At 40.2% G+C, this 137,548-nt stretch overlaps 2 protein-coding genes across 5 annotated transcripts; both read left to right on the forward strand.

Moving 5' to 3' along the window:
- The first annotated feature begins 11,978 nt into the window (after positions 1-11,978).
- OSBPL3 (oxysterol binding protein like 3) lies at positions 11,979-93,620 on the forward strand. Of its 3 annotated transcripts, none has more exons than XM_084205548.1 (24): positions 11,979-12,175; positions 30,941-31,061; positions 52,544-52,786; positions 59,129-59,326; positions 59,528-59,581; positions 59,790-59,903; positions 60,638-60,808; positions 64,504-64,630; positions 65,470-65,573; positions 65,713-65,805; positions 66,427-66,583; positions 68,986-69,116; positions 71,839-71,946; positions 74,709-74,843; positions 75,559-75,652; positions 78,629-78,879; positions 80,725-80,862; positions 83,603-83,666; positions 86,652-86,730; positions 88,764-88,908; positions 90,205-90,349; positions 91,023-91,149; positions 91,691-91,813; positions 93,014-93,620. In XM_084205548.1, exons 4-24 carry the CDS (start codon positions 59,246-59,248, stop codon positions 93,108-93,110), a joined length of 2,538 nt encoding a protein of 845 aa, XP_084061674.1. In that variant the 5' UTR covers positions 11,979-12,175; positions 30,941-31,061; positions 52,544-52,786; positions 59,129-59,245; the 3' UTR covers positions 93,111-93,620. The 3 variants fall into 3 exon arrangements, with proteins under 3 accessions (XP_084061674.1, XP_084061672.1, XP_084061673.1); XM_084205546.1 differs by having other exon boundaries at positions 59,210-59,326; XM_084205547.1 differs by lacking the exon at positions 71,839-71,946 and having other exon boundaries at positions 59,210-59,326; positions 93,014-93,618.
- Positions 93,621-110,470: 16,850 nt separating this feature from the next.
- On the forward strand, positions 110,471-134,381 carry GSDME (gasdermin E). 2 transcript variants are annotated; one of them, XM_084209926.1, is made up of 10 exons: positions 110,471-110,580; positions 112,801-113,031; positions 114,138-114,330; positions 121,896-122,067; positions 123,046-123,166; positions 127,927-128,115; positions 129,743-129,870; positions 129,987-130,173; positions 131,532-131,605; positions 132,823-134,381. In XM_084209926.1, the coding sequence occupies exons 2-10, from the start codon at positions 112,821-112,823 to the stop codon at positions 133,051-133,053; spliced, it is 1,506 nt and encodes a 501-aa protein (XP_084066052.1). In that variant the 5' UTR covers positions 110,471-110,580; positions 112,801-112,820; the 3' UTR covers positions 133,054-134,381. The 2 variants fall into 2 exon arrangements, with proteins under 2 accessions (XP_084066052.1, XP_084066053.1); XM_084209927.1 differs by lacking the exon at positions 110,471-110,580 and adding an exon at positions 112,425-112,537.
- The last annotated feature ends 3,167 nt before the right edge of the window (positions 134,382-137,548 follow it).

Consider the following 137,548-nt stretch of genomic DNA (forward strand, 5'->3'; position numbering starts at 1 on the left):
CTTTTATTTTTTGGGGAGTGGATACTGAATATAGAACTCACATTGACACTGGGGACCTTTTATGATGACAGTTATGATTTGTCATGCTGGTTATATCTGGATAATTTTCTTTTAGATGGGAGATTTCAAGAATTGAAAGCATTGAGATTTTTAGCAAAAAGTACTTTTCAAATTCAGCCTCAAATATGGAAGTGATAGGATGGCCTCCTGGGGAGGTGAGAGGGGGACAAAAAGGAAAAATACTAGAAGAATTCTTTGGGTATGCACTTAAGGTATGTGTAAGTCTGGTGAAGGAACAAAAGAGAAAAGAGAGTGATGAAATGAGGGAGTGGAAATGCAGAAGGCCACACAAAAAAGCAATGTGGGATGTCTTTGAAAAATGCCTTTAAGTTTCAAGGGCATTGATGCAGCCTGTTGTTAACTGGCAAAGTGAAGACCAAAAGAAGGCTGCATGGTATCATATTGTCTATTACCTTTCATTTTCTTCTTTAAAATGTTAATATTTCACTCACTTCTTGACAATTGCTGAACACTCAGCAGATGTCTTCAATGAACTGACAGCATGCATTTGCATCCTGAGCACCACAAATTGATTTGACAGCTAAACTGGACAATTTAAACAAAAAATGGTTACAGTCAAGTCTACAGTCTATCTTCTTGTCAAAAGAAACCCTGGAAAACACTGGCTCATTTGACACAAATATTCCGTTCAGCCTCTGAGAAATACTTTGCTCAGAAGAAAAATAGAAGAAAATATAGTCTAACCCTCCAATTTTATTGTTCCTGCTTCTTCAGTGAGTAAGCATGTAGTGGGAACCCTAACCTCCTGTCTAAAGCATTTTCTGAGAATCAAGCATTTCCTGACAGGAATTCAGGTTTTTTTTTGGTGGGGGAATACCACTAATTAAACACACTGGATTGGTAAAGACATTAAAGCACTGCATCTTCTTAGGAATAGCTTAATCACTGCCAAGGTCAGGGATTCATTCTTTTCCTCTTTATTCTGCAAGGAAATGAAACAATTCAATCTGCACCCTTTGGCACAACTCATGCTGTGGTAGCCCTGTGGCATTCCCCCATGACAGGTGGACTTCCCTTACAGGAAGGAAGGGGAACTGGTTCTCATGCATCTTTTCCAAGTGCTCCAGTTACTGCTTCACTTTTTTGAACTTGGCCCTTGACATTTTTTGGGTCTTTTCTTGCTGAAACTGTTTGGCTAGTCAGTTCACATTTGCAAAGAGTCTCGAGATGACAGCAACCACACTGGCAGTTCTACTGGTACTTTTTTAATGTTCTTCTTGCCAGTTGTGCTCAGGGCTGACCTTGGAGGTTGCAGTGCAACCAGAGCCCACTGCACACAAGTATGCTGCAACTTACATTCCTTCCAAAAAGCCTTATCTTGAACTTTCTTTCTTGGTGTCCTGATTTTGGCTGAATCAGGGTTAATTTTCTCCCTAGTAGCTGGTGCAAGGCTGTGTTTTGGATTAAGGGTGAGCATAATGTTGACAACACACTGGTGTTTAGTTGTTGCTAAGTAGAGCTTTCTCTGAACCAAGGACTTTTCCGTGCTTTGCCAGTGAGGAGGCACAAACAAGCTGTAAGGGAGCAGCACAGCCAGGGCAGCTGATCCAAACTGAGCCAAGGGATATTCCACACCACAGAATCAGGCTCATTATACAAACTGCGGGGAGTTGGCTGGGAGGGGCAATCCCTGCTCAGGGATGGGTTGGGCATCATTCAGTGGATGGTGAGTTGCTCTAGTGTGCATCACTGGGATTTTTTCCCCTGGAGTTTTATTTCTCTGCTCTCTCTCTTTGTTACATCTCTTTTCATTACTATTATTAGTAGTAGTATTATGCTTGATTTTATTTCAATAATGAAACTGTTACTATTTTAAGCCACAAGTTTCACCCCTTCCCAATTCTCCTGCCTGTCCCACTGGGGCTGGGAGAGTGTGAGAGGCAGTGTGGTTCTTAGTTGCTGCTAGGGTTAAACCATGACAGTTGGTATTTCATTTACAATTATATTGCTTCCAAACGTTTACAGTAGCTTTATTAGATCCATCTGGTATTCTTCATAATCCTCCCAAACTGTGCCAAACCCAAATAATCTGTATCAGAAGCAAATTTTACTCCCAGACCATTCATCCTGTCAGACTCTGAATACTGCACAGAACAGTGGCTCCAGACAGGGTCCTTGGGGCCTCCTGCTATTAACCTTTTTCCACTTTAAGAGGCAGTAATTTACTCTAGCTCTTTATAGTCTCTCAGATAGTTTTTAACTCATGATATGACTTTACCTTTCACGTCTGATTCTCAAGTTCCTTTACAGCCTCTTGGAAAAAGACCTTATTGACAGTGTTTCAAGGCTCTCAATTAATTTCATCTCTTCATCCTTCACTAGCCAGTATTTTAATACTGAAATAATGTTTACATATTAGAAAATAAATGCTCTTCCTGCCATTAGTAAGTGACTTCATTTTGGCTTATCAAAAGCAGTGCATGGGAGGCATATTTGCTCGTGTTTCTCCCCCTGTTGTTATGACTGTTTGCTTCCAGTCTCTAATAGTCCCCCAGCTGCCTCAGCAAAACACCTTTAATTCTTTACCTCAACACTGATTAAAACTCTATAACCTGTGTGATTCCTAAAATCAACACGAGTTCCATTTTAGAGAGTGAATATTGTGTTTTTTCATTTCTCCTTGCAAAGCAAATGTTTGTCATTACACATTGTCTTAGCTTTTTGAGATCAGTTTAACAGCCCATTTAATTCAAAAGCCATTTTTCATTTTGTGGGAGGTATTTTTTAAATTCAGATGCTTCTTACTGTAGTTCTTTCTAGATATTCTTATGTCACCTGCTCCCAGTTATGTAATATGATTTAATTCACCTTTTCAAAGATGTCTCCAGAAGTCTTTTGCCTTTATTACTTGTAAACACTAAGAAAACCCTGAATTCCCCACAGGCAGTTATTTCCTGCCATTTGATTTTACTAATTACTGTGATAATCATACAATCTTTAGGTTGGATAAGGCCTTTAAAATCAACCATTCACCCAGCACTGCCAGGTTAACCTCTAAACCATGTCCTAAAGTGCCATATCTACATATTTTTTAAATGCCTCCAGGACTGGTAATTCCACCACCTCCCTGGGCAGCCTCTTCCAATGCCTCACAACCCTTCTGGTGAAGAAATTTTTTCTAATCTCCTATCTAAACCTCCCCTGGTGCATCTTGAGGGTGTTTCCTCTCATTCTATAGTTTGTTACTTGGGAGAAGGGGCTGACCCCCACCTGGCTACACCCTCCTTCCAGACAGCTGTAGAGAGTGATGAGGTCCCCCAGGAGCCTCCCTTTCTCCAGATTAAATTCCCCCAGCTCCCTCAGACACTCCTCATTTTGCTCCAGGCCCTTCCCCAGCTCTGTTACCCCTCTCTGGACACTCTCCAGCACCTCAATGTTTTTCTTATAGAAAGGAGTCCAAAACTGAGCACAGGATTTGAGGTGTGAGCTCACCAGTGCTGTGTACAGGGGGACAATCTCTGCCCTGGTCCTGCTGGCCACACTATTGCTGATACAGGGCAGGATGCCATTGGCCTTCTGTGCCACCTGGGCACACTGACAGTGCATGTTCAGCAACCAGCACCACCAGGTCCTTTTCTGCCAGGCAGCTTTCCAGCCACTCAGCCCCCAGCCTGGAGCACTGGCTGTGACCCCAGTGCAGGACTCAGCACTTCACCCTGTTATGTCATACCCTTGGCCTTGGCCCATTGATCCAGCCTGTTCTGATCCCACTGCAGAGCCTTCCTACCCTCCTGCCCTGATCAACACTCCTGCCCAACTTGGTGTTGTCTGCAAACTGACTGAGGGGCCAGTCCATGTCCTCACCCACATCATTGACAAACATATTGAACAGGACCGGCCCCAAAAATGAGCCCTGAGGGATGATGAGTGTGCATAAACAGATCTGTGTCTCTGCCAAATGTTTTCCTTCTTCAGTTATGAATGGAGGACTTGGTGTTTTTAAAGATTATAGTATATTATATACTTGTTCACTCAGTTCCTTGAAATGTGTACAGACCAATCACCTCAACATTTTTGGTGTGATATTTGCTGAACTTTTCAACAGGTTTGTTTTTATTTGGTTTTGTTGTTTTGTTTTGGTTTTGTTAAAATTCTATTTAAAAATAACAGTTTGTTAAAATAAATATCTTAACAGCTGGCCAATCTCTATCTATTTGTATTAAAAAATAAATTTTAGAGGTGGCTGACTTAAAAACTTTACACAGGTATCTCTCTCCAACACCTCTTCTGGAGGTAGAAAAGAGGAAATGCAGCTGCATATCTCTGTCATGGCCGAGATTGAGCTTGTGCTAAGTGACTGAGCAGCAGCTGGGTAGACTGAGATGACTGAAGAACTGGCTATACCTGGGCTGCAGGTGAATAAACTTCCTTTCATACCTTTCGCTCCTGACCTCTGTATTCGTATTTGCCCAAGGCGGACTGCGTGGGAGGTTTGCTTTTCCTCTGTTTTACTTTGTCAGCCAGTTGTGCCAAAGTGTGGCACTAGTGCCATAAAAACTCTTGTTCTTCTCTTTCTCAGCAATCACCTTTGAGTTCAATTCTCATTGCTTTATCATTGACAAAACTTTCTTAACCACAGAAACCCATTCTCAGCAGTAAACCCTTAGGAGAGCAGCATGGATGAAAGGATGGATGCATTGAGCAACAGCCCCTGTGCCCATCTTGCCTCAATTATCACGAGGCAGTAGTGGGGGGGAGTACTTGTTTTACCACAGCTGCCTGGATTCTCATCAATATCTTAAGATGCAAGGGAAAATCAGAGCTACTCAACATTTTGATCCCTTAGGTAAGGCATCTGACAGAAAACTCATTGAGCTTAAAGGATGATTTTTCCATTGACTTCAACAGCTCTAGATATGGTCTGATTCTGCTGCCTGGAACAGTAATGTTACTTCAAATAAAGCAGAAGATTTAATTTCTTGGATGTTCCTTCTGGTTGGAACAATTGCTGACCTCTGGCAAATAAAAAAATAAAGTCTGCTTGGACTTATTGACTTGTTTTGTGTGGAGCCAGGGTTATGGTGTCTGGGAAGACATATCTTTCTGTCAAATAAGGTCTACTGCCAGCAGTAAAAGTGGGAAGTAAGCTTACTAGTATGTGTCTTAGCTGTTTTAAAACTCAGGCCGTGACACCAATGGCTGTGATACAGAAAGAGGAGAGGCTGCTACTGTACCCCAGCAGAACTCAACCCACCTAGCTTAGTTTTTCCCTCAGCTAACAGTAACTTGGCAGTCAGACTGAACAGTTTTCCTGATGGAAATCTCCTGATGCAAATGAGCAGTTCATTCACAGTAGAAACAGGCATGCTTTCTACAGTCATCTGGTGAGATCCTGACCCGTGCACATCTGTCTAACAGCTGTGGCACTGGATAGTTTTGCTGCATTAAGTGCGGATGAGGCGCAGGTCTGGGGGGTTGTTTTAGCTGGGTACTGCTAATTTTCTTCACAGTAGCTAGACTTGGGCTGTCTTTTGAATTTGTGCTGAACACAGTGATGATAGAGGAGATAAGTTTTTTGTTATTGCTGAGCAGGGCTCGCACACAGCCAAAGCCTTTTCTGCTTTATATACTGTAATGCTGGTGAGGGGACTGGGGGTGCGTGAGAGGTTGGGAGGAAACACAGACAGGTGACTCCCACTGTCCAAAGGGATAATCCAGACCATGTGACATCATGTATATAAAGTGGGGGGATGAAGGAAGAAGAGGGGGCCACTTGGAGTTTGTCTTCCTAAGTACATGTTGGGCATGATGGGGCCCTGCTCTCCTGAAGATGGCTGAACACCTATCTGCCTTGTAAAGCAGTGAATTCCTTGTTCTGCCTTGCTTGTGTGTGCAGCTTTTTCCTTGCCTATTAAACTGTCTCTTATCTCAACCCACGAGTCTTCTGGCTTTATCCTTCTGATGCTCTCCCTGATCTCACTGGTGGGGCAGTGAGGGAGTGACTGTGCGGGGCTTGGCTGCTGGCTGGAGTTAAACCAGGACAGGGTGAGAAGTATCAACAGGCACAAACTGGGTGTAACTATGCCCAGTCTGAGAACCAGGAGACTGTCTGATCACTGGAGCAGGAAGGCTCTGGAACAGCTCTTTGGTTGGAGGCCAGAAGACAACTTTCAAGTGAGCATGAGGAGAGTTGGTTCTCTGTTCTTCTGCTCTGACGCCAGTCAGCAATAACTGTTTGCTAAGTTTAATGTCTGTAAAGCTGGACTGCACACATTGTCAAGGTCATGCTTGTTACTGCCATATTGACACTTGCTGAGTATCACATGCACTCAAATGAAGTACTAGCAATTTCAGGGAGTTCACACAATGGAAAACGTTGTTCATGCTGGCAGGAAATGTACCTTGTAGGTCCAATTTACAAGGTTTGAGCAATAAAATTTATTTTCCTTTGAAGCTAAATGCAAAGGTATCTTCCCATGGTCTTCCAGATAATAACTCAGTGTCTTATCTTACCTTTTGTGTTCATGGTCCCAAAAGAATTAAATAACTTGGCATTGGCAGTTTTTTGCACCAGTGTTTCTACTTTTTTTCCTCTTGTGTATTCAAAGGAAAGGAACAGCAAAGCTAATACTAATAAGAGAAACTGGGATCCTACTCTCAGAGCAGAAAGCATGACAGTCTTGAAAGATTAAAGAATCTGTGTGGCGATCCTCTGAGAAAAGAACAGGGACCTAACCTCTGGATTTGAAGTGCTCCATGCTGTGTGCAATACTTGAAGGAGAAAGAAGAACACAAGAGGTATGCCTGGGCCTCACCCAGAGCCCAGAAAGTGAGCAGAAACTTTGCTTGCAATAGACAATATATTAAGTCTTCCATCTGCATCTAGGTGAGACGCTAAAAAGCTGAAGGACCCACGGGTCTGGAGTATCTCTGCTAATCCTTTGTGCCCCACAGGAGGTTTCTGTCTCTCCTCCCTCAGTAGCAATCTGAATAACCAGGCCTGCATCAGCAGGAGGGATAATCTGGCCTGCAGTGCACTGAATTCCAGTGCTGCCCAATGGCTGTATTGCCCTCTGCCAGCTGAACGGCGTCTGGCTGCCAGATTCTGCAGAGACCTGTATCACATCTCTGTAAACATGCTTTCTAAATATGGTAAACCTCCATGTACCCTGATGTTTTTTGCCTTAAGTAATAAAAAAAAAATTAGGACTAATTTTTTTTTTCCATCTGACTGCCTTTTAGATAAATACTAAAATCCCAGAACGCTGGGACAAATGAGTAATAGTCACCAACGAGGGGGAGGAGGATAAATGTTATAAAACAGCATCTGGTATGTATGAAACCAGCCCAAGACTGAGAAATCCAGAATCTCCAATTGCCTGTTTGTTTAACTTCTCTTCTTAAGGGAAAATGCTGCTATAAAAAAATCAGAATAACTTTCTCTTGAAAACCTTGAGGTTTCCTCTCATTTCCGAGGCAGTACTAAGTTACTACTTAAAAAATGTCCTTGTCTGTGTAAAGAAGAAACTCAGTGATTCTTTATTCCATTTCTCTAGAGGTCTCGATGTTAATTTTACTCATTCACCACACAGTGACCACTTGACATTCGAAATTGGCTCTCAAATGCAGTAAGCCCAGGAGCCAGACCAAATGCAAGTGAGCCCTCCCAGTTTCCCTGGAGCTAAGTGAAACAGACAAATAAAACTCAAATCAACAGCAAGAAAAGTACTTTTAATACTCATGATGAGCGTTACTATTTGGAATTCAGTGACTGCCAAGCACACAGAACCTACTGTGGCAGGTAATGCACAGAACCACCTACACTCACAAAAACAGGGTTCCCGAGAGTCTGCATTTTTGGCTTTTGGGTCTTTTTTGAGCAACATATGTTGCATGCATTCTCTATTTCTTTGGTGTGCACTGGTGCCTTCTGGGACAGATCAGCAATGTTGTGGGAAGAGGCTGTGAAGCCATGTTATGTTATCCTGTTATGTATGACATGTCGTGTTGTGTATCTCATGTCATGTTACACAGCTATACACTAAGCATGGTCATTCATGGCAGCCACAGTAAATCTGTGCACCTTTTTAATGTTTGCTGCCTGGTTCATCCTATTCAGCTTTCTACATTTTAGACCAGGTCAAACTTCTTTGGACCATTTGGCATGGGAACTCTCTTCCTGAGTGCCCAGGTGGTGGATATTAATTCCTTTTCAGTTTTTCATCTTCCCATTCCGACTTCCTTCTGCCCACCCACCTGCTTTGCCAACATGGAAAGACTACAAGCCTTCCTGCTCTCTCTCTGCCCTCACCTGAATAAGTAAACAAAAATCAATATAGCGGTTTGTAAGAAGAAAAAGAATAAAGGGTGCTGTGATAGCAGGTCTGCTTTCCCTCACAGCTGTAGAGCTCTTTTCACCATACAAATGGTGAGGTGCAATCAAGATTGCTAAAAGTACTGCAAAAATTAATGAATTTTGCAACACATATGATATGCTCTTACCTCAGAGGTATCCAGAAGGGCTCCGAAGGGAATCTAACAAGGCTAATTCTAGCTGGGAAGCCAGACAAGTCATGGAAGACCCAGTAACCATGGTCATGTGAAAAGAGGCCTGGGCAGCCTAGGGAGATAAGAATTTAGAAATACCAGCAAGAAAGTGCATGAAAGGTGGTGCCAAGAGCTTCCATAATACCAGCCAGTAAGTGCAACAGGACAACAGCAACGTTTGCCAAAGCACTGTCAGTGGGATAGAGGCTCCTCAGTGGAGACCAAGAATAACATAGAAGGAACTGGCATAAGGACAGAAATTACATCATGGGGAGGCCTGGTGGAAAGAAGAAAACTCTCAAGGACAGATTTATTTTTGTGCATGAAGAAAGATGTTTCTGAATTTCAAGATAGATAACTCCTGCCCAGGACTGAAGATATATGTGCATAGTCATCAGAAGAGTTAGACAGATGAACGCAATAACTTTGCAATGTGCACAACTTGTGCTGCTCACACCTCAGCCACAAAAATACTGATAAATATATCCATCTGCTGTAAATGTAGAAGCTCTTTGCAAAACTTATTTGTCAGTTCTTCAGCTCAAACCGCAGGACAAAACTTGTGTCTAATAATGAGCCTTTCTCTTTGTGCTCCATATACATGGAATGGAAGCTGGCTCACCCACCAGACTAAGATTGCTTAAACACGAGACATCATTGCTTGTCTTTGAGTTCAATAGGGATGCAATAATTATTTTTACCTAATAATTAAAGGGAAAAAAATCAAGCTGGAAATCAAAAGACAATCCCTTTCATTGCACCACTGGAAGCATTATTATGAACTGTCTTTACAAAACCACAGGAAAAAGCAAGCTGAAAGAACACATATTTTAGTAGAGTTTTAATTCAGACCGTGTAATTTAATTCTGAATTACAATAGATCAAAGGGAAACTGAATTAAAGAAAATACCTGTTGGATTATGCAGAATGGAGTTCCTCTTCTTAATAGCTCTGAAAAGATGACTGTGTCATGAGGCTCCATCAATCAGAAAGCCCAAAGAGCAAGGATAAATCGAAGGTTAAGTGCATGTTGCTGAGGAACACCCTAACCACCCTCCTTTTATGATTATAAACCGGATGAGTTTGTGTGGATGGATCTATTAAGAACAAAAAACCAGCAATCTATATTCACACAGAGGCTTTCTGCCCATACATTTCCCCCAATGTGTGCAACCACATTGTATCTTGCCATCTCAGATAATGAACTGTCACTATTTCTCTGTGTGTTGCTTTTCTAACAGAAAGAATGACCTTGTTCTCAAAAGGCTGGTTATTACTTTTTTCCTAAACTTTTCTTTAGCACAGGAAAACAGAGCACTCAGATATTTTTTCATTGTTTCTGTGTGACAGAAGGAAAGAACAAAAGGAAAGGAAACGAAGCCCTAAATTCATAAGAAGATCAAACTCCTTCCTGATGTAACTCCAGTGAAATAATGTAATACAGCCCATGGATGCACCCAGTCCATGTTTTTTACACAGGAACAATAGAAGTCCTAAATATTTCATGAATCTCAAACCAGGCAACATCTATACAACAGGACTCAAGATGGAGATTTTGGTCTGGAAGAGAATTTTAATTTTTGCAATTTGTGTCTTTTTTATTGCAGGGTCTGGAGATTGCACATCTTCAGGTAGACACACGGTTACTTTCTAAATTAAGATGTGGTCTGAGTTAGATTTCAATGGAAGTTGGAAGAGGCCACATATGCATAGGAAACATGCTGTTACCTAACAATGAGCTATTACATCATGGGAACACTAGAAAGGTATGCCATCAACATACTCCAGGTGTCTAATTTTTCCTTAACTGAATTGATGCTGCAGACTGTTTGGTGCCTTTAGTTCAAAAATTGTGCTCTTTAAAATGACAGGCGCTGCTAGTTTTGTCCTAAAACTGGGATTTATAAAATCAAACTTTTATAAAATCTGAAACCCAAGGAATTGCTAAATGTTATTGTTAAATTCTACTTGCCTGCAAACAGATATATACCCTCTGGCAACGCCTGAACGCCCATACAGCAGCGACTTGCAGCTACAGTAAACAATACTATGAAAACTAAAACTACTTCTGCTGCTTTTCATTGACTTTGATGCTGGATGCTGACTAAAAAGTCGTTGCTTGAGCTTTCATTGTGTAGGCAGCATCTCCTCAAGCCATCGTCAGTCTGGATAGCTGCAGTCAACAGCAGAGGCATCAGGAGCCCTCGGTGCTGTAGCATCACACAGGCCAGCTCTGAAAGCAGCTTTCAGGTTGTTTGGGTCATGCTGCTGCTGATGGTTTGGGAAGCCTTCAGTGGATACTGTCCTTACTAAAAGTGATGTTCTGCCTCTCTCACGCCCTTACAAGATTTTGTTCAAGGTGCTATGTACTACTCTGCTCGGTTATGCTGCCTCAAGTTCCAATCTGTGAATACCATTCCTAACTTTCGGGATGTCCCTTAAGCTTGCTCTTACAAATGCTTCTGCTCTTTTTTAATGCTGTATGAATGGTATTCATGAAGAAAAAGGTTTCTGTTTCCCTCCAGTCGAGGAAAGCACCGAGTTCTGAATGGAATTGAGAAGCAGCTGATCAGTTTTGTGCATGTGAGTCTGAGTAAAGAAACCGGGGTGGTTCTTCCCGCCCCCCTCCATTTCCCCTAAGTGTAGATTAAATCGCACTTTGTAAGTAAAGACGGTGTGAATGGTGTGCCAGGTCACATCCCGTCTACCTCCTCGCAAGCAGTAACAATTTCTGAAAGATTTAGTGCACACATTAAGGGTTCATGGAAGCCGTCCAGCGCTCTTCTAACGGCTTGGATCTAATTAGTCATTCAAGATGTTTATTTTTAAATAAGGTGCAGAGAAACACGATAATTTTAGGATGCCGGTTCAGGGAAGGAGTAGCCGGGGAAGGCGGGGAGGGGTGGTTCTCCCCCGGAGGAGCTCTTCCCCAGGCGGATGGCGAGGTGGGGCGCGGGAAGCGCTCCCAGTGAGCGGGAAGTGATGCCCGCAGGCTGCTGTGGATGCGGCGATCCCCGACAAACCCTCTCCGCCGGCGCTCGCTCGCACTTCGCCCCTGCGGCGCGGGGAGCCGCGCCCTCGGGTCCAGGCGGCTTAGGGAGCCATCGCTCCCGAGGCCCCCTCCGGGTCGCTGCGGGATTAGCTCCGCGCCTGCCCTGCCCTGCCGTGCCCGCAGCCCGCCCCAACTGCTTAAGGCGGGCTCGGGGGCTCAGCTGCGGCTTAGCCCGGGGCTCCTGTCCCCGCGTCCCCTCGGGACCGCTCCCCACCTGTCCGCGGGCGCTGCCCGTGACGTCATGGAAACACCCCTGCCCCCGCCCCGCGGGCCGGGAAGGCGGGCGGCGGCGGCGGCGGCTCTGGGCGGCGGTGGGGCGGGGGCAGCGCAGGCTCCTCCCGTTGGCCGGAGCGGCCGTCAGTCGAGGCGGCGGTCCTGCCGCCGGTCCCGCTCGTGGGTGTTCCTTGCCAGCCGGAGCGAGCGCTCACCCGGACCGGCCCTTTATGCTGGCTGTCGTTCCTGCCAGGCTCCTTCCTTCCTCGCTCCTGCCTGCGGGGCGCCGCTGCCCGGGGACTATGGCGGGGGCGCCCGGCGGGCCGTAGGTGTGGAGCTCAGGTGGGTGTCCGCTGTAGGGATGGGATGGGATGGGATGGGACGGGGCGGGCTGGCGGGGCGCAGCCCGGCGGGGCTGGCGGCGGTCGCCGCTCCCCTCGCTGGAGCGCTGCGGGACGAGCCGGGGCTCCGCGGGACGGGACGGGCCGAGGGGCGGCAGCCGGCGAACTCGGCAAGCGAGAAAAGTGTCGCTTTGGCGCCCAGCAAGCGCCTTTCACGCCCGGCTGGCAGCGAGGGCGCCCACGGCTGCCGGCCGGGGGGCGGACGGGCGGGTGCTGCCGGTGCAGCGCCTTATCCCGCCGAGCCCCTCCAGCCTCCTCCTGCGGCCTCGGGGGCTCCGGCCGCGCTGTCACAGCCCCACGAGGCTGTTCCGGAGCGACAGCCAACTTAGACACCGTCACTGCTCCGGGAGGGTGCTGCTGAGGGGTTTATTTTCCTGCCGGTACGCTCCATGTGGCGCCGAGCCGGAGCGAATTCAGGTGAGCCGGGACGCACCGGGCAGCCGCTGCCCCGGGGACGGGCTGGAGCAGCTCTCCCGCGGCTGCGGGCTCTGGGGGATCGCCCGGCTGCCGGCTGGCTGTGAAATCCCTGGAACTTCAGAAATCTTGGGCGTGTTTGCAAAGCCATCGATCTCTGCTCAATCTGTGGTTCTCTGTGCTGGCAGCTGGCAGCAGTGTTAAATAAATAAATAAAAAAAACCACAACCAAACACCATTTATTATTATTATTATTATTATTATTATTATTATTATTATTATTATTATTATTATTATTATTATTTCTTCTTGCCTCTATCTTCTCTATCTTAAATAGGTTAATTAAATCCAGCTTGCTTCTAGGTTGATTTAATTTCCATTTGAGAACCAATTAGGCAATATGAGCTTTTAAATACTCCATTATTTGAAAACTGTTTGGTGTACAGTACTTCGCAGTTCAGTGACAGTGAAGTACTCTTCATTGAGACTGTTTTGTTTTTACTAGGAGGATATCTAGAACAGCTAGAGAAAAGGACATTTAATAAATGTAAGGTAATTTTCTGCCGTATGTTTTTGTCCTAGGCCGCTAATGATGCTACCTGTGTTTTTCTTTCTCTGTTTTCTTGAGAAGGGACAAAGGGAACAGTTGCTTCACCCCTTGACTTTCATCGATTAATCATAGAGTTCAGAGTGTTTCACTCATAGGGTTCAGAGTGTTTCACTCTAATTAATTTCAACAGAGCTTGTAAGTCCGGTTTGGGTATTTAAAGCGTGTGTTTTCATGGACATTTTCTGTAAAGCCCTGGGTAGCGACAGTTTTAATTTCCATGAGCTTTGTTTTTTTATTGTTTAAAATGCTTTTAAAAAGATATCTTTAAATAATACTGCCCAGTCTGCGCTCCCAATAGATTCAAACTAGTTAATAGATTAATAGATTAACTAGTTTTCCATTGTGGCTCTTATCCATTTTCAAAGCAGCAGCATTCACAAGTCTTGATTCTCTTTCTCTTTACTCTTATATTGCCTTCCCCACACATTGCATTAGGCCCACTTATGTCATCTCTTTTATAATTTTGTGTAGTATCTGGGTTTGCATGCAGGAAGGGTGGGAGGGAACTTTTAGGTGTTGGAGATGTTCTCTGTGTGTGCACAGTTGTGGTTGTGCTGAAATTATTAGTGTGCTCACCAAGGACAGGAAATGATGGTGAGGTTCTGCTGGAGTCTGCCTGTTGCAACACTGTGTGTGGCTAGCTCATTCACTGTTGCAAATGTAAGTGTGCTGTATTTTATACAAAACCTTATTTGGGTTTTTTTTAAGTAGATATGTGTACATTGTTGCAAAGAATTGGGTCTTGTTCAAACCACATCTATTATAAACAGATGTGTGTCAGCTTAATTCCCGCGTTTGTTGCATTCTCTAGATCTTGTTACATACTGAGGAGAAAATAGAGTCAAACATGGCATTTCTCAGACCTTATGGTTTCTAATTGTAAGGCTGAGTTTTCAGTTTCTGCAAATGGTGCTCTTAGCTACCAAATGAAAAAAGCCTCTCTATAGAAAAGTTAATTCATATCTAAAGTACTAATATGTTTTAGGTTTAAATTGGATTTTCTACAAAGTGCATTTCAAAACCATGCAGTGATGAACAGGCAGCAGAATGAGTATGTTACCGTGCATGGGGTATTTTACATGTCAGAAGCAGTGTACTATCTGTATCAGCATATTTTGATCTCATTAAATTCAATTTACTTTAGTGCAGGTAAGATTTGACATACCGAATTAGCAAAGTTTTGCTGGTAAAAGGCTGTGGTGTAGATACTGTGATGCCCTGCTACTAAGGTAGCAAAGAAACTTCTAGGAGAATCTAATTGCTTTTTTTCTGTATCAAGTTTCAGATAATAGGATGCAGATACACTGAGATCTGACAAACAACTCTCTGGACCAGGACTAATATGTTTCCAAATTTACCCTGCTCTGCTCTTTGAGATGCTGGATTTGCATGTCTGTCTTCTGCATTAGTGACTATGTTCAAACATTATACTTTGGGGGGCAGACACTGTTTTTAGGCTCCTGCAGCTGTCACTTGTGCAACGTCCTTGAATACTGTGCCTTGAAATACATATATCATTGCTTAAGTTTGTCATTTATCTAAAGGACAAGGAGGTTTGGGGTATCGTAACATTCGGTCCTGTTATGGGTGGGTACTTGTCTTTATTCTACTAACATAACATGTACCTCCTCCATGTTAATTTCTAATTACCTTAGAGGGAGGTTTTCTGTCTGCCTTCAAGGCTGAGTGATGTGGGTGTTGATGCTAATGACTATGATAGCCTAGGTAAAGTTGTAGGCATGATAATTAAGAAAAGCACAGCTCTGGGTCTGACCCTGGGAGGCAGGATATCTGTAACTCCTTCTTTAAATCTGTTTTAGCGCGTTACTTGTGCAGAGTTCTTGAAGATGCTTGTGGCTTTCACATAGAGTATATGTTCAGAAGTAGATTCTGTTATATATGAAGTTATGACATGAATGAACAGCATTGGGGTTTCGGAATTCTGTCAGCGTGAAGCTCGTGCACGTTGTTGCGAGTCACTTGAAACATTTAAAAATAAAGTTGAGGACAGCCTCAGATGGGGAAGAAAGCGGAGAACTTGAACAAATTCTTTCTGATTTTCCGTGTTCAGCTGTTGCAACTGAGATAATTTTTAAATGATCAGAGGTGTTGTGGCTGCTGGGTTTGTTTGTTTGTTCGGGGGGTTTGGTTTTGTTTTGATTTTTTTCTAAAATACAAATTCAATGGCAAGTCTCATACCTGCCTTGCTACTGAAAGCAGTGAGGACTCTAGGAATGCTAGCTGAAACTGGGAAATGTACTTGGCCATGGCAGCTCAGCCTCTACTGTCCTGCCTGTCTGGTGTGCTTGCCTGACTCAGTGCAAGCTCCTTAGGGTAGAAGTCACGTGTTGGTGTGAGGCACTGAGCGCAGCAGGGCCTAATCCTATTTCAGAGTCTGGGCACTCCGTGATGTTAACCACGAAAGTAAAGAAATAGAGTTGAGCTGCTTTCAATCTGGCAGGTGCTGAGCAGGTTTTGCAATGTCTGTTTGCTATTTGCTAATGATTCTCAGTCTTTGAATGCAGGCTATTCTAGACATGCCTCTTGAATTGTGGAAAATAAGTACTGATAAGCAAGACTTGACAGGAATCCCTGTCATGTGCAACAGGAGGAACAAACAGAGAGAACTGACTTTCACTGACATCTAAGCCCTAAGCTTAGGGAGTACACTGAGACTTGCTATGTGCTCTTAGAGATATCTCTAAACTAAATAATTGTACATCTGGCTGTGAGACAGACATCCTGACAAAACGATAGTGGCTGTCTAATAGCATCTGGTAAGTCACAGGAGAAAGGCTGCAGAAAGGATGTTTTATGTGTCTCTGTTGTTTGTCAATATTGTAACTGCTTAGACTGAATGTGAAAACTTGTCCTTTGAAGTCATTGAAAAGCGTACTAGGCAAGCTCTGCATTCCTCCTGCAGCCATGAGGTGTGCATATATATCTGTGGTTTTAGATTTGTCATTTTCAAGTTCAGTTGTTAAACTACAAGTACCCGAACTGAAATTTCCTCTCTAGTCTTTAAGTTGTGGGGGTTTGATACCTGAATCATATTTAGTTTGGCAAACACAGCTGCTGCCATGTCAACACTTAATTATTTCCTTCTGAACATTTTCTTTGGCAATTATAATAACAGGAGTGTACAAACAAATCTCCCTTTCCTCTGCTTTCCAATGTAATGCATAGGCTGAGAATTAATGACATTTTTCTTCAGATTAATTTTTACATATTAGCAACTTTTTAATTGAATCTTCAATTCAGAATCTTCAGATTCTGCTTCCATGCTAGTTGAACTTAATCCTGAAAAAAATCACAGCAAAACCATGGTAGTGTGTGATGCTACAGTTGTCATGAAGCAGTTGTATGTAATTGCTGTACTGAGAACAAAGACAGTAACAATACAAAGCAGTAAAGGTGAGAAACTCATCCTTATTTGCATTTCTGTGTTTACTGTAGTGGTATCTATTGAATTTCAGTAGTGACTTTTTTATTATCATTAGGAAAAAAACAAGTGTTGGGCTTTCTGGCCATTCTGTGTATCCTCTGATGAATGCTTTCAGGGTAAAAATCTGCAATAGTTCCCTTACTGAATGTAGTCATACTTTTCTCCCATCTTAGTTGCAGCCGATTCTTTTATTATTGCTCATGATGATACTGCAGAGTCTGTTATCCCACTGTAATCTCCTATCTCTTGTGCCAGTCACTCTAGGTCACTTTTAGGTCACTTCTCTCTTATCTGTTGCCACTTACTCTCGCGATTCTGGAGGCTTTTTCCTAGTCATAGTGAACACTTTTTTACTGCTCCAGTTTTAGTCTGTTCCACTTTCATATAGCTGTTGGTGAAAATGAATGAAGCTCCTGGTGTTCACGGTTCTGATAAGGAGCAGCTGTGTGGATATACTCCATTTGCCTCCCATGTACACTCTGCCCAGAGAGTAGCTGAAACCCCTGGAGAGACAATTTCTGAACAGCCTGGCAATCAGGGAGAGAACCATGTGTGCCAGAGACTTTATCCTTCTCAGTGCACAAGCCCATCTGTGTCACTGCTAATTCTGCTTGTTACAGAAGGTCGAGTCCTGCCCTTCAAGTTTTCATGTGAGCAGGATATAGGTCTCTGGTACTATTCTTCCATCTTGCCAGTCACACATGTTAAAAACATTTTGTTGCAATGTCTCCCTCTTCTCCAAGATAATTGCTTTGTCAGTGTGCCTAGAAAAATAGCCTTGAGGAGGGATTGAGTTACTTCATGCTCACAGTTGCTGAAGGGAAATTTACAATTCTTATTTTTACAGGACTTTTTCCGTCCTGTCTGCAGTGACAACATACAACTTCGAGACCAGTCTTGCTAAGTGTGTCTGTCAAAAAGGTTCTGGTGCTGCCTCAGGCTGTGAGGCATAACCATGGCATCTGCCCTGAATATGATGTGGAATGCATCTTGCCCATACCGTGCTGCCAGAGAAGAAGTTTGTTTAATAGGCTGATAAAATACTGTATTCTGAAGGAGGGTAAATGATTCTATAATTTTTCAATATCTCTTGCTTGTGACAAATATGAGCGCTGAGATGCCCTACAAAGCTTTGACAGCATAAAATCTGAATTCAAGTGCAATTTATGATGGGAGGAAGGGAGGAAGTTTCACTATGAGCATGATTCAGTCACTGACAGTCTCGTATACCTTAAAAAAGGAAACAGCAAGTGTCTGTTAATCTGCTGTGGTAGTGCTTGACTGATTTAAAATAACAATGTGTAAATCGTCAGTAGCAACAGCCATCCTGAAGACAGGCAAGTGATTGTGTTCTGTGTGTTTGGGAGCAGATGAAGGGAGCTCCAAAGGAAGTGGGCTGCTGAGTCTCTGCTAGTTCGAGATGACTGGTTATGAGTTTGAGGTGGCTCTCCCAGGTTCACTCCCTGATACCTTGCTGCTTGCCAGAGGAAGGCAGGCTGGTGCTTGCTGAGAGATGCCTTTCCACAATTTGGTAGCTGTGTGGGGTTTTCCCCCTTAATTGCATGTATCTGTGTCTGTGCAGCATAGAGGCACGTGAGCTCTTAGTTCACGGGAAGTGTGCAGCCATTTAGGTAGCAGGTCCATCTCTTTAGCAATGATTCACCACCTCCAAAGAAGGTAGGCCACCTGGAATGCATCAAGCTGTTTGGAGCTGACATTTTTGATGAAAGATTGAAGGTATTTGCTTAATAAATAAGCAATATTGGAATTAAGGAACAAAAAAAAAAGAGTTGTTAAGACTATGCCTGAAGAGAAATCTTCTCCCTAACTTTTTTTTTTTGCTAATAAGAGTAATTCATAGGACTCTGTGGTCTACCCTGGGAACTTGTCAGAACTCTATCTTACTTGCTGTTACTGTTAAATAGGGTTAGCTGAATCATTCAGAACAGCCATGTTCAGTTTCCTTAAAAGATAACATTCAAATAACAGCTTTGTCACTTCTTAAGATGTGTGAGAGGACTAGAGACAATGGGCATTGAAATGAGGGAGGTTCCATCTGAGCATCAGGAAGTTTTTCCTGCACTGGAAAGGAGGGTGACTGAGCACTGGCACAGGTTGCCCAGAGAAGATGCAGTCTCCCTCCTTGGAGATGCTCAGAAGCTTTCTGGACGTGATCCTGGATAACCCATTTCAGCTGGTTCTGCTTGAGGGGGTTTTGGACCAGATGCCCTCCAACTGGAGGGGTCCCTTCCAACTTGAACCATTCTGTGATAATTTTACTAGGGTATTTTGAAGCTCAGTGTGGTGCAATTCTGCTTTTCAAAATCTTAGATGAACAAAATAATTTTTAAAACCCAGCTAGAGTCTTGGTAACTTTTTTCTAGTCTTGGCTGTGCCTTAAAGTCAGTAAGCAACCTTGTGATTGGGGTACAGGTCGTCTCTCATACAACAGGGTGCATCCATTGTTGGAGTAGGCTTCCTGTGGAGGATTGGTGATGTCTGTCTGAGAGAATTTGAGTTTTAAAAAGAGCTAGAGCTGCTGGGGTTTTCTAAACCAGTAAGTCAAGTAGCAGCAATTTGTGTATGAGGAGAGGAGAACCTTGGCCAGATCTCGTCCTGTTATTGAACTCTAATAACAACCATGCTAGGAAAGCAGAGTTAATATTTCTTGTTTGCTTTCTGATTAAGGTCAAACAATGGAAGGAAAAGAGTTTAGGTGTTGGTCTGCAGGATTTTGTCATGTCTTGGCAAGCAAGATACTGGTTTTTAATATGTGAAATCAGTAGGTGTGCTCTTACTAGTGCCAACAAGTATTATTTAGTGAATAGAATGATGGACAACAAAGATGGACCATGGACCCTCAACAAAGATGTATCGTGGACCCTCATTTGCCTACAACTGTGGTATCTGTACCACTTCTAGGCTGAGAAAGCAGCCAGCTGGGTTTAGATTCCAGGAAAATTTCTGTGCCAAAAATATCAAGTCAAAGTATTATGATTGATTCTTGTCTTCCTTAACTGAATGGTGCTGATACTGTTTTACTGAGTGACTTAACTAGGAAGTTAACAATTCATAGTCCTTACACTACTGCCACAGCTGCTGAAATTCAGGAAGTATAAAACACATTCATTCTTTCCTGTTGTTTAAAAAGAAAAAAAAAAAGGTGTATCAGTGAGTTCACTTGCAGATTTCTTATTGTCTTTCAAATCTACCAATTTCAACTGTAAGACATTAAACCAGAAGCACTCATAATTGTAACTTTATGAACCTTATAAAATTAAGGCTTGCTGTTAAATATATTAAATATCTCCCAGTGCTTAGAGAGTTTCAAATTGTTGAGGAAGGAGAACTTGCTGAGGGAGGGAAGTGCTACTGTGGATAAAGTAAGTTCTTGCCTTTTAGCTGATAGCCAGTTTGTTTTGTTGAAACAAGCTTTTCTAACATCCTATTTCTTAGAACAAGAATACAAATACTTTGCTGAAATCATGTTTTTTCACTCACTGAATAAATATGGAACTTCAGATTCAGAGATAAGAGATTAGAATTTTCCACAGGATGGCTGAATCATAGTCTTCTCTCCACACATGGATGCAATTTTACAGCTTATTTTCCTGTGTGTAATACTACATTGTACTTTACTACTTCAAGTGCAGCAGGATCAATGCTTGCACTTAAAGATCAACAGCAGAGCCATTGCCAGGATAACACTTTCACTGATGACACTTGCTGTTTGTTTGCTTGTTTTTGAAAGAAGAAAAAGGAAGTAATGTCAGGCTTTGACAAAATGGCATATTTGATAAGTATGGTTTATAAATTCTTTTTTTTTTTTCCTTTATTGCCAGAACACTTAAGTCTACAATATCACTTTCTTCTGCCATGTCATGTGTGTGCAATTGTTGGTGTACTGGTGATCCCTTAGAGATAATATTACATTTTAAAAGATCAGGTTTCAAGTAATGGGACACCACTGAGTATTTTTAAATGCATGCAAGTAATTGTTTCCACCAGAAGAGTTTAATAATCTGCTTTTAGTCCTAGTTGATTACGTTGATAAGCTGAGTAGGGAAAATGCAACTTCCCATTTATTTCTGGCTGTAGCGTCAGCCACCTCTGTTTTTAAAGTGGTTTTCTTAATCTCATGGTAATTTGGTGCTAGAACAGTGGCTGTATCTCAGTGACACCAAGTGACTGTTCTCACTTTGGGAGATAACAGCTTCCTATTTGAAGAGGCTTGGGAAATCTTGGTTTCTGGGGCACAGCTCAGCATTTGAAAACATTGCTGTTTTCCTAACCGTGGATGCCATTTCAGTCCTGGCATTCCAGACATGACAGGTCACGTGGAACTACCAAACACTCCTTGTCAAGTGAGTTTGCATTATTTACTTTAATATGACTAGAATGCACAGTTAGCACAAACACACCCTTCTATTCAGTGCAGGATGAGAGTTGTTTGCTCAAATTTAAATAGTAGTTCAGTCTCAAGAGCCCTTCTACAAAAGGATCATCTTTGCTTGCTGTTAAGTAAATTTTGTGTTCTAAGCTAAAAAGAAAAAAAGTTTGTCTCTTGACCATTAGAAAGATGCAATGCCTTTCTCATTATGGCTGGTATCCCAGCACTCACATTTTGCAGAACTAGGATTCTTGAGGGAGTTTCTTTCTTAATATCATTACTCAACACTCTGCAAGTGCATTGCTTCTTGATCCATCTTGTGATGGTTTACTTAAGAAGAGAGATGGTATAGGCTGTGCATTTGTTGTACATTAATTTATTGATAAAATCATGTCTTATATTAGTCCAGCATAATGGAACGGTGGTATTCAGTAATGGAACCAGGATGAAGGGCGGGGAAACAGGATTTTCTATTTTTTCTTAAATATTAATGTACAAAACTTAAATTCTTTTCTTTTGATTCTGGTTTACTGACTGCTTTTTTATTTCCTTGTGGGTTTTTTTGGCCCTTGAAAATCATGAGGGTGTTTTGAGTAAACACAGCCAAGTCATCTTATGAAGCTGTTTTGCCCAGTCTTTGAATGCCACTGACACATTTGCATGCAAAAATGCTTTGTGAAATGTAGGAGGATTGCAAAAAAAAATTGCAAGGCATAGTGGGTTAGATTTGTGCTCGGATGACTTTGAAGAAGGGAATTGTTCTATAATCTCCTACTTCCTCCTTGCATTGAGATTCTGAAGTGCTTGTTTCTCTGTGTCTGGGGAGTGTAGTTATCTTTGGAAAGGCAAGGACATGCAAAGCATTGACATCAAATCAAGAAGAAAATATGCATAATTTTCATTGTCAGAATTGATGCACTTGAAGCCACCTATTGCTGGTAGCCTAAACATAGATTCTAAAACATACCATTTCCTTGATCTGCCACTTTAAAAAATTATATTCCTTAAAAAAAACCCATAAGGACACACAAAAACTTTGCACAGAAGAAATACATGTAAGTGAGTAAAGATGAAGTAATTTCTTTTTATTATGGGAAACCTAAGAGTATTAAGGCAAGGTCAGTTTTCAGCCCAGATTAAATCAGCGATAATAACATTGGCAAGTGATGTATAAAGACTTCCCTGCTGAAGGTGGCTGTACTGGCACATGAGACATCTGGAAGAGAGTTCCTGGGTTCTCATGTTCAGTATTTGCTGCAGTCAATGCATTTGTATATTCTCTTTTGCAAAGTTCCCAAGCATCATCTTAAAGTAGTCAAAGCTTGTCTCATTAACAAATTATTTCAAAGCTCACGTGTTTAGACTAAAGCTATATTCCAGGATTCTGGCTAAAAGTACCCACAACCAGCTTGTATGCCCAGCTGGATAAAATTGGTATTTTCTCTCGGTATTTATAAGAGTATTTGCACCCTTTGTAAAATGGTTTTCTCTCTATTTGTGTAGGGGTGACTCTCTTTCTCCCAGTCAGTTTAGGAGACTTGCATTTAGACTTGGAGATGCAGGGAATCTTGTGATATGGCTGATTAGGTATGTTCACGGTACTTATTTCAGAACAATATTATGCTGTCAATCTTCCTTGCATAAACTTATCTCACTCGTGTCTTAGGTACTATTTTTAAATTTTCTGACCAGATTAGATACTGGCAGTGCCTTTTTTTGATGTTTCCCTACACGGTTCTGTAGGAAATGCCTTAATTTATGTAATGGGTAGCTCTTTTCTCTTTTCATACCTTCATTAATTTGCTAATGAGTTGATCAGACACGTATTCCATGCATGTGAGTGTCTTCCTCTCCTTGGTCACCTCCCAGTGTCTCAGCAGAACTTGTGCTTGCCTTCCTCCTTGGACCCTGACCTTGCCTCCAGGGCTGATAAACTGCATTCCATGTCACTGCTTCTGTTCATGTGGCTCCTCTCACCTGGTGTCCTAGTTGTTCAGTGCATCAGATGTGCCTCTATGCCTTTTGTCAGCGGCAGGTTTTGGTAGACACCTCAATTGCCTTGCCAGTAGTAGGAATATTAAATAAAACTACCTCCAGGATAATTCTTGGCAACTTCTTCTGGTGATCCATGTCCAGCCTGATAATTTTTTATTGTCTGTGGTCAGTCAGTCACTTTGCAATTCTTCTGCTGAATAAGATCCTTACCAATCTTTTTTAAAAGCTGTTGCAGCTTTTGCAGCTGTTGTCGAGTCCAGATGTGCTCTCAGATTTCTCCTGTCTGCTTTTAACTTTTTACAAAAAGTTACTCTCTGTTGACTGCATGGTGCTGATTGTAGTCGGGCTGATGTCTTTTTTCTTTTCTCCCCTCTGTTTCAACTCTAAGGACAGGTATTCTGTTTGTTCTCCTGCCATCATCTCCAACTGGGTTTTTTTGTTGGCTTTAGAAATACAGACTGTAGGTTTTAAATTATTTTATTGGCTGAAGTAGACACAAAAGCTTGAGAATACATCAAAGTTTTATTTTCAATTCTATATGCAATTTATTCTGCCTTTTTTTTTTTTTTTTTTTTTTAAGAAATCTGTAGTGGTTTCATCTTTTTTTCTTCACACATGCTCAGGAAGATGTTAATTTAATGCTGGTTTTCATAATTTCCCTGTCTGTTTCATGGTCAACATCCTATATTTATTTCTTTACTGAGAAATTTTCACTTTGAGGTTACCGCTTCACATAGTTTCTATGAGGTGTTGAAGAATTTAGTTTCTAATGTCTTTAAAAAAAAAAAATTAAAGCTATATTGAGCTAACTTTATTCCTGTATTTTAATATCTGAGGTGCAACTTCTTTAATCAACTTGTTCTCTGCCTTTTGGGAGCTGTGGTGAAGTGCTTATCTAGTTGAGGCTGTTTCATCTTTCGAGTTATCTACTGCATGCTGCATCCCATGAGGCGTTTCCAGATTTGTTTATGCACATTTAATGAAGCAGCAACTCAGCATTTTCAGTTTAGAGAGTCTGAACTCCTCAATCTACATGACTACTTAAACTTCATATGAGTCAGAAGTTAATCTCTTGTAATGCCCAACTCGCTGGGATATTTTTCATTCTAATAAAATAAAGTCTGTAGCAATGCTGGTTTCTTTGAATCTACTGCCGACTCCGAGCAAGGCTGTCCTTTTTAAGTGTGGTTGATTTTGGCTTGGTGTTTTTTGTTTTATTTTTGGTTTTACTCAGTCAGATTCTGCAGGTTCTTTTGCAATGGTGTGTTTGGGGTGGTTTTTTTTTTTAATCTATCACAATATTAAGGGATGTATATTTGAACACCCCCTACCTCTACGGGCTTTTTTTGAATAACGTGCATTTCATTGTGTTTTAGCCACTAAGATGCTGTTGTCCCTATGATATTTAATCTTGTATTTAATTCAGGTGCATTAGTTTGGTAGTAGAGGCCTCTTTTTTTGTAAGTACACAAATGCTTTAGAATGTTTTATCTTGTCACGCCTGTTTACCCGGGCAGACTGCTTGTCTGCCTGAACCCTGTTCTAATCTGTGCTGGGACTTTCAGCCCTTTATCAAACAATCAGAGATAAGAGTCCTTCTTGGTCACATTCTCATTTTCCTTTACTTGTGCATCGAGGTTGGATATGAGGTTGTGTGGGTGCCCAACAACTCTCCCTTCTCACTTTCATCTGTCACTCCCTCCCTGGGTGTGTCACCTTGCCCTTCATGGTCAGTGTCCTTGTCTGAAAATTGAGAGTCCTTGAGCAGGAGAGTCCTGCTGAGTGACTCTGAAATGCTGGAATGTTTCACCCATCTTTCTCTCTGCTCATTATTTTAATGCCTTTTTATCAAGTCACTTGAGATATAGCTGGATCAATTGTTTGAAGCCCTGCCATATAAATAATCTCTAGAGTCTGTCCCCCCTCCTTAAGTAACCTTGTACACCCAGATAGAATATAGCTTTGAATCAGCAGGGAAATACATAAAGAACAAGGGACAAGGGGCAAGCCAATATATGTGAAACTGTTCACTTAAATGTGACTTTTCATATTTTATAAACATAAAAAACACCTCATGTTGCATGTAAGTGAGTATAAATAATTAACTGAAAATTATTATATGTCATTTTCTTGCAGTCACAAATACAGCAGTAGCTGTTGCCAAGGTTTATTGCTATCGCTACAGCTAAGGCAAATTTGCAGGTCATCAGATGTAGAGGAAAACATCTGGTAAATAAATAGATTCTGGAATTTGTTGACATCTTGACTGGTCACATCTGTTTGATTTGGTTTTTTTCTTTTTTTTTGTTCAAGAAAATGTCTCTGAATAAACTTACTGTGATTAGGCTGAAGCTTCTGCAGGATGGTATTTACTTATTCTGGAGAATGTCATAAATTTACTCTGATGGATCTTCTTGTTTTAACATAATTGCTTTTGAATTAATGCTTTCATGACAATTTTGTGACTATTTAGGCCACAATTGTCCTGACCTAAGGCTGATAATGCCTTTTTTTTTTTTTAATGGCTTTTTTTATATACACATGACTCTTAAGAGGGGAAGGAGTTATACTATACACGTTCCAGTTTTGGAGAGGAGAGCAAAATCTCTTCAGTGTTACAGATGATGAGAAAACAAATTACCTTTTTGTGGTATCTTTTCTGTCCTGCTAATCCCCAGATCCAGATTTAGAAGCACTGTGTGTCTGTCCACCGTAGCTGCATGCTTCCTTTCCGCTCTGATGCTGCAGTGGCGTTGGCTGATCTCCACCGTTCCTCCCTCCTTTTGCTTGCGCGGGTTTGTCGCTTCTTTTCTTAAAAAGCAGCATGTGGTGTGTCCCTGCTCTCTGCGCCTCACAGGGTGGTTTCAGATGTGGGGAGAGGCTGTTTGGTGCTCAGGACTTGTGCAGCCCTGGCTGGCAGGCTGCCTGCCCTGCCCCTGTCTGGTTGCCGCTGCCTGAGAGTAGAACAGCTCAGCTCGGACGAGCCCCATGGAGTTCTGGGGCACTGAGCTCTGATTCATGGCAGTAAGACTATATTTATCCACAGTACATGCATGATGCTTTGTACACTTTGCAGGATTTTTTTAACCTTCATTCGTTCCAAATAGTCTGTTGTGATCAGCAGAGTTTTAAAATAAAGCCATGTTCTGTAAGAGTAACCAGATTTAATACACAAAGTGCCTCCAGTACTCATCCCTATTTTTGATGCTATTTATCCACACTTTGATTTGTTACTTCAGGAGGAAGAATCTTAATGGGAATGAGTGCCGTGATTCTGTGCTTTACCAGAGGTTGGTAAATGAAGTCTGTGCCTGCACTGGCAGTGGGAAGCCTTTCTGTTCTGGGGCAGCTCAGCCAGCAGTAGAGCGCAGATTTCCCAGTGCAGGACAGCGTCATGGAGATGACATGACAGGAGGCTCGCTGTAAAACCTCTCCTCAACAGCAGAGAGACATAGTTCCTTTAACCTGTTCTATTCAGCCTGCTCTGCACCTCAGAAATGGTAGGTCAGAGGGCAGAAAATCAGTGGTATACTACCTTTGGTCTTGTTCAGTGTAGTACGTACTTCCTGGCAGCCCTCCAGGCAGTGTTTCTAAAGTGCTTGCACAGCTCTAACACAGCCAGTCCTGGAGTTTTACAGCTCAAGTGAAGGTCCAGGTAATGTGGCATTTGGTGATTCACATGGTCTGGTAAATGCTTTATTTTCAGTAAGTAGCATTATTATTCTTTTTCCCACTCAGTAAAGGAGAAGGGGATGGATGAAACCAGAGAGAAAATAGGAAGATGGTCAGATGACAGTTTGGGGGGGAGAGAACAAAGTTTGGAGTTCTGGCCTGAGGGAAAGTGGGAAGACTTGCCATTGCAGCAGTGGTTACTTTTAATTTAATTCCATGGATTGTAGAAAAACTGTGAGCACTTTAATTACATAATGACCTCTAAAATGAAGGTGAACAGAAATGCTGAATTCATAGAACACATTTCTAGCTGTCAGCCAAATTTTCTGAGTGAAACCCGTTATCAGCACACAGAGACAGGAAAATGAAGCTTGCTATATGGAACTTTTCGTTACATTTTTTGAGATCTTCATTGCGCAATAGAAGGCAGAAGAGAGAATTTGTTTCATGCCTTTATCAGAGTGCTGCAGTCTCAGCTGTTCCAGCAGGTTTTGGACCCTCTCATGCAAGCTGTGCCAATCCAGAGGCTGCAGGGAAGGGGCAGGCTGTGTGTGAGTGTGTAGCCTTGCTCCTCTTCCTGCCCCGTGGTGCCCAGCGAGGTGGCACAGGAAGAAGGGTGTGCGCACCACGGCAGCTTGCTGGCAAAAGCATCATCTTTGACTGGAAGGGCAAGCAAGATTTGCAGTCTGCTAATAAAGCAGAAAAAAGGCTCAGTTTGAAAAGGTATGCATGCTTCCATCACCTGCTGTACCTGGAAGCAGAGTGGTGGAACAGGGAAACATTTGGTCTCTCGAAAAACAGGAGTTCTGAATGAGTGTTGGAGACTAATGTAATCATCCAAATGGTTTGCTTCCTGCCTCGCTGTGCTAACATGCCACTCTGTAAGCATGGGTGCTTTTTCTAACGAGAAGATTTTTCCCTCCTTGAAAGACAGAAAAGCTGAGGGGGAGCTATTAAATTCTGAAAGCTATATTTAGCTGGGAGCAATTAAAGCTAGCACTGTATAATGACACTTGAGATTAGCTTATCCATCAGGCAAACAGTAAGATTTTAACGTTTGGTTTCAGTCAGACTTGGCATTACTGTTAACTTCTGCTTACATTCATTAAATGACACATTTTAGAAGGTGTGTCTGGTGCAGTTTGTTCTGGAGAAGTTATTTGCTTGCTTGCTGTTCCCACTTTGTTCCTACTTCCATTTTCAGTGTAAACCCTGTAGTCCCATGTTGCTTTTGAAAGAGATAGTTCTGCTCTGCCCTCCAGTCAGCAGATGCCTGGTTTGCTCTTTTCATCATCTTTATGCTTGCAGCATGTTGGTGCAGTGAAATGACTCTGCAAACACTGTGGCTAAAAATTTGGCTTTTTCCTTCTTTAGTTAATAATGGAATTAATTTTCCACTCTAATTTCTCTCTGCAGTCATGTTTCTACTGGCTTTAGTAGAACTTGCTGTGGGCATAAATGGCTAACCTGGAGAAGGGAGAGATTGGCTGGTTCCTCCCCAAGAGGCCAGTTCTGCTTGATGCAGACTTACCCCAAATTGCAGTCTATTGCCAAACTGAGTCTTTGTTACACTCCTGGTAGGCTCTTCTGGAAACAGTTAGAAATATTAGTCCTTCCTTAGGACTAATGCAGTACAAACCACCTTAATTAATTGCTGTAGATTTGTTAAAAGGTCACTTATTGCATGTTCATTCTTTTTTTCTCTTGGGTACCAAATAATTAATTTTCTCCATTCTGCATTAAGTGAGCATCCCTCTGTGATGCTCACATGATCTATAGCCATCCACTGTGAGACATGATTATTGCTCAGTTTGTCCTTCTATTCCAGTGCATCAGGCTCTGGAGTTTTTCTGGTCTAATGTTCTTGAGTGTGTCTGTACAACTATGGGTTACTTTTTTATTACACAGGCACAGAAAAAGTTAAAAATCAACCAACAGTGCATTAAGCTGATCTGGATTTCCCAGATGGTTTTAGAACTTGTGTACCTGTGTTGCAAAATGTTCAGAAACAAAATCATGTGAGTGCTGCTTTATGCTCACTGAGCAGAAGAGATCTCTTGAGTACAGTGGTTTGGGGACCAAGGGAGAACATGGAGCCTTTTTTGGACCAGCAAACTGTTGGGGAAATTTCATTTTGGAAGGAGGAAAAGTTGATGTCTATGCAAAAATGTGGAAAGATGTGGAACAGCAAAGGCATCACTTGGCTTTATGGCGTGCCTAAGTAGTTGATCCCTTGGCTTCCTGAGCTGCTGATGGCCCAAGGTGTCCAGTGAAGGATGCTTAGGCTGTGTCTCCTTTTATCTGCCACTTTCCTTTAGGGTCCTTCTAGAGACCCTGTTACTTCAATATGATTGGTAATATACTCCTAGTAACTAACTTAGTTCTTTGTAACCTGTGTCAGATAATTTCTTTCCTGTTTTTCTTACAGTGTTCATGCAAATAGCACAGAATTAAAGGAACAAATTTTTCAGCTCTAGCTTGTTGGGGGTTTTTTTTGAAGGCTTTTTATAAGGTTATTCAGTTGCCTTAACCATGAGAAGTTTTTAATATATGATTAGTTGGAGGTTTCAAATGTAGAACAGCTTAATTTTTGAGTTACTGGGAAAAATGCCAGCCATAGATTTGGGAAAGTCTGAGTAATAAAATCATAAAGCTGGTTCATCGCTCAAATATGTTGTTATTTCAGCTGCCTCTGCCCACTGCATGTTCCTACAGGCTAAAAATGTCAATAGGCTTTTATATTAATAGCTATTTTAAGACTCTAATCTTAAAAGGCAGTACAATGAAAGAACCTTAGATTTATCAAAAATATCAAATTCGACACATAAAGTGTTCTTACTCTAGTTTAAAAAACTTTCACCCTTAATATTTAGATGATTAAAAATACACAAGTTCATGTGTTGATTTATCCTAAAATTAAATCACAGATGTTTAAGCTACAAACCAGATGGGGACAGTGGCATTTTTAGGAATTGATATAGAAGAAGCAAGAAATTGAGTGTAAAATGTGAAATTAGGAGATATTAAATATAGACAGTTGATAGGAGAAGGCAAAAGTATAGCTCAAAACTCTGAGTTGAAAACAGGGAAAAGAATTTCCTTTTTACTTGGAAAATTTGCTAAGACTGTAAGAATAATATTAAATAGGGGCAGTAATGTCAATTCAAGAAATGCAGAAGAATTTAATTTCATTACTGAATTAAAGCTGTAGTCTGACAGCATGTAGAAGTAGTAGCTAAGAAAAAGTTAAATTGTAACAGTAATCTAAATTCAAAACTTGTCACAAGTAATTTGAAGTATTCTCTGATGCTCATTCTGACTTTGAAGAAAGATCAGGAAAGCCTCAGAGAAAGCTTAACAATGTGCTAGTTTTTATAAACAGTATGTGGTAGTCAGACACTAGTTTGTCTGGGGCTGATTGATTGCAGACTTTTGGAAAATTTATCATCAAGCTGATATGGGAACTGACTCGGGGCAATAGAAATTCAAATCTAATAATTGGAATGAAGGACCATGCAGAACATGAATATAAAGGCAGACTAAACCATTGTTTCTTTTTAGCTCAAATGGAGCATGTTAAACTTTGTCATAATTTCTTTTTGGTAGTGTTCACGTTGTACAGAGAAGTCTTGCAGGCTGCTAAAACTGTAAAATTGGATGGTCTTCAGAAAAAGTGCATTTTGCTAAACATCAAAGCCCTGAGTTAGTTGCTTCAAAGCAATAGCTGAATAATGTTACAAGTTTGTAAAGAGTAGTACCCTGGCATCTATTTCAGTTCAGGATTCTTCTTTCTTGTTTTTGTGCTGACAAGATGTTTTAGGTGGGTTCCCCACAGCCTCAGTAGAGTTACACACTTGTGCAGAGTTCTGCATTTTTGGAGCAAGAAGGGTTTCTGATACAAAATGCATTGCTCTCACACTGTATTAGTAGACTAAAACTCAACTTGCCTAATTATATGGGAGAATGTGGGTAACCTGAATTTTTAATGCATATATTTCAGAAAAATGTCAGCTGTAGATGCTGCATTTTAAGGAAATGTTTTGGGAGGGAAGAATACACAAAAATCAAAGCAGAATAACTCGCAACTATTCATATATCCTACTTGTTGCTTCTCAGGTATGAAAGGACAATGCAGCAGGAAGTTTTATTTCTCATCTGCTTTTTTTGGTTTGTTTTTCAGATCCAACACAAGACTCATGTGAGCTTGCCACATCTTGCCTATATGGAATAGCTCATCCTTTCACTTCTGTAAGAGAAGAGATTTGGATTCTTCCTGGTGGCAGTGATCCTACCCACTCGCTGTAAGTCAGTCATCCTTCTCTCACAGCTGTGTTGCCCTCCTTCTGGGAAAGCAGAGGTTAAATTGGTGTGGAGCCTGTTCTAGCCTAGAGAGAGCAGGATCAAAAAAACTGTGTAAGAAGCTTCCTGGTATGAAGAATCAGTCAATGGAGAATGGGAGAGGTCTGCAGTATAGCTGAGAAGGGGCAGCAGTTCAGGCCCCTTTTGGGATAAGGCATGGTGCTCAATTAAGATGTCAAGAAGAACAGAAGAAAGTAACAAAGAAATAGAATAGATAAACCTGAAGTTGTGCTAATGTAACCTTTTATTCTGCTTAGACAAGGGTAATTGTTCAAAAATACCTCAAAGCTGTGTTACTTTTGAGGGAAATGGGATAAAAAATACCATTTGTTGGGTTGTACTGTATTTGGGTTCCCTTCAGTCTAAGGCTTTGGGGTTTCCACTGATCACCCACTGAGTCAGGAAGGGGGACTCACCCATTGCTCCATTGGACTGTGTGGTTTGTGTCTCATTCTGAAATGCTCTCTCTAGACTGCAGCCAAATATAGGACTTGGGCAAGGTTGAGATTGTTATCGGTGACATTGAAAATCTTCTTGTCCTGCTGGTGGGATTTTTTGCCTGTGTTCACTAATTGTGAGGTTTAGCATTGGGAGAAAACTCTGTCCTGAGTCATAATTCCACTCATGGCACTTGTGGCATTTTATCTTCTCTAATAGTATGTAAATGTAGTCACAATGCATTCTGAATACTTAACAATTTCTCTTTTGGTGTAGGAATGTTGATAATGTGTTTGAACTTTCTGGCCAGCTGCTTGGGCTGCATTTCAACTATTAATGTTTGTATTTGTGCGTGTGTTTATAAATATGTCTATTCTTGTCCTTCTAAACCTGTAGGGACTAGATTAGTATTTTAGAGCACATAAGCTGGTTAGGATGTTTTAGGCCTTATGTGCATGTAATTTACATATTTAATTGCAGTTTTGGAAGGCTGGGTTTTCTGAACTTTGCAGTTCTTATAGTCCTGTGCATAAATTGATGTTTTTAACGTCAGTCTTGATAGACTTACATGGATGTCATACTTGTAAACCAGAATAGAGCACTGCTGTTTGCCCTAATTTCTTACTGTATTTGCACCTGTGTTTGTGCAGGCTTAATCACTGTTTAAACTTGGTGAAATTTTAGCCTGAATCTCTGTTTCTCTTGTGAGCATGTAAAAGGTATCACTAGCTCTGTGGTGCCCAGTAGGAATTTGGTTTTCTCTGGAAAGCTGGAGATGAGTCATGAGAACTGAAGTACGGAGCAGGCACAAGGACTGAATCTTTGCTGGATGTGACTGCTGTAAAGCACATTAGAAACCACATATGTTTTCAGCTTCTCTGAATTAGAAGCTGTAAAAGTGTCAGTGGAGGAGAGCAAGGAGTGGCAAATACTTTCACTTGGTTGTTTCTGTTGGTAGGTACTGCCGTGCTGCTCCAATGGGAGGTGCCCAGTTGCTATAGGATCCTTTTACCTGTGAAGATAGTGGAGTTTATCAACACTGTTACAAACAGCTCGCTGATAAAGTTGGGAAGTTTTATGTCTAAGTAGCAAACCAAAGGTTTTTTGATTGCCTATGACTTTGAAAACATTTCTGTACGAGGCAGAAATGAACACAGACCTGCCCCACCCCAGTATGCAACGTGTGGCAATTTTATTTACCGAGGGGGTTCCTGTGGAATAGATAGGTTTGTGACTTCACATGGACTCATGCAGGAAACCTGTGAAAAAGTCTGGTCAAGACCTTATCTGCTTGTCCTAATCTTTCTAGTGCTCACCATTGGAAGGCAACTTTGATAGCAAGGGTGGTAGATTTACAGGGATACAGAAATGACAGCGTTTGAACAGCTAGAAAGAGGGAATTTTTCATTGCTCCTCTAAGATTGGCAGCAGAAGACTGAAATGAGAATTGGGATTTACTTTAACAGTAATACTTCCATTTCCATACTGATGCAGTGCGATCCTGTTGGTGTATGTTCTCGGAATGCATTAATACTTTGTAACACCCTGTTTTGGAGATACATTAAATCTCACATTAACGCGTGGAATAATTTCCCTAAACAGCTCCGTATCTTTTGAAAAAGGAAAGAAACAGTAGCTGGTGCTCAAAGTGAATTCACCTTTAAGAAACTATCCTAAATTCATTTTTACAAGCTTGAAAATTGAATCTATGGCTGTTACAGAAGCAACTTCCAGATGTCGCTGAGCCCTTAGAAGAATTCTTTACTGCTCTCCTGAATGTAGGAAAATATAGTGAAAGAAGTGATCCTCAGTCCACATAAATTTTTTTAAAATGAACTACATGGAAAGCTTGTGTATTCTGGTCTTTGTTGGTATTTTCTGTTAGTTTTGCCAACGTAAAATTCCAAGCTGGGTTCTTTGGTACTGTGTATGTACATTGACTATTTGGTTTTATTTGACTTGTGAAAGGTATTTAATTTTACTTTTTAAGCTGAATATCAGCAGCTTAAAAGAGCAGCTGTCTGCTGCACTTTACTAATAGTGTTATATGAAAAAGTCTTCATACAGAACAAAATTCTGCATTAAAGTACATCATTCAGTACTTCCTCTGAAGGAAAAAGAGGCCAGATCTTAGCATGCATATGCTTGTAAATGCAAAAATAATGTATGTACAACCCTAGATTTTGTGTACAAGCTCAGGACTATAAATTTAAGCCACTGCTCTCAGATGTGTTTCTTTTGGAATTAGCTATGAATATTTGTACTAACTTGTCCAGTGAGTAGTAGCATAGGTAAACATCCCCAAAAGAAATGTGAAGGGAAGAAAAAGCCTGTTGTTAACTTCCTGTCTCACTAGTGGCTATTGACACAAATTAGTTTTATCTTTTTACGTCCAAAACAAACTGTAACATCTGAGTATCATGGATTGCATCTGTGGTTGGGAGGGGTGAATAAGCAGGTTACCTTCTTCATGGAAGCATAATTTGTATCTTTTAGTTTTTTTCATAGGTACTTAGGTCTAAAACAGAAAAGTCTAAACTCTGCTTAGACAGAGGAACTGTTTGAAACAAGCAGACTGATGACTTTATACGATCTCAGAATAAAGCAATTTTTTAAGACTTGTTTCAGTAGAAAATAAGTGTGAAATTACAAAAAGGTGAATGAAATATACATCACAGTTTCATTAAGACAGCAGGATATTATTTATCATTTAAATGCATATTTTAGGTCAAATTGTTGCTTGTGCCAAACGTGTCAAGCTGATGTTTGGCTTGAGGTGGTGTGACAAGGTTGTGAGCTCCTCAGCCCTGTGGTGCCAAGGTGACAGACCATTCTCCCTGGATTCAGGGCAGAGTATGCCACACATGCAAATTCAGGTCTTTTTAATAGTTACTGCTTCCTACTTTGGCAGAGACTATGAACTTTAAGTGCTTGAAATAGCTAATTAGCATAGCCAAAAGTAACTTAGGAGATCATGAGTCTTGTCTCCTGTTATGGAAACTTTACATTCCTTAAGCTTAAATGCAGAGAAAAGTAGCAACTACTGTGTGTCTGGTTGTTCCAGAGACAATCAGCTGGGTCACCTTCCTGTTTTAGCAGTGGGAACAAGTTGCCTTCTTACTGACATTACAGTGAGGATTTTATGAAGTGAGACTCTGCATTTTGCTTACAGAAAGTGATACAGATAGTCCATATTCCCACACCAGCGAAAATGTTTTCATCACACCCTCACTGAGCAGAAGCATGCACTTTTCATGAACTCAATCCTCTGATGTACATAACTTTTTGCTTGGAAAAGCCAAAAGAACTTGCTTCTTCTTTTAAGAGCAGTTTTAAGAGATCACCTCTGTCTTTTAGTATATGCTTGGACACGTGCTTCTGCCAGTCTTATCTTTTTGAAAAAAGATGGTCTACATTTTTCTTGTCTTTGCTTATGTAGACTCTGGTAATTTATTTGTCCACCAGCTGAAGAATAGAAATAAAGCCACAGATACACCAGAAGGCAGAAGATTTGTCATGTTTCAATGGTGGCTTTAGTAATTAATTATGACCAACAGCTGTATAGCTTCAGGGCCCCTCTTTTCCAGTTGTGCCACAGCAAAGGTTTTGTGTGCGAGAGAAATGCAGGAGAGTGGAGGAGAAGGCTGCAGCTGTTGGTGGGCTCATCCAGATGTGGGACTGAATCCCCCATCCTGCCAAGTGTGATTGGGAATGAGGGATGGCTTTGGCCTCTAGTCACTGCTGCTTATTCACTGATTCCTAGTTTATATGCCTTATACTCACATCTGCTTCAGAGAAAAGGTCATATTCTTGTTTTAATTCATAAGGCAGGTTCTCGTAGCACCAGGTACTTGGAGACAAAATGAAAATGGAATTGTTTCCTTAGGTTGGAAAAAGCTTCCTGCTAACCAGAAAAATATTATGATTATTGAAGTGGTTACTTCTCAAGGAGAAAAAAAGATTAAAGACTGAGTAAAGTGTTAGCATTATAATTTTTTTGAGCTACATGTATAAAGCTGAGTGGCTTTTTCAGTTTCAGTTTGTGGGGTTCTGTTACGTTAATGTGTTTAAGTCTTATCCTTGTGTGTTTGCCCAAGAATGTAATGTTGTAGATTTTTTTTTTTTTGTTGCACTTCCTATCGAGCCATATAAGAGGGATGAAAAATGGTCAAACCTGGTGAAGTATAATTATCACTAGTGATGAACAAACAGAGATGTTTTTATGAAAATGTAAAATTTGCAGCATTTGTTTAATGAGTGTTTTTAACTTACCCAACTTTATCCATCTCACTCACAAAGTGTCTGTTGTGGAGACATGTGCATAGCAAGAACTTTTCAGAATAGAAGTACATTCCCACATCAACTTATGTTTCAGGAGCATTAACGTTCTGAGAGAAATCCAGGAAAGGTGCTGCCTGATAGGGAGTAAAACACTGTCTGGTAACTTGGAGACACAATAGTGAGCACCAGATTAAGGATGAAAATAAATTTATGATAAAATGATGGTGATAAGATAGAATAAAATGATGACAAAGTTTTAAGAAGCCTTCAGTGCAGCAGCATGTTTTATTGTGACTTTCCCTGCTCTTCCCTTCAGAGAAGTCCAGGGGACTTCTCTGTCTTCAGATCTGGAGGAGACCTGGGCTCTGCTGCTGTGTTTTTGGAGGATGGCAGGTTATTAAAGAAAGAAAAAGTTTTTGATCTAAGACCAGATTTCATATCATGCTTTACCTTGAAAAGTAGCAAAAAAATTTTTTTTTATTCCCCCCTTAAGTTCTGCCCATGGTATGTTTTTCCCCTGGAGTTTTTTACTTCCAGTGCTTAAATATCTGAACTATTTGATGACTGTCCATAGGTGTGCTTGAATATACTTCAAGCTGTATTTTATTTTAAACAGCAGGAATTATGCTTTCAGAAAAAATCAAAGAAATTCAAGTTATCATTCTACTTTAGAAGTCTAATAATAAAGGACTGATCAAAATGTTGAAATTAGTCTTTCTGTTGCACAGCATTTGTTTGGAACTTCTAACAAGCTGTCAAATGTTCCAAAAAGAAATTATTTTAATTCTTGGGGCATTTACATTAGCTAAAAGGCAGAAACTCTCAGCTGCTTGGATGGTCCAGGGGCAGCAGTACTCACTGTGGTGGCAGTGAAAAAGCTGTGTATGTGTGTTTCTGGCTGAGGGACCAGTGGAATTTGGTGTTGGTGATGACAAGGAGGACTGGAGAATGGCCTAGTGCCTTTGTGTGTGATTTTTTTTTTTTAATGCCAACTTTTATTGGGTAACAACTCTTTGCTTCTAAAGATTTCAACTGTTAAAGTTGGTTTTAATACATTGTGATGAGTCACATGCCACTTACTTGCTTGTTTGTTTTGGTTTTTTTTGCCACCACTGGACAAGATCACAGTAACAGGTGGTTAGCAAAGTAAAATGTACACTAAGAAAAGCTGATTTATAATTTTACCCTTAATACCATTCAGCATCTGGCCAGCAGCTTTGGAGGGAAAACCTTTGTTTCAAGAGAAGGAGGAAAAGCATTCATTGTTTAGCTGCTCAAGCTTTGGGACTCCAAAGGAAATTGGATTTTCCACTCTGTGGAGTGAGACAGGCTGCAAAATCTAGAACTTAAAAGTTCAATAGATTTTGATTTGTCCTGAGGGTAGTATAAAATAAACACTTTCTATGCCTGTAGTTGGCTGTTTGTTTTATCTTACACAAATTATGGTTTGTACTTCACCTTTAACATTTTTACATGTGGTTTATGTTTTGAGCTAGAATTGTCTGTTCTGTGTTTGCTGGGTTGCCTTTTTTTCCTCTTTTTGTTGTTTTGTGGGTTTTTTTGGTCCCATATAGCTATTGAGGAAACCTAAAAGAAGCCACTAATTAAGAGGTGATGCTAGCTAAGTGTTAGCTGTCAAAGGCATGATTCAGCATCTCCTGCTGCAACCAGCTTCCCCTGCAAGTTGATAAATGTCCATCTATCCTGTCTTTGCAAAATCCTTGGTAAGGAAGTGCAGGTAACCAGGGTGCAGGGACTGCCCCCATGGCTGTGTGGTGGCTGGCACCAGGTGCCACCTAAGCCACCCTGTCACTCCCCTCGGCTGGATGGGGCAGAGAAAATGTAGTAGCAGGCTCATGGGTCAAGAGAAGGACACAGAGAGATCACTCAGCAATTGCTGTCATGGGCAAATCAGTCTTGACTGAGGGAAATGAATGTGATTTAATGCCTGGCAAATATGGGTTCATGAGAAATAAACCCAAATCTTAAAACACATTCCCTTCACCGCTCCCTTCGTTCTGGGCTCAACCTCCAAATGCACTCCCAGTGAGAGGGGAATGAGGGCTGGAGTCACATCATCACACGTTGTCTCTGCTGCTCTTTTCTCCTCAGGGGAAGGACTCCTCACTCTCATGCCCTGCTCCAGGGTGGGGTCCCTCCCATGGGAGACACTCCTCCGGGAATTCCTCCTTTCCATGCCGCAGTTCATCCTCAGCCGCCCCAGCGTGCGTCCCCCGTGGGCTCACAGCACTTGTGCAGTGCTTCTGAAATGGGATTGTGCCTCTGAGCTGGAGGCCCTTTTAAGAAATAAGGAACCACTAATACCATCTTGTGCCTGGCTGGCTGGCTCTGTGTGGGATGCTCCAGCTGTGCTCTACAGGCTATTCACTGAAGACTTGGACTCAATGATCCTTGTGGGTCCCTTCCAACTCAGAGTATTCTGTGATTCAGTTGTCACTTGTGGGAAGATAAATTCATGGATTTTTTTTCAGTTACATAACCATGCATCACATTTCATTTAACTTATAGCCCAGAAATCTGACTGTAATGCACTCGATATGATGTGTGCATTTAAAACACAAAGGCACTGTCACAGAGAAAATAAATGTGCATATTAAGACTTGATTAAAAAGAGATCATTAACACTTGAGCAAGGTGCTAGTATCACTTCAGATGCATATATAGAAAACGTGAGTATCAACATGCCTATTCTTTGCACAGGTATTGGAGATGAAACAGTTTTATTATCACCAAGAATTATGAGGTTTGCCATGGCAAGTGCAGCAGAAGTCCTTAGCCTGATGGATGGAACAGAGCTGCTGAAGGTGTATTTGGTAGAGAGGAAGGCTGCAGCCCCCTGAGTGCCCACCTGAGGCAGATGGAGGCTGACTGACCTGAGCACAGGGGCCAGCTCAGAGGGCCCAGCCATGCAGGTGCCGAGCAAAATGTCCAGATCTGAGTGTCTGCAGTGAGTCAGAGCTCAGGGGCTTCTGCCTGTGCTTCCAAATATGCTGTCATCAGTCTGGTGTAATCTAATAGGCAGCGACCTTTAATTGCCTTTTGGCCTTGTGGCATCAAGCTGCTACTGCCATAAATGACAATTAGCAAAATTCCTCTCATTAGACAGCAGTGAACAAAGGTTAACATGATAGAAAGTGCAGGGTAAGGAAGATGTATTTTCCTTTATAAAGAATATTTTGTTACTGTCACAAAAGCATCCATATGACTGCATGTGTTTGAATTTCAGAGTGTTCTGAAATTATTGTGAAAACTAGCTTTGTTGCTATTACTTATTAAAGTTAGTAGTTGCAAAGAAGTTCTGGGTCAGTATGTTAAAAGGAGGATCAAACGGAAAACTGTTTAGTGGTTTTGGATAAATTGTAGCAACTCAATTTGGACTGCTTGCTTTCACCTGATTTATTTAATTTGCTACCTGTGAAATACCCTGTTTCTGTCCATGGGTACATGAAGGCTCATTTATGTTGTTGGAATAATGTCTCTCTGCTTGCTCAGCTGTAGAAAAATCAGGCCTGCAGCATCCCTGAAAGTGGTTCTGAATCTAAAAAACAGTGGTTGTTTATGTACAAAATGTTAATTGTCACTCTGCTCTCTTCAGACATAACTAATGTGTGACTTAATTTAGATATGTTAACTGAGAATCATTATGTTCACAGGGGAAGTAACGCATTTGTCACATGTATTTACTTTCTCATGCTTAATGCATAGCATCCAACTTGACAATTCCTGCACTTGTTGGGGAGTTTAAGCTCCTTAGATTTACTGTGTAAGGTGGTTAAGCTGCTGGTTTTAACTTCCAAATGCCTAATGCTTTTTCCATGTCCTCACCTAGCTCCAGAAAAGTATCCCTGGCATGGGCAGTGGGGCAGGGAGGAAGACAGAGAGAAATTGAGCTGTTCAGACTGGTGAAAGGAGATGTGAACTCTGAGCAATAAGTGAAGTCCCCAGGCAAAATTAATATAAAGTCAGATTCCTGTGCACAAGGCAGCAGCATTTATTGGAAGCTGTAATTATTTTAAAGCACTGTATGCTGGATTTGTGTGGACAATCTGTAAGAACAAATAACAGACTTTTTCAAAATTAGTTGCTGAATGCCATGGGGAGTAGAAGGAAATTTACATTCCAGTTTGGGGAATAATACTGAAATTTTAACTAGATTGGCAGTTGGTAATAGGTCAAAAATTGTATTTCTGGGAATGCTATAATTTATATGAAAGAAAAAAGTGAGGTGTGAAAGCTTTTACTGTAGGTTTGGGTCTAAATGAACTTCACCTTAGGGTGGCTGTTTTAGGAAGCACAAAGATGCAATCAGTTTTCACTGCATGCTGTTCAGAGCCTGGCATGTGGCTACCATTTGTCCCATTTTCAAAATCCTTCTTCAAAAACCTGAAGTGCTAAAGGGAGAAAAACATAAGGAGAGGGATCAGAGTATTTTTCTCTGAGTAATTCAGTAACTTTTTTATACTTGACACAAATATAAATTATTTACATTTTTATGTATGCACTTCAAAAATGAACTCTTGTGTGGCTCTAGTAGTATTTTAGTTCAATGCCCAGTAGGAATACAGCATCAGGTCCCCAAGAAATGCTTTGTGTTGTACTGTATTTTGTTTCAACTTTTAACAGTGTGGTACCCATTCAACATGGTACACAATGTATTCCCAAAATCATCTCTTGTAATGCTGGAGGGTGGCAGGAGATCCTTTTTGTTTTGTCACTGTGTTTTATAGTTAAACAGTGACTGGAAGCAGTGATCGCCCTCGCTGTGATCTGCTTAACTGGTATTGTAAAATCACTCCAGAGAACAATTTTTTGCTCTCTCACCCTGGGAACCACATGGGAAGAGTTTCAACAACACCTCTTTTATTATTCCCACTGTTAGTGTGAGTGTCCTACTCTGGAAGATGATTCTAAAGAGGGATATCATGGGGCTGGTGAGCAGTCAGGTGAGTCAACAGGTTAGAGAAGAGTCTGAAATAGGAGCTGGGGCACTGCCAGCTCCTGGGGGCCACCTGGTTTGTTTGCAGCTAGAACAGACAGGGGATTGATTTTCTTATTTTTTTGAGTACAGAAGAGAAGACTGTCAAACTGCAAATGCTGATAATGTAACTTCTCCAAATGCCATACTTCCAACTGCCAGTGGCCACTCTCAGATTTATTTTTAATGTGATGTTGCATGTAAATCCTTGTTATTTTGGTGTAACAACACTTAAGATTTTTGGGTTTTTGGACATATTTTATGATGTGATCTCAAAAACAGTATAGTATGTTAGGAGAAATAATTGGGTGCATTTTTGTATGGAAATCTTAGGGGTTTCTTACTTAAATCACCATTCACTGTAAATTTTTTCACATTTCTCCTCCAGCTCCTCCTTTTCTACATACATTTAATTTTTCTACTTTTTCACAATTAAATGTGTAGAACAAAAGGATGAAAATCAGTTCAATGGTTCTGGTTTGACTGCCTGTATTACACAGGTGTATTTTTTCCTACAAGGCAGCATGAGTTTTGACATTGCTTTAATGTCTGCAAATGTCATGTTTTCCAGTCAAGGCTGGATGAAAACTTTGTGCATAGAGTTTCAATATTGAACAGCCTTTGAGAAGACAATTTTATGTCAGAAGTGAAATTTTATGTCCTGAGCTTTGTAAAGGTGTTTTCCTCCTTTATGCATTCTATATTTTATATTGTTAGAAATATATTCTTGAATAAGTATCTCAAACCTTTAATGCTAAAAGTATCACTTGGTGGCAAAATTGTAAAAAATGCTTTCAATGAAAGAGTAATATTAGTAAAAGTTAAGAAAAAAATGTAGGTCAGCATGGGTGAAGTAGGCGTGAGTGCCATCTGTTAGGAAAATAGCTTGCACTATTATGTTTGCTGCAACTTCATATGTTGGTGTTTTAGTCATTTTAGACATTTTTATTAAAAATCCCTGAACCTTTTCATGTTTCCTCTAAGAAATTGCTTTGTTCTACTTTCCTTTTCAGAAATTCATCAAGAGAGTTATATGAAATAAGGCTTGTTAAGTATTGTCAGAACTCACTTTATGCAGGATCCAGAATTAACCACAGCTTTGATTTGTTTTTGTGTTGCAAGTCCTGATGGTCTAGCAAAGCCAGTGCCATATGTCAGCAGTTTAAAAACTAACACAAAACTGATGAAGGGTTGGAAGGAGAGTAGAGAGAGAAGGCAATGACTGGTGGAACTCTAATATTTAGCTGCTTGAGGAGAATCTACATAGCTTGTGAAAACTTATGTGTATTTCTGGTTTTATAGCCTATAATTAAAATCCAGCTTGCTGGTTGCTGTTCAAGTATAACCAACCTCAAGAATGCTATGAAGCAACCAAAATGTTGGACTGTACACATTACAAAACTCTTCATGTTGTTGTCTGCCATCTCTGTGGCCTGCTTGCAGTGACTGGAGTTGAACTAAAAAATTATATATTACTTAGAAATAAAAAATAAGGATAGTTTAGTTGTACCACCCTTTCACTGAGCTCAAATAAATTTCTGTGTAAATTATTCATTCTCTCATATTGCTGAGGCATCCTAATTAAAACCTTCCATCTTGTAAACCTCTAAAAATACTTGAGAATCAGAGCATAGCTAAATCTTTTTTTAATCAGGGGTATTTAATTTGAATTTAATTAAATTCAAATAGATTGTTGCTAGCTTGCACTAACCTGAATCTAAATGTAAAACTGGGGGCAGAACTGTCTGGATCAATTGAAAATAACACTACTTCCACTTTCTTGGCCACCAGCTGGTGATGACCATCCCAAAGCAGAGTGTGTGAACTACTTGCTGTGACAAAAATCTCGCTCTACTGAAGTGAGTCAGGGAGGGCTCCTGTGATTTTTTTATTTTTGTATTTGTTTATTTTTTGTCAGGGAAACTACTGATCTCCAGGAAAGGACAGTAGCAAATTGCTTGGGAGCAAGAATTCCGTTAATTACTTTGGCAGATTTGAAAGTTAATATGATTTTGAGCTCTAACCTGTCAATGGAAGCACTGTGAGCTGCTACTGAGACCCACAAAAGTTCTCAGCAGCTTTGTATTAACTCTGAGCTCTATTGCTGGAGGCAGGCCATATTTTTACATTGGAATGTCATATTGTAGTAGCCTTGTATAAATAGACTTAGTGCATTAAAACTCTTTGGGTCTTCCTTGTTTTGGGCTGTCTGTAATAGTTACATCACTCTCTTTTTTTTGGCTAATCCCTGAACTTGCTTTTATGTTTTGTACCCTTGTAGGCAGAGGCAGGGCAAGGTCTGACATGAAGTCACTCACTCTGAGATGGACCTTCTGATCTTCCAAAATATGGGTTTGCAACTTCTGCAGCTTTGTGTTTAGTTCTTCCCTTTTTGAGGGCAGAAGTTCCTTTACCAGCTCAATCCAAGTTGAGCCTCTGTGGTAACCCCAGTTGGATTTGTCTTTCCCTCCAGCCTTTCAGAACTTGAAGACGTGGTGGTGGGATTGCATCATTTGAGGTGGGGAGAGGATCCTCTGTATCGTTCTTTCCTGTTCAAGAGCTGCCCTGTTAACCAGAGACCCTCACTTCTGGCCTGCATCTTTTTTTGTCTGACCCAGCTGTTGTGATTGACACTTTCCCATGTCTTATTAATTAGACAAAACATTGCATGGAGTCATTCAGATTTATAATCTAGATTCCCACACCTCGCATCTCTCTGCTTCTTGGTCTCTTTCAGTTCATCTTTTCCCAATGCCATGTTGCAGAAGACTCGATCTGTGGAACCGCCTTCCTGGCACCCATTGTCAAGGTGTTCATTACAAGCATAAATATGAATGGATTTAAGACCAGATGTGATGCAGAATCCTCCAAGAGTGTGGTTCTGGCATCTGTGACTCATTCCTCTCACCTGCATCCCCGTGTACGTGGGAGATGAGTGTTTCCAGGCAAAAGGACAGCTGCAGGCATCCTCCTGTCTGTCCTGGAGCAGCTCCTGCTAAAGCCTTAACAGTTCCAATTTGTATGCAAAATGAACACATTTCTCTGAGAGATGTAGATAAGATATTCAGAAGGAAATCTTTACTGTGAGGGTGGTGAGGCACTGGCACAGGCTGCCCTGAGAAGCTGTGTGTGTTCCAACCCTGGCAGTGTTCAGTGCCAGGCTGGATGAAACTCTGAGCAACCTGGTCTAGAGGAAGATGTCCCTGCCCATGGCAGGGGGTCAGAAGTGGGTGATCTTCAAGGTCCCTTTCAGCCTAAGCCATTTGATTCTATGGTTCTCTGTATACTTCTTTCCTTCGTGCTGGCTTTTGGTTTGTTTCTTTTTTTTTAATTGAAAACTTGGAATTAGCAAACTCCTACCTTTTGGCAATAATAATAAAATTACTTAGCACTTGCAGTACTAAGTGTGACGCTTTAAATGTTATTATTTCCTACAATGCATTTCTAAAGTGTTGATGTTTGTTTGCACATTGTGTGTTTAGAACTCAGTGGCCTCTCACCTAAAGTGGTGTTAGAGTTAACACTGATCTGCTAGCAGCTACCTGCCCTTGTTCAGAACACCACACACCTCTTTTGTGGTTTCCAGCTCTCTTCATATGAAAGACCTTCTGGAAAAAAAAAATTAAAATCTACATAATATTGAAAAGAAAGCTGTAGTGCTACATGTATAGATGCTAATGTTGTAAAGTACACTGAAAAAGGTGTCCTGGAGTGGACTTAGAGACAGAAGCCTCTAAAGTTACATTAAGTTGATCAAGAGGAAATACGAGACATTTAGAGCTCGTCATCGTTGCACTTTATAAAATGTGTAAACAAATTTCTATGCATCCTAGGAAGAACTGAATCTTGTTAGCACAGTGATTAAAGTTATTAAGATTTAAATTTTGAGATAATAGGCCTGCTTACAAAGGAAAAATGTGAAACATTCTCAAAGGGAAGTGCTGGTTCCTTTGTACCTTTTTTCTTTTAGCAATTAGTGACATACAGGACAAATGACAATTCCCATGTATCATAGAAAAGCAGGTTTCTTAGTGGGGAATTAAAATTTTAGTTTGGTTCATTTGGTGTTTTTTTGTTTGATGTTTTTCATGGTCTAGTTGCCTTTTTTTTAATTTATTTAGAAAGTAGATGATGCCAAAGTGTGAAAGGTAAAAGAACACATCAAAGAGGACAAAGCAGGTTTGTTGGATCCTGCAACTCTTTAATGAACATGTCTAGCTCTCCTGAATGAGATTAAGCATATGTGTTGTGTTTGCTGGCTATAGCACCCTCGTGACATTTTCCTTCAGATTTTGGTGAGGATCATGCCTGGGCCACCAAAACTCTTCCAGTATTTCTATTTGCTGTTCTACTTGAAACCAGAGGTGACTGGGATTGTGTTTCTTTCTCCACAGTTAAACCAAATAATGTCAGCTGGTTTAATAAAATATCTTGTTTTATGTTGGCCTTGATGGATTTATGGATCTCACAGCATTATGCAGTTCATGAGGTCACAAAGAGCCAGTCTGATTCAAAGTTACACTGATGCCTTCAATGATTTGACAGAAAAGTGGTGTCTTTGCTTGATGTGCAGACAGTTCTGTCTTAAGATCTTGATCTACTACATGCTGCCAGACTGACAGATATTTCCAGAGCTAACATTGTGCCTATCAAAACTGAATCCAGGACAACAAACACTGTGTATTTCAGTAACACTTTAGCAATAATGACTGCAGTTTTGAAAAGGAATAAGCCTCAGGGCACAGTGAAATATCTTTGTTTCAGTGAACAAAGCAAAGCCTTAAGTAGTAAGAGCAGAAAAATGAAAGACAACCAAGCTCCTGCCAAATGTTTCCCACTCAGGGATGTTATCACTGAGAGATGGGCCTTTCCAAGGTTTTTAGTACAGGCTGTAAAGTGATACCATGTGCCTGTTCTTTTCCTTACTGGAGCTGATAAGAAGCTTGTCTCTCTCTCTTCTATTGCCTGATCATCTTTGGTAAGGTTTCTCTAGGTGAGCAGCAGTTCAGTGCAAACAGAGCTGCTCTGGTGTGTTGTTGGAGCAGAAGGAGGGCTGCACCCTGTTAGCCCTGCGGTGTGCAGTGCTCAGGAGCTCTTGTTCTGCATCCCCCCTCTCGGCAGGGAGACTGTGACCCTTCTTTTAGTGGGTCACAAATTGTTTCTGGTGGTCCCCCAGCTTTTGGCTGGTTGGTGAGGTGCTGAGCCATGCCAAGAGCTGGACAGGGCGTGTGTGGCTGCTGAGCCCTGAGCTGCCAGGCCAGCCCTTGGCAGGACTCCTTCTGAAAGGGACCAAGAGAGAAGAAGAATAATAATCATTTAGGACCTGGCTGTGGGCTAGGTTAGACCTGTTAGTTGTGATCTCAACTGTGATTGAAAGCTGGGTGTGTGAAAAACGCCAATCATTTGTTTTTAAAATTTTAAAGGTTTAATAGTAATAAAATGGTTATAAAAAGAGTAATACAATTAGAGTAATAATAATTTGCACAATTTGAATTAGGACAATATGAGACAACAAAAACAAAGAGTTACGGACATCCGGGTACCTTTTTCTGGGCAGCACAAGCCCGAAAATGGACCCCTGTTAACAGAGGATTAACCCTTAAAAACAACAGCCTGTTGCTATTCGTACACCTCTTACATGATGCATAAATTCTATTCAAACACAGGATTCTGTCTGGTCATCAACTTCTTCCTCTGAATCCTAACAGCGCCTTTGAGGTGGGAAGAAGTTCATTTCTTCTGATAAGAGGGCAATAAATTCTTTTTCTCTGAAAGATTTAGGTGTCCTGTGGCTGCTAGCTCACTGCAAGTCCTTTCTTTAAAAAAGTATCCTACACAGCATAGTTTCTATTTTAACATTTTGTTGTAACCCAAAACTATATTTAACACACTACTTAAGAGAATTAATACAGCATTACTTTCTAACACAACACATATAATACTCATTTTAATATTTGCAAAAAGCCAATCATAAAATATGCATTTTTCACAGGTGAAAAAGGTAGTAAGACAGCTGACTAATTACTGTAAAAATACTGCTATTACCACGTGCATTTTCTGTACCACTTTTAACATGTCTATCTAGTTTATATACCCAGTAAGTTTGGGTTTTTGGTACTAGTGCAATCTATCACAGATCTCCTGGGGGGATGGAAATAGTGTCAAGAGTATGCATTTTAAATGAATCATGTCTTGTGCAGTATTATAGTCAGTTTCTGTGGTGGATGTGAGGAAAAGGTGGTATTTTTATATGTACTCATATTTCAGGATGCTGAATTACCTGTTTCTAAATTTAAATAAGATTTTTATAATGTAAGTATTGAATTATCTTGGATATCTATAACGCAAAGATTGAATTATTAGTGAAACAGCAAATATTTGCTTTGCTTCTGTAAAGACTAATTAGACTTGACATTGAAGCATGTTCTTTGATGTCTTTCTTGGGATGTATACTACCAGATTGGTTTTGGAGTTTTGTTTTGTGGTTTGTTTTCTATTTCTGTGGTTTTGGAGTTTTTTTCCTTTCTGTGCACTGGAACATCCAGGATTTTCTTTCATCAAGTGATGAGCATTATACATGATAAGCAATCTCTTGTGAAATGCAGTATGGTTGTTGTTTGTCTAGCTTTTCCCCTTTCCCTCTCTGTCTGTCTCTCTTGATTAGACAATTAGGAGAGTTTTCTTTGAATTAAATTTTCCTCTTTTAGGTCACTGACATAGAATGATTAAATTACTACAAAGCCTCCTCAAGGAGACAGGTTAGATGGAACTGTTTCTTTGCATCACAGACTGCTTCCAAGTAGTATTTTCACATGGCTGATGAAAACATCTGCTCAAGAGAAGTTGTGATTTGGGTGAGCACTTATCTGATGGAAGGCAGTTCTGAAATGCTTCCTGTTGTTGTTGGTCTCCCTAAGCTGTTTGAACCTGTGCTTTCAAAGACAGGTGTAACAACCTATCAGTAAGAGTTGTTTTAAACTGCTTTGTGTTTGTTTCTGCAGGTTTTTTTAGTAAAGAGAACAGCCAGCAACAGAACAGGATTTATGTGCTTTGACCTTCAGCAGTGTGAATCTTACAGTAATTGAGGAGCAGCAAATACCTGCCTTGGAAAGACATCTCCCACAGTTGTACGTGGTGTATCTGTAGCCTAAAAATAATTCTTTCCTATTTTGAGCCAGATAAGACACTGGGATAGATTAAAGCTGGCAAATTGAACTATAACAGGGAGAGACATGAAAGCAATACTAGGAAAAGACTTTTGCTTTGTTTGTCCAGGCAGATGTGAGTGAATGTAATTTCACAGTAGCTGCAGAGCAAAGGTTTCAGCACAAAGTCTTTGCTGATTCTGTGAAAGTCACTCAACGTTGCTTGCAGCTCTGGTTTGGATTGCTCAGTTCCCTGCTTGCTGTGTCCACCTGGCTCTCATCAGGCTTTATGTTGTTACTATTCTTCTATCCAAAAAAACTTAATTGACTACAGAATGAGATGTACACTTCCAGTTTTGCTTCTCAAAGTCTCTAGTGTTCCTTCACTGCTGAATCAGCTTTGAAGCAGCTGTTAAGGCTTTACTTTTCCTCCAGAACCATGGCAAAAATAATTGCATAATATTGTTCTGTTTTTGTTGGGGTTTTTTTACTGCAGTTACACATAATTTTTTTCTGAATTTCCCTTCTCTTCTTTTGTGAGATGTGAAAAATCTTTGATTTTGCTGTAAGCTTATTGTTTTCAGAGTTGTGAGAGATGAAATGATTCAAAGCAAGGCTGCTTTGAACCTGTGTAGTTTTAAAGGTTTGAGGACAACCTGGGACGGTACTTTTTTAAAAATAGTATTGTATTCCTGTTTTACATATTATCATATGTTCACATTAGCTTTAATTGTTATATAATGATAAGGCTCTTAGTAGCAGATGATCAGCAGAGATAGGTGCTGTTTCTCGTCTTATGGTGTAGTAGCTCTAACTAATATTTGATGCTCATGTATTTTTAATTCTTCAAAATGCACCTGGTGAGGTCATTTGCAGAGCTACTCTTGGCCTACTTCTGCAGATGTTGGCCTTATAGAAAAGAATTAGGGCAATACTTAGCACTTGTGAAAATTACTGTCCTAAATTTATTTGGATTTGCTGCAGCCTCACACCTTTGAATTGTCTTTTTGAAGTAGACAAACGTAAGTGGCCCTGTGTGCTCCAGAGAAATGTGGGAACAAATACAGTTCTGAGGCCATCCTGTGGCATGGAAAGGATCAAATTGTAATAAATCTGAAGCAATTGCATTATGGTGACCTTAAAAATCAATTTTAGTTGCAATCTTTGCTTCATTAGCATAACACTGCTTTTTATGCTTGCTCTAAAGTTGTAATTGCTATTATACCTGGTGACCTTAATTTCCACAGGTATTGCAAAATATCATTTGCCCTAAAGAGGCTCAGTCACCACTGCTGAAAGGCAGTCAAGTTGGGATACAGGATCAGTGTTTTCTCACCTTCCTGGAAGAATAAGTGAGTTATTGCTGAAGGGCAGCCTCAGTTTTCTTTTTTTCTCTTCTAAACTTGAAGAGAATTTTAAAAAAGGAGCACAAAGTTGTTGCTGGAATCCACAGCAGTTTTTACAGAGGAGTTGGGGCCGTGGTAGTTATTCACATACACTTTTTCATGCTCAAATCAGAAAGTAATAAGTTAAATTACTGGGAAACACCAATAGAATAAAGCCCTTTGGAGAGAGGACACATTTTTCACTCCTGAATTCTTCAGGGCTGGTAAGAAAAGCCTTTCATCCAGCCCATGCAGTAACTCATTAGCAGGAATAAAGGAAAATTCAAAAACCCAACTTCAGAAGTAGACTGACAAAATACTTCAGGTGTGCTCTGCTGGATTTACCTCACCTGTCACCTGCTCCTTGTTCAAGCGCCTCTTGTTAGGTGGTGAGTCATCTTCAACTCATTTGAATTCTGGAAACCTGCCCATCACACTCCTTTTGATTCCAGAAGGACAAATGACATTGCTGTAGGAGATCTGAAGTACTTTCTTAAGTGGTGTGAGTCTGTGTCTCTCTGATGTCGATGTCAGCAAGTGGGGCAGTGCAGTCAAACTGGATCCTTGTAGTCAATCACTTAGACAGAAGACCTAACATCAGCCCCTACACAAGACTGGTCAGGACTGGCTCTGGTCTGGTGTGGTGGACTCAAGGCTTTGAGCACTGGATGCAGTCCTGCAGCACATTTAATCCAAAAGGGATTTGGCTTCCATGTTCCAAGTCTGCCCTGTAGTGTGAACCTTATTATTACGGGAGATATGCAGAGGAACCCCCCTCTGCTCTGTCCTAAAACATGACTGTGGCCAAACCTTTAGTCCATTTAGACTCCACACCAGAAACATGATGATAGAAAGATTCCTATCATTATATGGCTTCTCTCTGTGCTGAAGTCCAAGAGACCTCTAGTGGGTTTTTTTGGGTTACTTGACACTTCTAGGGCATCACAACTATTGTGCTGTGTGTTCAAACAAGCAAAGGACGTTGTATATTTTAAATTTAGTGTGTCCTGGAGATATACCCAGTGCTTTTTGCTGCAAAAGTTTCTGGTAGTTTTTGCTGCAAATTAGAGCCTGTTTCTTGCCTTGAGCTCTGCCCATCACTGCCAAAATGCCAGGCAGTACCAGTGAAAGATGAAGGTGCTCATTCTGAGCAAGAGCAGTGGAGAGAACAGGGATTTATCCAAGCAAAGTGTGTTCCAGAAGCAAAACACTTGCTGCCTGGTTTCAAGGGGATCTCTGAATGTTATATATGTGTAATATGAACAATGAGTTTGCAGGAAGAGTGTTTCTGTTCTTGTAAATACAGATGTTACCATTAAACTGTTTTGCTGAATGGAGCTTGCAAGTAAAGAAGAAAGTTATCCTTTATATTTACTCCATAGTAAAAAACTTGAGATGCTTCTAACCTGCTTTAAAAAGAAAATGGAAATAAATCTAAACCTGTTAGAAGTACTTGTTCTTGATGAAATGCCACACAGATTTATCTTCCAGATAGAAAGTGACCATACCTTCTCCAAACTGCACTGCTCCTAATCTCAGTCCAGCTTCAGTCTCAAGTCCATGTGTTGGGCCCAAATCACAGACCCCTTACTTGTCATGTTGCTGTTCTGGGATTTTTTTTTTTTTTTGCCTTCACTGTCTTTGTAGCTCTCTGATGGTTCCTGGAATATTTACCAAGCTGACTCATCTTCACTCCTGGAAGAACCCCAGGAGAGCTGATTTCTCACCTCACTTGTGGAGGTTGGGGCTGTATGACAGATTTGTTCTGGAGGTAACAGAGTGCTTCTAACTAGGTAAAGTAAATGCCATCAGGAGAGGCTGTGTTTCAGGTGAAAAGAGGGCATGTTGATTGAAATGTTACAGCAAACTATACTGCCTGAAAGCACTGTGGGTTGGAAAAGGTTTCTGTTCAGAAGATGGATGCCTCAGACTACAGCTGCAGGGGGAGAGTGCTGTCTTCATCTTAAATATAGCACCTGGTTTTAATTTTGTGTTCTGGTTGTTTTCTCTCGTCTGTGGCTTATGATGTATTATTTTGTTTTGCTTTTAAGGAAAATGAATTCTTAAAATGCACAAAATGTTTGACTAGGGAGATTGCTGCTTCTCTCAGAATAGAATTTAAGGCTCTTCAAGGAAAAAAAATCAATGGCAAACTTCAATAATCAGTGAATCCAGCTCAGGACTGTTGTGACAGTGCAAGTGAGGGAATTGTGAAGTAGTGCCTCCCTGTTTCAGCTATGAAATCTCTCTTCTCTCTGTGGAAACTTCCTTATCTTTCTCACTGATTGTTCTTGGACTCTTCCTAATTGTGAATTCTTTGCATGAGGCAACAAAATTTGAAGTGAAACACAATTTATATAGCCACCTCGAGTTTTGGAAAGCATCACTCTTTTGTAATGTCCTCTGTTTGTTTGTGTTTTGGTTTTTTCTGGTTTTTTTTAGAAGTATCCAGTTACCATGACAGCTTTTACCCACGCTGGAGCTCCGTTACTGGGAGCTCCTGGCATGGCTGGTATTTGCATGTGCTGCAGGGAGCACTGTTATTAAACAGACTGTTAATTATTCTTCCAGTCACTTGCTGAGACAGCTGATGTGACAGTAGATAGAGCTTTCTGATTCCAGGTGAAAGTGCTCATGCACAGCTCTAGGCAGCTAAGTTTTCATGCTCACTACTTTTAGGTATTACTCTTTTATGTAGAAGGTGGGTTTTTTTCCTTATAACATGAAGCCATGCTTAGTTGTTTAAATTATCAAGGAACAGAGAAAAAGAGACATTTATTTAATTACACCAACATTTTTCAGTGGCATTTTATTGGATCTTTGCCTCTTACTTTGGGTCTATTTTGGGCCATTTCATATAGATATTTATGATTTTCTTTGTGAGTTTTTATTATTTTTTAAAATAAATTTGAATCCATAAAAAGATGCTTGATACTGTAGTTTGTCCTCTGAATAAATAGCAACAATTAAAATGTTTTTAGGATTCAAAATTTATATAATTCCTTTTTGAGACTTTCAAATTTATCTTAAAGTGGTTGTTCAATTTAATTTTTATAAAATACAGCAATGTGCTCAGCCTGTGTTAACCAAAGGCTTTGTTATGACTCATGCTAGAATATGGCAGCAAGAGATAGCATCTGATAACTTGGCTTTTTTTTTTTTTTTCTTTTCCCTTTTAGGAGTTTCCATGGGTTGCAGACCATGCCACTGGACTGCATTTGGGTAAAGGATGAGTTCAGTGTTTCTCTGAAGAGTCTTCCAACACATTTTCCAAATTACCTTTTAATGGTGTTCTGAGTGAGCTTGTGTGAAGCAAATAGTATTGGATCATGAGTGAAGAAAAAAACTTTGGTGCATCCCAGAAGATGTTGTCTCCTTCAAGAAGTACGAGCAGCTGCTCCTCCAAGCAGGGAAGTCGACAGGTACTTTTTCCACCAAGCTGAAAGCATTGCTAAGATTGGCTGTTACTTTTTTCTTGGATATCTGCAAATCTCTTAAACCTGGTTTTCCTGTTGCTTGCTTGTTTTATTTCATCACTTCTTTGCTTGCCTCTCTCTCTCTGGTTTTTTTTTTTTTTGGTTTTTTTTTTTGTTTTTTTGGTTTGTTTTTTTTTTTTTTTTTTTTTTTTGTTGGTAGCATCATCTTGTTTTGAGTCAAATGCACTAAACACATATTACTGAATTTCAGGCATGTGTAAAACTGGAATGCTTACAGTGAGTTTTGATTTCTATCTTATTGTATGTATGGTGGCTTTATAGTGAAATAGAGCTGCTGTAGCACCTTGGTCTCAGTGGTTTGATCCTGAAATACCAAATCTCTTCTGTTAGGCACTACTTTTGTGGTAGAATATTGTGTAACTGCTCTGTTTATTTCAAGTTTCCAAGGAAAGGTGTGCATGGATGTGTGAAGGACAATTCATTTTTCATGAACCTGACACAGGGCTTCTTTGAATGCCCATTTGTGCTGGTTGTTGCTCTAGAACTGTAGATAGCAAAATGAGCATTCGTGTAGCAGGATGCTCCTGCATGCCAAACGTGAAGGTTGCTTTGTTTTCTGCTAAGAAGGTTGCTTCTGTTTTCTGTAAACCTCTCAGTTTCAAAAGACCTGTCTACAAGTGTTTGCACCTGACAGGTGAGGCTGCTGAAGAAGGCTTCATTTGTGGGCAAGAAATGCTGACCTGCAGCTGCACTGAGAATTAAACTTAAATGTGCTCAATCCATGTTTGCAAAGTCATGAGCAAAGTGCTCAACATAAACTTTTATCTGTACAAGTGCTGGCGTAGTGGAGCTCTTGGAAGCTGCCTCAGGCAGAAATTTTAATTGGAATTGAGCATCCCAATCCCCCAAAAGCTTTGGAGCCCTCAGCTGTGTTTTGAAACAGCACCTGCTCTTCTAGGACTTCTGGCCCTGCTCATACAGTTGGCAAGGCAGACAAATGTCTGAACAATTCATGACTTTTAAAGTGCTGTGCTTGTGAGAAATGCTGTGCATTTCTAGTATACTGAACAATAAAATCCTTGCTCTCAGGATATCTTTTTTGTTTTCCTGCAATATTATTTCTTGTATCCTCCATATGAGATTACCTTTGAAAAGTGATTTGGTATTGTGAGTTCAACATTTTGTGTCTATCAAGTGTTATCATGTATTATTTAAATAACAAGATTTACATGAGTATGACTAAATCCACTGGTGTGTAGTACAGCCAATATAAGGAATAATGCCATTTATTTGCCCTTTCACTCTGCATATTAGTTTAAATGGCAATACTTTAGGTGTTCTATTAAGACAACAGCAACCATCTAAAGTTGTATGAATCTGTTAAGAATCTCCTAATTAAAAAAAGACCACACGTACAATAACCTTCAGGAGCTTTTGTTTGTTTGTTTGGATTTGTTTTGGTGTTTGTTTCAAAGTCCTCTAGAATAGTGGGATGTAACTTTTTTATCAATAGTATCCTGAAAGTTTAAATGATGTTGCCAAGGGCTGTGCAGGTTAGGGAGTGACATGCTATGATTTTGATATTCTTTTCTTCATATTCCAGCTCCATGGGGGGCTTCTTATTCCTCCCTCAAATACTTGCATCTCTTGTGCTCATGGCTTGTGGGTTAGTGACAGATATTCCTGAAGGGTGCTTTTCTCTGACAGATATTCCTGAAGGGTGCTTTTCTCAGTCTGCTGCTCTGATGCAGTACTTCTTTGATTAAGTAGAAAGAAGATCTGAACATGGTAGGGGGAAGAAGAGCTGGAGCAGGGTGAAATTTGCTAAAAAAATACCAGGGTCTGAATTCTGAGCCTCTCTTGATTTTCCTGCAGGCAAACTTTATTGCTGGTGCATGCCAGCACCAAATAAGTGACCTGAGGCTGGGATATGGAAGCACAGTAGTGCCAGGCTGCTGTGTCTGCTAAAATTTAGTTCCATGTTAGAGGGCTGTTTGTGGGGAGCATGACTCCTGTGATGGAGAAAATGAGCCACTGTGCTAGAAAGGAGTTGACTTAAGCAGGGCTGCAGGACTTTGAGGGATCCACTCCTTCCTTTGCTACATTTGGTGCCCGTTTCCTGCCCAATTTAGTATATTGCTGAGTGAACTGAACAGGTGAACACTTAGTCCTCTTCCACTAAATTCACCTTCACTTTGAAGCCCCGTGAAAAGTTGGAGGTTACTGCCACTTCCCACCTCTTTGCTTTTCTGTTCCCCTCTCCTTCAGTTGTGGAAAGGGATCTCTTCCACAGAGACACAACTCAAATTCAGTTTTGTGAGGAGAGAAAACTGGTGTTGACCTTCCTTAAATTTAAATTGACCTGTGATCAAAATAAGATATGTTGTACTAGTTATTTTTAAATCTAATATGTTAACTAACATTTAAAATAGATCCACCAGGGAAAAGCTTTGTGACAGGAGAGCTGTTTAAAAAAACCTCATGTCCTATAAAAGAAAATTTCTGCTAATTTTATGAACTGTAACAAATGCCTTAGTTGCTGCTGATGCCAATCCTTATCCTCCACAAAGTAGGTTTCTATTTTTGGCAGTTTAAAATATTTGGTACAACTGACTGCATTTTGCACTGAAAGAGAGTGTGACACTGTCATCTGTTTTGTTCAGGGAGCTGCAACTGCAAGCATCAGTCTGAGAGCCATTCAGAATCATTACTTCATACTTTCCCCTGAAATAATTTGCCTTAAGGAGCAGTATGGTGCAGAATGTTGCAGAAAATTAGAAGGCTTTTATTATATTAAACAAAGAAAATGAATACATTTGCCTAATAATGGACTTGTCTCTGAAGACCAAAGTCTACGGGTCTTCTCCTCTGCCACAGACCGAGTGTGCACCAAGGAGCGTGTACAGGGGAATTTTTCAGTGCCTATCTGAAATGAGCACCTCTAGACCTGAGAAAAGTAAAGATGTTGTTTCTCCCTTAGCCTCAAGTGAAATTTTTTCCTGGTCAGCAAATACAGCGTTGATAATTTCGTGTAGATTTTGGCCCAGATAATGATGCAAAAATCTTTTGTAGCATCATGACCTTAAAACACGACCAATCTAGACAGGAGACTTATGCTAGAATTGTTAATGCCATTCATCTGGGAGTTTTGGGGCTTTTTTGGGGGGGGTGCCATTGTCTTTTTTCAAGTTAGTGCCCTGGGCTGTCTCTTTCAGTTCCCTATTGTGGGGTGAGAATAAGCAAAAGGGACTATAATCTGAGTGTTTTCAGGAAATCCTTTGTCTCCAGTTTGCTCCTCTGCTGTTTCAGAGGGATGAGTAGAGATGATAATCGACCAGCCTGATTCATTTGCCTTCATTTTAGAGAGTAAGCAGTTTTCTTTCACTTCTGCAGCTGCTCCCAGGAATAGCCAGCTGATGGTTTTTCCTCATTCAGTGAGGTGTCAAATCTCTTGTAAAACAAAAAACCTGGTCAAGATCTGTAGAGTCTGGTGGAAAACCAAAACTAGTCACAGCAGCAGTGTTTTTGAAAAATGTGAGAGTTTGCTCAGATGGGAAAGGTTGGATTCATCTGGAAGGATGTATATGGAAGAGGACCAGATTCTGTTAATGCATCATGCCACCTTGCATGTATCCAGCAGGTCCCCAAACTGTTAATTCTGTGAGCTTTAAAGAGGATCCATTTCCAATTCAACTCAGCCACCATTATGTACAGCTGACAGTTGAAGAGTGAGGTTCCCCAGGGCAGAGAGATGAGTGGCACACTCGCCTTCTACCTGAGACTTGGCAGGGTGTCAAGCCTGCTTGAGGGGAAGCAGTCCTTCCACTTCAGATTTTCTCCCCATTTGCACCCTTTTTATTTGAGAAGGCACACTCCAGGCCACACTGCTCACCTGAAGAACTGTGATAAATATGACTTTCCTGCAGGAATGTGAGAGACACCTCGTGTCTGGACTGCAGGACAGGCCCAGGCAAAGTCAGAGCTCCAATGCAGGGAACATTGTATTCTGTACTAAAAAGAATTAAAGAACATTGTATTCTGATCAAAACTATTAACACTGTGTTTATTCCAGATGAGTGTAATCGGCTGAGCTATTTCTCAGCTGATTCTTTTCACCTCACACATGCAGTATCATGGGTCTGTCTCATTTCAGGATTCCCTTTCTAAGCTGATCCTTACAGACAGATGAGGCTCCGTGGTGACTCATTGCAGCCTTTTTAGTACCTAATGGAGCATCTAAAAAAGACTGAGAAGGATTTTTTGCACAGTGATAGGACAGAGGGGAATGGTCTTAAACTGAAAGAAGGGAGATTTAGATTTGCTGTTAAGAGATTTTTTTGCTGTGAAAGTTGTGAGACCACTGAAGCAGGCTGCTCAGAGAACTTGTGGATGCCCCAGCCCTGGAGGGGTTCAATGCCAGGTTGAGTGGGGCTCTGAGCAACCTGGTCTAGTGGAAGGTTGTCCCTGCCCATGGCAGGGGGGTTGGAACTAGATGATCTTGTAAAGTCCCTTCCAGCCTGAGATGATACTGTAAATCTTCCTCGACTGAGATCAAATTTCTGCTTGTCTCCTGCAGTCGATGATGTGCTGTGTTTATGCTTAACCAAACTGTGAAAACTTGATCCCAAAACTGGAGAAAGTTCTTTCGTTAGGTACAACACTAGAATATTGAAAAAGATCCGCTGTTCACTACTGCCAGATTAATTCTCAGTGGACAAATTATGTGCTTGGGTACTGCAGTTTAATATATTTTGGCATGAGAAGGGATATAGCTTGCTTGGTATTTGGGCAAAGCATCTTTCAAGTTCTTCTGGATACTTTCAAGAAGAAAGAAACAAAACCATGAACACAACATTTTTCTTCATCTCGCAGCTGTAGCTGTTAGTTCTTAATTAGAATTATATGACCAAATGTATTCCCTCATAAAAATTTTGGTTAGGACAGCTGCACTTCTGACTTGTGTTGAGGCAGTACAACATCACTGGATGGTCTGTAGGGTGCTGGTTGACAGGAGCTGCTCAGCCCCACATTTCCACCGCTTGTGGCTCATTGTGTGGTGGGTGTTGGCAGACTAAACCCATAGCAGGAAAGCAGAGCAGCTTACCAGTTTGTTCTGTTAAATGAGGCACAAGGAAAATAACAGAAATAACGGAGTGCCACCAATAGCGTGGTGGAATTGTTAGCTGCCTTTTCAAAGATGGCTTGCTTGTAATGCCTTATTACACAAGTAATGAGCATATTGCCTGAATCTTTTTCTGGGTTTATAGAGGTGAATTTTAAGGATTCTGAAGATGGTTAAATGAGGACAGCTAGCACACTTGCTGATTTATTTTTTTAAAAATTTGTTTCATTTTTCTTTTCTTTTTTTTTTTTTGAGGCAGCCAAGTTCTTTTTGGAAATACTTCTTTATGTATCTTACAGGGAGCATGATGAGTACTTACCTACCTAGAATAGTTCTCCTCTCCCTAAAGTGCTTCATGCTAGTCCTTTTCTCTTATTATTCTCTATGTATTAAAGTATTCTTTATCTTTTTCAAATATAAGGGGATGGTACTAGCACATACCATTTCCTGTCAGTTATTTATAATGCTACATCTGCCAAATCCTGGCAATAAATAATTCATGAGATCGCTCATCAGAAACCTTGAAACTCATGTTACATTGTCATTTGTAGTTGTTCCATAAATAAAAGCTATAAAAATACTATGAGATTTAGACTCTTCTCTGGTTTGTTGCTGCAGGGTCTTTCATTTAAGAGTTCCTGGTGGCAAAAAAGAGAGATTTGCTTTTAATTAGTTTTATCTGATAAAGGGTGACTCCTGTTTTCCTTGTAGTTTCCATTTATGTCATATTCCTCGCAGTACCTGAGTTACTTCCCCAGCTTTTTAAAATTGTTTTTAGTTAGTTTGATTTATCTTATTATTTTTACTTTAGGAATGCTGCAATTTACACCAAACACAAAACCTTGAGTTACTGAGTAACAAAAGAGTTCTATATAAAAGATCTTCATTTTTTATGTCTTATTTTTTGCTTGATAGCCTACAAAATATATCCTTTTAACACAGAACATTTTCTGTCTCTGATGACAGAAGGTTTTTTGCTAAATTGTGACTATGCTATGGTTATGCAGTGTGTGCATGTATGTGCAGGTAAAGATACATATAAAATTCTATGAAGGATGGTGCCACAAAAATTGTGTTTTGTTTAGTGGTATTATTTCTATCAAAATTAAAAAGAACCTTATCTCTCTGATGATACATAACAAAGCATCAAATGGAACCTTGGTTATGTTTCAACATCAATTGGGTTTTGTCTTTTTTTCTTATAGCCTTCTTCTTCTTGAATCTCTCTTAACAATTCAGTTATTTGGAAGAAATAAGATCTACATTTGGATTTTCTGTTTAAGCAGGACAGCTGGGAAATTGTAGAAGGACTCCGGGGAGCAATGAATTGTACCCAGGAGCCACAGAAGCAGGAGGGATGCTTGCTGAAAAAGAGGAAATGGCCTCTGAAAGGCTGGCACAAGGTAGGAAAGGAATGTGTAGCTGGAAGATTGAGTGGGACTTATTTGGTGTGGTTTTGTGACAAAAAGGTTACATAAAAGCAGAGGAAGTCTTCTCCAGGGAAATGGAAGGGGGGAGGATGTGTTTGTGCTATTTTTCCGATTGTGGCTTTTTCTTTTTGTGTGTATTTTGTTTGGTTTTAATTCTCTACATTTCTGTTACAGAGATACTTCTTTTTGGACAGAGGGATTTTGAAGTATTCTAAATGCCGAGCTGATGTAAGTGATCTGAAACCCTTTAAGGCCATTACAAAGTAACAAGTATCCAAAATAACAAAAACCCCCTACTGTTGGCAATGAGAAATAGAGTTTTCAGTAGTTCTAAACAGTAGGTTGAGAGGGGAAGAAATGCTGATTTCAGAAGGTAATATTTATCCATATGCTTTCATCTGGAGTGATTGTGGTTTTACTTTTTACTTTTTTGCAGATAGAGAGAGGAAAACTTCATGGCTGCATTGATGTTGGACTTTCTGTCATGTCTGTAAAGAAATCAACAAAATGTATAGATTTGGATACAGAGGAGCAGATATACCACCTGAAGGTACGTCTCCAAGATTGTTATAACCTTGCTCCCAAACTACTGCCATTAGCTGGGTAGGTTGGAGCACTTTTTTTTTATAGCAAGAGGTTTGTCAGTTGCACTAATAACTTTCTAGTCTCATCAGGTTACTTTGCACTTGATTACTGGAGAGGTCTTATTGCACTGTTTTAGGGCCCAGAATCAGTAACCCTGTTCTGAACAGAAAGCTCATGTTTAGCAGTTCTTTTTTCATTTCTTGCCTAAGTGCTTTTATTTTCAGTATCTTCATCCTTGTCTTATCTATAAGAAGTGTTTTCCATGGTCAAGTATGAGGATTTTTACTTGCAGAATAAATTGTTTTGGAATACATCAACAAAATCAAATTTCTGTTTGCAATTAGTTAACCACTGACCTAGCTTTAACTATGGCAATTAAGAAATTATAAATATGAGGGGCTTTATTCAAATTTGAGTTTTTTTTTTTAATCTGTAAGTTGCTTTAGTATTGTGTTCTGCATTGGAAGGCATAATTACTAACTGTAGTTTCTTTTTTCCCTGACTTTGTCTTGTGATTGATTTTCTGTCATGCCTAGGCTCATATAATGTGCATTTTGGAGGGAGCCTCCTTAGAAAAACTTTCCTGAAACTTTGCCAGTAAAGGTCAGCCAGGCTAGCTGTCTAATGAGCACAAAATTCCACCGTTTCTTTGTTAGTTGTTTCGAATGTGAATGTCATCCACCCTGAAATTTTGTGTAGGTGAAGTCTCAGGAGCTGTTTGATGAATGGGTAGCAAAACTCCGCCACCACAGAATGTACCGCCAGAACGAGATCTCCATGTTCCCGCACGATGCCAATAACATTTTCTTCCCTGGGTCTACTACCACGGACTCTGTCCCAGGTTTCTGTGATTCTGCACCAGGTAGAAAGGTAATAGTTTTTATTTATAAATAATGAGCTTCCATAAGGAATTAAATTAGTCTCATTTGTGTTCGTTAAATAAAGAGCGCAATGGAAATTTTTGGTGGCACTTATGTTCTAAAATGTCAAGAGGAAAATTTATTATTCATTGATTTACACCCGAGCAGTTTCCTTTATGATGTTGTTAAATTTTTAGTAGTTTTTCACTATTTTAATCCAGTAAATTGTACTTTCACAGTGAATTTCAAAACTGTATACTGAGTTAGAATCCTCGTAATTTCTGACATATATCAATATTTGATATGTGCTGGTGAATATTAGTCACAGAAGAGTACTCAGCTAGGTAATTTTTGCCCCTTTAGCATTTTGCTGTATATCCTTTAGCTTATAAACCCTTTCCCCTTTTACATGAATGAAGCTTACTTAACTAAGGAGTATGTAGGAATTATACAAGAACTCACTATTATACAAGAAATTATATATAAAAGGAATACATATATTATACATGTTATATTATTTATATATTTATATATAAAATATTTAATATATATATTATATCTACAAGGAATTATACAAGAAGACCACTGTTTATATTTTAACTGAGGCAGAAGCTTTACTCAGATCGATCCCAGGGCTGTGCTGTGGGTGAATATGGGGTCTGGATGAGTCCAGTCAGCAGTGTACTTCTCTTTTGGTAAAGTCTGTGAATTAGTTTCACAAATGGCCTGACAAATGCTCAGTCCAACCCCATAAATGGCCTCTTTGCAGTTTCATGGAAGATGGTGTGTGTTCTGTGCCTGAACACGGCCCCTGTGCCTTGAGCTGTCTGTGCGTTGACTGGCTGACCTTCACCCAAAGCAGCTCTTCTGCTCCATTGTAGAATCACTGGTTGCTTTTGAGAGTCAAAAAAACCCCAACTGTTCTGTGTTACTACAACTGAGATGCAGTAACTGTTTCTGTCAGCTCCAGAATGCCCCTAAGCAGCAATGCCCTTCTTGTTCTCCTTCCACCCAAGCTTGCTTTTCCCTGGTGTAATCACTTTGTGATCTGGGCAGGCTCGTTCCCCAATACCCGCAGTCCCTCACTTTATCCTGTAACTGAGAGTGAGTTTTAGCAAACACAGACGTGTGTCTGAGCAGCTTTTTGCTCGTGGTGGAGCAGGAGGGGGTCTGTGTGAGTGGGCAGCTGAAGGGACAATAACTCACCCTGCGGTAACAAGGCTGTTCTGCAGAGAGTCATCTGCAGCACCTCGTGTGCCAGCAGCAGCTCCGTGGCTCTGACAGCCTGCTCTCCTGAGGCACTGCCTGCAAGGGAAGGGCAAATCTCCCGTGGACATGCAGTCATTTTCTCCTGAAAGACAGCAGGGATAGAAGGGGGGTGAATATCAAGGGCAGAAGTGGAACATTGCAAAGTCCGTGGTTTATTTATGCTGGTGCCCTCAAAAAAAACCCCAAAAACCCAAACCTATGTGATCAGCATATCTAAAATCTCTTGCTTACTGTCAGGAAACTAACAATTTCTTCTTTGGCGTGAAAGACTTTAATTCAGACTATTAATCCAGATTTGCACTGCAAAGAAGCCCTACTTATTTTCATGTGAAAAATAGAAGGGGATAGTTCTTAAGCTGCAGTTAATCACCTTAGCTGTGCTCAAGCTAAATGGAAGTCTGCCAATTTGCACCAGCCTTAGCTTGGTGTTAGTTGATATCACTCCAGCACTTAGGTTATTTTGAGAAATATATATCAAGTGAAATTTGAGTTGCATTTTATTTGCTTTTAGCAACACCCAGTTGGTTTTCTTTTTTTTTTTTTTTTTTAATTATTATTGTTGTTGAGAGATAGGTGTAGAGGTGTAGGTATCTACGCATGTTTATGTGGAATTCCTGGATTCTAAAGCTTTACTGTGCTGATCCAAAGTAAGCAAAACTATGAAAACTGGAGCTACACAAACTCTCTCTTGTCTGCTTCCTGGCAATCCCTACTTCCTTGTTTCCTCATGCTCATCTCACTTATGTACATGAGTTCTGGAAAACCTGGTGAGGTGAGGCAAATTAATGAAGAGATAAACGCGGAATTGGTTCACAAAATGCCAATATAATTGCCCATCAGTAAATTCAGTTTACTTGTGCTTTTAAAGGTGCTGAGATTATTATTTGAATATATATATATATGTGTGTGTGTGTGTGTATAGATGTCTAAATATATGGACTAAAGCTCGGCCAGCTTTATGTAGGAATAAGCCAGCTAAGCTGCATTGATTAATTTAAAAACAAGTGTGCTCACTGATGCTTACTGCTATTGCATACTGGCAAAATACCAAATGACATCACATGGATGGTGCATTTTATTTTATTCTGAAACTCAGGTTGGTGGTTATGCTGTAAACTTTAAAAGGCCAACTAAGAAAGCTGCAGCTGAGTGAGATGTAGATGAAGTTTCTTATTAATAGATTTAAAATTGGTACTGCTGGAGTTCTGGTATAAGGTGAGCAGGAGGTTGTAACAAAGTTTGTAAATTGTATGCTTCAGAGAAGAGCCAAACAATTTAGTCAGCTTTCCTCATAACCATAAGTAAAATGGCTGTGTAAAGTCACTAGGATGAAACAGTTTATAACTGATTATTAACAAGATGTTGACAAACATGTAATTTGTGCATCTTTCTGACCTGGGTTTTATTGAAAATGAAAGGTTTAATGAGATGTACAAATAATTAGGAATTTGAATGGCTATTATTTGTAGTTACATCAGAGAAGAAAACAGCATTATAGGCCACAATCAACTGGTAATAGTACTGGGTAAAAATTTCTTCCCTTTGGAAGCTATTTAATTGTACTCCTCAGTTAGCTCTTATGCAGCATTCCCATCACCTCTTGGAGCATCTGATGGTGGGCACAAGTTAACTAAGTGTGGAAATGTTTACTGAGGTGCTGTCAAAGGGTACTCTTTACCCAGATAAGGTGTATGGCTATCCCTGTTGAGCCTAATCCATGCTGAAGTCATTCAAACTTGTGTAATATTTTAAATGACATCTAGCGTCAAAATTTTAAATGATATCTTGTTTTTACACTGAAAAACAGCATTAACAAATGTGTGTGTTACATCTTAGTTACTTTTGGGGCTTCTTTGGGAAGCGTGGAGGAGGAACAGAATGTCTGAATTTGGTCCTCTTCAGATGTGGTACTTTAATTATTTTGCACAATCGACAGGTTGGAAAAGACCTTCAAGATCATTGGGTCCAACCCATGCCCTAACACCTCAACATGGCAGTGAGTGCCATATCCAATCTATTCTTAAACACAGCCAGGGTTGGTGACTCCCCCACCTCCCTGGGCAGACCATTCCAGTACTTGATCACTCTTTCTCTAAAATCTTTCTCCTAATATCCAACCTGTATTTCCCTTGGTGCAGCTTAAGACTGTGTTAAGTGGATTTAATTTATGCAGAATTTTCCCTTCCTCAAAATTTAGTTCTCAGCAAATGTTCACGGTTCCTGGAGTTTTTCTGCTGCTTGTGGACAGCAGTTACATTAGTTATCATGCCATTGTGCTCAAGGACTGTATACCTAGTTTAGATCTCCCCCCTCCATGCAATTGATGCCTTCAGTCCTTGCCCATGATCATGGTCCTCAACTGCTGGTTGTCAGAATTTTTGCATAAAACATAAAAATATTGTGTGTTAATAATTCACTTGCTCTTCTTTGGAACAGGCAGGCAGCTTGACCAAACAGAATTCAACGTCAACTGGAGGTAATTTGTCGTTTTCTTTTTCGAGTAATGAGTCCAGGATTTCATCTTGGCTACAGTCCTCTGAAGACATGGAAAAATGCTCAAGAGGTAATTATATTTGAAGAAAATTGAAAGTAGCCTAATATTTTTCCTAGTTTTTCCTTAACAATGAGAGTATTATACACTAAGTAGTCATTACTGTTAGAATTTTCTCTGAACCTGGAGGAAGGAAAGATGTAGTTGTCAATTAAGTGGTTACTCACTTTTTTTTTGCAAAAGAACTGGTAATTTTGGATGTGGGGGTATCAATTGTGGGCAGCTCTTCAAGAAGCCAATGCATTTCAGTACATTTTCTTTTACATGGGAACATCATGTTCAGTAGTAAGATTTGAACATCCTTAGGCTGGAAAAAGGGAAGCATCCAAAACCTAGTAACTTAAAAAGCACTAAGTCTTTGTACTTCAAAGTCACCTTCTGCTTTCATGCTTTCCTAAGAGCAGGAAGGTCTTTCTCATGTTGGCAATGTCTGTGTGTGATATTTATTTTCTAAATTTCTACCTACCAGTGAGCTTCATCTCTAATGCAGAGGAGCCTCACCTCTAGGTCTGAATGTACAATTCAGTGTTGATGCCTGTGGCATTGTTACCCTCGCCATGAGGAGCTTTGACAAATCTCAAACTGCAGAAATTATCACATTATTCTCATTTTTCTCCATCCAGCTAGGAGAAGATATCATGATCATTATACACACCACATAGATGCATTTCAATATTTTGAATTTAAACTTGACTATAGGATACAATCATTTTATCCAGCAGTCTAATGCTTTTAGTCAATGAATAACTTAAGCTAGCTGCAATCAAAATAGGATTAGCCTGCAAAGAAGGAAAACTGTCAGTGTGTCTGTTACTTTAGGGCAACTGAAAATATTCTCTTGTTCCAAACAGACCTCTCCAACTGTCACACATATTTACTGGAAATGAACCAGCTGTTACAGAGCATGGATGTTCTTCACAGGACCTATTCAGCCCCTGCTATAAATGCTATGCAGGTTTGTTGCTTAAAAACAAAACCAAAAACTATTTTCCCTTACAATTCCGAAAAATAACCCCAAATCCTAAAGAATCGAGGTGTTTCTTAGTGTTGTTGGATTTATGGCAGTCTCTGTTGTTTTTGTGTGTTGTTAAAAGGTTGGACCTTTTGAAAGCCCAAAGAAGGAAAAGAGAACACACAGGAGGTGGCGATCCAGAGTTGTTGGGAAAGAGGCTAAAGGAATGTTACAGGTAACTTCAGTCCTTTCAGAGCCCACCTGCCTCCAAACCTTAGTTATTGATCACTTCTTGGCATGACCAGTTAAGGAAATACGAATCCTTTTTAAGTAGAGTCCCATGTTAGCTCATTTTTAGTGGTAATATATCAGACAAAACACAAATGTGATGTCATTGATATCTGCAATAGAATATCTGTCCTGTTACCTTCAGGACACTGGCCGTGTTTTTTACCCATTGTCAGTCTTCTCCAGTTTGTTGGAGTTTGTTGGCTTGTTTTTTGGTTGGTTTTTTTTTTAATGAGTACAGATTTTTGCAAATTCCCTAGAGAGCTTTGTGCACATTTGCATCCAGAGGCCATGTGATTAGATACTTATAAGTGGGGGGAAATAACCTGGCATATGTAACAGCTCTCAATGGCCTTGTCTTTTTGAGTTTGGCAATCTCCCATTATGGCACCTTGGATGAAGTTCTATCTCTGGTTTCATTTGCCAGGTGTCATCAATCAAAGCTTATCGATAATTGACAGTAATTTTTTTCATTTTTGGTGTCTCCAACATGGAATCCAAGTGGGTACAGTAAAACAAAATTTTCTTTTGTTTATAAAAACATCACAAATTACTATCCAACTTACAGGTGCCTTCAGTATTTTCTGCCCCTATGAGACTGCATGCTTCCAATCCAAACTTATCTACAATAGATTTTGTAGAGGAGAAAAATTACTCTGATGGCTCTGAAACATCATCAGAATTTACTAAAATGCAAGAGGACTTATTTCATGTTGCACATAAAGGTAAATTAAATTGTCTTTTATAAATGGTTTTATATCATCCTAGTTTTGATGATGATATGACTTCTGAAAATGCTTCCTGTTTATTGTTTAGAAAACACCTTCCTTTAATTTCCTTGAGGAATTGCAAGTGTTGAGATCTTGAGCCATTTGAAAAAGGTGGCTTAATCACCACTTTTTACACTTTCATTTAATAGAGAACTATCCCTTGTTTTGTGTGCTAAAAGCCTGGATTGTTTTCTATGTTGCCAAAAGGTAAAATACCTAAAATCAGGTGCTAGAAATACAGCAGACTTTACTCTCTTGTGCTTGCATGCATATTTGTGCATATGGGCACATTCATGTTTCTATATTCTGTGCGCTTCACCGTGGTTCAGAGTCAACATTTGTTGGTGATGCAAGGGTTGCTATGGTAGTAACCTATTTTTAGTGAATACAGAAGAGTAAATCATGCAAAGCAGCCAGAGGGGGAGCTTGACTAGAAATATTTCTTCCCTCAAAATCATTTTTCATTTGCAGCGCTTTGTTCCATCACCCTCGCACCAGAAACGTTTTTATTGTTTAAGTGATCTTGGTGAGGGAGGCACTTAAGCATTTATGGCTGAAAGGCTTTTGGGAGGATTGGCTTTGCCCCCTTTGGCACACGGTAATGGTTGATGGTATCAATAAGCATTCTTGGCTTGCTGCTCCCCTTTGGTGCTGATGTATCTTGATTCTGTTATGTAAGGAATGTATGTAAGTAGTAAACTTCACAAAGCCAATTATAGTCAAAACTGACGTATGTTTTCCAAAAGAAGAGAAGAAGTGAGGGTGGGAGGCAGTGGGAAAAGTTGCTGTTAAGCAGAGCAAAGAAATCAACTACTCAAGATCATCTTACTGGAATTGTCCAAGACAGAAATTTTGGTTAGATTGATCCACACGTTTGAAGGGACAATTAACTTTGTTATAATGACTGCAGAATCATTTTACTAAGAGGATAAAGAATTTTTCTCTAAAGTAATTTCATAGCACCCCCATTCCAAGAAAAAGTAGTGGAGAAACCTCTTTTGCCACCTTTTCGATGCAAATTGCATAAAATGTAACACTAGTCATGTAGTTGGCAGTAATTCTTGAAAAATAAAGTTAGTATACAAAATATTAAATGTCAGTGAAGGTCACTGAAGATTCTGGTCATGTTATCTACATGTAAAAGAAAGCCCAACAGAATAGGTCACCGTGGATATATTTCCCTTCCCACCCTGTAATACTGTTAAAGATTTCTTTGGATAGTATAAGAGTTAGCTTTGCTAATGGTTTGCAGTATTGGAATATACCTTAAGAATAATTTTTCAGAAGTCTAAGTTGGGTTACATAACTACTCAGTGAAATTATGAAGATTCAGGTTAACTCAGAGTGGATGATTAGGAGAGAGAGGTATTGGGAATTTCTTGTTGTTTGCCCTTCTCATGCATCCATGCTCAGATTTTCTACCTTCATTTCCCTGTAAATGGATTCATTTTTGCATTGGCAAGTCTCATGGCTGTATTACAGGGCTTGATTAGGTCCTCAGAAGTCCTCTAATGCTCCAGTCAGATGAATGCTGAAAACCTACACCGACAAGCACTGCTCAAATAAATTTTTATTCCTTGTGGTTAAAGAGAAGATGCAATGTCATAGTGGTGAAAAAAATTCTAAAAGTGCATTTCCCCTATAAGCCCCCCTGTAGTGATATTAAAATAGCATGATCTGTTGTCTGATTTAGATGTATTGGGCTGGTGATAATGCCTCAGGAAGGAGTAGAAGTAGCAGCACAGCATGCACATCATTCAGGATCTGACCCTTTGAGTCACTAAATCATCTAACAAGCTAGAATTGCTCTAGCACAGAAAGAGATAAGAAAACATAACGCCACAGTTGACTTGCTTGTGGGGAAACTACTAACCCTAGAGCTGTAGCACAATATGTGTTATAGCTGCCTGTTTCTTTTTTTTTTCTCCTATTTGATTTTTTTTTCCCTTTTGTCTCTTCTTCTCCCCCTCCCCCCCCCCCCACCTCGGAATTTATAGAGGAATATGGAATAGAGTCATGACCATCTGAAGATTCAAGTTAATTGGGAAACAAAAGCAAGTGAAGAGCAGATGTGGTTAGTTAGCTTTGTTGCCATCTGTCACAAATAGTCAGAGTAATTTTGACTGTGGCTAATATGGTCAACACAGTATTCTTCACCATAAACATGTCTCCTACAAAAAATCTACCCTATAGCCTTGATTAATATTACTTGGTTTTAGTAACCCACCCTGGATCTCTCAACCTAAATTCTTGTTTCTGTCACCATAAATGATGCTTTATTGGAGTTTTATGTAATTGGTGTGTATACAATTGGCTGCTGATGTTTTTAACTGTCACTTTTTATTAAATGCTTCTAGTTTACTTCACCTTGAGGTCAGCTTTCAGCACCATATCTACAGAGAGAGAAAAGCTGAAGCAGATGCTGGAGTATGATGCATCCTCATCTCCATCTGCACAAATAGTGGGCTTGAAGAATGCCTTAACATCTGTAAGTGACATGCTGAAGCTCACCAAGCTTCATTGTCATCAGATACTATTTTTAAATTTTAGAGTAGTTAATTTCTGTTTCTAAAGTGTCAGCTCTGTGCTAAAACTTGCAGAATTCAATCATAGTAACTTATTATAGATGTGTTTTTCAGAGATTTTGCTAAATGTTAAAGGTATTGTCAAATCATTGGAGTTTGATAGATGGATTGATTTAGGTATGTAGTCTAATCTGTATTATTTGAGATGGAGAATCAGAGGGCTGCTCTGTAACTATGAATCTGCTTTCTTTCTGAACATGCTACTACTCACTTCTGATAGGTTGCATGTTTCCTTTTCCTTTTTTTTTACCTAACAGCACTCAAATATTCCCCGTATGACTTGGCATAAAACAAAGGTGAGGGTGGCTGAATGCACTCAGCTGTCCCTTTTAATGCACTAGAGCTTCACCATGCTGCACCAAGACACTGCAAAGCAAATTCCAGTACAACTTGTTTATATTGACTTCCAGCCTCAATTATCTCTCAGTCCTCTAAAAGCAGCAATGGAGCTATTAGGGCAGAGTTCTAAATGACAAAAGATTGTGCTCTTTAAAAAGGTGGGGGTTTGGTTGGTGTTCTTTCTGTAATTGGTAGAGGCCAGAACTTTTTAGCTTGGTCATGTTTAAAAATGTCAACCAAACTGATCTGACTCCAGGGCAATGAGGGCAATCATTACCGTGGCCTTAAAATTTCAGAGTTTATTGCAAACACCACATCAGGGCAGGGGAGACTCTCTGCCACTGATCAGTGGGATGTAGATAGTCTGGGAATTATTTCAGTATGAAAACTTCCCTTTGCTTTGCAAAAGCTGCATGTGATCACAGTTTTTAAGAGTATGACATGCCTCTTTGCCTGGGCCTCTAGAGACTGCAATGTCTCCACAGTGTTTAGAGAAAGTTGAAGTTGTGTAATAACTGTACTTGTTCACTTGCACTACTTTTGTTTTTGGCTTTCAGATGTTCCACTTCTGATATTTGAATAGGTGGCTTTTATTTTTTCAGCGTTATTTGTCTACCATTTTATATCAGGAAATCAGTTTTAAGATTGCTGAACTTAGTGAACACTCAGCTTAGCATGAATTATTTTGTTTTCTAGGCAGTGAAATGTGGTTGTCCATCTTCATCCTATACATGTCTAAAAAATAATTCTGTTAGGTTTTATCTGATGCTTAATCAGTCTTGTAGCCCATCCAGAAGTCTTCTTTGAACCTTGGCTGTTTCAGCAAGGTGATCACCTATGAGGGCTCTTTTTAATCTGCAGGTCTGTAATGTCATGCCAACAGAAATTTTCTCACCCTGTACAGCAGAGATCCTGTAGGAGAATGAAATGAACTTCCTTTTAAGACATTTGGAAGCATGGATATGATAAACTTGATATATTTTTTAGACTTCCTCGCAAGAAAGAGTCTTGTGTTAATGACTTTGGCTTAGTGTTTGTTGTTGCTCATTTTAGTTTGTTTTCTGTACAGGAGGAACAAAAAACATTCACTCACAGGTGGAAAGCTATCAAACATAACTCTGTTTTGCTCCCATCAGCCTGGCAGTGGAAGAAAAATGAGCAGATTTAAAGTGGATAAACCCCCACAAAACTAGCATATCTGCCTCTGCTTCTCCCTCATTAAGATAGTATCCTTGACCTACACACATTCTAAGAAAAGGAAATACAGAATGGGAAAAGATACAATGTTTCTGGTTTGGGAGGAGGAAGAAGCCAGCAGAAAGAAGAAAAGATTTTGTAGCAAATAATGAAAATGGGAAATTGTCATTACAGGAGAGCTATTTTGCACTTGCTTGATGAGGATTTAACACAGTCCTGAGCATTTGACACAGTAGGGATATATATACCTTTATGGCAAATTCAGACCACATATAGCTAAAGCCAGAAATAAGTTTTCTCCTCTCCTTCATCACATTGAGCTTACTGGCTTTCCTGCACCCAAGAGAATTTTGAACACAAATTACTGCCAAAAGCAGAAGCATTTGTGGGATAAAGCGGATGTGCAAACAGCAGGGTTCTCCACATCCTGGTATTGATTCAGATCACTAAAATGGGATGTAAGTCTTCAAAAATGTTCCAAAATTAATAATGCAATCTCTTGTTTCAGAGACATTTTCATTGCAGTGTTAGGCTCTCTTCCTACAAGTCTACTCTAGTTGACATCTGTCTATCAGATGCACCCAGAATAAGTAAATAACATGTAACAAACATGAGTTTGCAGTAGAGGCCTTTTATTCTGACCATTGCCATTATAATCTGAGAGGACACGAGTTGTACCTGTTACCTGTGTGAATTTATGTCTTGTTTATCTGTCATTGAAAGGCAAAGGAAACTGCCAGTATGGGAAAATCAAATGGTTTTGAATGTGGCAAGAACTAACGTTGAGAGAGGCTATGTTGGAGATGGGGGTGAAGGAAGGGGGCATGAAAAGAAAAATATGCCTGCCATCTTTGACTTTTTTCCTCCACTGATGTCTCTGTTTCCTCGCACTAGGAAAAAAAAACAGTTTTAACTTGACAGATAAGGAGTAAGTTTTGAAGTATTTATAATAAAGGATTCACTGAACCAGTAAAAAAAGGATGTGGTGGTGTTTTATATTACACTTTAAATAGTCTTTGCCCCTTTTTATACGAGAAAGCCACGTTCAAGAGAACTTTATATCCCCAATATTTTTGTTAAATATTCCAGGCAATAGCACAAAACACAGATCTTAAAGACCGGTTACGCAGAATACATGCCGAATCTAAGATCATTGATTCAGCATCTAATGCAAAACCAAGCCCAGATTTGGTGAAGGTGGGTATGGATTTCCTCTTTCAGTGATGTCCTGTTCCTCCAGCCCCTACATCTAGACAGTGCTGCATAGCTGCCTCTTGTCTGTTCTCGTGTCCCCGCCTTGGTGTGGTGTGTTAGCCAAGCCAGTCTGCTTTCCTGGTTGTGAGTCATTTCTGGTGGTGCATTGTGTGGTGTTTGATTTCTAAGGCTTGCCTGGTGAGCAGGTTTCCTGAACACATCTTCCATTGCTTTCTGCTACTGGTTCCTGGTGTTCTCCCTTGCCTGCTTCTCATTCAGCATGTACAGAGCTGCCACCTGTCACCCTCGTGCCACTGTTTCTCTTGCCCTTTTAATCCTTTGTTAAGTCATGTAGATCTTTTGTCACCCATCCAAGTGCTGTTAGCCCAGAATGTTGGCTACCAGTGTGGATCATGTAAGGTTTAGAACAATTACCAGACATTTCCAAGAAAGGATCAAAGTTAATGGGACATACAAGAGCCCTTTCAGCCATTTAGTCTTGTTTGTGTGAAGCCAGGGACTCTTCTACATCAAGTTAGCTGGTCTGAGATTCCACTGATGTTCAGACAGCTTTTTGGCTCACTGCAGAATGCATGAGAAAATAGTGTAATTATAGGTCATAAGATGTGGGTGTTAATGGTGTTAGTGAGGGAAGCCAGAACTGTGTTATTTCTGATGGATTTTCCTAAATGTTAACTCATACAGAAACCTCTGCTGTGCTTGTAGTATAAAGCTTTCATTAGAACTTGAGTGCATGTAATGCTGGGGCTTTTATGTAACTAATTATTTCCTTTTATTTTTAAAGACAGTTTAGTCATTCCAGAACAGATTCCATCTGTTCGCTTCTGGTTCAGTTCTGGTGTAGTGGAGCTGTATTTTGGTCATATTTAGCTGTTCAGTTTTGGGCTTTTTTCCTGTAGGTAGTTGATCATTCTGATGCCTTTTGCTTTAAAACCCAGGAGAATTTGAACGGCCCTTAAACTGCTATCCAGAAAAGCATTAATGCGTTGTTACTTCGTTTCAGGAGTTATTTTCTTTTTCAGTGGAGGTCCTTGCAATGACAATGGGTTATTTTTGAATCTTGTGCTATGTGCTATACACACACAAAGAGACACACACGACAAAAATAGCTTTCAGAAGGTCCTTTGGAGGTTGCATTTACAAATTCCCTCTGGCATGGCTTGGGATGGAACTTGAGGATGAAATCACTTATACTGGAGAAGCTTCATTTTAAGACTGTGTGAGGACTGTGATACAGTAGTGCTGCTTTGAGAAAGACAGGGCAACTGCACAAAACTTGTCACTTAATGATGCATTGGGTGCTGTGATCCACCTGTGAAAATTGAAGCAGTATAAAATAGTAGCTCAAGCCTTTGCATAAGGGAAAAGTTTGGTTTGTCCATTGGGTAATTTAACTGTAGTTCACCATGCCAAAGGGGGAATATGGAACAAGAAAAACTGAAGCTTAATGTGTTAGATATATAAACCTGATGCTCTTTTATGAGTCTTTCCTGCTCACTTTCCTTCTCGGATTCAAAATAGTATTGGAAATAATCCCAGTAGCAATGCTTATGTGTGTAACGTTGTTTGTTTTTTTTTTTTACTTGTAGGCTAGTATAACTGCCTTCCTCCAGAAGGAACAATGTTGAGGTTTTCTTTTATCCCTGCTGTAAAAGGAGGGGTTTTTCAAGTCTTTTTTTATAGCAGTTTGTTTTGTTCCCATGTCACCATTATCAGCGTGTACCGAATAACTTTCCATACCACAGCAAAACCTACCAACAGAAAAGCTTTGAAAGAAGGTTTGTCAGCCTGATTCTGGGCTTGTCAGGTTGTTCATTATGTTGTTCTGAAAATAAAAATACTACAATTCCTGCAAAATTACGATGTGGAAGTCATGGTTATAAGCTAGTAAGGCACCTCATGCAGAAAATCTTGAGAGCAGCTAATACACTCATTTGGGCCAGCATAGCTCATTTCCCTTGTGTTGGTGGAGTTGTCAGGGAAAACAGTGGCACACAAGCTTCTCCAACTTCTTTACTGCCACCACAGAATGAGAAGTCTCACTGGTCCCCCCACCTTTTCCAGGCCACCCGTTGGAGCTCTGCTTACACCAATGATCTGTAGTGCTTCCATGGGAGGGGCTATCAGGATCAATTCCGGTTACGTGGCTTTAATAATATGTTGGTTTTGGGTAACATGGAGATATCTCAGATGTGGATATGTAAGAATGATTTCCAAAACACAGCATAGAAAATTAGGGAATAAAAAGAGCTAGGAAAACATACTTTATGAACAAAGCAACTTTACCCCTCTGAATTTTGTAGGCTACTCTACTGCAGGCTTTGCATTGAGCAAGGCTTGAGCAGGAAAAGATTAATTAATTTGCTAAGATCAGGAAGGAATGTGAATCTAGGGTGTAATATAAAGAGATGGGAGTTTTGTTCTTTTGTGGGCTTTTTGATGATACACTTGGATATATCTTGCTAAATCATCCAAATAGCAAAGCATTTTTATGTGCAGCACCTTAGGTGATTTACTCAATATGCATTGCTTTATTTTCCTTCTTTTTCCTTCTCTTTGGTCTGTTTTACTTTGGTTTAAATCCCACTTTGAAACACATGCTATCATTCATGTAAATTGAAGAGAAGCATGTGCAATCTTCTCCCAGTGTTTTACAGCCCTTCAAGTTAGGAGACTGTGGAATTGCATGCATGAATGTTGTTTGTGCTACTTCCCTGCTCAAAACTTTTTCTTCTTTTAAACAGGAAAATTCAAGAGAGGAAGGCAGAGGTCTGGTTCACCAGGTCTCCAATGAAAGCAGACTGTCTATCGCTGACTCTCTCACAGAATTTTTTGATGCTCAGGAAGTCCTGCTGTCTGCTAGTTCTTCAGAAAATGAGGTCTGAGCAAGAAGATTTACATCACTCAGATGTATTTTCTTATCTGTTTATTGACTGGCAATCTTTCTGAGCCCTAACTGTACATCAGAAGACTGCCAGAAAATTTAAATTTTCAAAACATTTGGAAATTAATATGTCATTTATATTTATTTGTTGTCATTGTCTCTTCACTGTAAAGGGTAGCAAGTATTATGAAGAAGTCTTACATACACTGTGAGAGAGATGGCAATTAAGTAGCTTTTATGCAGATACTGCAGACATTGTAGGCTGCCTCGAGTCATTATACAGGGGCCCAGGGAATTGCATCACAAAAATACTTATTCATACCTGTCCTTGAGTACCTGTAGGTGCCTTGAGTCTGATGTCATACATTCTGAAATTTATTCCAACTTTGTTTCCTCTCTTGGGTCCCATAAAAACCTTGGCTTTTGATATGAGGAAAGCCTTCTTAGTTGTGAAGCCAAGGAGAGGAATCATGTCTCCACTCAAGCTAAAATTTCAATTATAGCCATCTCTCCCAAACTCAAACGTGTCTTCTTAGGACTTCGTAGTACTTTTCCAAAGTACTGAAAGACAGCTTGAACAGTTCAATTATATTAATAATTGAACAGTTCAATTATATTAATAATTGCAGCTGAGAGTAATAATGTCCACGTGCATTTGGGATTATTTTAATGAGTGCTGTATCTTGCTTTTTTCCCCACCCCACACTCAGGTATCAGATGATGACTCATATGTAAGTGATATCAGTGATAATGTCTCAGAAGATAACCTAAGCAATGACATGGAGAATGAAAGACAAACTTTAGGTAAGTTCAGTGAGTTTTTTATGCCATGTTTTGAGAATTTTGTTACTGCTTGTTTTGGATTTTTTTTTTTTCTTCTCTTACTAGATAATTTGATATTTTGGGTTTTGAAATGTAAAAAGCCTGTGTTTTTTCTCGTATAGACTGAGACTGGTTTGGAACAGCAGATTCTAGCTAATCTGCTTCTCTGGGCACTGTTGATTAGGCAGGACAGTGGCTCTCTATCAGCAGGGAAACACCTCTTTTCTTGGCTTCTTTGATGCAACTCCCACTCTCTCAGTTTCTCATGGCCACAGGATTTTTTCAAAGTAGTAAGGCCCAGCTGCTTTCATTTTTTAAAACAAGTTTTTTTCCTTGTCACACTGTTTTTTCAGTCTGAAATTTAGCAACTGCATTCAGACGTCCTGTTGGTTTAGAAGAACTCTGTGTTTAAAGGAACATGAGAATAATTACTCACTGGCAGCTTTGGTGCATGACCATAAGAATCTCTTTGTTGCATGTATTACTCATGATAATGTTGTTAGTACCTATGCTAATTTGTCCTCCTAATGGAAAGAGATTCAAAAAAAGGAGAAGAATTGGTCGTTACAACCTAATTGGCTTTGTGCCTTCAACTCATTTCAGCTAACCACAATGTTCTTCCCAGTCTAACAATATATTTTTTATTTCAAAAATGCTGAACACTGATTTCTCACTAGCAGCTGTTTCCTGATCATCTCCAAGAACCAGCAGATTCCTATGTACTTGGGTAGTTTAATATGTATTCTGTAACTGAAAGAAAATAAAGAAATTTCAAAATTTTCCTTTAAGATAGAAATGAATTCAAATGAATTTATCTCATGATCTGGACCTTAGAAAGCTGTATTAATGTGGCAGTTCATCTTCTTTTGACAAAGACTGTCACTGAAGCTCTTCAGTATAAGAAGCACCTCTGCATGCTTCTGGTACCTGCTATTTCTGTGCTTTGGGCAGCCTGCCACTGCCAATAATAGAAAACTGGATGTCGTTTTCCTACAGGGCTTTAGCTGCACCATAAATTGTGGGATTATGACAAATCCTGTGGCCACTGTTATGCAGAAGGTCAGATCAGATGTTGATAATGGTCCAGTTTGGCCTCAGAAGTCATTGACTCCAACTGGAGGTCAGATGTCTAAACCTCCTTTGGCATTTATCCTGTCTGTCACAGCTCCTACAAACCAGAACTGCCTGGGCCTTTCTCTAATGGAGACTAGGCAAACTTCACTGCTTAGAAAATTTGTATCTGAGTACTGAAGTTCTTGCTCCACTCTGTTTTTTCAGCAGTTTACCTCAATTAATGGACTGGTCCAGAATATGTAAATGAGCCAATTGGAATCCTGTTTTTAATCATAAGTTTTCAAAAGACATAGCCAAATCCCATTTCTGGGAGCTCTTTTGAACGAGCATAAGTTTTTAGTATTTGCCTCATTCCTGAGTTAGCTAAGGGAACATCCTTCTTTTTGGCCTCTTCTGATATTAGATAAATTCTTCCAATAGGGAAGCATTGAAGTGAGCTCCTTAACTCCCAACAGTATAATTGTTTCAGGTCGGTTTTTTGACTCATAGCGCCCATGCCATTTTTAAGTAAAAAGAAAGACACAGGCAAGGGGCTGGAAATGGTTCATAATGACCTTGTTAGAGTAACTCAATCATATGAGGTATTAGGACTTGGAGTTTGCCAGTGGCAAGAAAGATGGAAACTCCTTCCTCAAAACTCTGAGGCTACTGATTACCCTGTAAAAGTTCCATGGCAGGCATGGAGAAGTTTGTCCTTGTGGTCCCCTGTCACTGCTGTAAGCACTGCTAATACCCTGCTTATGTCAGGGGCAGAGAAGAGGAAGTACTGGTTAAGGGCATTTTAGGGCAGGGACTCTTCAGGCATGTGTAGCACAGAAGGAGATGTGCAGCCCAGTGTGGGTTTAATGCCTTTGAGACAGAGCTGTGTGAGGAGAGCCAGAAAAGGACAGGGCTTGACAGACTGAGGCTATTCCTGAGTGCCCCCAAATAGTAACTGATCCTAAGGCAGGAGCTTCCTAGGTGCTCCTGAGGCACCTGGAAAGATAAAATATGTTCTTGTAGAGGCAAACACACTCTGAAACAGAAGTGATGTACAGCTAAGCAATATAATCACTTATCACTTCAGACTAGTGCCTGTTGTGGAAGCTTGTAGCTCTATTTGGATTCTGCTACAAATTCTGTCATGGCACACTTAGAGCTATTTATCCTGTTCTGATTGCTTTGATACAGGAACACAGACTTCAGATATTCATGTCAAGGACTCTTGACTTGAGTCTTTTTTTTTTTTTTTTTTAATCTTCAGCAAACCCATAGCTCTACAGTTGCTTCAGCTTTTGCATCCTTAAAACACATCAGTTTTCCATCAATGTATGGGTATATCTCAAAGTAACATTGCTATGTTTAAATGCTATGGGGAAAAGCCTGAATGTAAATTCATGGTACAGTAAATTTCCCTGGTAGGAGTATGCAAAGAAGTAGGAAAAGATCAGTAGGAGTAGTTATTATCCTTGCATCTGTAAGTTACATCTTGCCTTCTGAGAAGTGTCAACTTAATTGAAGGTCTGTCAAGTAAGGAGGTTTATATCCCCTAAACAGATAGGAATCCATCTCTGTTACAAATAAAATAGTTATAATATTTATTCTTTCAAATTCAGTGGAAAGTCTGAGCCTTTTCTTGCAGACTTCAAGGGAAAAGAAGGTCATTTTTATGCATCTCTCGTACTTGGCATTTTACTTCCGTTAATGTACATAAAATGTGATTCTTAATTTTGTCATTTTTATAACAGGCTATCTTCAAACCACAAGTGAAATACTTAAATGATTCGTGGGTGGAAGGAAGTTTTGACAGAAGGAAAGATGGTTGCATTTTAATGTATGTTTGCAAAGGGGGATGAAACTAAGAAAATGCAAATTTAATTGTTCTGCCACTTCCTTCCTTTTCAGATTGTATTTCTGAAAGCGGAATCGGATGCAATTCTAAACGGAGAACGTGTTTACCAGCTCCGTGCCCTAACACGAGTAACATCAGCCTGTGGAATATCCTGAGGAATAACATAGGGAAGGATCTCTCCAAAGTGGCCATGCCTGTGGAGTTAAACGAGCCCCTGAACACGCTGCAGCGCCTCTGCGAGGAGCTGGAGTACAGCGAGCTCCTGGATACGGCGGCGCACACGCCAAACCCCTTCGAGCGGATGGTAAATACCTGACTCCAAATACTCAGGAACATTCAACAGAATAGAATAAACATAAAAGCAGTGCTGAAGAAGTGAAGATGTTCAATTCCATTGTTTTGCTTCTCTCAGCTGAGAGAAGCAAACTCTCCAAATGTCTGTACATACTCACATAGCCACTATTTTTGACTCCCCTGTTTCATTTCTGTTGCTTTTTCAGGAAGTCTCTCCTCAAGTACCTTGCTGTACTGCAAGTTTAAACAAAGAAGGAGCTTAGTTCTGTTTTGCAGCTGATGCACTCTAACATTAAAAATATACAGCAAAAAGGGAGGATGGGATTGAGCTTAGTTCCCTCTCAAGATGAAAGCTACAATAGATCTTTTTCAGTGCTGTCTGATGTGGTAACACATTTCTTCATAGAGATTCTGGATCTTCCAGCTCTACATGGCTGTGATATCTTTATATTAACTAACTGGGCTCCATGGTTTTTATTAACTGGTGTTCTGAATTTTTTGTGTTTATCCAAAATGTTCAGGATCTCAAAACCAGGCTGCATGCTGTATGTTGGGTACAATAATGATGTCATCCTCTCCCAGTGCAGAACCCTGAATTCTGCATTTGGCAAAAGAACAAGAGAGAAACAACAAGAAATGCATTTGTTGTTCTGCTTCCAGGTGTACAAGAGCTACTTAATATGCATAAACCCATAAATAAAGGATTAGAAACTCCCTAAATTCTCTTAAATGGGAGATACAGATTTTCCCATAAACTGTATTAAGCCTTTTCAATTCAATATATCTTATCTCAAAATGAGGTTATTAGTGAGAGTAGGTAGTCATGTTAAAAATACTGCTTGAAAAGTCTCTTTCCTCTGACATTCTGACACTTTCAAGGGTTACAATTTAGGGCCTGTTCCCAGGGTGGGGTCATTCACTGGGGGTTTCAGTCCATAGCATTTTTTATTCTCTTGAGAACATATGCTAAAAGGAAAAGGAAATGAGCAGTAGTTGTTCGAAAGGGAGGGAAAAGAAGCCTTTTCCCTCCTCCCCACACCCAAGCATCTGGAAATTACCTCAGACTTCTATATTCTTTACCTTTGAGAAATTCCTGAAGCAAGATTTAACACTGGCTGCTGCATAGTAATTGCAATAGTTCATAAAATAGCCTATCCTCAGTGGATTTGTTTTCTGAAACTGTGAAAAGAGAGTATCTACACTTTCACAAGATGAGGAAAATGGAACGAAAAGAGGGAAAAAAAGTGTTACAAAAGAGACTTGAATCAAACAGCCTTGAATTCTGATTCCTCATGTTATGCTTGAGTTGACTGCAAAAATTTGGAGGGCTGCCTGTGTGTCAGTCATGATCAACAGTTTCATGATTAGGAGTAATAGCACCCAGTGGATAAAAAACAATTTAAGTCAAACAGCATTAAAAATTGCAAAGTTGGTGAAGAACCATCCAATAGTTCCTGTGCCATGTATATGAAAAGGATGGTTGGTACATTTATGGAGTCACAGATGTAACTATAAAAACCAGTTATTATACAAAAATTTAACAGTGACTTTTAAGGTTACTTCTTTGAACCGTATTGCAGAATGCTGAGCTGTTCCAAACACTTTTCAGAAATGCTGTTTTCAGTTGATGAAATTTGCAGTATCTGACCCTAACAATTCTATCCCTGACCTATTGAATGACTCTGAAAATTGAATAATCCTCTAATGTGTGAACTAGGGCTTATCTTGCAGGAGGCGTGCACGTTTGTAGCCTGCAAATGAAGGGAAAAATACAGAATCAGGATCAAGCTTGCTTTTATTTGTTTTGTGTCTGTTGTAAATTAATTAATCTGAGTCCCAAATATGTACTTCCCAGGTGTACATAGCTGCCTTTGCAGTCTCTGCCTATGCATCCAGTTACTACAGAGCTGGAAGTAAGCCATTTAATCCTGTGCTTGGAGAAACCTATGAATGTATCCGTGAAGATAAGGGTTTCCAGTTCTTTGCAGAACAGGTATTGTATGCAGCAACCCTTAGAATTGCTACTCGATACACTGCTGAATTCTAAATGTGTGGTTGGAATTCTCTAGAATTACTGGCAAAATACAAGATTATTCTACATTGTCTGAGCCCAGCAACACCCAAGGGACTTTGCTGAATTGTAAACAAAGGGAATTGTTTTTTGAGGAAAGTCTGCTAAGTCTGTTGTGGAACATCACAACCTGCAGCTGACACTGGAGGAGCAAAGGCTGGCAGGCTGCCTGCTCCAGTAACAAGATAACTTGGTTAAGTAGAGTGCAATTCCCCATGCTGAAATCTGATCAGAACTGCAACAAAAGTTTACATTCTTGTCACTTTCTTTTGTGTGTGATCATTAAAAATACTGTATCTTCAGCGGTTTAATGTCTTCTTCTATAAAAAATGGATCCCTCCTGTAAGTCAATCAACCACAAGTATTTCCAATGACTCTTTCTGCTTCCTGTCCAAATACTTAGAAGGATAAGCCTTGAGAATTTGCAACCAGAGCAGAGTAGGCGAAGGATGTCTGCATCATGGTCTGAGTGTTTATGAAGATAATTCCCCAGTAGGAGAATAATTATTAAGTATGGGTGAAAAACACTAAATTTAAACCAGCCAAGCTACCAAAATTGTTAAGCTTGAAGCGTATGTTAAAAAGAGATAAAACTCAAATACCTGGCGCCTGGTAGCAAAGTAACAATGACTGAAAGCTGTCTCATTCTGTCTAGACATAACAAAAAAATACAAAAAGTGCAAGTGGGCAAAGGTGTGCAACCTAGAAATTTGATCAGAGAAAGACTTCTAAGAGGCTTCCTTTAGGAAATGAAAAGTGCTTTTGACCACCTGTGAAGGTAGCATTTTGCACATTGTTTTAGAATTGACAAAAAGGAATGTTATGTGATCTTTCCTTAGTCTCAGGAAATGTCACAGGCAAGAGTGAAAATAAGGAGGGGGAAAAAAACCCAACAGAAAATAGTACAGTCAAAGCAAGAATCAAATTTAGAGTTCATGTATCTGGTTCATCACTGTGCTACTTCAGTACTAAAATGATGTGTACAGAGTACTGCAAGTACCAACACAGCATCAAATTTGAGTAATAAAGTGGTGAATAAAAGTTAGTACTGTGTTTGAAGTTACACTGAATTAAAGGAAGATATTTTCACTTGAATATTGGGTAAACCAGTACAAAGGCTAGTTTTTATAAGGAAGAATTTTACTACATGAGCGGGCTTGTGCTATGAACAGCTGTTGTTCTAATATGAGAAATAAGTGAAGTGAGTTTAGAGTGGTAAAGTTACTGTAAGAATATGGGGTGGAGAAATATTAGGAACAGAGGGCAGTATAGGAAGAAAGAAATTTAATGCATCTTGCTTGCAAGCATTAAATATTTCCCTTTACATCAGAACAGTGACTTATTGCTTGCCACCAGCATTTTGATGCTTACTCCAGATACCTTGTTAATGCAGGCAGAATGTAATTAATGGGAATATCTCACAGAAGATACAAAAGTAACAAAGATTCTGTTTTATCCCTAGAGGGAGTTTCGAATAACTCCTGTTAGCACCATGACCTTACTCTGGAATTATAAGAGTTTAAGTGAGAACTAAGTTTAACCCATGTATTATAGTGACATCTGGGGTTAATCTGGGTACAGTATGTAAGAGAGAGAGAGAGATAGAGTGTTGCTCTTGCTGAATTAGGCCATAGCTGAAAGTAATTAGTACTCTTTTTTTTTTTTTTTAACCAAGTAGAGGATGTTCAATAAATAACTGCATGGCTGTGGGAAAAAGTGCTTAGTTAGAGATTTGTGAAATGAGTAATAAAAAAAACAAAGGAAAAGTTGACTTACTTTTTTGAGTTGATTTTTCATAGTGCAAAATAGCAATTTGACTTGAAAATAAAGTTGCCCAAGGAACAGCAGGCATAACACATCTTAAGAGCTGGTCCTGGTCAGTTGTTAGTTGTGTTCACCCAGAAGGGATAATTCAGGTTGAGGAGGAGTGGCAGTGGCTGCTTTCACTTTGTGCTTTTTTAATTTACTGTTGCATTTTAATAGTCTGAACTGTTTATTTGCTCACAGTCCCTGCTTTGCTAGTTTGGTGGTTGCCCTAATTTCTGCACGTGGTGTTGCCCAAAGCTGATGAAATGCAGTGCATGTGGTTAGAGTTTCACCTCAAAACACCTGGGGTGTCACTGCTGCAGTGGTAGGGATTGCTGGATGGAATTTCCTGGCTTGATTTCTTCACCCCTGGCCCACTTAGAGATGCTGATCACTATCTCCTCCCTCATACTCAGGGTTTTGTGGTTATTCACTGTACAGAAGCTTTTGGCCCTTTGTTGTGTTTTTGTTTTTTTGAAAATTTTTGTCTGTGCACTCAAGAAATAGCAAAGTGTGGTTTTGTTAATCTGTTAAGAGGTCCTAAGGGTAAATTTAATAATCACTTTAGAGACAATGTACAAAGTATATTGCTAGATTTTCACTGGAACAAAATCTCAGGCCTTTTAAAATAATTGTTTGCCATTTCTTTCAAGGTTTCTTGGGTCTGAGAACCTTTATTAATCTCACTGCCTCCCCCTTCAGGACACAACTGCAAAGTGAAAACTAATGTTCAAATTGTAAATGCCATATGGGAATGAAGGAGAAAACAAAACAAAAGAAGCCAAACCAAAATGACTGTTCAAGTGTTCATATGTTAATGTTTTTTCCCCCCTCTCTTTTCATGTCTTGCTATTAGGTCAGTCACCACCCACCTATTTCTGCCTGCCATGCTGAATCTGTGAATTTTGCTTTTTGGCAAGGTAACTCTTCAGTCTATCATTTACTTTTACAGTGTTCATAATGTTTTCATTATATGTCTAACACAAAGTATCCAGAAATTAGGAAAAGTTGAAATTCCCTGCTTAAATTTGTATTAGAATGGTTTTATGAAATCTTAGCCTATCCTTATTTGCACCCTTCTTACTTGGATCTTCTGCTATTATAAAAATTCTCAAGAGATTTTGCTTTGTTTGGATTTTTTTCATGTAACATTAATCAGGTTTGTTTGGGGTTTGTGGGGGGGGATATTGTTCTCTAGTAAAAAAGCTTTTTATAAAACAAACAAGCTTGAAGACAGCATGAAAACACTACAAGTTAAATCCTGAACCTTGGCAAGTCTTGTAAACCTGTTCGGAAAGCAATTTTCAAAAATGAGCATAACAGCAAGGGTAAATACATTTACCTTCTTTTTCTCTGCTGGCATTATTACAGTCTGTAAGATTTTGTGCTATTTGAACACTGGTTTTTGGGTTTTTTTTTCAAAATATGTGTGTTGGAGCTTTGTTTGCTGTGTACTGCTAGTGAAGGTGTCAGCCAGTAACAGTACCTGTGTGATTAGATAATTTTGGAGTGCACACAAAACATAACCATGCCTTTTAACTCACTTTAAATCCTTCACCCAGGGGTTTGTGAAATCACAGTGTGGCCATATTGTAATCTTTTTTTTTTTTTTCCTGATTGGCTCTGCTGACTTGATTATAGTTATTACAGATGGAGCCATACTGAACAGATATTGGAACCCATTAGTCTGGGCTTTATTATTCTGTGTAATTCTTTGCTTTGTAAACAAACACAGGGACACAAGAATCCTTTTGTTCATAGCCCAAAAGCTAAGATGACCAAAAATTTATTCAGTAACTTGAATGCTGTATAAATAAAATCAGATAGCAGCCTGTCTTAATAAAAATAGATGAGACTGACTTGTCTAACAGATTTTGAAAATGGTTATCATTCAAGTATTTTAACATTTCCATTTAGAGAATGAAGATCTTCTAATGAGAGCTGAAGATTAATGTGAGAGTCTGAGATTTGGTCTTGATGAGCACAGGACATTCAATCAGAGTGCAGCAGGCCTTGGGGATTTTTGTTTGCTTTGTTTTTAAATATGGCTGGCTGAGCTTATGGGAGGGCTAGACAGTGATTTTTTTTTCCATTGTAAAGGCAATTTTAAAATGCTGTGACCTGTTGTTATGAGGCTATATTAACTTACATGGAAAGATTAACACCAATTTAATCCTAAAGGCAGGTTGCCAGTCAGTTCAGTTCTTTCTGTGTGCAAAGATCCTTCCACTTACTGTGTCACCTTCTCAGCTCAAAAGGAGGCAGCAACATTGGCAGGGTAGTGCTGTCATCCCACCAGGCACTGATCTTAGTTCATGTGTTCCATCACCAAGAAATCTCCTGATCACATCTAGTGAACTGAAGACTGGGCTCTGACAGGGACCAATAGCTTGGAAATAGCTTTCCATGACTTATGAAGCTGGCTCTGCTTTTGCAGAGGAGTGTCAACACATGAGCAGTGGAAATGAAGGAAGTTTCAGCCATTCCAGCATCTGTGCATGAATTAGTGTGAGCATAGCTTTGAAATAACACTTTGCTTTTTCTCTTCTGTCCTAAAATTATTGCGTGATCCAGTTGCACCCTGGCTCCCAAGATGTTTCCCACATGCTGATCTCTGTGGGACAGCTTTGCCATTTATGTGAGCATAGAATTTGGCACAATCTGGTGATGCATTTTAACTGTCAGGCTTGGTAGGGTGTACCTTTGCCCTTTCTCTTCCATCCCACTGCAGAAGAGAGAAAGCCAGGACGGAATTTGCCTCAACAACATCATACTGGAAGTAGCTTTGGAGCACTTGTGCAGTGTAGGAATCACAACAAAAATTGCTGTCACTGAAGATGCTGACCCAGCACCAGACTTCAAAACCAAAAAACCCAAAAGGTCCTTTTCTCACATGATAAGAAAAGTAACTGCTTTGTGTGCAGAATTCTGCCCTATATCCCATTCTAGCCTTGGCAATGATAGGCAGCCCAGTGTGGCTCCTATCTTGCACATACATACTCAGGAGATACCTGAGTAATTTCTTAGGTGTGGTTTCAGCATCCATCTCACAATCAGTGTAAGAGTTTCCCCCCCAGAATTGCACAGGAAATGGTGTTTTGTTTTCCTTCTGTTAGAACCAGCATCTTTTTGAGACTGGAGTTGAAGTTTCCCCTCTTTTTAGGGTTGGCCAGGGAATGGAGTTCCTAGAGTCTAAAATAGGAAGGTTACTATTCCCCTGAACTCTGAAATTACTATGAAAGTTACTGGCTGATTATCTAGCCCAATTTAACTGTTCGCACATTTTGCCATGCTCCTCTCTGTTTCTTTCTCTTCCAGGTACTTTTGTTCAATAAATTTGGCTAAACTTTCATTGAGTTTTCTTACATTTTTTAGATTTTTGAAGAAAAGGCATGAGACTTGGACATGTCTTTCTGTAATTCAAACAAGATTTCAAAAGACCAGTTAAACTTAGAGAGGGAGTTGGACTAAAAACCTCTGCCATTTTATGCCCTTTGAAACCTTCTTTAGCCTCTTGACTGTGAATTTTCTTGTTATATTTTTGTATTTGAAATTCTGCTTTTGTTTTTTAAAATGTCTGCATTCATTGAATAGCAACTGAATTGCAGGGAAGTATATGCTGCCTATAGCTTATTCAAATTTCTTTATTTTGAAAAAGTTTTTGAGAGGACTGTTAAACACCTGTTACTTTGCTATTTAAATAACCAATATTATGATGAAAATCAAACAAACCAAACAGCAACAACACTAAACCCACCAACACGTATTTGAAGGTCCCAAAACATTATTTGAACACTTCTGTTGCACTTTGTTATTTTGGATTTCTTGAAAATAAAGTAGAGCCCAGAAACAGCATGATTCACCTACCTGTGACTAAACCTGTCATTTTTTACTTCTTGTTCCAGATGTCAGATGGAAAAACAAATTCTGGGGGAAGTCCATGGAGATTGTTCCAGTTGGCACAACACATGTAACTCTTCCAGCGTAAGTGCTGCCCTTGCCACTGCTGTTCCTGCACAGGCACTGATGCTTGCACACACTGCAGCCACGTTCATCCAGAGGACAGTGAGCTCTGCTCTGCCTTTTGGAAGGACTGCTGGCTATGAGTTAACTAAAAGAAAAAAGGGGAGGAAGAAAGAGCCCACCAAACCAAAGCCAGAAGCATAAATCAGACGTACTGACTCTTTGCAAAACAAACAATGAAAAAAACCCCCATGGCTCCCGTATACCTTGAAAAAAGAAAAGTTGGTATTTTCATACTTCAGTTGAATTTCAACCTTAATGCATTTTAAACTCACAGGGAAAAACTACAGGGTAAAGGGAGCTATGAATTCTTTTGCTTGAGTATGGGTTTGGGGGAAGAGGTGGTGGTGTTCCTGTCTATTTTGACTCTATTTGTAGGAACCCAGGCACCATGGGATGTTCTGGGCTGTAGGCAAGGCCAACAACCATCATCACTGCAGAAATAATGACTGTAAGTGATAAGTAGAACCAGTTACATACCTGGTGTTCATTATCCAAGGAAGCAGCCACTGTAGTGAAGTGCTGAGTACAGTTGGTTTCTTTCCTTTTGTTTTTTTTTTAAAAAGATCTGCAGTGTTTCAATGCTGGCTTGTCAGAGTGCCCATTATTGATGAGCAATTAAAATCCCTTAAAATTTGGCCTATATCCATCATGTTTGCAGAACCAGAGGTCTAAAGGTTGAGTATTGTTCCAATTAAATCTGTTTTGCAGTGAGAGAGTACAAAATTAATTAATCTGCCCGCTTGCCATCTGAAAAAAACCCCAAAAAATTCAAGAACCTAGTACTCATCAAATCAAGCATGCCTTTTTTTTTCAAGTGGATAAAATTGTAGTCTAGTAAGATAGTATCCAAAAGGTAATGTATAAACCATGTTCTGTTCATAGCACCTGTCCTAAGCTTTGAAATAAAAGGATGTGAATGAGTGCTCAGAACCAAAAAAATTAATATATTAGGGCCTATGAGGGACTGATGAACTGGGGAGCAATCTGATTAATATGTGATCTCCAGGTGTTGGTTTGTATCCCTGTGTATTTGGTACAGAATTGGTACAAAAAAGGTGCCAAGGCTATAGGGAAAAATTAAGCATTAGTATTAATGTTCATTTTGAAACAAATAGATTTTTTTAGCATTAGGTAAGGGCAGAAAAACAAGATACTGTGGGATAAACTGGCTGCATATCTGTAAGTCTGTACAAACTGTCCTTGTGTGTGCTCTTAGAAAGCAGCAAGTTGAAAGCAAGGGATAAGGGGAGGTAGGGAAAAATTCCAGTAACTTCACAGGATGTATGTGAGACACTTGTTGTGGGGAAACTGGTGCTTTGTAAGTTTATATTTTTCCTTACCAGTAGTGAGTTGGCCATCCATACCCAGAACAAATTTATGTCTTCACATGACTTTCCTTTCCTTGATGCTTTGTAAAGCTGTTTTATAAGAGCATTTCCTTTTTTCATTAAGGGTGAAATGCTGCATTCCCTATTGGTATTTGTTTATCTCTCCCTGTCTGCTGTTTCCCAGTGTGCAACTGCATCTTGAAGTGCCTGGTGAAAACTTTGGCTCTTGCCTAAAACATGCATATTAGGCTCAGCCTTGAGAGCTTGAGCCAAGCTTATTCTCAAGCCAAGTACATGTTCTGGTGGCCCATATCCTTGTCACTGTGTTACAAGCTTGGAATGGGCATCTCAGACTGTAGAAGATACCAGAATGATTACTTCTGGAAACTTAAAATTGATTAGAAGGGAAAATAGATTGAGAGAGAACTGAATTCAAGACCAAAGTATCTAGCAGAAGTGAAAAGGATTTTCTGGGAGGTGGGATTGTTGTCATAGGGTTTGTTTTTGAGAAGGTTTGGAACAAGAAGATGAAGCATTCTAGTTAAAAAAAAAAAAAAGGTTTATTTGGTTTCTCTAACCAAATTGTCTGCAAATGTTCTTCCTCAAGCTTGAGCTCACTTGAACATGGCATGACAATTTTCTTGTGTATATTTTTCCTTACAGTTTTAAAGACCATTTTGCATGGAATAAGGTGACATCCTGCATCCATAACATCTTAAGTGGGCAAAGATGGATTGAACACTATGGAGAGATCATCATAAAAAATCTTAATGATGACACATGCCACTGCAAGCTGACTTTCATAAAGGTAACCACAGCAGTGTTGGCACTGCCTTTTCTTACAGGCACAGCAGTGGGAGGATGCTCTCTGCTGAATCCCAGTACTTCTGCTTACAAGCTGTAATTACCTGTGATTCCTTGAAATCTGTAACTTTGAAGGAACTGCCACTCACTAGAAAAAAAGAGAAACAACAGCTTTCTTGAGTGATTCCACTGGAAATGGACGAGTTATGGGGAAGGGAATATCATGGAAAACCTGCTCTGGGTTTGATAAGAGACATGAGCACAAGGTGGCTACTGACAGTGGTTCACCACATGCCTCCTACTGGCCCACTGGCACGTGCTGTGGTTGCAGTCATTCAGCAGCTGTAAGACCAGTGCTTATGCAGGGTGTTTCTCCTGCTGCTCTTTTCCAGCCCTTTGCAGGAACTCAGAGGAGTTTAAGTAAGATGTTGGGGTGTTACTCAAGGCTTTTGCTTCAGCACAAGTACAATCTATATGACTTCTTCAGGAATTGTCCTTATAAGTGAAATCAAATTCAGGTTTTGGCAATAGATGTACTTTACTACTACTTTGTAGTAAAGGAAAATCAATGAAAATACAAAACAATGCCAAAATTTCTAACCTGATAAATACTTACCTTAACCTGCATTTTCTGTATCTGATTGATGGAGAAAGGATCTGCTGGACATAGAACAGGCCATACAGATACAAGGGAAGTACTTCAGTGTACCTATGCAGCATGGCACGCTCCCCAGCAAGTTTGGACTTTTTAAATTTGTTTTCCTGAATGCTTTGTGCTTTCTAAGAAGCATTAGGATGATTTTTTTTTTCCAAATACTTACTTGAAAGTACTTTAATGTATTTTCAGAGTTGCACTGGATGTTTAAAGTTCAAATATTTAAGACTGAGAGCCTGCAAATCTCACACCTTTGACATTGTAAAGTATTTGAAATGGAGATTAACATAGGAGTTCCTTCTCTTCCTCTTCTGCAAATTTGGGAGACATGTAGATAACCAAGTCAGGAGTCAGGGTCAACTGTCCTTGGGCAAAATTCAGGGTCAGCTGCACTTTACCTCATAGTGCCCCTAAAAAAAGGCAAACGAAATAAATGCAATTCTTAACGTTAGTATTTTAAGAAGCTAACATACTAACAAGTTTGTATTGTAATGGTACTAACAGCAGTTGTTTGCACTTGATAATGTAATGCACACCTAAATGAACAGCTCTCATTGCTCTACAGCCTGATGCTACAGGCATGGCAAAATAGCCTGCACTTGAGCTCTTATGCACCTTCTTTCCCCTCGTTCCTTTTAATTCTAGGCAAAGTATTGGAATCCAAATGCACATGAGATCGAAGGCAGTGTTGTGGATAAATCTGGGAAAGTTGTGCATCGACTCTTTGGGAAGTGGCATGAAAGTTTATACTGTGGGACAACTTCATCTTCAAACTGCATATGGAGAGCAAGTTAGTGATCAGAATGGCTCATGTACACAAACTGAGATCTTCTTGAGTATAAGCTTACTGTTTTAATATCCTTATTAGGCCCCAATTTCTTGTTATTTTTCTGTAGAATATTAGATTTCTGTCAAGCATTTAAAAGCTAGATCAGAAGAATCTATAATTTAAATAATATGAGAACTTAATCCCACGACTTCCTGAATTTTCTCCATTCTCCCTCATTTTCATATTTGGGCATGAAGTGAGTATTGAGGACTCTAGCAGGAAGGGGAAAAAAAAGGAACAAACTCCTACTGCTTGTGCAGAGAAGTGTCATTTATTTCATGTGTTGAACACTGGATGATAGCCCACAAAGCTCAATTCTGTAGTGACAGCGATAGCTGAATTTCTCCCAAGCTTGTGGGGTTTTGTCTACTGTGTTTTGAAAAAACATTATGATAATAGCATGGCCTTCATCACAGTTGTGCTGTGATTCAGCTGAGAGAACAGAAATCTGTCTTGTTGCAGTGCAAATATCAAGGGGGATGTTCTCTTTTGTCACGTTATTAAAAACCTCTTGTTCCCCCTGAATTGACACTGTGGATCAGGCATAAACAAATGACTGGAGGGAGCTTGAAATTTTCTTTCTCAATATAATAGCATTTAATTGGAATTCTGGATGTACTCTTTTCTTCTGTAGATCCAATGCCTAAAGATTATGAACAGTGGTATGGATTTACACAATTTGCACTGGAGTTAAATGAGCTGGACCCACAAACTAGGTCATTACTCCCATCCACTGATACACGTTTTAGGCCAGACCAAAGGTAAGAAGCTTTAACTCTGAAATATTTTCCTGAAATAGCCCTTAATCTTCTATACACTCACTTTACCCTGAACTCAGACTATTTTCTGTGGATAACTGCAGTGTGTTTCTATTTTTACATTAATGTGCATCTGAAACAGACATTGTAATCACTTATTGAGAGATAGTCTAGTTATTATGGAAGTGTATCCTAAAATTGCCTCTTGGCTGCTTCTAGATAACTGCCTTTCCAAAGAAGTTAAAACCTCAGTACTTCAGGTACTGGATGTTGAGCATACAGTATTTGAGTAACTGAAAACTGAGACACTTGAAACTTCTTTCTTCAGTGAAATTTTTACTTTTGCAAATTTCCAGGTAGAAGAATCTAATGTAACTGTGCCTCTGAGTTTATTACAAGAGTTAATTTTCCTTAAGTGCTTTTTTATAGTGCAGTTGTCTGCAGAGGTAGCTGTTTACCTTTCAAACACTGTGAAATACCTGCTGGAAAGATTAGATTCTTCTGGGGGCAGAAGACCGATTGTCTCATATCACTGCTGCTGCAGGTTTCTAGAAGAAGGGAACATTGAAGGGGCTGAAATGCAAAAGCAGAGGATCGAGCAGCTACAGCGAGAACGACGGAAGGTGCTAGAAGAAAACAATCTAGAGCATCAGCCTAGATTTTTCAGGTACTAGATAGCATAATAATTAGCATACATTATCATTAATTGAAATTCTTATTATAGATCTGATTCTAAATTGCCATGTGACAGGCTCCAGTTTTTTCCAGAGTTCTCCTATGTACTTTGGGTTTGTACTTTGGTGATGCAGAATACTCCTGACTTGGTTAAAACTCACAGTTATGTATTAGTTTTTTATTAGTGCATCTCTGATTTTTTTTTTTTTGCCTTGATGGCAATTGATATTTGGTCTACATTTGAATTTGCCTGAATGAATGTAGCACCTCTGATTCTTTGAAGCAAGCTGAAGTAGCTGGATTTAGCTCAATTACCTCTGCTGAAGTTCTGCTGAATTCAGTAGGATTGCCTGGTGTGAAAGTGTGCAGAGTTGGAGCCTTTTGCTTCCAGGGCTATTTTTGAACATGTTTCCCCTATTTTATGGGGAGAGAATTATCATTCTGAGGGCGCTTTATCTCTTCCTGTTGTAAATTAGTTAAACAGGAGACTTGAGGCATGGAAAGACAGAAAGGAATGCTGGTGAGGATGTGGTCTTTTGCCCTCCAGCTTTTTTGTTCTCGTGCAGTGAAAGAGTTGGAGCCAAGAGGAATGTTGTATGGTCCTATTAGCAGATCTGGGATCCTATGTTTTCTGGATATATCTATACTGTACTTCTGAGGAACCCTGGAATGTTTTAAATAGGTGCAAAAGGGAATGGCTTAGACTAGTACATCTCTGACAAGCTGATGAGCTAACTCATCATATGCCAATCACATCTACTAAAGGGAAGCAGGATAAAGGCAAAGTCTAATACTTTGTGCTTGTATATTCACAATGAGAATTGTGAATAAGAATGAGGATTTGAATCCTTACAATGAGGATTTGAAAGCTGAGATTTATCCTATAGATTTAAATGGTGGAATAAAGAATTTCATTATTATATAGCAAAAGTATTAGAGCAGATAGGAGTTAATGCATTTGGCTCTTCAATAGTGAAGTTCTCTGGTGAATAAGAGATTGAGATGCCTCTCCACAGCCCAGTGCAGACACACCCATTCAGCTCTCCAAGCTGTACTGCCTTGTCTGCAGGCTGCAGTGAGCTGCACAGCTCCAGGTTCATGGGCTGGATTTGGTATCAGTGCATGGTGCTACACTGCATCACACAGCATATGGATGGAAAATACAAGCTTACATTTGTTTAATCTTTGATAGGAAATCCAGCGATGACTCCTGGGTGAGCAATGGAACCTACATGGACCTTAGGAAAGAACCTGGTTTTTCCAAACTGGACAATCCTATCCTCTGGTGAAAGAGGAGCTAAGTGAAGATATTCTGTGCTGTATTCTCGGATCTGATTTAAAGGCGTATCTATAAAATATAACTATATATCTATATATACACACACACATACAGAATGTGTGTGATGTGTGCATATGTGCAAATGTGCATATCTCCAGAATCATGCTTAATTTAGAATCTGATAATTCATTTGTTTCCTTTACTCAACAACTGCAGTGATTGTTTGAATGTATAAATATCCTAACTTCCTTTTATAAAATATTTAATAAATAGTACTGAATGTTAACAGATGGAAAAGAGAGGAGCTTTTACACTACTTTTTCAATGTGTAATAATGTCATTTCTGAGTTCAATTATGCCTTACTGAATTGCATTGGAGACAGTAGCATCAGCATCTCCTAGCTGTGCTGAGGAAGAGTGCAAGCCTTAGTAACTCAAACTGTAGGTAGGCTTCCACAGCGCAATGAGAAGTTCAGCTGTCTCTGGGCTGGTATAAATTGCTAAAACAGATTATCAGCTCCTGCTGGAATCTGACTGTGATCTTTTGCTGTCTGCAGGAAAGATTTAAGTAAGCTTTTGTTTCTATTAACTTTCTTCTTAGCTTTATGGAAGAGGTAGTTCCGAGCTTACGTCGGTGGTTCTACTGCCTTATACACAAACACTGTACCCGGTTAAATGTAGTGCTAGAAAGTCAGGAATCGCCAAAATTTTCCACTGGGAAAAATTGTCACTTCAAATTTATAGCCCCCAACAGGGCAAGAAGAGGAGATCATTTGTATATACTGCTTGAGCACTGACTAGACGAAGAAGCTCTCTCTTTTTCCAGTAAGTGAAATCTTATACAGAGCACGAAATCCTGTGCTTCCATAGCTTCATTTGTTTTTATTCACTTAAAAATTGCAACAGTAAGACTTTCTAAAAAGTAAGCAAACTGATTATTTTAAGCTAGAAATTTTTTCCTAGTATTTTGATATTTTCTACCTCTTAAGAAATAACGTATTTAAAATCTTATATTTAAAAAATTACCATCTGCCTTATGGAGAAGCGTATGGAGTCTTTGATCTTCCTCTGTTTGTTTGTTAAGTTCAGATAGATATTTAAATGTCTTGCACTAAATGAATTGCATCCCTTTCCTGTAATTTTATACATATGGTTCAGTTTGTGAAGCTACTAAACCATAGGTCAGAAATTTAACAGGAAGCAAATGTAGCAGAAGCCTCACTTTTGAATGAAGATTATAGAGACGGGCAGTATTTTTTGTTTTTTTCCATCAAATCACAATGCCATAGTCATTACCAGACTAATTTGCATTCCCACATATCTGCAACCCAAGCCTGATCCATGGTTCTTCAAATCTGCTCAGTGTGTCTGCAACTCTCTGGCAGCAATGCAGTTTTCTGTGTGATAGATGTGCATCCTGTCACCACACCCTTTTCTTTTCTTTTCTCTCTTTTCTTTTCTTTTCTCTTTTCTTTTCTTTTCTCTTTTCTTTTCTTTTCTTTTCTTTTCTTTTCTTTTCTTTTCTTTTCTTTTCTTTTCTTTTCTTTTCTTTTCTTTTCTTTTCTTTTCTTTTCTTTTCTTTTCTTTTCTCTTCTCTTCTCTTCTCTTCTCTTCTCTTCTCTTCTCTTCTCTTTTTTCTTTTTCTTTTTCTTTTTCTTTTTCTTTTGCTTTTTCTTTTTCTTTTTCTTTTTCTTTTTCTTTTTCTTTTTCTTTTTCTTTTTCTTTTTCTTTTTCTTTTCTTTCCACTGTAAAGACACAAAACAAACCCAAATGCTAGCATGTTAAATTGGCTTATGGCTGGAGCAACTGGACATGGTATGGATAAAGTAGACTCTTAGGAGGACAGACTAATAGCCTAGAAAAGCTTGCACTTTACTGCAATTGCGCTGCATTGTTCTAGAGAAAATCTATTGTAAATGGATCTTTGTATTATATGTATCATGAAGGAAATACTATGAAGGTTTTAAATTTTAAACAAAATCTGTGGTGTCAGATTAGATGTATATTTGAACTTTGTTTTCTATTACCTTGAAGCCTCATTGTCTCAGAGGCAGATAAATGCTTTTTCACCATTTTTCATTTTGCCCAGGATCTCTGCCTCGCCATCATTTCCGTAATTTATTACCAAAGAAGTTAGCATAATTATTTCTAATTAATATGTCTGAAAAACTTGACTACCATGCCAGCAGCTTTAAACAAGGCAAGGTTCACACTTATATGAAGACAATATCTGGGCTTTGATTCCAAAGGAAGTCTTCAACTTTGGGGGCTGTTTGGCTTTTCAAGAAAAATGAGGTTCTCTTCATGCCTTGTTCCCATCCTGTCTTTTATCCTCGTATTAACTGTCAAAACCTGGCACAGAAATGAGTTGATAATTGCAATTATCCTTGCTGTTGGTAATTACAATTTATACTAAAATTAAGGTTCATTTAAAAACAAAAGATGGTAGAGGAAATAAAAGCTTTTAAGAAAAGGAGCTAAATTTGTGGAGGCTGCATTAAGCTTGCTCACTGTCATATTTGGCAGCTACTGTGATACTGCCTGATCTGATTGCTGGGTTTGCAAATTCTGTCTGTGGAGGTGATTTCCCCACGCAGGTATTAAACAAAACAAGTCTCATATTTGAGACTATTTGAGTCATAATTTTTGAGAAATCAGACTGGCAGTGCCAAGTCTGATTTCTCCAACACTCCAAACTTTGCAAAATACATGGGATGAATGACAAGAAGCATTGGGCTGAGCAGTGCCTTATATAAAAATTTCTTCATCAAAATTTCTCTATCAAGAAAGTGAACTCCAGAGTTTTAGCACTGTCTCCATAAAAATGCCAGAGAATAATCCACGGCATTTCTTAAATGCATGAAGAAAAATCATTGAACAAGTAATTTCTCCTTTTGTAAATCTGTAATACACACCTCCAAACACAATGTAACCAGTTGTGAATGATCCTCTGACCCCACATTTCCAACCGCAGTATAGTTTTCCCTGCTTACTTTTGTATGAACCCATTTGGTTTAGTTGTTAAACTACTGTTAAATGTATACTAAGAAGTGGAAGAAATTTGTCTTGATGTTAGTTCTTTGTATTTCTGCATGTAAATATATTCAACATTCACAAAGTTAATATATTCTATAAAGTTATTCTTGGTAAAATATTAAATTTTGGTAATTTTCTTCCCCAAAACTTCAGCTGTGTTAATGGGTACAAAATTATGTTAGCTTTCTGCAGTATAACTAAGACAACTGTTATTTTTAGTAACTGACACTGAGGGACTTTTTACCCACTATTTCTACCCTGAATGGTAGAAAAAAGAACGCATCAGGCAACTTAAACTGCTTCCTTTCGTACACAGCTGTGTTCCCCAAGGTGTGTAACTCAATGGACCAGTCTTAAAATTTCCTGATGACCCTTGCCTGCTGTTATAGCTCTCTTATTTCATGACTTTATAAACACTGCTTAATATGAATTTGGAGGCCAGTTTGAGAAGCACTCATGCAGCTCTGCCTTTCTGTGTGTCTCGTCATAAAGTAAAACCCTCACTATAAACTTCCATCAAGGTGACGGAGCAGCTCAGGCCTTTGGGTGTTGAAACCCTGCTTCATTTTTCAAGTTGTAAAGCACAGAAAGAAAAAAAAAAATCCAGGGAAACATAGGAACATAGAAAGCCACAGCTCTACTTTCAGATTTGCAGGCTTGATGCTTAGTTTCTGATTTTGTGTAAATTTGGGATTACAAAACAGCATCACTTGTTCAGGAGGCGACTCTGGGTAAAGTGCCCTTTAGACCAAGTGGAACAAGAATACATCATTAATCACTGCATTCCTTTCTGGATCTCTATTCTCTGAGATATACTTGATGTGATAGTTTGCCAGCACTGAAATACTTTTTTTAGACACTTTTTTAAATACAGATCCAGCAGTCTGTACTTCGGTTCTTTATGCAGAGCTTGGAAAGTTAGATGCCTGGAAGAAGGACAAAAACCAGCCCAAATTTTGATACAGAAACAGCCTGGATATCTGTTCTTACACCAACCAGTTTTCTTTGAAAGACTGGAAACAGGATTACTGCTTTCTTTTAAAATCTGGCCTCCAAAGGACATAATAGTTGCAAACACATTCACCTGTATTACCTGGCAGCTTAGTGTTGAGTCCAGATCATGGTACAAAAAGAACACCAATTCACGGGACCAGAAATTAGGGCCCAACCAAGGACAGCACAACGGTCCAGTGCTGGTCTCAAAACAAACAACCCCCCCAAAAAAACCCAACCTAACAAAGACCTCATCCCTTCCATGCCTCTCACTTTCCCTCAGCTGTTTACTGTCCTGCTCAGGTTTTCTTTGTGGTCCCTTCGTCAGTGTCCCATTTTTCTCTTTATTAAAAAAACCTGATGAATAGGAAAACAGTCCATAGCAACAAATGATAAATCATACCTCGAGGCTGTAGCTAAATTTTTTTCCCCATAAATTCCTTCTGTATCTTTTCTTTGACTGTGAATAAGACTTTCTTACTCTCTGGAGTCAGACCGGGTAAGGGTGGTGTGCTATCAAAATAAGCTATATCTGCTCAGCAGATCCTAATTACAAATGTCCTTGCATCTGCTTTTGTGTAAATCTCTTGTGCTGTCTCTCCAAATGACCAGCAGGAAACTTGCAGCATGTCTTGCTTTGTTCAGTATGGCTTCTTTTTTGTGTACAACTCATGCAGAGGGGGGCAAGCTGAAGAGGAGTGCAAAACCTGGCCCATGGTGCATTTTAATAGAGAGAAGGATGACATCCAACTTGTCCACATATCGGAATATATCTTGCAAGGGCTAGAATGAGATGGTGCTATTCAAAGGAGTGACATTAAAATGACAGGGGTTTTTTGGTTGAGTGTGTTTTCATTCCTGAATTATTCCTACAATAAATAAAATTCACATTGTTCAATAACTCATCCTTTCTATTTTCTAGCTACTGGTGGGTGCAACTTACTCCAGCAGCTGTGGGCTCATACGAACTGCACATTATCTGGCTTACCTTTTGAAACTTAGTAAATGCTGTAACCTACCACCAAATGTATTACTGTACTGCTCAGTTCTTAGCTACTGCTCTTGCTGCAGCTTTTTGAAAGCAATAAGAGAAATCTTCCGCATAAGTAGTTGCCATATGTTAAAGAATTATTTTAAATAGTTCATTTTTTTAAATATAAATTGTAGGTTTGGTGTTTTTAGTGTGTAAAACAACACTGTATTAAAGCTTATGAGAACGTTTGGGATGCTGATCCACAAGAGGTGATGATGTCCATCAGCTCCACATGTTGGAGATGGTTGGCACCCCTGAGAATCTGAAAGTCTTTGTGTTAACAGTATTTTCCTAGTTCCAGCAATGGAAAACCATCTCACATGTATGAGGTATTACATAAACAAAGCTGCTGAATGCTGAATTTGTTGTTTGTTTTGATAGGGCATTAGTGATTTCAGAATGAGGAAAGGTATCTTATGTATTAGAATTATTGCTGACTTTCAGGTATTTGTGAAGTCTCTCTGTAGTCAGGACCATCCCTGTTTTCTGCTTCACTCCAAATATTTGTAATAACATTGGAGTACCTTGATGCACAACTTGATTTATTATTTTTGTCTCTGTAACCAATTTAGTTGGATGTTAATAAATCATACTTGCAAAGGTCACAGAGCACCCTGACTTTTTCCCAGGGGTTGTAAGCAACTTTCTTCAAAGGTTGTTAGTAACAGCTGAAACAAATTTCACTGCAGTAGTGATCTGTGCTTTTTACACTTTGCAAAATGGCAAGTAGGAAAGAGCTTCCATCTGCTAGAACCCTTATTTATCACTCTAACAATCTGTCTGGAAGTTGTGCAATGTTCCAGTTGTACTGCTCTGCACAGCTCTGCTGCACAGCTCACGTGCCAGATACTGGGGCAGGAAAAGGGCTAAGCAAGCTGATGGAATCCATTTACAGCTGGAAATTTATTCTTAAAAGCAGTTTTTAGCATACAGATGTGCAGCATAAATATTATGCTTTATTATGAGTGTAGAAACCACAAACTAAATGTTTTCCATAAAACAACTTTTAAAACCAAGGAAACATGGTATTTACTGGGTAAAATAAATAACTGGAAAAAAAGGATATAAATGTGGTGGTTTTTCCCTTAGAGATGGTGACTCAGGACAGCTCTTCCAATCAGACCTCAACAATATCTCACAGTCCCACCGTATGTGGATAAGATACAATATGGATGGACTAGGATCTTTAAAAATGTGTGAATACAGTGAATGTAACTCCTGACCAATGTGAAATTCCTGACTGCAGTTCTGCAGCACTTTGCAGCCTCAGTGTCTACAAAGATTTGGTGGAAGGGAGCATGGAGCATTCAGAAAGAGCTGGGAAAACTGGATCTATATATTTGTTACTATGCAAAATATCCTCAACTGTGGTACATGGCAGAATCAGGATAGAGGCCAAAAGCAAAACAGTCTTTACAGTGGGCCAAAATCAGCTCCTGTTTTTTTTTTGAAATCCAGCCATTTTGGTTCTATTGGATTAAGAACTTCAGAACTTTCTCATTGTGTCAGGGGGAATTACTTCATTACTGATTTATTTCAGAGAGATCTGATACTGTTTAATTGGTATCTGAAATAACTAGTATTTAGTTCAAGTTGCTGGGAAAGTTCTGGCTTATAGAAGCAGTAGTATTTTTTTCATAATTATAAAAGGGAGAGAAAGATTGCAAGGGATGTTCATTATTGGAGCCCCACTCATGAGCACCCAGGCAGCAGGAATTTCTCTTGCAGAGTGTATTTCTCATGACTGCCCCACAAGCTAATACCATGCCAAGTGCCCACAGCGCGGTCAGTGCTACCCAGACAAAACAGGCTGTTCTCCTCTACAGAAGTGCAAGATAAACTTGGTGAGTGTAGAACTTGCATCCAATTTGTGTTTAAGATCAGTTGTCTTTTTGTTTACAGTAATCTCTATTTTAAAGTCATTTTGCTTACTGCAAAATGATTAAGACCTTCATAGGGTGAGGAAAAACACTGACAGCTGAGCAAAGATTGTTCTACATAGTAGCCAACATGACTTGGCTTTTTGTTGTTGTTTTTTTTATGGCCTATAAATTCTATATTATATATAGAATATATATGTTCCTTATATTGCTTTCATGTTGCAAATGTTGCTCTCTTTGCTTGGTTTATTGATTTTGAATTTAGACCTCTCTGTTTTATGCATAAGAATTTGTAGGGTTACTGTTTTTAAAAGGGGTTAAAAGCTGGCCAGAATTGAAATTCTGATGTATACTTATGAATTTGTATCTTTGTTTACTCTGTACCAAGGGAAATATTTGAAATTACTTTGTGCAAACTCTCATTTGAGGTAAATCAACATTGCTCTACTGAGCTGAATGTAACTGAGGCTTGAGTTAACTGAGAATTTGTCTCTGTAGGCTTGCTGATGTAAGGTTTTACAGGCTCTTGAAACAGTAATAAATTCCTGGAACACAAGATGTTGTGTATGAACATCCGCTGATGTTTCTGACTGTAATTTCAGACTCCAGGAATTATTGTCTTCCTCTAAATATTAGGGTACTACTTATCCTTGAGGATTTTGTGTGCTGATGTTTCACATGCTATTCTAGTAAAACCAGCTGTTAAAATTCAAAAGTACTTTTTTTTTTGCTTACTTAACATTGTTTGTCTTTATTAAAACTTCTTGATAAAAAATGTTTTCCAAAACTAAAAATTCCTTACTTTTCAGCTCGTGTCAAAAAAAAACCCAAAGAAATAAAGGTTTTAGTAAAGGAACTTTGAATTACTGCAGTACATGCCTTGAAAAATCCTCTCCTCCTGAGGTTTTTATGAGGATATGTCTGCATTGCCTAGATTGCTGCCTAAGGCAAGGAAGATTATGTAGATTTATCAATAGATGAGAACCTAACAGCTGAAAGAGATTTACAGTTTTGTTTACTGCAAGGTTTGTTACAATTTTGGCAATTGACAGACTGAAGATGGAGTGAAGTCAAGAGGTCATCCTACTTGTATTCATTATTGCTACTTGCACTCCAGTCGATGAAGCAAACCCTGTAAAGGCAACTAGAGCTATATAGGTTTTTTGGGTGGAAAAATCAATTTTTCTTATAAGGTTTAAAAATAGTGCACCAAATTACAAAGTTCTTTGGTGGGGAGAATCTTTTACTAAGGACTTTGCCTAAGAAAGCATTGCAAATAGGTCAGTTAGGGCAAGCTTGACTTTTTCTGAGTTCTCTAGTTTCTGAAGGATGGTGAGCTTAACATGTCTTCTTTCATTTTAGAGTCAAAGTAAAGCTTCAGTTAAAGGTGATGCAGGGTAGAGAACTCCAGGATATTATATTCTTACCATTTGTGAATATCAGGAACTGAAAAAGAGCATGTGCCACATCACAAGGGTAAAAAAAAAGCCCTAGTAGGAGCTCCATTGTACTTTATGTAGGTGCAAAGCTTCCTAAAGCTGATGCTCATGTGAATGCTTTGGTCTTGATAGCAACATGAATTGGTTGTTTGACATGATGGGAAAAAGGAATGTTGATAGCAACATGAATTGGTTGTTTGACATGATGGGAGAAAGGAATGAGGGGAAAGAGTATATGCTGAAATATGATTCTCAGTATTGAAGTGTGCAGTCATGAGGTCCTAGGAGAAAGGAGTAACTGCAGTTCATGCTTTCCCGGTACCGGCTGCTCATTGTTTCCTTTCCTGATAACACTTCATCTCAGGACACAGCTGGTTTTCCTTCTCTTTTAGAGACTATATTGCTCACACTGTGGTATGTTGGCACTGGGGAGGCTGGACAGTAACTTAAATAAGCCCCATCTCCAGCTGATAGCAACTGGTTCTGCAGGAGAAGCACAGTTCCATCTCCCAGCTGCAAAGAGTAGTCTCTGGCAGTAAGAAAGCCATCCACCCAAGGGTACTTGTAACACCTGCTACAGATGCCATTTACCCAAATCAGTGCACCATTCACATAAACAAGGGCAGTACAAGCAGCAAGGACACCAGTTTTAGTCCTGTGATGAAGCAAATAACTTACATTTTTAATTGTCAGAGAAGAGGCCAGCACTTCATTTCATACATGAGGTTCTGCATGTGGAACTGCAATGTAACAAATAGTGTCAACAACCTGGAGTTGCATGACTCTGTCCCAGGCCACCATCAGTATAAACCTGCAGGACAATGACTGCTCTTTACTTCCCACTCTGTTCTGAAGGACAGCTGCACCCTTTTCACGGAATCAGTCAGGTTGGAAGGGACCACATTTGATCATCTGGTCCATCCTCCCTGCTTAAGCAGAGTCATCCTAGAGCATTTGGCACAGGATTGCACCCAGATAGTTCTTGAGTGTCGCCAGCAAGAGACACTCCACCTTCCCTCTGGGCAAGTTGTTCCAGTGTGGGGTCACTCACACAGTAAAGTTTCTCCTCATGTTCAGGTGGAATTTCCTGTGAGAGTTTCTGCCCATCACCTCTTATCCTATTGCTCAGCACCCCTGAGAACAGCCTGGCTGCATCCTCTTGGCACCCTCCCTTCAGACACTGACAGACATTGGTGAGGTTCCCTCTCAGTCATCTCTTCTCGAGGCTGAAGAGGTCCAGCTCCCACAGCCTGTCCTTGAAACAGAGATGCTCCAGTCCCTTAATGATCTTTGTAGCCCTCTGCTGGACCTGCTCCAGGAGCTCCATATGTCTCTTGTACTGAGAAGCCCAGACTGGGACACACTGCTTTTATATCTATCAATCTGCTTTGAGCCAAAGCACCTTCTTTATGGTACCTGCTTTCCTTTGGGGCAACACTGCTGCATAATATTAAAAGAGCTCCCATGAAATTACCAGCCCACACACTTTTTAGCTGCTTGCCAGCCCTTCAAAAAGAACTGTGTTCCTTTTTCATCCTGTTCTCTTTTGTGGCAAAAACCCAGGTATGTTCTTACCCACTGTTCTTACCAACACCTGTAGAACATTGAAAAGCAAACACTTCACATGCTGAAATTAGGAGGAGCAATAGCAAGCTGAAGAATGAAGTGACTTTAAGAAACATGAGGCCTTCCTCTTGGTACCCGATGGGGCTGAGCTGTCACCACTGTGGGAAAAGGGAGGAGCAGAAGTTTTAACTTCTGTCCTCCTCTGCAGTGTGTGTTTCTACAGCAGAAGATGCAGAAAGCTCCTTCTGCAGAGCCCCTGGGAAGCTGCAGGACTCCTGACTCGCTTGTAGGAGCACTGCAGCCTCACCACTCCTCACTACTCCACTGACTTCTTTGCTGTTTGTGGTCTTCTCCTCAATGTATCTGCCATGTTTATGGGCCATGGCTTGCTTCAAATATTGCTAAACAAAATTGTCAATTTCTATCTTTGTGAGCACTTAAAATTACTTTTTAATTTTTTTTTTCTTTTTTGTTCTGGAGAAACCCCTTTCAGATGGTCCTGGAGCAGGAATTTCTGCTGTTGTTCCTGCAAGAGAGACTGAGCTGACAACAGGGAATGAGAAGGGGGATTACGGAGTTGCAAAACAAATAGAAAAGAAAACAAAGCAGACACAAAAACCAAAAGGGAGAGAGAAAATTTGTTTTAAATCACAATAAAACTATTGCTACCGATGTAGTACATGACATGCATCTGGTGTTACTCAATGAAATATTAATGTTAGCTTCTGAACATTTTGCAAGGTTTGACTATGGCCATGCTCCAGTTCTGCAGCAGTGCAACACAAACACCATCCAGCTGGCTGCCCCGTGAGGGACTGCAGTCACATACTGCCCATTCTTCAGAAAATTCTGCCCAAATCATTTGCTCCCACAGGTGGATAGGGAGGGTTTTTGAGGATGTTTGTGCATACACATTCAGAGGATGCAAACAGAATTGCACGAAGCGTAACAAATCTGGAGAGCTGATCAAAAGAAAACTTAGAGCCAGCTTTTCTCTCTACAGGCAGCTTCAGCCATGGGCTCTTTCCCAGGGATCTTTTAACTCCTGTTGCTTTGCCAATTTTGTCCTAAATCTTCTATGTGTTCTTTAGATATGCTTTCCTCAGTTCTTCCATTCACAGTAACTTTAAGGTTGTCTATTAATAGCAAAATCACTAGGAACTGCCCTAATTTTAGGGTGACATTTTTTACTGAAAATGTAACAGTGAAATAATTATGAGTGGAAGTACAATTTACTGAAACAATGTATATTATGTAAGTATTTACAATCAGTTATCTAGCTGCCCATAGGAGTAGGCACTGTACAACTCTGAATGGTGCCCTGTGCTGCTGTACAGTTGGATTTCAGAGCAGTGCCAGAAACCCTGACAGAGTGCTTACAGTCTGAAAAGTGTACATGTGCAGAGATACAAAGATGAAGGATTTCATTTTTTGGAGGCATGGTGACAGGTATTCTCTGTTTGCAATGTTTTACTGAAAAACAAAATTCTAGTAATTTTTATTTAAATACAGTTTGTCATTTTGACTTTGTCACTCCTGTTCCTACTGGCCAAGAATTAAACATGTAGAAAAGAGAGAAAAAAAAATTAGGAAGCTTGAGGAATAAGCTAAATTTCAGATTTTATTACTGATTACATTTTCTAGCCTTTTGAAGTTTAATGTTGAAGTTTAGTGTAATCTAATACTTTTAAAATAACTGTTTATATAGAACCTACATGGAAGTTGTTTGGGGCTCCTACACAATAGTTTGATAGCCATTTTTTTGCCTAATTTATGAGCAAGTTTTACTACTAAATAGCTTAAACAATACAGCAGCCAGATGGTATTTGATAAAACATTAATGAAACCAGATGGTTTCTAATAAACTATTATGGAAGGCTTTTGAGATATGTAAGAAATGTTATCTATTCCTAAGTCTTCATTTATCACTGTTGTAAAAAAAATAAAATTCTGTGGCTGCCATAATTTAAAGTTAGAAGCACCAAGTTTGTGCAAATCCATGCAAATTGTTCTCCATATTATTGGAGACATAACAGAATCATCACATGGTTGGGCAGAATGACAGAGGGGAGCCCTGTGCCACAACCTGTGCACTACAGAAAGGCAGGTGTGGCACTACTTCCCCAACATGAGTGCTGAAGGCAGAGCTCTAAATGAGGTACAGCAAACAAGTTGTACTGAACATATCGGTCTCCTTCTGCATCTCACCATGACACTCTCCAGTGGTCCTTCCAAGGGACTAGAACGTCCAGAAGTGAACTCTGTTTTCTTCATATTGGTCTGTAAAGGTAGCAGAGTTGAACCTGGTAATACAAGATAGCCTCCCAAGAGTGGCCAAACTGATCTCACAGCAAAATCTTCAGATGGGTAAAGATGTCACCTTCCCATCCTCAAGAGCAGAACACTCAGAAGCTCACGTGAACGGGTAGGAAAGCACAGCACAACAGTATTCCGGCTGTTCTGAACTCACACAGCCCCTCCTGGCTCACTGCACCCTCCCACTCCTCTCCCCTTCTCAGGACACAGTCCCTTGCTAAGTTGTCACTTGCTGCTGGCACGGTGGCAGGGCTGTGACAGCCGTAACAGCAGGAGAGGGAGAAATCTGTTGTGTGCAACAGGAAATGTTTCAGAGGACACAATGGTAGAGGCAAAAAGTACAGAGCATCCCAGCAAAACAGGACATGAATTTCAATGTGGAAGAAAAATGAGGCTGGTTAGTTGATTTGAAAGAAATGCAGAAACAAACAAAAACTGTTGCTCAGATCTTTTATTCTTACAAAAGGAAGTGGAGGGAAAAAAATTAATTCTTTTGCTGGTGATTTGGCTTATGTTGCTGGCCACCTTTTAAAAGATTTGCTACCCCAAATAGCCTTCTCTTCTAAATAGAAGCTCAAAATAGCTTCACACTTTCTTCCTGCTTCCTCCACTAAGGCCAGCAGAGCCTTCTCCAGCCAGCATGAGGGTTTTATAAAGGCCTAGCATGCAGCAGCAGAGCTTTGGATGACCTCTGGACACCTCAATATATGGGCACAATTTTAGCGAGTGCTTTCTAGCCAGGCTGGATGCAGGCTGAAACAACAAATGGCTACAAGGTATTATTGGCCATTAGTACTGCTGCTCATACTGTGAAAGCATTTTTTAAAGTTTTTAAGATAGAGTTAATTTTAAAAAGCCATTTAAGAAATTCTCCCTTGCAACTAAATTTGGACTGACATCATTATGTCAGTGGTTGAAAACAATAAGGCCAGATTATGCCATCATACAGAAACAATTAAATCCAATACCAAATGCATATAGGATGCAAAACCCGTTTCTGTTTCTGGCAGGAATAACCATTCTGCAATGCTGACATCTTGTGGCCGCATGCTCAGTGATTTTTTGAATGTCATACCTGAGGAATTTCACACAGCCGTACTCAAAAAGCATACAATTATTTTGCTGGGGTCTTTTTCCCTTTCAGATTACTATCTTTTGTGTTCTTACTCACTTGTTATGTACATTACTCATTTTTTAAGTTGTGGCTGTGAGGCCACTTGCCTCACTTCACTTATTTAAGAGGTAGCCAGAACTTGTCCCATACCAAGAGCAGTTTGTCCCAGAGGCAAAAATTTCTGATTTTCTCTCCTCTGCTCCTTCTGCAAGACGATCTCAGGCAGGAGCAATGCAGAAGGATCTTCTAACACAGCAGTGATGCACTTCATGCTTCAGCTCAGGAGATGGAGTCTGTAGCTGACAGACCACGCTGAGACTGTGTAGTTCTCTGATTCAACATTCTCCCTGCTGGCATCCCAGCTGGTCATGGAGTAAACACAGGCTGGGAATTTTGACTGTGCTGGGCACCTGAAGAGCATTTCCACTAAGACTGAAGGCTCAAGGTGGGTGTTCAGTCCTAAATGTCTTTCATTTGCAAGCCAGTTTCTGTGACAGACTTTGAAGCCTCAAAGTTAATTGCTGCATAGCCCCAAAACTGTTTGCTTACAATCTGTGTTTCTGTTTCTTCTAGTCAATGAGATGCACCTGAAAATTACCCTATGTCAGCTGGTGCCATTCAGATGGATAGAAAACTTCTGTTTTAGGACTTTTTCTTAAAAACATTTAAATATTCCTGGTGTGGATACTGTCTATTTGGTGCGCATGCAACTGCCATAAGTGTCCTTAAGATTACCAGCAAGTTTCACTAGTTTTAAGTCCCACCTCCCCAGTGGATATTTCCATAGCAATGTGGTTCAGTGCAACTTCCTCCCTTATTTCTCAAAATATGCTTTAGCAGACTCCTGCATTTGAAACGGATCACTCTTTGCCACTCCCTGGAAAAACACATGATAGCTTATGAAACATGTGCTATTACTGGCCAGATTATTACTGGAGCTAGCAATTCAGCAGCTCAGTGCTGATCCTAAAAAGAGATCTCCCGAAGATGCGTGGGTACTTTTTCTCAGGCAGGGGCTCTAAGAATGGAGCTTTATAAATTTCATTAGTTTATAAAATTTAAACTATCACAAATACAGTACTTAGTTCCGTTCTGGCTATTTGTTCAAATTTCTGTAAGCAGGTGCAACCCCAGAATGAAGATGTTTTATCATTGAATCAATAAGGATGTCACCTGGGGAAATCGGAAAGGGGGTGATGGATTAAAATCAGCTGAAATTCATTGGAAGGTTTAGATGCTACACGTAGCTAAACCAAAGAAATTGATCTACTTTACCTACATGCATCTCTTGATACCTTTCACCCAGGGGTGCTCATTTAAACACGTCAGGCTTTCACCTTCCCTTTGTTCTGAAGTCAGGGTATTAGCCCATTACAATCTGGTAACGTGACATTTGTGACTTTACCCCCAGCCTCAAGTGCTCTCTGTTCAAACTACAAGGGAAGTACCTAGCCTGTGGCATGGTTCACTTGAAAAAGATTTATTTGGTATTTATTATCATGAAAAAACTACTCTTTGGGTTTTTGCGGATTCATCTGTTTCTCACTGGATCAGTCCTTTTGCCTCATAAATAACCAAGTTTTTTCACTGTGGTGTTTTCAGACGGCTGAGATTCTGTGACAGTGCTCAGTATTTCACACTGCGGTTCACTAACCTGCCCCAAGCTCCACTGACCACACGTCTCATTTTCCACAGTTCTGCTGCTCAAGGTCCCTGGACCGGAGACCTTGACTTGAGAGCTCCAGTTCGTACCACGGCAGCTTCACAAGGCCCGCAGTACCAACCCGGAGTTGCAAACTCGCAGCCAAAATCGTGGCAGGGCTGGTGCTTCCAATGGACTTGGCACCGACCCCGTGCAGTTCTGAGCACGGGCGACCCGAGCCGGGCTTGACAGGCTGTCACAAAGTGTCCTTGTCACTCGTGTCACAGAACATCGCTGTCACACAATTACTTGGAGGGAAAGACACCTGCCAGTGTTATCCGGGTGCAGCCATACAAAACCTTTTGTCCCACCCCAGTGAGAATTTTTCAACGCCACACTCACAGGGCTGCCCCACACGACACCTGCCGCGGGGGGCCTGTGCCAGGCCACTGCCCCGCGCAGAAGGACACCTGCAGCCTTTCGTTCCCACCCTCACGGCAGGACAGTCAGCGCCCGAGGGAGCTCGGGCAGATGGGAGGGAGGGCGAGGGAGGCAGAAGCCGCCCCGAGGGTTCGCAGGGCCGCGGGCAACGCCCCGGCCCCCGCCGGCTGCCGTGCGCTGGGCGGCGGCTCCGCGCCTCAACATGGCGGAGGCGCCCCGGGCGCGGCTCCCGCCCGCCCGCACGGCCCGGGCACCCGGGCGGGGCCTGCGTTACCCCCACCGCGCCGCTCCCGGCACGGAGCCCCCGCTGCTGCGGGAGCTGCTCGCTGAGCTTCGCCCGCGGCCCCTCGCCTGGGGCGCGGCGGGCTCGTCACGCCCCGCGGGCGGAGTGCGCCGCATCCCCCGGTAGCGGCGGCAGGGAGCGCCGGGAGTGCCGTGAGTACGGGAGCGGGCCCGGGGCGGCAGTGCGGCCTGGCCCTGCCCGCCTCCCCCGGCTGCTGCCACTCCGCCCTTCCGCGGCGTCCGAGCAGCGGCTGCGGCCTCCGGGCCGCGCCCCGCTGTCCTGCCCGCCCTGCGGGCGGCGGAATGGCCGCGGTGCCCGTGCGGAGCTCTGAGCGGTGGCACGGCGGGGCCGTGCTCCCCTGCCCGAGCCGCTGGCGGAGAGGCGGGCGGGACCGCGCACCCGGCGCCGGGGCAGCGCGGGGCCTTCCCGCAGCGCTCGCAGCCCGCAGGACGGCGCCCACGGCCAGGAAAGGTGCCGCATCTCCCCGGGGCGCCCGAGGCTGCGGCACCGGTGTGTGGAGGCACGTGCTGCAGAGTCCTCGAAGAGCAAACGCAGGGTTTCAGCCAGGGCTAAAACCTTTTGGATGTGTTTTTGAGGACTATGTGCGTTGAAAACCTGTAATGCATTGTGTGGGCAGCCCCGCTAGGCTTTGTGTTTTAGCTCTTATGGGTGATTTTTTTTTTTCTTTTTAATTTTAATTATCTAGGGAAGAGGTGAAAGTAGCTCTAATGTTCTTTAATAAAACATGTAAGGTGCATGTCGTCACTTCCATGCTCCAGTTTGCTTCAGATGTAGACTCGTAGTCCTTTAGGATTCCAAGGCCATTACCACTCCTACACGGTGGTTAATCCATAACAGCTCTTCCAACGCTAAGGCTTTAATCTTAAAAAAGCTTCCTCTTTGGCTTTCAGATGTTGCATTTCCTCACAACTTGGATCTTAGGTTAAATGCAAAAAAAAAAAAAAAAAAGTATTTTACGTGAAAGATGTAGAATGTAAGAAATACCAGGCAACTATTTGCTTTCTTTTGTACTGACAGAGGCAAACAGCAATTCCTCATAAAATGTTGCTTTGGATTTGATATCCCACTCTACTGAATTAGGGAGCTGTAAAGCAAAGAAGCAGGGATGAGAGTTGGTTTAGGTAAACGGGGAAATTGGTTTCATTGCCTTCATTTGTTCTCATTCCTACCATTTAATAATCTTCCTGTAGTCCAGGTTCAGGCTAATTTTAGATTTTTTGGTAGGCAAGGAAGGTACTCCTCTTTTTCATGCCTAGCTACCAATCTACAAGAGTGAATTCACTCTGATGGGCATTTCCTACCAGCTTGATACCTTCCCTTTTATTTCTGTAAAACCAAGCACAGCTCTATTAAAATTTGCAGAGGAAGAAACTAGCAAGGCAGAGCTTTCTTTAAGCTGGGTCTGTAACTACTCCCTGTCCATTGGTTCAGGATGCCACTGAGCCTTGTGGCTGTATTAACTCCCTGATGTTGGCTAGGGGCATAATTGCTCTTTGTTCTGGGAAGCAGTGAAGCAAGGTATTTGGGGGCATTGTCAAATTTGTGTTAAATGTGCTATATCCAAAGATAAACAGGAATTTGGATAGAATATTCTTGATTTGCAGGTACTTCTACACCAGCAAAATATGCTCCCTGCAAAGACATTACCAGCACAGCAAAGTGTGGGAGACATTGCCATCATTTTGAGGCTGAAAACTGCCCCATCTGTCCTGCCTGGTGAGTCTTGTTAGTCCCCAGAAGCACTCTTTCCTCTTCCTTGGATGTTCTTTTTGCTAGACAAGAGTGGGGATGGGGAATGAAGGCAAAACACTGTGAACTGGAAGTTTTACAGACTGGTGCAGTGGTTTGTCTCATGAGATTTAGTGATTTTGTAAGAATGCCAAATATTAGGATCTGGTTTTGCAATTTTTTTTATGATAAACTCAGAAATTGGTGGCCCTTTTTTTTTCTATGCCTAAGTGAGCTGGCTATGTAGCAAGGGGATCAGGGTGGGTGAGCTGTCATCTAAAGTACAAAAATGTTTGTATAAGGTTATGCTGGGCAGAGGCAGCTAATGCAGGCAGTGAGAATTTTCTTGGTGGTCCCCTTTGTTATCTTCCTGATAACAAATCTGTCATCTGGCTGTTTGCAAAATAGACTTCTGCAAAAGAAGTTCTGTGAATAAAGGAAACTAGTTTTGGTTTGAAGTTTTATTTGGGTTTTTTTCCTTTTCTGCTGCAGGGCATCTGCACTGCTTTATTCTGTTAAAAGTGCTCTCACTGAGATTAAAACCAGGGAGATTAAGGAGACATAAGAATGTAAAAAATCAGTGTGAGTTCAGTTTAAGAGAAGGTCAGAGAGCAAGAAGCCACTGGAAATATTCCCAGTGCCCACAGCTGAGGTTGTGCTGCAGGGTTTGCTGCAGCTGCAGTTACAGTGAAAGCCCCAGAAGACTCTTCAGTAAAACGCTATGCGACTTAGACATTTTTGATGCAGGTATTGTTGGAAAACACTTTTTATTTGTTACACAGACTAGGCTATAGATGATTCATGAGGAGGTAAATACCTCATCATGAATTGGTAAATATGGTGTGGAATATCTTAAATGGGATTTGAGAAAAACTAATGTAAAGGTTAAGTTTGCTTCTGCAAAAAGGCTTTTGTCGCTAATAATAAAATACGGAGCCTGTGGTCCAAGCACTAATAATGTGTATTCAGGTTTTTGTTTTCTGTCAATAATCCTGAGTGCTCGCTGCAATATCTGTTTTTGTTTGAAGTCTGTCCTGTCTTACTCTAGTCTGTATTTGTAAATGAGAAATCTAAGATCTGTGTGGAGCAAGATGGGTAATTAATCATGGAAGTGTGAATACCCAGCTGAGATGTCTTACGATCTTAGCTGAACTTTCCAGTCAGTGTCAGCTGGGGGACTTAAAGGAATGCTGCTGGATTAAAAAAAAAAACTCATTTAATTCTGGAGATAGCATTAGCTCAGATAACACAAAGTTGAAAAACTAGAAAGATTCTTGAAAAATATCAAATATTAATTTATTAGAATTGTTTGTTTGGCACCTGTGAATGCTTGTTCTTGCCATTTCTTCTGTGACTTCAGCCAGTCTTCCCTGACTGGAAGACATTCCTTGTAAATAGAGTAAAATACATTCCCAGGGATAAAGAAAACCTTACCTTATAAGAGATGCTGGTAATTTTTAATTAAAATCATTGCAAAGCAACAGCAAGATAATCTATGTAGTTGTGTAGGGGATATGAATAACAGTTGTGAATAACAGTTGCAAATAATGTATGTTCAATTTAGCTGTAATTATGCAAATGAAAAATAGAAAATTGGAAAACACTGAAGGTAAAAAAGAGTTCATAAATAAAAAAATTAATTGGAACTTTCCAGGGGTGTAGTTCAGAAACAAAATTTAGTAACAAAGATTCCAGCTCATGTATTTGGTTCTTTTTATAGAACAGTTGTTATTATCTATCCATGTGTTTACTCCCTATTAAAAAGATCAAGATAATTTGTGTGAGTAATACCTAATTGCCTTACGTGGAGTAAGTTTTATGTTAGGTAATAAAAGAAGGATCCTGTGGGGAGGTAGAAATCCTCTGCCATTGCCCCAGTGCTCTCCTCATCACAGCTGGTCTCTGCAGGGTGCTCATTAGTGGATGCTTTTTCATAGAATTTCAGGTAAGCTGTGTAAGTTTTTCCTACCTAACAGATTAGTAACCTGTGCATATTCCTCTTAACTAGAATTCTTTTATTAGTTACTGGGAAAACTTGCATTGGGACAAGTAATTGGAACTCCTTCCCAGCTCAAAGTGGAGAAGATAGGGTGAAAACACTATGGTGTTCCTTTGTTAATACTAATTCTGTGAAGGACTTCTAAAAGGACAATGTAAATATTTATACTTTCCAGCTGTAGTTGTTTAAAAACAGATGTATTCTTTCAGGCTTCAACTGATTCCCCACGATGTTTGCAAAAGCAACGAAGAATTTTGTGAGAGAAACTGACAGTGGAGGTGACCTGATCCCTGTCTCCCAACTGAACGCCTCAGACAAGCTGCAGCTTTTGAGCTTAGTTACAAAGAGGAGGAAATTCTGGTGCTGGCAGAAGCCCAAGTATCATTTCTTGACAGTCACCCTGAGTGATGTGCTTACTGAAGACAAACCAATAAAGCCAGGTAAAGCCATACTCGGGCAGTGCTATTAGTGCAGATAAAAACAGTACAATCCCTAACCTGTTCTATTGTTATTCTCAATTATGTTATTAGAGGGCTCCTTTCAGAGGAATGCTCTGAAGGAATCCTCCATCCATGGGAATGAGATGAATGGATCTTTTCTGACTTGACCATTTATGTAACTAAAACTGGTAGAAATAAATGTTGGTTAAAAAAAGAAGAAAGTTTTGCCTGGGTAGAGTATTAAATTAAGTGCTGAATGTTGTCAGGCTGTATAGTCCTACTGTTATATAACAGTAGCTGTCTTGCAGCTACAGGAATATCCCTAGAATATTATAGGGGGTTGTATGTGATAGTAGTGTGAAACTGTACTGAGCTTCAGGTCAAAAGCAGTGAATAAACAGTGTCACGTTGGTGTTAGTAGCCCTCGGAATGCTTCCAGGCCAGGCCAAGTGAGTTTTACCACCCATTCTGTCTGTCTTGCACAGACTGTTAAAAAAGGTTGACCCTTGTACTTTTTTCTTCATCCAACTATAGCACTCCCACCCATGTTTTCAGATTAATGAGAAGGAATACCATATTTCTGGACATGTCATAATTCCATACAGGAAAATAGATAACTCCCTCACCTAACATGTTGAGTCAGCTCTCTGGTTTTTAGGTATGTAAAATTTAGAGTTGTTTTAAACCAGTTAGAATCTTCCATTGGTTTTCAGTGAGCTTTGGGGCAGCCCTGTGATGAGATGTATCAAAATAATGCCAAAGTACTCGCACTGTTGTACAAGCAGGTCTGCTTTGTGGTTTTCTTTGTAGCCGAAATAACTTTCAATTATTCTTTATAAATATTTCATAGTGTCTGAGTTAAGCACTTCAGTCACCTTATGTTTTCCTAAAATGGCAAAATACTACAGATAATAGGGCAAAGATGATGAAAACATGAAGGGAGAAGATGCAAGAGTTGCAGAGATGTAAATTTTATTATTTACCTCTTCATACTGTTCCTTGCCTTTGCTAACTTGTCATATTTTCTGTAAGTATCTGTTCCTCCAATCACTTAAGGACAGTTTCAGCACTTCTCTTCACAGAAATTACTGTTATTGCTTTCCTAGTGATTGTGGAGTCTGACTTTGCAAAATATATGGGGAAGTTTGAAGATTTTGTTCAAGGAAGTATTGAAACATCATTTGTGAAGTTCAGCCTGGGAGCTGGAGGGAAGGGTTATGTGCAAAGCCAGTCCTCATTTGGAAACCTGAGGAAGCAGGAGGTTGACTTGCAGCAGCTTATGAAAGATGTCAAGGACAGGTATGTTTCTAATGTGGGTGTTGTAGTGGCCAGGAGAGATTACTGAGCTGAAAATACTTGGGCCAGCTGTGGTCACCCACCAGTTAATTTTGTAGTGTTGCCACAGTTTGAAAATTATTTTTATTGTAAGCTTTCATATTAATGACAAATCATATATACAAAAATGAAATTCTCCATATTTTAAAATCTTGTCAGTCAGACTTTTCCCTTTCTTGCTTTAAAAACATCTCTCTGTTATTTCATTTTACATTTTTTGCATGAATTGCCACCTGGGACTAGAGCCAAATCCCCCCTTCTTTGGGGGACTGTACTGAGGTAACAGTCTGGGAAAAAAAAAGAATTAGTTCTCTGTGTTACTGGGGCATTGAATATGGAAATTGAATTCAGAACTGCTAATATTCTTGTAAGCAGGCTTTGTAATTTCATGTTTGTGAGTGACCATGCTAGAAAATGGGGTTATTTGAAGTTAAAGGAATAGCGGAGGTGAGCAAGCACAGTCAAGGCATATTTTACTAGCTGAACAAAATATAGATATGCTGCTTCCTGTTTTACACTGTATTGACTGAGTGGAACCATGTTCTTTATTTTCCAAGATATGCAACACTTCCTCACTTCTGTCCTACTCTGAAATGGGATCTATTTTATGTTGCAATGGGAGTGTCATGGACCAAAGCCTGTTTGAAAACCAGCTGGCAAGTCAGGGGTCTGCTCTCTATTGCAGGTCGAGACTCAGTGGGAGATGAGGGGTGCTTCGTGTGTGACAGCATTGTACTCTAGATCTGTAGCAGAGGCTGTAATGAATTTAAATTGCCTTTGCTGATGCTCTGAAGATAAAGATGATAGGTTTTTGCTATCAGTGCAGAAGTTGTCAGAAGCAATGTAAATTTGCTTTAGATACACTGATGTTCTAGGAATAATCAATTCTCCATTTTCATGGGAACAAATGGCTGGTGTTCCTTTTATTGTGAGCGTTCACAAGTCAACAAATTTATTCTAATAAGGCACCTTGCTCTCTTTGTACTAAGTGCCTTATTAAAAGCAGAAAATAATGGGCTAAATATGTGTACCAAGCCTGTACAATTAATCTGCATCTAGTATCAAGAAAATAGTGTCAGTCAAGATTTAGAGTCTTGTTTCTAGCACTAAGTAGAGTCCTATGGAGTTACAAACTACAGTAACTTTGATTTAGGATCAGTAAGCTTTTACTTGAAGTTACCTACTCTGTTCACAAAAAGAATCCTCCCATAGCAAATCAGCCCATCTTGGAATTACAATCCTTTATGTAACTAAATACTCAAAAATACATTACCTTCTTTTGAGTGTTGAAAATCAGTAGCTCTACACTGATCTGTGTGTGACTGTTAACTGAAGTTGATGTGTGTGCCACTTTATGCAAGGCGGTAGGTTTTAGTTCATAAAAAAGATGCTCATAGCTTATTAAAGCTTATGATGCACAGTGTATAATTGAAACTGAGTCAGTCTGCCTTCTGCCAGGTCACTGAAAATGATGAGGGTGGCAGAATTTTTATTTTTTTTCTCCAGTGTAATGCAGAGGCTCTCTGGAAATTGTTGGCCAAGCCTTACAGATGAAATTCTACTTACTTGTTCATAAATATTCTATGATTTATGATTGATTGTGTCCGAGCTTCAAGCTTTTAACTCGTTCATGAGTATTGTGTGAAATTCAGGAGTGCTGATGCCTACAAGTTAGTGATTTTTGGATGCAAAACATTACAGTACTTACAAGAGCATGTTTACCTGTCAGGCCTTGTGAAATGCGAGGCAGCAAACTGTTCTTGATGTCATTTAACAACATGCCGTGCTTCTCCTAGTTTGATCAATCACTGCTTCATTTATTATTTCTACATATATAACCTAATTAAATTGCATTTTTAAAATCTTCTTGTATTAGGCTGATTAAGTCAAAGCTGCAGATTAGTAGCAGTAAACTCTAAAAAGTCAAAGCTGATGTGCCTTGTAAAATAAGTTATATGAGTCTTCAGAGTTGAGCAAGCTGAAAGTGCTCAGTGGCAGGAAAACAGTTTCCTGTCACTTCTTAGGTGAACCTTCTGAAGGAGAATCCTACTGATCTTTTAATTAGATTCCAGATGCTGTATTAGCTCCTTTTTCTGAGAAAGGGTGAAAGCTGACGGATGTGGGATGAAATGCTTCCTGTTTTGCAGAAGCAGTGACATTGTAAATGCAGAACACAATAATTAACATAATAAGCAATACCTAAAATAAAGTTAAGGGATAGTTTTAGGTACACAAACTTGGCATATTTGTCTTTACATTATTTTTGATTTTGTATTACGTAGTGCTTGCTAGTTCACAGAACACTGTAACATACTGATACATGATTTGGGGCAGAGTCCTGTGCTTTTAGCTCAATTGGTTTGCTATGGATTTAAGATCTTATATTCCATCTTCTATTTTAAGGCTTTCAGTACTGTCTGCCATAAGGTCCTCTTAGAGAAGTTGATGAAGTATGGGCTAGATAAGCCACTTTTCAGTGGTGCCCAGAGACAGAGCAGAAAGCAGTAGGCACAATCTGAGGTGCAGGAGGCTCTGTCTGAACATGAGGAAACTCTTTTTCACTGTGAGGGTGACTGAGCACAGGTTGCCTGAGGAGGCTGTGGAGTTCCCCACCTTGGAGACATGATCCTTGGCAGACTGCTCTAGGTGGCCCTGCTATAGCAGGGAGGTTAGACCAGATGACTGTCCAACCTCAACCATTCTGTCTTCTTCCCTCCAGTAAAAAGGATTACGAGAATATTATAATCTGTTTGTTTTTTTACCATTTCACTAAAAGTCTTCGAAGGTGATTGAATGAGAAGTTCTGAAGGGACAGTGATAGCAGTCTGTTCAATCTGCTGCAGAAAAAATTGCCTATCATACTTTCATCATTTTGTGTGAATGACTCCTAACTCTGTGATTAACATATTAGGAAAAGAGTTGTGTTTTTAACAGCATACTCTGGCATGGCTGAAAGATACTTTCATACTGTTGCATATTGCATTTTAGTTGAATTAGTGGAACTGCATGGTATTGTCCATCCTGAGACAAAAATTAATATCTGATCTTAATCTGAGCACAGTGGAAATTCAAACCATTTTGTGATTTATTGTTTAAAACTCCTTGAAGCATTTATGAGCACGATGAGAAAACCAACCATTCCGTTTTCTACCTAAGCTACTACACGAGGTAATACAAAGTCACAAATTGTTGTGAGACAGGATTGAATAAAAGCAATTGTGTGTGCCTGTGATTTAAAAAAATAAGGAGCATGTCAAATAGAAAATAGGGAAACTACCTGTCACTTGCAGTCTGAGAAGTCTCTAGTATTCTTAGGGAAGATTTTCTGTGAAGTACGTGTCAGGTTATTCTGTAGGGAGAATAGTGAAATGCTATCAATAAGCTGACTATTGCAGCTGCTGTGTTCTGTAAGAAGTAGGTCAGAGAGGTTATATTTGAAGTGGATTAACAAAAGAAATATGCATCTGTGCTTGGTGGAAAGTGGCAGAGTGAGATTTTACTCTCTGACACTCATCTCTATTAGAGCAGCAACAAAGCTGGGTGAAGGCTCTCACTTGCAACAAGCAGTATTTGTATGGAAGACATCAGACTACTGCACATTACAAATGAAGGGGAGAAGAAGCTGTGAGCATGAGCTGCCTGTGTCTCTGCAGCTGGGAGAGGAGGTGTATTGAGGTGACATTGCCCAGTACAGGGCTGAAAAGGTTTTTTACTTGTAAGTAGTTGGGACCAGTGAAAATTTGTGCAGAGAGGCAGCAGTGCTGATTTAAATGTGAGGATGGAGGTACTCACAGCAATACCCAATTCCTACAATACTCTTGGTATTTGTAGGAAATTGATATGTACCTTGCTTTGAGGATTTGTGGGTGGGTTACTGAGACGGTTAGGCAGGATTTGATGGAAAAATGGTCCTATTGCCTCTCCTTTGTGGGAAATCAGGTCAAATTCTGTGCCTAAAGGAAAGACCCTCAGTCTCAGCAGTGGGATTTAGAGCAGGCTTTTGGTCTCTCCTTTAATGGTGAGAGCCTGCTATATTGCCAGGTGTTGTCTGTTTTTTCTTGTCTTTATTTGGTTTCTACTTTTCTCTTTTCTTTTCTGACTCCAGTCTGCAAGAAATTGCCTTTGTGCCTCTGTTGTCTACTGCTTTCCTAATGTGAGAAGAAAAATACTGAATGAAGGTGAAAGAAGTCTTTGCATTAAAAGAGAGTAGAAGTGTTTAATCTAGTTAAATGTGGAGTGAGACCAAAACTCAAGGAAATTATTTTATTTACACGTTGGACCTGTAAAGCTTCCAGCATAGTAAATCATTGACCTCAGGAAGGTTGTTTAGGCAGAACAAACAATCAAGCAAAACCCCTAATTTATATTTTTAACGTAATTTTTATTTATACAGGCTTGTACTCTGTGTGTTGATAATGGGACTTGGCAAACCAACGTCTCATTATATTTTCTATAGTGTTAGTTTTGAATGCTTCATCTCAGCTCCTTGGGGTGGGATGGGTACTGGTGATGAAGTACAAATGGTACAGGGTTGGTGGGAGCTCTTGTACAGTACAGAGTGAAAGAGATGGTAAGAGCCATGGTTGTAGAACAGAATTAAAAGCTCTGAAACATGACCTGTAAAATAAAAAATTTCAATTGCAATTTATGTGCCTTGCATGCATGTATTCTCAGGAGTTTAACTCTGCCATGTCGTGTTACTCAGATATTTTCTTATATTCAGTGTTATGCTGACAAGTAAGCTCAGTTCTTGCAAAAATACAGTCATAGACTCAGCAGCCATTGCCCTGCAATACTTGAAGCCCTGCTCTGATTATCAAACTTTAACCCTGTTGTGGATTGCTCTTGATGACTGTTTTCAGTGATAATTTAGATAAAATACTTGCTTACCTCGTGTCATCTCCTGTGTGAGTTGCTGAGGAGAGCAGAATATTTTGCCTTCAACAGGCTGTGCCCCAGTAATAACTCGTGATGTGCCCACATGCAACCCCAGAGTTCTGTTTTATGATAGAAAGTTCAGTGTCAGAAGTCTAGAGAAGTGCACTTAACTGTGCTGTCCTCAAAGAAAAGGTTTCTGTTGGTGTGGGCAAGGCTGTGTGTTTGAAAGCTCTGGATTTGGAGCTCACTAAGCTTACTGGGCAGAAGAGAACATTTCTGACAGCTTTACAATGGGACACATCCCACTGAAGTCATTTGAACCTTGGGGCTGTGACAGTGGCTGTCTCTGGCACACATTCAGCTCTGTGCAGGGGATCCCAGGTCACCTCTGGGCACTGCCTGGATTGTGCAGCTGCAGCAGGTAGCTCTGTGTCCCTGTGTGTTGCTGCCACTCCACAGCCCTCAGTGCTGCAGCAGCTCCTCCAGCATTGCCTCCAGGATTTGTTCACTGCCCCTCTCTGCAAATTAATGTCTTCTGACTCTTCTGCTCTGCCACTCTGCTGCTGCTTCTGCATCTGGGCCTCAAAGCCAGGAGTGTGACAGGGTCTGAGCCAGTCCTGCCTCAGGCAGAATACTGTAGAAGCCGGTGGAAGAAAAAGTCTCTTGAATTTTTTTGGTAATTCATTTGCATAGGTCATATTCTGTAGGCTTCTTCAATTAACACTTATTCAGAAATAGCAAATCTATATTTAATAGGTGGTTTTCTACCTTTGTTTGAGAGGCTTTTTTCCTGTAAATTTTGGAGATATCCAGCAAGTTTGTCATCCTCTCAAACAGTCAAAAAATACACATCAAAGCAAGTGACAAATCGTTTTTGTGCTTCTTCATTGTTATTTTTCCCCTGTGGTTCCCTAGGTCAAATGTTAAAACTGCAAGTTCTTAGTGCATTCATTTGTATTTTCAGGATGCTTAGCACACCACTTTAGAAACATAAATCATTATTGTGAAGTATATGATAGGCTTGATAGACTGTAACTAATGGCTCTGGTTTGGCAGACACTTCTGAGAATAGTGAGGTTTGTGGTTGCTCGATGTTTCTTGAATTTTTGCTTAATCCAAAGGTTCATTGCATTCCAAGCATAAAGCATGACTTTGCACCAAATGAAAAAAGGTTATATTAATAATCTTAGGAATGTTTGGGGCTGCTGCATTGCTTCAGAGGTATTTTCTTTCCCTTGTCTAAACAATCAACTTTAAGGTTTTCAGACAGTTCATTCCAACTGATTGAACTTTCATATAAGCATGTAACTCTCCAAAGATCAAAAATTGCCTGAGGATATTTTTAATTCAATAAAAACCCCAGCTGACTTCAGACTTACACAGACTGCATAAATTCAAAGCTCCAGAATCTAATAAATCTAAAATTTTTTAATTAAAAGTGGAGGTATCTCGATTTAAATGAATTGGAGTCAGACATGTCTTTCTGTCACATTTTTGGGAAATTGCCATTTAGCTCCATGAATAGCCATTTACAATAAAAGGGAGGAGAAGAGACTGAATAATTTGCGTCAGGGATAGCAGTCCTTTAATCTTCCAACAGTTTTGCTAGATTACCTGTTCACAAAAATTATAACATCTCATCTGAGGGCCTCCAGTGAATATTTTGAAAAAGTATGATATAATTGACACATTTCATCAATTAAATACAATTAAGAAATTGCTTTAATTGTTACCAGAAAGTCTGTTAACACCCCAAAAGACAAGGTAGTAGATTTTGTAACATTTTCTTAGAAAATAAACCTCCTGTAATGTTTCTGGAGTTCACTTTCTGTCTTCTGCTCATTCTAAGAATAACCTAATGTTAGAATCATTTCCAGCAGCATTTAAACAGATGCTGAATTGTGCTGTGGAGTAGGGATGGTTTATTAAGTTGGTGCCTGGGCTAGAGTTTTGAGCTCCCTGCCCCCCAGTTAGTTTTTCTTTTGACTGTGACAGTTCTGGTCACCGATTTTGAATTTTGCATCTATACCAACGAATAACGCTGGATTTTGAAGCAGGTGGGGTTTTTTCAGTAATCCCCAGTCTCAAAATCAATGAAATCTTCTGTTTTCTCATTCAGCCCTTTGAAATACTCAGTCAGTGCTGATCCCACTCAGCCTGTTTGGGGTTAGGTGAGCCCTGAAAGAGATCCATAGCAAGCAGTGGGGGTTGGCACTGAGGCATTGCTGTCGTTGTGTCCCCCAGCAAGCCCCCCCTGCCATGGCCGTGGCAATGTCAGTGCGGGCTCACAGTAGGAGAGGATTCAGTCCAGTGTCCAAGAGCCTGATTGGTTGGTTTTGTATTACCCAGGAAACTTAGAAGTTGCCTTTGCTTCCTTCTTGCTTTTTTCTTTGCTTAGAAAGTACCCGGACAAGTTCCATTTTTGCTTAGAGTAGGGAATCAAAAATCCATTATGTGTGTGAGGATTTACTGTGGGAAACAGATATTTACTGCTGCCAAATAACAAAAGAGGACATCATAATTTTGAGGGGGCTGCTCATACTGAAACCATTGTCATTTTTGCAATAAAAGCTTCTTCAAGCAATTAAGAAAGTGTGGCTGGTTTTGGTCTTTTTGGGGTTTTTTCACAATTACAGTATTTTCTTTTCCAGAACAATAGATCTAAACAGTAGTTTACTGCAACAAGTAATAGAAAGAAAGCGTGAAGTGTTGTGCATCTTGAGAGAAAAGATAATCACAACTCAGAGGTGTACAATATCTGAACATATCCAGACAGAAGAAAAAGTCAGTGGTGTGATGGGATGCACTGCAAAAACAATAAAGGTAAAAGTTACTAAAAATATGCAAAGATCAGAACACTTCCTTATTATCTGAGAAGAAATGATTTTTCCAAATGGACTTCAGAGTATTTTTTGTGCTTTCCTAATGTGCTGAATAAATTGCAGTGCTTGGTTGTGAAAATTCTGTATGGTAAAATGTTTTTTCCATTGCCTTTCTGGCAAAAGGTGCCATATTTTTGTATGAGCCTGGAATGTAGTTTCCATCAGTACTATCAAATTGTGATTCCGTTTCTCTGTAGATTCCTGCCTACAGCAGAACATGAAGAAAACCCAAAACAATTCATTGCAATTGAATAGCAAAATGCATTGCTGAATCACATTTATTTGAAACGCCAAGTAATCGTTCATCACAAATGGTTGCAGTGTCTACTGAGTTTTCATATTTATTGGGAAACTATTTGTTTTTGATCGTGGGAGTAGAGATTAACTGCATTATGAGGCTATCTGAAAAATTGCTTGTGAATTGAGAAGGAACTATTGAAGTCAAAACATGCTCATTTAGCGCAAGTTGTTTTTTTTAAAACTGGAAATCACTTCTGTGTGCAATGAGTCTCCAATTGCAGGAATCTGGGAATTGCAGTGTAACAACCCCCTTTGCAAGTACCACTTTGCTGGTACCAGCCTCCAGCTGGGCAAAAGAAATGTCACAGTAGAACTGGGCAAGGCAGGACACTGAAGTGGGTGCCCATTTCCCATTGACATGGGGTTTCATGTGGTGCAAAAGCTGCGCCTGGAGCTCAACTTTGTGCTAGGACGGGGTAGCTAAGAGCGTGAGAGCTGCTCTTGGCACTGTTTCTACCTCATTCTTCATCTAGTTCCTTTCTTAAATGCCAGATGTAACACTTTGATGAGACATCATGAAGAATAAAGGATATTCTCCCTCTGTATTTTTCACCTTAATTATATGTTTAAGCTATGCAGTAGCTGAATCAGGTAAATGGTGAATAAATCTGTCTTGTAGGTTTCAGTAAGTGAGAATGGAAGTTTGATGAAGGATTCTAGCGTGATCCTTGAAATTCCTCCTGCAACTACTATTGCATACGGTGTAATTGAACTGTTTATAAAGCACAATGGCCAGTTTGGTAAGTAAAAAACTTTTTTTTGTGGCACACGGTTCAACTGTGGACAAAGCTGTTTGTCAGACAGTGATTTTTGTGTTTCCCTGTGTGTGAAGGGGATTATGGTGTACAGTGTCCTTTGCCTTGATAGTTATTTGTGCAGATTTAGTAATTTTATAACTTTGATATAGTAATGCTTTTTCACTGGCTTGAATACACTGTAAACTCAGAATGATTTAAGTTTCAGGGAACCACAGGAGATCATGTAGCTGAAGCCTCTGCTTAAGGCAAGGCCAACTTTTGAACTTTGATCTAAGTTCAGTTAGATCAGATTGCTCATATCCTTGTCTGTTATAAGGTTTTGATTTATCTTCAGAGACAGAGATTCTGTCACTCCTCTGGGCAGCCTGTTACCATATTTGTCCACTGTGGTAGTGAACTTATTTTCCTCAGTATCTGCTGTTTGCTAGATAGCTCCAGAATGTGAATGTGGGGCTTGTACTCAAGAGTCCAAAACTGGACATAGCACTCTGAATGCACTTTGCCAAATTGCAAATTCAGTTCCATCAATCCACCAGCTACAGTCTTGTCAGTACAGCCCAGTATGCAACTGTTCTGGTTTAGGGCAAATTTGGGAGCAAACTTCAATAACTGCAGGGGCAAGCTCCTGGTCCTCTTAGATTGTCCATGTCTTTCACTGCAGTTTTGCTTCCAGCCAGCTGGCCCTTGGCCTGGGCTATTCCCTTTGCCTGCTGCAGAGAGGGACCTGAATGTAAATCAGCTATCAACCAGGAATGTTTAGACAACAGTCATGTTAAGAACAGAATTTGGGACTGGAATTTAAACTTTTCTAGCTTACACTTTCATTTAAAGATTGCCCTCAGAGTGGTTGCAGAAATGCCCTTGTCTGGTCATGCTTTACTTATGTCAAGTCGAATATTTTTCAGGTTAAAAAAATGTTGAAATTGGCTTTGGGGAGAGTTGTATCTCTGCTCTACACAATCACTTGAGTTTTTCTTTCTTGTCTATCCTCATTTAAACTCACGGACCTAAAGGAGGTTTCAGAGGATGTTATGCAAGGAGGAATAAAATCAGATAGTAGAGCTGGAAGTTGAGAAGGACTGATGTGGAGTGAAACAGGAGGTACATTGAAGAAATAAATGGAGTAGAGTTGAGATTTGAATCTAGGATTTGCTTTACTTGGATGAGAAATGCAGAAGATTAACTCTTCATCATATTCCTGATATTAAGGAAGTCTGTAAACTCAGGAATAGAAGTAAATATTATGTAACCTGCAAAAAGTTTCTGAAAAGTGGAATTGCTCTGATGTAGCCTGAACACAGAGATCGTTGCAGAGCATGTTGACGTCATGGTTATAATAGAACTGTAATTCAGAGTAATGAGGTGCAATTAAGGCTGTCTGACTGCATAGGTATATAACTGATAGCCTACTTAGATGATTTCTACATGAAATTATCATGTCCTGCTAGCTAAGAATACATGGGTCTTGTTAATGATCTGTATTTCTCTGCTCTTTTTCCACTTCTGCTTCTTTTTCCGCTTTTTTTTCATATTAAATATTAACATATTTTAAGCTTCAAAACCAGTTTGTTTCATGCTTTATCTTAAACAATCTATGTCCTGCCCCTTTTTTAATTTGTGCTATTTGCCCTTGCCTGAGGGTCATTGAGAAGGTAAAGGGGAGATACTGACAACAGAATTAGGACTTTGCCAGGGAGAGTGAGTATGGTGGAACCTAAACTTCAACTTGTGAATGTCTGAGCAGTGGGGATCAGTGTCTGTTTATGGGAATAGAAATAGCCTTTGAAGTTAAATCCAAGGACTAGTATAGTCCTTTCTCATGAGACTGAAACTGACCAATAGCAGGTGTAACCTAGTGGGAATCTCTTCACAAATAATTATGGAATAAGATGCCTGGAATAAGCTTTTTATTGTTTCTTTTTTATTGTTTCCTTTTATTTTCCACTGTCAGTACCTGAGTTTTTCTGTTAGGAAGAATGGTATATATTTCTTTTAAATGTTCTGACTAATGCAACTGGACATATTTGGATATTTTTATAAATAATTTTTTTTTTAAGAGAAGAAGGATCTAGTACTTTTCTGATCCATTTACCATTGTGCTTTCCTGTAATCATTCTGATTTCTACAGGCTAATTCTTCACTCCCTGTAAAAGCTGTTTCTGCTTAAGGCTTTGTAGTTTTGTGTCTCTAAAGTTGTACTGAAGTGCCTCTTGTTCTTGCTTTACAAATCAGGGGATATAAAAGCACCCAGCTGATTTGTGTTGTTCTGTTCATGGCTATATGTGTGTGTTTTGCTTTTTCTTAAATGTCTGTAAATTAAGCAGTCCCAATATATCCACTTTTCCACATAAAGCAGTTTCTTTGATTGTTTTCATTGATCATCTCTGGTTTTCTTATGTTTTTGTTAACATTTTTGAGTAACTAACAAGCTCTAACTGCACTGTCGGAGGTTTATCATTGATTAATGTAATAGAATTCAATACAGAATTTACTAACAATCCTCTTAATACAGAATTTTGAGTCCTGTGTTTTCCTGTGAATTTGCCTTCCTGTGAATCATCTGAAAAGTTCTATTTCCCTTATTAGCATCATTTTGCCTCAGGAGGGGAGGCAGTGTATTAGCACAGTTTTCCTCCTCAGGTTTCATGTGAAAGCCTTTTTATTTTCAATGACAGTAACATGGATGAGTTGGCCTTGTGGTGCCTCAGCTGCTGTCCAGAGTCTTGTTGCTTTGGGAAGTTCTTAGCTTGTGTTAATCGCTTTCTGCTCCTCTGTAGCTCCTTCTTCTCCATGAAGGGTTATACAAGCATAAAGGTCTGTCATCTTTCTTTCTCTACGGCAGGGATTTCTTTGTCTGCTTTCCCTTTGAAAAAGCTTTTTGCTGATGGAGTGCTCTCCATGCTTTCTCATCTGCTTTGAATGTCCTTAATTTAGTAAGACAGACTCTTACAGCTGCAGAAAGGTTATATTTAGGTTTTATTCCTGATACATCTGAGCACTGTGCTTGATTAGTTACATTTTTTTCCCTTTGCTGTCAGGTATTACTTTAAAATTGAGTTTCTCTTGCTAGCCTGCCTCTGTTGTCCTCAGACCCACTGTGGAGTGCCATGGGTACACATTCAAATCTTGCATTTGAGCCAATAAAAGATGATCAGAATCTGCATAGGGCTTTAACTGTATTCTGCATCTTTAGGGCATGGTGTTGGACACATGAACACAGAATTTGATACTTCAGATTTCTCAGCATAACTCTTAAAAAGGCTCCTTGTACTTTCCAGGAAGCCCTTAACTTCATCAGGCTGGGAGCACTGGGATGGCAGGACAAGGACAGTCCTGTTTGGGTGAGTTTGGCCAGTGCTTGTCACAAAGATGAGGCAGAAAGGGTAATCCAGCCAGGGCATGTTATTTCCTCTGTGATGTTACTGAAGAGAGACAGTTATTGCAGAGTGATTCTGTTAGGAAACATCGCTGGGTGATGTCCTTTAGAGACTCTCAGAAGTCTCCTGTTGTCCGCTTACCTGGAGGACTTGAGAATGGACCTGTGGCTTGGCTGAGAAAGAGGAGTCTGTCAGTGCCATGACCAACAGAAGCTCTTTGAAGGACTCTCAAGAGTTCTTACAAATATCAGACAGTACTTTCATGTGTCACCTTCATGAGTGGATCTCCTTGCCTGCATTACAGCATGTCTCTTAGAGGTAGAAAAAGTACAGACTGGGGAATGAGAAGCTGGAGAGCAGTGCCATGGAAAGGGACCTGGGGGTCCTGGGCAATGACAAGGTGAATCTGACTCAGCAGTGCCCTGGCAGCCAGGAGGGCCAACCCTGTCCTGGGGGGAGTTGGGCACAGCATCCTCAGCCAGGCAAGGGAGGGGATTGTCCTGCCCTGCTCTCACCTGGGGCAGCCTCACCTCGAGTACTGGGGGCAGTTTTGGGTGCCACAAGGTAAGAAAGCTCCTAGAGAGTACCCAAAGGAGGGCAGTGAAGATGGTGAAGCCTTATGAGGAGCAGCTGAGGGCACTTGGGCTGATCAGCCTGGAGAAGAGGAGACTGAGGAGAGACCTGACTGCAGTTACAACTTCCTGTGAGGGGAAGAGGGGGCAGATGCTGATCTCTTCTCTGTGGTGACCAGCAACAAGGAATGGCCCGAAGTTGTGTCGGGGGAGGTTTAGGTTGGATTTCAGGAAAAGGTTCTTTACCCAGAGAGGATTTGGGCACTGGAATGGCTCCCTAGAGAAGTGGTCACAGCACCAACCTGACAGAGTTCAAGAAGCATTTGGACAGCACTCTCAGGCACACGGTGTGTGATTCTTGGGGATGATGCTGTGTGGGAGCATGATTATCCTTGAGGGCCCCTTCCAACTCAGCTTATTCTGTGATTCTGTGAAAACATCAAGAATTCCTGCCTGCATCTCCTGTCTGCAGCCCTCTGGTTTACAGTATCAGCAGGAAGTTTTCATGTTATTTTCTGTCTACATTAATTTAGTTCACAGGAGCTGGTGTCATGTTCTGTAGGAGGCAGCTGCACCACAGGTCTTGTCTGTACACACTGTACCAAACACCAGGGCTGCAGGAATGCTCAATAATTCACATGCACAGCAACCACTGGCATTCTCTCCATCTGGAAGAGACAAGACATGGAGAAATGACATGGGAGAACCCCAGAAAATGCAAGCTATCCTCTCATTCTGTGATTGCTCGTGTGTTTTATTAATTATTGTTTTTTGATTGAATTTCTAATTACAGAGTTCTGTCTGCTAGATGAACAGCAAGGAGGTTTTGAAAAGGAAAGCACAGAAGGCTCAGCTTATCCCCATTCAGTTCAATTCAGAGATGCTTCGTTCCTCTATCAGCCAGATGCTGTTGATAATGAGATGTACTCTGGGGCTAAAAACCTCGTTCCCAGTGATGCTTCTATAAGTATATTGAAACAAGGTATTACCAGAAATGCTTTGCATGATTGTATTACAGTGCATTAAATAACCTGATATGCAGAAATAATCTAGTACAATAGTAAGAAAGAAATCTTGTTAGTTCATTTTAATAACTCTTATCAGGAACTCTTGGGGGAATGCACTGAAAGAATATAAAAAATCATTTTGCAGTGAGTGTGTGCAGTGGACTCTTTCTGTGAAGATTCTGAATCCATCTGTCATAAATATCATCTTACAAAGTCAGATGGCTCTTTTACATTCCAGATAACCTCTGCAAGTTTAGTGGTGATACATGCTTTCATTCAGAAAGGGTCATTGAAAATAGTTTCTCATTATTTGAAAAATACTCTCAGTAAAGCTTCTCAGTTACAGGTTAAGTCTCAGACATCTCCCTTGCCTTCGCTTAGCCTCATTATTTTCTGAGAAGCTTTGTAACTGAGAAAATCAAAATGTGGTTTAAATGGAGATTTGCAAATTGGTACAGTGGCCCAGGTACAAGTTTTTATTGTAGGAATGTGGAAAGAAGAGGCAGGAATGTTACTGGTGGAATGAAAAAAGGGGAAACCAGTCAAGGTCTCAGAACACACTGTGCTTTTCCTCAGTTCTTGGTGGAGTTCTTACAGCTGGTTCTCCTGATGAATATCACCCTCCTGTCTCTAAGTTTCACCCTTGATTAATAAACAATATGTAAAAAACACTTATGAAAGAATGGTAAGCCACTGTTCTATTTTTTGTTTTAGTTTGATGTACCTATTTGCTTTTCTTGCTTTAAAAGCTCTGAGATTTCTTTAAATAATTTAACCTCTGCTGTCTCTTGGAAAATGAAAAAGCTAAAAAAATTGTTTTTATTAAAGAATTTGGAAGCACATTTCATTTTCTGTTATTTGTATAGACAAATTCATACCATTGCATCAGATAAACAAAATAACTGCCTGCAGCTGGGCTTTTTTTTTTCCCCCCCAGTGAAGTAATTTTTTAGTTATAAAGGACGTCTTTAAACAGAGCATGTTTCTTAACTGGAGTAACATGAAGGAAAATGTCTTTTAAACAAATTTGAGAACACTTGTATGCCCACATTTTTGGAATGTGGATGAAAGAGCCATTCCAACCTTCCAGTTGGCATTATTGATTTGAAAGCTTCGTTTTGGTTTTTTTAGCAACATGGTAATTTTATGTCACAGAAGATTTAATTTCAGTATCATAGTTGAATTGTGAGAAAATGAATGTGGAGCACTCCCTTGTACATAATAAGTACTCTTCATTCTGCCATATAAATAAACATTCTCTGGAGATAAACTTCAAAGTGGGAGACTTAAGATGTTGTTAGTTTGTTAACATTAAAGTATTGAATTTCAAAATATTAGAAATACTGTACACCAAAATGTTGATTCTTGGTAGCTGTTCTTCTTTCTTAATGTTTGCATTGGGGTTTCATTAACGCCTTAGGAAGTAAAATCAGATGTGTTCAAACCTTGCGTTATAACTTGTGCTGGTGGAAATCAGGATGTCAGAGATGTCAAGGTGTGGTGGTAAATGAGCTTGTGAAACACATAGCAAAATGTTATGTGGTTTTACTGGCATTTGTGTAGAAATACTTAGTTTTATTTTCCACTGCTTTTTTGGGAAAGATCTGTCACGGTTGAAGACCCAGTTCCAGCCCTTTGTGAAGCTTCCAGAAGACAAGCAAAGAGCTTTATATAAAACCCTTTGTGAACTCTTGCTCCATGAAGAAATGGTGACTGCCCTGGGGGACATGGTAAGACGAAGAACCTTTCGATTGCCTCCTAAAATTAATTTCAGAATAGTACTAGCATTCTCTTTTGCTTGAATTTTTCTCTTTTCAAGAAGTTTTGCTTATTCTTTTGCTTTCAGTTTGATGATATCTGCATAGGAGACAAGCCAGATCTGGAGGAGTTAAAACTTGAACAACAAAGAGACCTCCTTGACTTCCTGCAGCTCTTAGGGTGCAGTTTAAAGAGTGAGCTGTTGTTGCAGAAATATCAGCCTCAAGATGAAGAACTTTTCTCAGCTGCTCACCTTCTTATCAGTGCTATATCTGGTATGTTGTGAAAAGCCCTTTTAAAAATTTTATTTTCCTTTTAGAAGCTCCCTCCATGTTAAAGCTTTTATGGCTTTCTTTGAGCAGTTGGTGAGCTCCATGAACATAAATTTTTCTGTTCCCTTTTTATGAGTTTGGTATACTATGCTTAGCATTCCTGGCTGTGAATTAAATTCAGCCCTCAATCACTGACAGATTTTGTGTGTAAATTACACATTCCCCCAAGACTGCTCAACTTTGCTTCTGCTGAGTGTGAGCATTTGCAGTTTGGCAAGCTAATTTCTGTACTTATTGCATGCCAGAGTCCTTCCCGCCTAAATGCTGAGAATTACAAATTAGGTGTTGTCTCCTGTGTAACAGTGTATATTGTTCAAGTGCAAACTAAATTTAGCAAAAATGAGTTTAACACAGAGACACTGCAATTAGAGGGCTGTGTTGCAGCTGCTGAAACAGGAGATTAAACATAAATGTCAAACAAATGCCATCCTCACAATCTAGTTGGCACCACAGTGTTAATTAAAAGCTACCTGCAAAGTCCAAGACAGACTTCCCTGGATTTTTCTCTTCTCTCTTGTATATAAAGAATTTCCTGACATTAAGATAACGAAGGACAGTCCAGTGTAAATTGTGGCGCCGTGCAGCAGTATGTCAGTGTGCATCCATATATACACAGGACCCAGGTGGGAGAGCTTAACTCATTTGAGGAGAGAGAAAAGAAATAGAAAACAGAAACCTGCTGATGTGGTATCAATTGTCAGATGCCATCAACAGCAGGGCACAGTTAATTGAGTGTGTTGCATTGTTACCTGGCTTTGGAGATAATGTCTGCTGCTGAAGTCCAGACATAAGTGTAGCTGGATCTAGATTCAAAAGCTGTTTTATGTTGTTGCTTGTGGTAGGAATTAGAGCCTTTTTGTTACAGAGTTGAAGGGCACCACAGGGATCAGCTAGTCCATCTCCCAGCATCGAGGCAGTCTCAGCTATGCCATTCCTCTCAAATTGCGCTTTGCAGCAGTTAGCATCATGTATGAATTTGGGAGGATAGGTTCTTGGTTGATTCAAGGCTTAAGTCATCCAGCCTCCAGACTCGGAGTTAAACACTGAGGAGATGCTTAGGGAGAGGCAAGGTGATGGGGAGGAAACCCCCTTTTCTACAAATGCCTTTTTTCAAGAACAGAGATAGTCAGACCCTCTGCCCATCCCATTCTATTCTGCTGGCAGGAAGGGGCTGGATCAGCCTCTTCCAAACATCCAGCTGAGGAGGACCTGTTAGCTGCCTGATCAAGCTCCTGTCCAGCAGCCAGCCTGGTGCAGGGTTCACTGGCAATGACCTTTGCCTGTGCATGTGTCCTCCACAGAGCTGCCTGATGACACCCTTGTCCTGCTGCGTGCCTGCTGCGACCTTCAGGTTGTTCCAGCCTTGTGTTGTTTGGTGAGTAATGGAGATGAGATGTGCTCCTGGGCACGGCAGTAGGACTGGCTGTGTCCTCAGCTATATTTCTCCCCAATAAAGGAGGAGATGTCAAGCTACAGTGGGAATTTCAGCTGTAGGCAGTGCTTAGCCAAGGTCAGAATCTGACATGGCAAATGCAGCCCGTAATTTACTCCACGTGGATATCTAACTTCTGAACATTGCTGTATTTGGGAGATTTCATGGCTTGGGAGCAAAAAACAATTGTGACTGAAGCTCTGGTTTTATTTTTCTAATACTCTCACTGTTTTAAAGTCTCAGTAATAGTAATCACCTCTCCTTGGGAAACAAATTTTGCTTTGATAGCAACAGTGCTTGAGCCTTGGCAAACCCTGAAGTCTCAAAACTCTGAGGCCATTTATTGTAACTGCTGAAGGAATGGTGCAGGGCATTAGAGGAATGGAGCACCTCTCCTTTGAGGAGGGAATAAGAGAATTGGATTTGTTTAGCCTGGAGAAGAGAATGCTTTGGGGTGACCTAATTGTAGCCTCCCAGTACCTGAAAGAAAATTAGAAAAAGGTAGAGAGAGACTTTTTGCAAGAGCATGTAGTGACTGGACAAGAAGGACTGGATTCAGACCGAAGGAGAGTAGGTTTAGATGGGAAGAAACTCTTTACTATGAAAACGGTGAGGCACTGGAACAGGGTGCCCAGAGAAGTTGTGGGTGTCCCAGCCCTGGAAGTGTTCTAGGCGTGGTTGGATGGGGCTTTGAACAACGTGGTCTAGTGAAAAGTGTCCTTGCCTGTGGCAGGGGGATTGGAACTGAATGATCTTCTAAGGTCACTTCCAACCCAGAATATTCTGTGATTTTTCTAAGCTTTTTAAAGTCATTTAGAAAAACAATAGTAAAATCCTTTAAATATGTCGGGGCAAAGGGAGTTCTTCTGTTTGCTCAGAGTGATAGGTAAGTGTGATGTGCAGTGAGAGAAGCTGAACTCAGGGAATGACACAGTAGAAGAGATGTTTCCCCTTAAAGCATGCAATAGAGCTTTGGTTCTGGATCAGTACGTCGTACTTGTCAGGGCTAATAGCAAAGGGAATCTTGACCTTTTGCTGCTGCCTTGTCAGCTCTCTGGTGGTTTTATATGAAACTGAGCTGTGCAGTGGCAGGAACAGCAGTGCCTGGAAAATGTTTTAATGTCTCTGTCTTTTGCTCTCTCTCTCTCTCATGAATACAGCCTAACGTTGCTTCAGCCGATGGCACTGTGGCGCTGAGCAGTCCTTCGGTGGCCACTCTCGCTGACAGAGGAAGATTTGAGGTTGTGCAAAGGCTGTTTGCTTCATCAAACATTAATCTGGAAATGACAGAGTCTTCTGTAAAAGCTGTAACTAGGAAAGAACCGAGATTCTTCCCACTTGTTCTTTATGTTGCACTGTATGGATTTCATGCTTTAGGTGGAAATGTATAGGAGCTGTACTGAGTATCCAGTTTTTGGTGTTGCCTGTTGCTTCTTTTGTAGCTGTGTAATTTTGGTGTGTTTGGGATCAGCAGTAGAGCTGTTCTGTTGGTACTTAAGGCAGCACAGCCAGGAATTAGGGTGACCAGGGGACTCTGCAGTTTCAGTGAAAAATACATAAATAAGGGATGAAGGGGAGAAATTAAGAAAGAGAGCCATGGGAGAGAAACTGAACATAGCTGCTCTGGTAGCTGTCAGATTTGCAGGGCAGTGAAAGCCTGATTGCTTGCATTAATATGCATGGGAGAAAGCAGCAAAGTACAAACTGCTTTTTGTAAGCAAGCAAACAGGCAGGCCCTGGAAACCCAGGGTTCTGCAATGCAGCAACTGTTTTTCTCCTTAAGCCCGGGTGTGCAGAATGCCTTCACTCTGGAGCAAGTGCAATGGAGGGCTCTTAAAAGGTACTTTGTTAGATTGTCTTATTAATTATTGTTTGACTTTTACGGATATGAACTGCACACTGCAGGAAATAACAAAGCCTCTTTTTCAACCACCAAAACCCACTTTAGGGATTCATTCCTCTGTACAGCATTCTGTTTTCTGGTATGTTTTTACTTGTGTTAGCGAGTTTCAGCTGCATTCTGAACTTTGGCATGGCAATGCCTGCTGGTGTGAGCACATGAAGGGTCCCTGCTGCACACCACAGAAATGATAATTTTACCCATATGACATTTTCAGTGCAGGTATTTTGCTTGTTTCTTTGACTAACAGAAAAGTATTAGTAAAGCACTGTGTGCTTGAACTATTTTGCCTGTTTTTTCATCATAATTTTTTATAATCATGGATGGAACAGAAATGCAGCAGAGATCACTAGAAGTGTGGGCTTGGGAAGATGTTCCAAGTAGGTGGAGTATCAGTGCTTACAGATGAGATCATGAGATGGCTGAGAGACAAACAAGCAGGCACCTGTGTGGGGGTGATCAGTAACCAGGCCCTGCAGCATAGCTGGTGGGTAGGAGTTCTGCTCAGTTTCCTGCTCTATTCCCACACGGCCTTGAGCAGATTGTCTAAGAAGCCTTTAAAAAGTCACGTCAGTTCAGCTTTCCTTGAGGACACGGACTTTGCAGAAAAGCACCACGGTGCCTTTCCACTCCCCCAGAGCTCAGGATAGCTCTGCACGCTGGGACGTGGGCGTTTCTGCATCTCATCTGCTCAGTGAAGCTGCTGGTGTTGCCTGAACTTTGTGCTGCTGTGGAAGGAAAGATCCTTGAGGAGCTGGAAGCATGGAACTCTGCTTCTGGGAGAGGTGTGTAAGTGGGACAGTTGTCTTTTACCTATCACTACTCAAAGTTGCCTCTGTAATGAGTTTATGAAAACTTTCTATTAAATGCTATGTCAAAACAATAGAATAACTTATGCTTGTAATTTCCAGTGTTTTTCTTTTGGGGACTACATCTTAGACAAACAAGCGACTCCAGGCTGGCCTCACATGGAAGATGCTTTTTCAAGCTTAGATGTGGCCTTCCCTAGCAAAGGAGGTTGGTAAAGACCCATAGGGTGCTTCAGAGCAGGCTGAGGTTTGTGGGTGTGATAAAGGGTGTTGATTTCACACCCTAACTTAACCTTCCCAAAATACTGCTTCCCTTTGCCTTGCCCAGGAGCAAGGTTGGAGAATCCATACCGTTGCTATGTCAGGAGGAGATCAGCAGCCTTTCAAGGAGCATGTGCTACCTGCTGAGGCCAGCAGGTTCTGCCTTGCTGCCAGTACCCAGCACTTGCCTTCCTTCCAGCTGCCCAAATCCCTGGGCTTTTTCCACTGGCCCATTCCAGTGTGGGCCCAGGAGATTGACTCCCTTTGTGCTGCAGTGCTCAGAAAATCAGGTGCCCAGATTCAGCAATGACAACATTCCCAGGGTGGCTGAAGAGCCCCCAAGATCTGCCTGTGTATGGAATGGGGATTTGGCACATTCACGGACAGGGAGATAAACAAGACTGACTGAAAAGCTGCCTTTACGTAGTTGGAGCATCAAAATCCAAAGATAAAAGGGGATTCAAAGACTGGTCCTTGATAAGTTATGTGGCTCAAATGCAGACTATGACCAAAGAAAGTCAGAAAAAAGGCCAATTACATTTTTTCAATATTAAATCTTTATTATATACAAAAATATTTTGTTGGGAATTAACAGAATTTCATCATTTGTACATTAACATTTTTATGTTTGGCTGTGTTTATTGTGAAAATATTAGCTGTGAAAAAGACAAGGCGGGGGGGTCTTAGAAAACACGTCACAATTTAAAAACATCCCACATAGTAGCTGACTTTATCAGTATGAAGTCACAATGCTAACAAGTCCCATATCCTAGGCCTGCTCTACAGTACTGTATTCAAACAATTAGGTACTAAATAATTTCCAGGTTTATATTAAAAAATTCAGCTAATGGTTAAGATTTTTCTTGTAGGAAGTTTTCAGCTAAAGAAACTATTTTTTACAGAAGAGCAGTTTTGAAAGTTTTACAAATTCAAATCCAGGTTAATTTAATATACTGTAGAAATAAAAAAAAAAAAAAAAACCACAGAACAAAAAACCATGAGAGCTTCCAACTGGCAAGACCAGTAGTGAGAAGCAGCAAGGTAAGGAAACGCCTGGTGAGAAGAGTGCTAATACACGTTTAAACCCAAACACAACCAAGATCCTACAGTTCTTAGCCCGGTGAGGTCGGAGAGCAGCACCTTCCTTTGTGTTTTAAACCCCACAGAAGCAGTTCCCCTCCCTACACCACAGTGCACAAATGTTACTCATGGGCAGCACATGGGGGGGTAGGGAAGGGATGCTCAACATGCATTTTCCTAGGGGGAAACAATGTATTTCAACAGTTATCTCCACACATAATTTGTACAAGACCTAAACCAACAAAAATCAGTCAAAAGCTTTTTTTTGCCTGTACAAAGCAGCACTGTTCATTTTGCCTTATGCTATGGATCATGTGAGAGGTCAGGCAACAGAGAGATTAGGTTTTTGGAAGAGGTTCTGCTGTATTCAGGTAAACGCTGGCTGCTTGTGGCGTAACCAAGAGTTGGTTCAGCCATGGGAACAACCAAAATTGCATGGAAAAGCATTAGCATGGAGCTAGTGACATAAAAAGGAAAAGGCTAAATGGGAGAAAGTGTTTCCAGGACTACTTTAACTCTGTCACCTGACCACTGTCCTAGCAGCAAAAGGAACTCCATACCCAATGAGCATACGAAACAGTTCCAAATACCAAGAAAAAAAACTAATTTACTTCAAGTGTCATTTATGCTATAAAATATAAATATTGCTGAACCCCTGCTGAATAAATTCCATTTGTAGGTGAAGCTACATAACAGTCTTCACCAAGCTGGGGTTTGTTTTTAGGCCTGTACCAGTAAATCCCAGGGGCAGTACCAGCAAATGAACTGAGAATTCAGCAGTTGACAATGTAACTGTGGAAGAGTATCCCACTGCAGAGAATTCAGGTAATTTAGTAGACAGTGCCTGAATTGTTTGCAGCATTTACCCCGAGTTTTATTTATATATGTATATATATGGGTGTTTGTGTGTGTGGGCACAAGCACGATTTTAATATGATCAGAAGCCAAAGCTGCCTGTAAAAATAACCAAAACTGATTATTTTACAAGTATTTGCTATTTTTATTTTTAGGATCTGTCTTGGGCCTAAAACCAGTGAGTTAGACAAGTCCTAAATACTGATGTTCTTGTTAACTACTATTTCCTCTGTAAGACACAAGTTGAGAATCCCAGACAATTCCCACCAGCAAGCCTGTTAAACATATGTGAAAACTAAGAAGTACAGGCCAAAAAAGAAGAAACCAAGGGGAAAAAAAAGAAGGGCCAGGACTTTACTTCAGCACTGTCAGTCACAACAGTCCACCAGAGAAAGTAAATTAAAGTAGCCTTAAGGATAGAACCCCTTTCAGTGGCCCAGGAGAGGTTTTTATTGCAGGAAGAGGAGGGTGCTGGGAGCTGAGGGGTATTTAAGGCAAGACGCCCAGCAGACTACGAGTCTTTGATCCAGTACCCACCACACAGACACCAATAAAATGATCTCACCACTTCTGCAAAAGTAGCATCATGAAGTTTGGCAATAACCATGTGGTACTTGAACTCTTTGGAATTTGGGTGAGGCAGGGAACCCTGCATGAAGCAAACAGCCCGTACAGATGTGCAGGACGTGCGCCAGAGCCCCAGCTGTTGGGTATCCGAGAGCTGCACCCACAGGCACAATGGGCAACAGTGCAGCTGCTGCAGGAGGCACTGTCCATGCACTGGGACACGGCCTCAAGGTTCAGTGTGAGCAGAGAAGCAACCTACAGGAAGCCTGGCTGGGAAACCAGGGGGTAGGTGAAGGGAGTTCGTGTTCACAAGATTGGCTCATACGTAAGCTTGATCGCTTGATCGCTCTCCACTGGTCCTTGAGCATAGCAGAGGCCCACTGGGCTCAAGGGGGTACCTAGCCAGGGATTTTC

Source organism: Fringilla coelebs (genome assembly GCF_963513975.1).
Source record: "Fringilla coelebs genome assembly, chromosome: 1".
Lineage (NCBI taxonomy): Eukaryota > Metazoa > Chordata > Aves > Passeriformes > Fringillidae > Fringilla > Fringilla coelebs.

What these genes read in the sequence shown, in the direction of transcription:
- OSBPL3 (XM_084205546.1), top strand. Translation starts at nt 52,694, where the DNA reads ATGAGTGAAGAAAAAAACTTTGGTGCATCCCAGAAGATGTTGTCTCCT. An exon ending in AGCAGATATACCACCTGAAG is followed by an intron (nt 59,904 to 60,637) that starts GTACGTCTCCAA and finishes AATTTTGTGTAG; the next exon opens with GTGAAGTCTCAGGAGCTGTT. An exon ending in GAATTTTGCTTTTTGGCAAG is followed by an intron (nt 83,667 to 86,651) that starts GTAACTCTTCAG and finishes TTCTTGTTCCAG; the next exon opens with ATGTCAGATGGAAAAACAAA.
- GSDME (XM_084209926.1), top strand. Translation starts at nt 112,821, where the DNA reads ATGTTTGCAAAAGCAACGAAGAATTTTGTGAGAGAAACTGACAGTGGA. An exon ending in ATGAAAGATGTCAAGGACAG is followed by an intron (nt 114,331 to 121,895) that starts GTATGTTTCTAA and finishes TTTCTTTTCCAG; the next exon opens with AACAATAGATCTAAACAGTA. An exon ending in TATAAGTATATTGAAACAAG is followed by an intron (nt 128,116 to 129,742) that starts GTATTACCAGAA and finishes TTTTTGGGAAAG; the next exon opens with ATCTGTCACGGTTGAAGACC.